We start from the raw sequence: 144,179 nt of genomic DNA, 5'->3' as shown, positions 1-144,179 counted from the left end.
ATCTTTACAACTTTATGAAGTAGAAATCTTATTTATCATTCCCTTTTTACAGATACGAACACTGAGCTAAAAGAAAGGCTAATAGCCTATCCACAGTCACACACTTAATAAATGTGGGAGTCAGTATGTGAGCCGAGGCTGTCTGTCTCAAGCATCTTGTGTCTTGTCTACCCATGTATATTTAAAAGTCCAGTGCTAAAATACTACATGGGAACTCTGTGCATAGGTAGGGCCTCTCAGCTGCTGGGCTTCTCTGTAGGATTGGAGAGCAGGAACCAGATGATTTGCTGGTGGGTCCTGTATTGGCATCCATAGATGTTCCTCAGAGAGAAACCCCTGGTCTCCCATGTTATAGGATTGTGAGTCTGGGGAAGGTACTGTTTTTTCCACCATTCAAAAGGCAGATGCTTTTCTTTCTTTCTTTTTTTTTTCTTTTTAATTAATTTATTTTTTTAACATATAATGTATTATTTGTTTCAGAGGTACAGGTCTGTGATTCGTCAGTCTTACACAATTCACAGCGCTCATCATAGCACATACCCTCCTCAGTGTCTATCACCCAGCCACCCCATCCCTCCCACCCCCCACCACTCCAGCAATGCTCAGTTTGTTTCCTGAGATTAAGAGTCCTTTATGGTTTGTCTTCCTCTCTGGTTTTGTCTTGTTTCATTTTTTCCTCTTTTCCCTTATGATCCTCTACCTTGTTTCTCAAATTCCACATATCAGTGAGATCATATGATAATTGTCTTTCTCTGATTGACTTATTTCATTTAGCCTAATACCCTGTAGTTCTATCCACATCATTGCAAATGGCAAGATTTCACTCCTTTTGATGGCTGCATAATATTCCAGTGTGTGTGTGTGTATGTATGTATGTGTGTGTGTGTATGTATGTTCTTTATCTTCTTTATCCATTCATCTGTTGATGGACATCTTGGCTCTTTCCATAGTTTGGCTATTGTGGACATTGCTGCTATAAATATTGCGGTGCATGTACCCCTTCGGATCCCTACATTTGCATCTTTGGGGTAAATACCCCGTAGTGCAATTGCTGGGTCGTATGGTAGCTCTATTTTCAACTTTTTGAGGAACCTCCATACAGTTTTCCAGAGTGGCTGCACCAGCTTGCATTCCCACCAAGAGTGTAGGAGGATTCCCCTTTCTCTGCACCCCCGCCCACATCTGTCATTTCCTGACTTGTTAATTTTAGCCATTCTGACTGGTGTGAGGTGGTATCTCATTGAGGTTTTGATTTGGATTTCCGTGATGCCGAGCGATGTTGAGCACTTTTTCATGTGTCTGTTGGCCATTTGGATGTCTTCTTTGCAGAAATGTCTGTTCATGTCTTCAGGCAGATGCTTTTCAAAGCTTAGTGCCTCATCTCTTCCCTTTGGAGTTTTCTTGGTTCTATTTTTCTAGAACATAACAGTGGTGCTTTTGTGGTGGTAGAGGAGGGGTTGTCACCTGGCTACGTGGAATGACAGAGGAGAACTGGGGGGGGTCCTAGTCTTTCTTATATAGACTCTCACGGACCCCATTTTTTGTCCATCTTTCACCCCACCTTCAGAGGTGTCTACTGCTTCCAGTTCTTGAATCTACCTAAATTCTGTGACATGAATTAGTGTATGAGTTTCCTAATGCTGCAGGAACAAATCACCACAAACTAGTCGGTTTAAAATGACACAAATTTATATCTTACAGTTCTGGTAGTCAAAAGTCCAAATTGAGTCTTAATGGGGCTAAAATCAAGGTGTTGGCCGGGCCTTGTTCCTTTTGGTGGCTCCAGGAGAGAATTTGTTTCCTTGATTTTCCCAGGTTTTAGAGGCTGCTTGCATTCCCTGGCTTATGGCCCCACGTCACACCAACCGCTGCCTGCATCACGTGTCTCCTCTGGCCCTGCCTCTCCTGCCCCTCCCATGATTACATTACAGCACCTGGGTTAGTCAGGATGCTGTCTTCACGTCAAGATCTTTAGCTTAATCATACCTGCAAAGTCCCATTTGCCATGTAAGGTAACATGGGACAGTTCCGGGGATAAAAACCAGATATTTGGGGGGGTAGGCATTATTGAGCTTACCACAATCAGCTTCTTACAGACTTTTTTTTTTTAAAAGGTTTTATTTATTTATCTGAGAGAGAGAGAGAGAGCACAAGTGGGGGGCAGAGGCACAGGGAGAGGGAGAAGCAGACTCCCCACTGAGCAGAGAGCCTGACATGAGGCTCGATCCCAGGACCCTGGGATCATGACCTGAGCCGAAGGCAGATGCTTAACTGACTGAGCCACCAGGCACCCCCCCAAACCCCCCGACTTTCTCCTCTACAGCCAGTTTGGTTGCAGTTTTGCTTCTCTGCAGTCAACTGCCACTTATCTATCTGCTTTTCATCCTCTGTATCACTGTTGACATGTCTTATCTGTGGTTGTTTCATCTTCCATTCTCTGTTTTTATGGGTTTGTACCTTTTACAATCTTCTGTCATTTTTGAGGTGTGTCCAAGGTCCATTTTTAGCTGGAAATCCTCATTTACTTTATAGATAAGAAATCTCAGATGCAGAGAAATTACATGTCTTGCCCAAAGTTATAAAGACAATTAGTGGCAGAAATGAACCTTTGTTTAAGAACAGAAACAATTCTAGTAATATAAAGAAAATGGAATTTCAAAGTTGAATTAGCACAGAAACCACATTAGTTCCTTGTGATAGATTTAGGATATTGTTTTCCTAATCAGGAGATTTTTAGAACTGACTTTTTTGTTATCATTTCAAAGATGTGAATGTCAGTGTGTCTCACAGAACCATTGTGAGAGTAATAGATGAAAGTTTCTTTGAAAGGCTTCGAGTGCTTCTATAGAAAGAGGAGAAGCATAGTGTTACTTAGCCAATGCTGGCAAGATCCTCTCAATGCTCACTTGTAAAATAATCAGAAAATGTGAGCTACGTATAGACAAGAAGTAACTTGGAATTCAGTTTAATCAATTACTAGGACATTATTCAGAAGACTGTGGTCTACATTTTCAAGCCCAGATGGACCAAATTCTCTGTTCCATAATTCAGTAAATAAACTAAGCTTTCACTGGAGAGAAAGCAAGCTGTAAATAAGGAAAAGAAGAATAAAGTATTCCTAGGCATCTATTCATTTTGGTGTCTAAAATAGAATTTCCAGGCAGACAATGCAATTATAATCGGTAAGGGGATATAGAATCCTATACTAAAGGAGGCTAACTAGGTTTCCCCTGCACTGTGTGCCTTTTAGCCTTCCTAGAAAGTGAGAAAAATGAAACTTGTGTCTTTATCTGTCTAGAGATTTGTACAGAAATGGGAAATGGAGCCAAACATAGACGTAGATCTCATATCTTAGGCCTAGAGGGAGAGAAAAAGGGCAGGGGGAGGGAGAGAGGGAGGGAAAAGGAGAGAGTGGGGGAAGATGGGGAGGGGAAGGGTGGAGAGATAGCTACTGAAGATACCTCTATGAGTGAAAAAGAGTTCATTAATTTGTAAACCTTTGCTTTTGCAAGTCTACATCTCTGTCTTAATTAGTGATGGTGATTCCTTCTCAAAGAGAGGCTTATGCCCTCTTCCTTTCCCTTCTTGATGGGCATTCTCACATTCTGCAAACCTATCTTCTGCTAGAGGAGGTTACAATGCATAGCACAGCTAATCATTCATGGTGGGGAAGAAGAAAGTACGGGAGTCCTTCTGAGCTAAGTTATTTTAGTGTCTTGCTAAGCACGTAGTCCATGGCTCTTAGATATGGCCATAGATTACCATCAGTCAGCCAACTCCTGTCATATTCCAGAAAGGATTAGTACTATAAATGACCCTAAGGTTCAAATTTATTTATATTTAAATTGAGACTCGACTCTGCTTTTTTGTTTAACTGCAGCCTATGGCTTTTTTTTTTTTTTAAATAGTTGAGGAGACGAGAATATGAATATGCTGAGAGAGGAAGGAAAATAAATTTACCAAAATCTTCTTGTTTTTACTCTCTGTATAGACACAGGTAGAAACTAGTGCTGATTTGGGTTTCTTTGTGGAAATAGAGTTACATGGTGGAACTGTGCTGAGAAGTGTGGTGTGATGGGGTGCAGGACACATGACCCTCAAAATATGACACCTTGGCACATTGAATATTTTTAAGCTGAAGGAGTTTGAGAAAATGGCAGAAGCCAGCCAGCATTCTCACCTGAAATGGGTCATAAGCCCTCATGTGAGAGGTGCCCACTCCATACCTGGAGGAAAGGAGCATCATTATCTCCAAGACAGAGGGACATCCAAGAAGAATTTGAATAAATAAGCCTTGCTAAGTTTCCTCCAGTTTACTACACTTACCTCATATTCTCTATCGTATCTATCTATATGACTGTCCACTCTGTCAAACTTGGCATAAAAATCCTCAGGTTTAACCATTTCTTCAGGTCTTCATTTCCTTATGAAGGCTCTCATGCCATGTGAATCATGTTAAATAAATGTATATGCCTTTCTCCTGTTAATCTGTCTTTGTCAGTTTAATTTTCAGACCGAGCCAGGGACCCTAAGAGGGTCCAGACCCCCAGAGGGTCTTATTAACTCCCTCCCCTATAAGTGGATCTTTGAGTCGGGACACATTTGGACCTTCAAAGATGCCAGACTTTCTGACTAGGGAGGAAAGCAAATAAATAAATACAGAAAAAGAATGCCCAACTTTAAACCATTTTCTGTGGAACTAGCCATTCTTTGACTTGCCTTGTCTCATGGGCAGCCTGAGCAAGGACAGTGAGCTTCTATGCTTGTAGATGAACAGAATGCTCAGAGGAGCTGTTTTCTATGGACATTGTAAGAGCAGGAATGCAAGAGTATCTAATTATTTACCTGTTAGTCATTAATGGCTGCTCCCCCACTTCCAATGGCCCAAGACTTCTGTGTTTAAGTTAAAGAAGGTGGTTTGATGTAGCTCAGAGAAAAGACCAAATAATTTTCCTTATGGCCTTCTTATGTATGCATACTCTCTAGATAAGGGTGCTAATAACCCGTATTCACCGAGTGCTCATCAGATGCCACGGACTCTTCTAAGGCCCCTGTTTCCCATGACGACTCTATGAAATACATGTCCATATAATCCCCATTTTACAGACAGGAAATGGAGGCAAAGAAAATTCACTTGCTTGCCCCGGGTCACACAGCAAGGGTGTGGCAGAGAACTGATTTGAATCCAAGCAGTACGGCTCTAGAAACTCTGCTTTTTATTTTTATTTTTATTTTTTAAAGATTTTATTTATTTATTTGACAGAGAGACACAGCGAGAGAGGGAACACAAGCAAGGGGAGTGGGAGAGGGAGAAGCAGGCTCCCCGCAGAGCAGGGAGCCCGATGTGGGACTCGATCCCAGGACCCTGGGATCATGACCTGAGCCGAAGGCAGACGCTCAACGACTGAGCCACCCAGGCACCCCTAGAAACTCTGCTTTTGACCACTCTCTGTCTAGCCTTGTTAAAAAAAAAAAAGGATGGAAGACCCAAGCAATATTCTTTCATATGCCCTGTGCTTTAGTCAACCCGGCTCAAATGTTCTTCGTGGACACAGCTTATGATTTCTCAGCTCTGTGCCTTTAGTCATGTTTCTGCTCAGAATACCTTTCTTTTCAAATACTCTATTCCCTCCTGTTCTGTTAAGGCCCCCCACCACCCCCAGTCAGACAATATCCAGTTCAAGAAGCTTTTCTAAGACCCTTAGTAGGAATTAATCTCTCTCTTTTCTGAACTTTGAGATGTTTTGTATTTTCCTTCCTAGTAGTACTTCTTGCTCTTTGTTGTTTATTCTTCCCTCCGCATTAAATCGTGAATTACTTGGAAACAGAGCCATTTATTTGTGTATCACTGTCCATTTCTGGCATAGGCTGTGCCTTTGGTATATGCTTACAAGTTGGTTTAATTAATATCACCAGGAGACATGTCCAAATTGTGCTTATTTTGCTTTAGGGAGAATCGAAGCCGCGGGCAGTGATTCACATACACTCTCTGGTTGCTGTGTTTCCACACGTGATTGCCTCCTGAGTAGCTGTCTCATTAGGTCACTGACTTCCAGAGAGCTGTCCGCGGATACACAGTCACAGGCCTAAAGTTTATTTAATGACAGATAATAGATTTTCAGAGATGGTTACATAAGGCAAGAGATAACAAGGACTAGACAGAGATACGGCTTCCCCAGTCTTAAAAAATGGCGATTTCTTGAGGGACTGGCTATTTTATAGAGCGCGGAAGGGGGGGGTAGAGGAAACTCATGGGACCGCTCAGCGCTCTCCTGTTCCGTGGAGTGTTGCCCATTAAAGCGAGGAAACAAATTTTACCAGATGATGAAACACTGGTGAAGGTGAGCCTGGCCCTTCTCAGTTGTTTGTTACATTTCATTCAATCCCTGTTTTTAACGTGAATATTCTGACTTTTTCTATTTGCACGCGCTTTTCGATTCTCTTCTCTCTCCCATTTCCTCAGAAAAATTTTATTTTCATTCTAAGTAACTTTCCTCCAGATCCCTAGTGTTTATTCAAAGGTCTGCTGCTCTTAGGACTATTTCATCTTTCCAACGTCCTGGGAACGTTTTCACTCTTTGGTTTCCCTCTTGCTTCAGTTAGTCTTTTGTTGCTCCTATTTCTTTTCTTTTTTTTTTCCCCCCCGGACTGTAGCCTGAGTCAATAATGGAAACACTTTCTTCTTTGCAGCTTCCCTGCTTCCCTTAGAAAAAATCTCCCTGTGTGAATATGAATAGGGTCTGTAAAGAAAAACCCATAACTTCAAAACATTCGGGAAATTAATAGGAGAGAGCTATAAGTTGGTGATCAGGAAGGCAAGGCACGAGATATTCTGAAAAACCTGCAGTAATTTTGAGGCAAGTTCCCAGTTTGTGACAAATGACACTGAAGGAAGGAGGAGAGAGGGTACTTAACTCTTAAGATTTGGCTGAATGTCCTTTGAAGCATCAAAAATGATGATAGACAATACAGTCTTGTCTATGGAAAAGAGATTATTTTGCTGCACGATGCACTCTATTTTTGTCAAGTGCTCTAAGGCTTCGATGGTTTTAAAATGTATTGGCGCTTTGGGGAAATTTGTTTTGAATGGTTGTGCTAAAAAAAGAATTCATATAACCAGTTTCTTTTTCAATCAGGTCACTTTTCTCCCATGAATAAGTGAGTAAATTTCACCTGGGGGTAAGGCTACTTCACTTTCCACGATGGTGGAATCCCTTCATGACTCGGCTTATGATCACATGGAATTGGCTATGGTACACTTCAAAACACCTGCCTAAAGTGAATCAATCACAGATAATAGAAAGCTGATGTCAAAGGCCTGGCTGTTAATTGTTTCTTATTAGGATTCATTATACAAAGATAGAGGAAGAGTCATGGATTCCATTGTTTTAGAGTGGGCTTTCCCTCACCATTTTTCAGGGCCTTTACTGCAGGCTGTGCTGATACCCAGTGACACATGGAACTCTTGCCAAACGTGATCAGCGAGGCTGGGGAAGGAAGGAAACTTTCCTTCATTATTTCCACAGCAATTCTTCAGAGAAGTTGGCAAGTGTAACATCCCTACATATGCCTCCTGGCATTGCCAGTTATATTTTTAAATTATATATATACAAATTAGTAAACTGTTACCAAGAGATGGAGTTCCCATGTTTCAGAGTATATGCTTGAAGTATACTAGAAGTATACTAGAAGTGGGAAATCTCCATTGAAGTATCCTAGAAGTGGGAAATCTCCATTCATGTTACAGGCCTTCTATCAAAAGGGGTTTAATCCCAATGGGTAGGAACAAAAGAGTGTAGCTGAGTAATAGAATGAGACCAGTTAGTGTAGTTAGATAGAGGTTTCCGGTGAAGTGGAAGATTCTCAGGAGTGAAGGTGGTATTTTCAGTGCAGAATGAAGCCAATGACAGGGACCTGGCACGAAATAAGTAAAGAAGCCCAAATGAGGCAATGAAGAGATGTAGCTGTGCAGGGCTTTGGACGTTGGGATGTCTGGCTCAGTTCGTCGGAGAGTCTGAGAAGCAGGTGCGCATCACAAATACTGGGTTCAGAATCAAATTTCCGTGTGGCTGGCTAGAACCCTTGTCAGGGTCTGAGAACTGGTGGAGCTACTTTGTAACGAGAGACTTTGACACGTTTGATCTCATTTCAACTGAAGAGGTCATCGTAGTGGCATAAAACTCTAATGGATAAAAACACTTGGAAAGTGGTTTTAGTCAGTATCTTTTTTTTCCCTTTTATTGATTTAAAAAAAATCATCCATTTTCAGGATTTTACTTAGTTATGCATGTTATAGAATTTGGAGAACCTCATCATCCAGATATTAAAATTGTTTTTCTAGTATTAAAAAATTTTTTCTTGTATGTATATGTGCAGGTATTTTATAGATTTTATTAATTATTCTTTAAATCTTAGCATACATAGACATTTAAGTTGGTTCTGGCTTTTCAAATATTATAAATGTGCTGGCACATTTTGCATAAAGCTTTGTCTGTATTAAAATGATTTCTTCAGGCAAGGTAACTATAAATAGGATCACTGGTTTAAAGGCTATAAGCAATTTTAGGCTCTTGATGCATATGGTTATTTTTTTCCTCAGAAAGAGTAAATTAATTTACACTTCTATCATCAAAAGAGAATTGCCCACTTCACTGTACCCTTATCAGCATTAGGCATTGTTTTCTTTTTTAATCTGTGCTAATTTAGTTGTTTTTCTTTCAATTTGCATTTGGGGTCATTACTTAGATTGAACATTTTTACATATGTTTATTATCCACTTACATTTCTTTTTTGAAAAGTTATATTCCCTGTTAAAATGTGGAAAAAATGTCCTGGTACATTTCCTCTGATCATTAACAGTTCTTGGATTTTTTTTTTTTTTTAATAAGAAGACAAATTCTTATAATAATTCTGCAGGTCTTCGTATAAGGAGGTAAAATTCTTCCTTATTTCTGACTGATGTTACTTTAACTCTCTAACAAGTAAATGCCATCTCTGGGATCGTCAAAAGCATGTGTTAAATGCCTGCTTTCATATGGCATGGTGTTAGGAGCAAAATAAAAGCACTTTATCCAGCCACATGCCCTGTGAATTCCCAAGCTTGGCCCCTTGTTAAAAATAATAGCTGGTGGGGGGGCGCCTGGGTGGCTCAGTTGGTTAAGCGACTGCCTTCGGCTCAGGTCATGATCCTGGAGTCCCTGGATCGAGTCCCGCATCGGGCTCCCTGCTCCAAGCAGGGAGCCTGCTTCTCCCTCTGACCCTCCCCCCTCTCATGTGCTCTCTCTATCATTCTCTCTCTCTCAAATAAATAAATAAAAAATCTTAAAAAAAAAAATAATAGCTGGTGGGGGCGCCTGGGTGGCTCAGTCGTTAAGCATCTGCCTTTGGCTCAGGTCATGATCCCAGGGTCCTGGGATCGAGCCCCGCCTCGGGCTCCATGCTCTGCGGGAGGCCTGCTTCTCCCTCTCCCACTCCCCCTGCTTGTGTTCCTTCTCTCACTCTGTCTCTCTCTGTCAAATAAATAAATAAAATCTTTTAAAAAAAATAATAGCTGGTGAAATACTGCATTTATTTTGAAAAGTCGTTACTCAGTGCCCAGTATCTGGAGATATTAATTAGTACTTTGGTCACCTTGGGATTTGAGGGACTTTAAATACTTCCCTTGTTTATTTTTCTTTCCACTTTTCAGTTTTGCCACACAATGTTGTACTCTGATAGGCAGGTGCAAGCCGGAAGACCATTGCCAGGCATCCACAATTGCATGTCAATCACCCTCCCACCTAAAGATATATTCACTCCCCAGAATGAATCAGAAACAAGAGCTTTGTTTTTTTTTTTTTTTTAAAGATTTTATTTATTTATTTGAGAGAGAGAGAGAGAGAATGAGAGAGAGAGAGCATGAGGGGGGGAGGGTCAGAGGGAGAAGCAGACTCCCTGCCGAGCAGGGAGCCTGATGTGGGACTCGATCCCGGGACTCCAGGATCATGACCTGAGCCGAAGGCAGTCACTTAACCAACCGAGCCACCCAGGCGCCCCAACAAGAGCTTTGTTTTTAACTTTGACAACACTTCCCCTTAAACAGTCCTCAGTACCCACAGGGCTGAATACCTTTCTGGATTATTAGAACATTACTGAGGTTCCAGCCCCTTGACTTTGGGCTGAAAGCTTCTTCAACCTTGAACTGAAACTTCCTCTGGGTTGTTGGCTCAGTGACTGTCTTTGCAAAGCCATCCAAGCGGTGCTGCCACATGGGAGCTATTTTAAGGTCTCTCGTGGAGCCCGAGATGTATTTCTGTGCTCTAGCACACATCCCTCAAAACTTCTGTGTTTGTGGCCAGACAGGTCACCCTGCACCTGGGCTCCCATTTTGTTAGTGGAGCAAACAGAGATGCCAACCACCCTGAGGTGGGCAACCAGGGCCATTGCCCTGGGCAGAGACACACTGGGCCAGATCACACCATGCTCTGACTTTTGGTGACCACTACATGACTTCAGCCACATTCTTCAGCCTCGCTTTCCTTATCTGCAAAATAGAGTGGGAGCAGATGGTCACACAGATTTCTCCCATCTGTACGGATGAGTGAATCTAACTCTGCTAGCCTCTGTAGACTTGATCTTTTTTCTTTTTTTTTTTTTTTACTTCTAATCCTCTTACTCCAGAATATTAATCAATTATTTTAAGAATCATTTTAGACATCTCCCCCATGTGCTAACCATGATGCTTACTTTTTCTTCTCCCCAACTACAGGGATAAAGTGTCTTAAAATACATAAGGATCAAAGGGGCTCAGTAGCAATCATGTGCTGAAGTCCTAGTTGTCAGCTTTGGGCTGTGAGGTTAGAGCCTGGATCGTGCTAGGACCACGGCAGTAGACACGGCCAGAGAAAGCTAGGGTGAAAAGGGACTGCAGGTCATGTGGAGAAAATCGGGAGAAACTCTTTTCTAATGCAGACGAGGCAGATTTTTGCATCGTGATGCAGGATATATTCTGGAAGACCGATACAGCTCTCCTCCACAAAGTTGCCAAGAAAGTAGATGTGGAAACATGGAGGAAACGCTGGAAACTAGGACAGTACTGGTGAGCTTGAGTCCGCATCACTAGGAATTGATTCCCAATGAAGTAGGAGACCATTTTAAATGTGTAGCTGTTTGACACATTTGTCACTGGTTTATCTGAAGTGGGGCTTGGGTTGTTTGTCAAACTCCAGTGAAAGGGGTTTATTTGAATAGAGTCGGACTTCGGATATGTAAACTTGGGTGGAACCAACTGTACATCTGGTTGTTATTCGAAGTTCCCTCAGTGACCAAGAGGCAGTAGTTCTCCCAACCAGCGCCCCTGCTTAAACTGGCCCTGCAAGGCCCGTCCTGGGAATCTATCTGTGTGCACACTTCCTGAGTTTAATCTTGTCAAGGCAATATTTGGAAAATTGATCAGCTATGAATAGGCATTCAAAGTGTAAACTATTTAATGGATAAGCAGATGTTTCTTTTATCTGTGCTTTTTTTTTTTTTTAAATAACATGCAACTGTTGCCAAGATCGTGAACTAGCACAAGCTGCTGTCTCTTTGCAAGAAATGAGAAGTCTATAGAAGTGAGAGAGAAATCGAGAGTTCAGGAACTAAGAAAATAGGATAGACCTTTGGGGAAGCTACTGTTTGCATTGAGTTGGTAAAAGTGGAGAGAGCTTCCAAGGATGATGAAGGGCTGCAGAGGGCAGGGGTAGCATGAGTGAGGGGAAGCTTCTTTTGTTCTGTTTTTCCATTCTCTGCATTTCCTTGAGCCCAGGGCTACACTTCACAGAAGCCTGTGGCTGCAACCAGACATGGAGCCCCCCCCCCCCCCCCCCCCCACACAAGCTCCGCCAGTTGAGAAGTTGATGAGAGCAGATGTTGGGGACTGGAATCATCTAAAGACTCACTCTCACATGTATGATGGCTGATGCTGGCTGTCAGCTGGTCCTTAGCTGGGACTGTTGGCTGGAATACCAATGTGTAGCCTGACATGTGACATGGTGACTGGGTTCCGAGAGAGAGAGAGAGAGAGAGAGAGAGATGTAGGCAGAAAGTGTATTACCTCTTATGGAAGTCAGACATTCTGTTTCATTCTATTTGCCAAGGTGGTTATAAAGTTCTGTCCAGGTTCCCGAGGCTGGGAAATAGCTTACGCCTCTTGATGGGAGAGCGACAAGGGTCGAGAAGACTATGTAGAACTGGAAATAATTGTTGCAAGCATTTTGGGAAAATAAACTTGTCACATAAAATAACTTCTCAATAAGGACCAGAAACTGGACAACAAGTGTTATCTGTGTCAGGTGGTTTGAGCCAGTGGAAAAAGAATTTACATGTAAATTGAAGGACAACAGCCTGCCGGAAGTGTATTTAGACAAGGAATTCAGGCCTCTCTTAGGAGAGAACTCATTCCAGGGGGAGAACATCAGAGAGACAAACTTTGTTCAGGAATAAACAACTCCCCACAGTGATTAAAAACGGATTTTGAATGCAGTTTCATGAAATTGCTCTTGTCAAGGATGACTCAGGGATAAAGCTTTTAGAAAAGGAAAAAAAAAAAAAAGCTTACCTGTTATGATTGCTCACGTCCAGGCTTTAAAAGTACTGGCTCATAAGCTTAAAAATATAGCAAGTATTTAAAGAAAAAAAATCCCCACAAGATTACCAAGGTAACCATGTTTATTAGCTCTTGTCAGTATGCTATGTAACTGCTACAAAATCTAATGGCTCAAGAAGCATGTAAGCTGGTCCCCTGGGGCTTGTTAGTTCTAGTTTGGATTTGGCTCATGGCTCCAAGCTTCAATAAGGGCTCGTCTCGTCTGTTCCACGTATCTCCCATCCTATCTTCTTTGGGTCAGTAGACTAGCCGGGACATTTTGAGTCAGGTGATGGCAGAAGTTCAGAGGTGAGTGAATAAAGGTGATGCCTGCTAAGGACTGGCGTCTAAACGGACAAACTGTCCATTTCAACCCATTGGTCAAAGCAAGCCATGTGGCTGTGCCCAACATCATCCTCAGCTTCAGTGGGTGGAAATGCAAACCACATGTCAAAAAGCAGGAAAAGAGGGAAGCAGTGAAAACAGTAATGCATTTTACCACACTGACCGTTTATGGAAAACAGCAATTTTTTTTTCCACGTGATTTCCGTGTCGACAAACATTGTGATATGTTCATGCACACACAGATTTTAGCCATTTAGTGTTGGGAAAGTAAGAAAGAACACCATGTTTGTCAGTGAGTCAGCATCTCATGGGAAAGGCTCAAAGTTTCACTTATTTTGGAGTCTAGAACTAGACAAGGAAACCCTTTTTTAAAAAATGTGGGGTTTTTTGTTTATTTGGGGGGGTTATTTATTTATTATTTTTACTGTGAGATATGATGCACATGCTTATCCATAAAGGTAACATATAAAGAACTCCTGTCTAAATATGGAATGAGGGTTAGAGGTAGTATAATGTAATATGCAGCTGGAAAAAAAAAAAACTGGCTGGGATCAGGTTGTGAATTGTATCCCTAACAGGCTGAGGAGGCTGGCTTTACCCTCTGGGGACTCATCAGAAAGCCTTAACTACATCAGATTTCGATATTAGAAACCAAGTTAAATTTTAGAAACCTGATTCTAATGACAGTTTAAAGAGATATAGGGGAGAGATACATGAATATAGACCAAATGTAACTTGATACAAGGTGGACAATGAGTATTATTCTTTTAAAAAAAATTATTAGCGAGAGAGTACGGGGGGGGGCAGGAGGGGCAGAGGGAGAAGCAGACTCCCCACTCAGCAGGGAGCCTGAAGCGGGGACTCCACCCCAAAACCCCGAGATCGTGACCTAAGCCGAAGGCAGACTTTTTTTTTTTTTAAAGATTTTTATTTATTTATTTGACAGAAAGAGCGAGAAAGCACAAACAGGGGGAACAGTAGAGGGAGAGGGAGAACCAGGCTCCTGGCCAAGCAGGGAGCCCGATGCGGGACTTGATCCCAGGGCCCTGAGATCATGACCTGAGCCGAAGGTAGACGCTTAACCATCTGAGCTACCCAGGCGCCCTGACAATGATTATTATTCTAAAGGAGAAATATAGCAATGAGCAAGCAGAGAGTAGAGAGATTAATCCCACCTGGGAGGTTTTGGGAAGACCACTAAATAAGATAAATTGAAATCACATGATGGGAGAGGGAAGGCAAGCAAGGAAGGAGTAGAACATTCATTTATTCAGCAAATATTGAGTGCTACTAGGTTCTGGGCACTGTGTTAGTTACTGGGGATGCACTTTTGGACAAAACTAGAAGCATTTCCTGTCATTGAGGAGTTTATATCTAGCGGAGATTTAGACATTAACACAAATAAATTTAAAACTCTAACGGTAGCAAGCCTTGTGAAAGAGAGCTACACAGTGCTAATTGACTCTTTGCAAGGAGCGTGCCCTGGTTAGGTTAGGACAATCAGGAAATTCTTCCATTAGGAAGCAACACAGAAGCAGAGATCTGAAGGGTTAGTAGGGGTTAATTAGGTGAAGGGAGGAGGGATGACATTCGACAATACGGATTACTCACCACATGCCAGATGATTCCTAAATGCTTTACGTGTATGAAATCTGTTTATTTTGAGAATAACTTTATGATCTAGGCTCTATTATTTATCTCCATATTACAGATCCTGCAACTTGAGCTCACAGAGGGTTTAAAGTTATACAGCTTGTAAAGGTGCCCCCAGCATATGAACCCGGACAGTTGTTCCAATACTCCATCCAGTTCTCTCTGTTCTCGTATGCCATCTCCCCAAATAAGGAAGAACAAATGGCATGCATATTCAAGGCTCTGGAGTAAGGCATGTTGGGAGTGAGGGACTGAAATGAGACCATGTGAACAAGCAGAGGTAGCCAGAAATGGAGTGAGGCAGGGATGGTAGATAGGGGTCACTGAGGCAGGGCTTAGTAGCGCATGTAAAGGACCTTTTGGGGAGCAGTTGTAATATATCAATGCCTTGTAGGCAGTGAAATCATATTTTTAGATATTCATTGTGGAAATATTGTGGAGAGGGCATGGGGGAGCAGCGTAGATACTAACGGACCAATCTGGTGGCTAGTGTAATATGTCAAGCTATTGCAAAAGATGGGCAGCTGCGGGGTGGATCTTAGCTTTCTAGCAGGTAAAATTGTGTGGACTCCATGAATTGAATATCAGAGGGATAGTGTAAGGGGAATAAAGGTGTTAAGAATGACTTCTTGTACCTGGCATAAACAAGTGGACACCTGGCACCAAGGATGGGCTTGCTTGATGGATTATTTTGGGGGCTGGGGCAAGGTCAGCTCTGCCATGTTTGGGAATTGGGATAAGGAGAAATGAGAAGCACTCTGGGATGACTGTAGCAGAGTGTGCCCTGCTTGCCTATGGCTTTTCCTCTTACTGCTGCAGATTCGTAGTTGACATTGCCACAAAAATAGAGAAGACTGGTAGGTATCAGTTGCCACAAAAATATAGAAGCAAATACAAATGGAAGAAGAAATTGGCTTCTTCTGGTAGATAAAATTAGATATAGAGACAAGAATCACTTTATTGAACTCAGGTTTATTCCTAGATACATTAGATTTTCTGGTCTTGGCAACATAATCTAAATGGTATAAGAATCATAAAGCTAAATAATGTCAAGCAATTTTGATTCAAATATGAGTCAGATTTTTTCATCATCTAGATCTTGATGAAATATAGGGTTCTAGGAGTAGGTGGTGTCTCAAGGGATGAGATGTTCTCCTTTTCCTCTAAGTTCAAATGCATTCATACTGCCACAAATGATTTTTTCCCCCTTAAAAATGGCCACAGGAAGCTAACATTTATTTATTTATTTGTAGGCAAATAGTATTTGCTTTCCAGAAATGAGAAAGTCTCGCAAGCCCTTTTTGGTATGAAAATCAGATTGATTGAAAGAAATGCCTTGCCTTAAAGGGCAGACCTGCACTGTTGCAAAACTTTAATTAAGCTTTAAAAGTGCCGTGAAATGCAATTGAGCAGCTCAAGCAAGTAGATTGGAATAGAGGCTTCAGGTGATAAACAGGATACTAAATGTATTTCAAAGTGAGATTCAGATATAAAAGTACTGCCCCACTAGAAGCCATTTTTAATTAGACTTTACTCTTGGTTCACTTGCATAAAAGCGTTAATAACGGTACTTAAACCCATAAATTTAACTTTGCTTTTATGCCCTGTTCTTGAGACAGCAAATTATCATGAACTGCAAAACACACATGGGCAGTTATTTTCTAACTCTTGATTACATTCATTGTTAGAACTTTACAACACAATCAGAAACATGGTCTCGGCAGCTTTTTAGTGAATTTAGATCACACAGACAGATAAGCAAGATGATTTAGCCAGTGGGTCTCAACAATGCCTTTATGACCCCTAGAGATAATTTTAGAAATTTGTGGAGGCATTTTGAGCTATCCCAGCAACTGGAGGAACTCAATGGTGTTTGATGGTTGGGGCCGAGATGTTAGCTATCCTGCCAAGTCTGGGACAGTTTTATAAACATAGAATCTCCCCTATATCCGCACTGTCTACTCACTGACTAGTCTATTGGTCATTCGCATAGGTGAGAATCCCCTTTATAATTATCTGAGCCTAGAATGTAACTCAATTTTACATATCAATAAAGTTTGATTATTTTTTTCTTTTCAGAGATTTAATATAAACTGAATTTTCCAGAAATACTATTGTAATGCATACTGAAGAATTGTATATTGCCTTATTTTTAATTTTACAAAGATGTGCTCTCCACTTTGATATATCATGCCATCAATGGGAACACCTGCTGCTTATAGTGGACAAATTTGGGCCGCACACTCCAGCTCATCAGTATGTATTTACTGTTCATGCCCCATTCATGGTGATTCTATGCACAGGTGCAAGAATCTGACTTCTTCATTATGTCTTCACAGGTAGTTGCTGTATTGCAATGTAGCTATGTCTGAGAACTTCTATCTCAAAATACCAATTTATACCAGCACATTATACATTGTTTTCTTTTTATTTAATATATATTTAGTAATTATGGATATAGATAAATTATATTATTTATAAGAGTATTCGTTACAAAAATGTATCTTGCAAAAGGGGGGTGTTAGGTCCAATAGGGTTAACTGAGTTTGAGCATCACTCAAGCACATATGTGAATTCTATAAATTTTAAAAGGCCAAGAAGAGACATTTGAACCCACTGTAGTTGAGGATTAGGTTATGGACAACATAAACAAATACCTGAGATTTGACTAGGGGTGTTGGGTTGAAAAAGCATATTAAGTCAAAAATATTACCAGCAGTTTACATTTTACAATATACACATACATCACCATATTTTAAAGGTGAGAAAATATTTGGAAAATTATGCGTAAGTCTATAAACATTTTTTAAAAGGTTTATTTATTTATTTTCAGAGAGAGTGAACGTGTGCAGGCATGAGTAGGGGGAGGGGCAGAGGGAGAGAATCTTCAAGCTGACTCCCCACTGAGCGCAGAGCCCTGTTGGGGGCTAGATCTCATGATCCTGAGGTCACGACCTGAGCTAAAACCGAGTCCAATGCTTAACCGTCTGAGCCACCCTGCATAAGTCTATAAACGTTCTTAAATAAAGGCACTCAAGTTTCTACCATTAAGTAGATACCATATATAAATTTGGTTTGCACATTTTTCTCAGGCCTTTTTTTAAAACAATTTAGAGTTGAAATAAAACTGATTTTTTTTTTAAAGATCTTATTTATTCATTTGAGACACAGAGATAGAGAGAGAGAGAGCATGAGCAGGGAGAGAGGCAGAGGGAGAGGGAGAAGCAGGCTCCCCGCTGAGCAAGGAGCCGGATGCGGGGCTCGATCCCAGGACCCTGGGATCATTACCTGAGCCAAAGGCAGACACTTAACCATCTGAGCCACCCAGGCACCCCGAAATAAAACTGATTTTTTAAAATTGGTGTTTGACCTATAATACAAATTTTGGAAATGTTAATATTTATTTCAGAAATATATTAGTGAGCACTTAAAGTATTTTATTTTTTATTTTCATTTTTATTTTTTAAGATTTATTTATTTGAGAGAGAGAGAGAGAGCACAAGCAGGGAGAGTGGAAGAGGGAGAAGCAGGCTCCCTGCTGAGCAGGGAACCTGATGCGGGACTTGATCCCAGGACCCTGAGATCATGGCCTGAGCCAAAGGCAGTTGCTTAACCAACTGAGCCACCCAGGAACCCTGCACTTAAGTATTTTAATTGATATAAATATCACATACACCCCAAATACCAACTAGTCCCAGTCTTTTTAGTCAGATTATCCAAGTTAAGTCATGACTTCATGACTTAGATGCCTTATATATATTGTTATATATGTTACATATAACAATATATTTTAAGTTAGGCAGTAGATTTAGAGTATTTAACATAAAATCTCCATTCCTTGTATAAGATTTTTCTTCATTGAATTAACTAATAATCTTAACATATGCTTTGCTTGCCTGGAAGACTCAGGTATTGGACACCTGGGTAAGACAAATAGATTCTGAAATTTAAGAGTTGAATTACTATGTGAAATTCTACCGGAACAAAAATTCAGACTGATAATAAATATCTCATTGTAATGTGTTATAATTATTTAAGAAAAGATGCAGTTCTCAACTCTCATACATTCAACATTCATAAAATTGGTTTCAATCTGATCTACATAACACCCCTAAACTTCCTTACTTACACTAAATTCACACTTTCAAGATGTCAGCTGGACAATCCATTTTTTAAAATACTACACAGAGGTGACCAGCATTTATGTCATTTTTGTAAGTGGTTCCTCTGCTTACTTGCTGTGAAATCATATGCAATTTACTCTGCTAAGCTTCAGTTTCAAATGGGATAATTATAGCATCTCACTATATTTCAGTATTGAATGGACTAATGCATGCAAAGAGGTTTTGCATACCTAAACATAAAATAAGTGCTCATAAAAATATAATATTCTGAGTATTAATTATTAGCACTAGCAAAGGTCACAATTATTTGGGGATTTTATTTTAATTTGCCCTTATATTTTAAGGAACATGAGGACTAACAAAAGTTAAGATGTTCCTATTATTGCTAAAATGCCCAGTCTCACAAAATTAAACTAATGCAGACAAAGCTGGAAATTATTAGCTGGAGGCTTGAAGTAAGTCTTCAGCCACAATCTCACATACTTTAAACCCAGTCTCAATATCATATACACTGGGTTCATACATAAAGAAAAATCACGACAATAGAGAGCATGTATGAAATATTGAGCATATATTGTTAAAGATGGTTTTTGAAAAATAACATAGTTTGTGATTTTATAATCCTTTAGCTCTCAGGATAAAATTTTTCTCCTTATGAAAGTGTGTGTGTGTGTGTGTGTGTTTAAGATTTTATTTATTTATTTGACAGAGAGCACAAGCAGGGGGAACAGCAGAGGGAGAGGGAGAAGCAGGCTCCCCACTGAGCAAAGAGGCCAATGTGGGACTCCATCCCAGGACCCTGGGATCATGACCTGAGCCGAAGGCAGATGCTTAACCTTAAGACTGAGCCACCCAGGTGCCCCTGAAAGTGTTTTCACAATGAGTTTTCTTCATATTTGTAAGATATATAATATATGAAAATAGGGAAGAGCCTAGTCTAGTAAGCTCTTATTATAAATTTTAATTTTTAAGCCATGACTATGCTCCAACATCAGATTCTGTTGCTATTAGCTTTGAACATACAAAAGAGACTGAGATAACATGAAAATATAATTTCTTAACAAAAATCTGAAAAAGCAGTTATTAATGTGACTCTGTCTTGTTATTTACTGGCTTCCCTCCCAAATGATGCTGTATAGGAGACCCTATTTTGCATAACCCTAAAGCATTTTTTTTTTGAAATTTATATTTTACGTAATGTAAGGCTTTCAGAAGTTTTTAAAAATTTGTTTGACTATTTCTCAATTTGCTTTTATCTTCCTAAGGGATAAAGATGGAATGTTTTAAAGAACATTATCATTATAATTCAGTGCAATAAATTTTCTCCTTAGGAGTTTGATTCTACATGGTTTTCAATTACCAAATTTTACTTTGTATCTGCATGCACAAAAAAATTCTATTTAAAACCTATTGAATCCTTCTCATATAGTGACACTGGAAATATTCTGATTCTTTAAGTCAAAATTCTTAGGTGGTAACTTAAAAAATTGCTGAGAGGGATAGTGAGCAAGTATGTATTATCTACTCTTTCATTAAGGGAGGGGATGCAATCAATTTGACTTATGGTCTCCATTGAAAGTAATATATTTTGACATAGAAAGCAAATGGTCCTGGTTTAATCAGTGAACCTGCTTCTAAGGGCTACAAGACTGACTTAAAATATGGAGTGTCTAACAGAGACAGAAGAACAAAAATCAGAGACTTTCGCTGTCCTTGGGGGATGAAAGCAGAGATGATATTGAAGCTGTCATTGACAATGTCGTGATCAAATCCTGGCAGAGTTTTTAGTGTACAGAAATGAGAAAATCTATTTCATTGGTTCTAGTGTCAGGGAGTAATTTCTAGATTTTGTATTTTAAAACATAATTGACTTAGGCAACGCTATAGCATGTACTGTTTATAAACTAGTGATATTTTGGCGATAACGAAATTTTCTTGAATAGGATCCATTCCCACTTTTACCCTCTGTCTCTCCATTCATAAGTGTATGAATGTTGGAAGCCAGTGTGAAGATTCTGCCAAGAGCTAGGCAACTTAATTTCAACTACTTTCTTAGGAACCGGGTATGCAACTACAAGGTCATCTGTGGACCTACTCGGCTCAGTGCAGGAAAGACTTGAGACAAAGCTCCAGGTATCACTGACCACTGTTTTCCCCACTTCTACCAGTAGACCATAATGGTGCTTTGGATCCCCAGGAAATAGTATTTTTCAGAGCCTGTGTCTAAAAACCCTTGAAAGATCTTGGTATTTCCCTTTCTCTGGTAAGTGGTCACTTTAGAAAATGACCTGCATTTACTTTATGGAAAGACTTGGAAAAGATTTTCAGTATATAATTGTGCAATATTACATTGCCCTTCCTCAAGGAGGCCCAACATTTTTCTCAATCACGAAGCTCAAAGTCCATGAACTTGCTTCATTGTGGGAACTAGATGAGAGGTCTCGACTCTCCATTGTGGACCTTTTAAGTTCAGTTCCTGCACCTGAGATTTCTGTTATACAGATCAGGCAATATTTTAGAAGCAACCTGCTCATCTTTTTCATTCCTAAGAAAACCGTAATCAGTGAGCCACTGTCAGATCCATGAGGGTCAAAACATTCAGGCTACCACGTGGTCTCTGTTTTCTGCTGCTCAGTATGGAAATTATATCTACATTGGTTCTGGTAGTTAACCATTGCCACTTGGCCTTTGCCTCTCCAGGATCCCCTTATCTCTTCTAAAATCAGGGAGGACATCTCAATAGTGGCATATCCTCCCTTCATCCTGACCTATACAGGCCAGGTCCCACAGAGCTTTTCAAAGATATTAGTACTCCCATCAATGATATATTTCTCAAAATTTAACGAAGAAAGTAGTTTTTGGTCTTTCCAGAAAGATATAGTGGTTTGGGAGCTGTTCAAGTAACGTAAAATAAATTCCCTGCAACATCCCTATATTCTTAACTTTTTGTTTCCTTCCTTTACATTATGCTAAGGAAGTTCTGGTCTCTCAACCCCACCAAGCAAACTGCTATAGGCACTTCCCACTGCTAGAGATAACACATGAAATCCAGAATGTTTGGCAATGCACCCATATCAGTAAATTCAACCTGATCCAATATTAAATTCCATCCTCCTTGGTTTAACACTCTGAGAATCCATTTACATCTATATTACTCAGGTTTCTGCCAGTGTGAGTTGGCATAACCTTGCAGTTCCTTTGGATTATAAGTTATTTCCTCCCTAATCACACTTCCCACTCATTCCTCCAGAGCATGATGAGCTCTGACTCTACTTTTTGGTCCAGTGGCCATAAGGGTTGGTGTGGGCCTTGAGAAGGAAAGGTGTCTCCTTTTAGGGTGGGACTGGAGAGCTAGGATCAAGACCACATGTGGAAGATGAGCTGTTACTCTATTTCAGCAGCTTCTTCCTTATCCTGGCCAGGGGCCCTGGGCCTCTGAGCTCATTTAGGCATCCCTGGATCTTGGGAAAAAAGTCTTCGAGTTGTGAGGTTCCAGATGATCACCTAGATTAATAATGACACTGAAATCTTTTGAACCAAAATCTAAAAGGCTGACTCCAGTGGCATTGTCAAGGAAGATTTGTTCTTACCTGCAACTAATTGGCTTTTAAATAGCTGGGTATGTTAAATTCACCAGCAGTTCTTTTAAGGATTCAGAAAATGCTGACTCAAGGAATTGTTTGAATAAGAGCAATGCAAAGGATGTCATTATAGAAGGGTAATATAGTTATCACCAACTAATGTTCACATAGTTTTCAGTGAATTTAAAGCACTGAGGCAGGTTTGAAGGAATATATCAAAATTGCCTGGCTCAGACATTGACTGGTTGTGTGTGACTTTGGACAAATCATTAAATCTGAGTCTTCAGTTTTTGTTCATGTCAGATGGGTAAAGTAATAGCACCTGACTACCCACAAGGTAGTTATAAGGATAAAATAAGTAGAAAGTTTGCTTGAATAGTGCACGACACAGGGCAAGAGATTAAGAATGAAAAAAAAATGTGAACATCCATGGACAGGAGCTATCCTTGCTATTTTCTGGTACAGGAGAAGAATGAGGTGCATATATGATTGTGGTACTCATGTGCTAATTTTATTTTATTTTATTTTTTTAAAGATTTTATTTATTTATTTGACACAAAGAGAGACAGCGAGAGAGAGAGAACACAAGCAGGGAGAGTGGGAAAGGGAGAAGCAGGCTTCCTGCCGAGCAGGGAGCCCGATGTGGGGCTCGATCCCAAGACCCTGAGATCATGACCTGAGCCAAAGGCAGTCACTTAACCAACTGAGCCACCTAGGCGCGCCTAATTTTATCTTATTTTTTAAAATCTAGCTGCCTATTGAAGCATATGGGAGTTTGTTAGAATACCCTGTATATTTTTGTTTATGTATGACTTCTACATGATAAAATGTTAAAATTAAAAAAAAACCACAGGTTCCTAATTTAGAGTAATTCCATATTTGGAGTAGTGTTAAGGGAGAAGGCTTTTATTACAGAGGAAAAATTACTGGAAACAAGTAAGAAAAAAGTGAAAGAAGGAAGAGTGATAAAGATAAAAGTAAGATCGAAAGTAAGAGTTGTACTCGAGAGTCATACTTGATGCTGGGAAGGAAGTAAGGGGTAAGAGGAGAGCCAGCTAACAGAATATATTTTTGGTAAAAATACAAAGGGTAGAAAATAGTGAGGAGAGGAAAAAGAAGAAAAGGGCAATGGACCCAATAATTTAGTGGAAGCTCAGGGAAGAGATGCCCCATTCCTGCCCAAGGCTTCTGCTGCTGTCTGCATATGGGTGCAATTCAGGTCTATGCAACTGTAACCTTCACTGTGGTCTGATGTTCCAGATTCATATGCCCAATGGCCTACTGAACACGTCTTCTGAGAGTTCTGCAGACCTGCAAACTCAGCATGTCCAAAGCAGTGATTATTTCCATTTCCTCCCTGTCTCAAACTCTCTCTCTCTCTTTCCCTTTCCCCTTCACCCTCCTCCTCTTTCACACAGGCACACTCACTTGCTCGTAATTTTTATTCCTCCTGTCCTGGTTAATGCCACCCACACAGCCACCAAGCCACACATTTCTTTCTCCTTCAATTTACCCCATATCCAATTGGTCACTAAGTTTTCAATTTCTGCCTTGTAAACATCTCATATTTGTCATATCCTTAATTTGTATTCTTTTCAAAATTATGACAGAATTCTCCTGATTTTCTTACTTCTGGTGTTGACCCAACCTAAATGATCTGTACATGCTGCCAACAATCAAAGCCCAGATCTGATAGTGCTCCACCCTTGCTTAAAACTTGGACAGCTTTGCTTTACATATTAGGCCCTCTATGATCCAGTATGACATGGTTATCCTCACTTGCTCATATCAGACTAATTATAGTTTCTCAAACACAGCATGCACATTTATGCTTCTGTGCTTTTGCACCTGTTTTTCCTTCTGCTTGGAATGCTTTTCCATCCAGTTGATGGACTTTTTGCTTATGCTTTAAGAGCAAGTTTAAGAACTCCCTCCTCTGTGAAGAATTTGCTGACCCACACTCCATGACAACTTAAGCATAGCCTAGTTAATATCTAACCCACCATGGTCCCTTATGTATACCCTTGTCATGATACCTGATGCCATTTGTTTGCATGTGTGTCATCTACTAGATTGTAGATTTTTCTAGGTCAGAGATCACGTTCCATGCATTTCTGTGTCCTTAGCAGCCAGCTCAGTATTTGGCATTCAAAAGTGTTTCATGAGGAATGAGTGCATGAATACCTGAATATTCAGTTAGAAGAGGTTGATGTTAGCAGGTCCTGTTGGTGTTTCTCTACCCTGAACATTGTGTCATCAGTGATGAGTCCACTATGCTCCCTTGAGACCGATGGCACCCTGCTCTCATAACTGGCAGTCCCTGGCTGCAATTTATTCCGTGGGGTAAATAACATACATTAATGGACAACAGAGGTCTTACAAAGTGAACCCTCAAAACCAAAATCCTTTCACTGATCATCCTACCTGTTTCAATGGTCATTGACTAATGACTGTTTTGAGGTATTTCCAGTTATGAATCTCATGCTGCTCTCACTTAGGGAAAGTGATATTTTGTTGGTCCTGGTTTTTGCTGAGGTAGGGAGAACTCTCATGTTTAACTAGAGAAAATGTGAGCTCTGTAGATAGCCGGAAGAGAGCGCCACATCTAATAGTATATAGTACCCCCTTTCTAGCCCTTCACCCAAAGTTGATTTCTGGTAGAAATGTTTTGCTATATTTTTTTTAGTCCCACTTGTAATGTTAATTTTATCATTAAATATCAATGATGTAGGCATTGTAGCTCATCCTGCCTAAGCTTAAGTGCTTCTCAAGTTAAATTTGATAATGCTCTTTCAAAGGATGGGTAAGGTAACTGGGGATAGGGTTTTGTGTAGCAGGTTGGCTCTACTTCTTCCCTGTGCTTTTTTTCTAATTTGAGTGTATCTGACTTGACAAGCAGAAGGGACTGCTGTCCATGGACCATAGGATCTATTTCATGAGATACTTATATAGGAAGAATATCTTGAAAGAGAGCTATTTTCCTTTAGTAGCTCTAATATATGTGCTCATTAAAGGTATATCCTCACTTTGCAAGATGGAACACTTGGATTGATAAACTGATGCTACCTGGTTTGGAACAGGTAGCATTTGTTTACGTATTGTTTTTTGTATTTTATTTTATTTTTTTAACAGGGACTTTGTTGTTGTTTTTTTCCCCAAGATTTTTTTTTTTAATTTATTTGAGAGCAAGAGCAAGAGAGAGAGCATGCACAAGTGGGGGGGGGGGTGGAGCGGCAGAGGGAGAGGGAGAAGAACAGAGTGTACAATACCCTTAGCAAGCACAGTTGCTCTGAACAGAGTATACAATACCCTTAGCAAGCACAGTTGTGGGAAGCTAGAGTTTTTTGTTGTTGTTGTTTTTTAAGGTTTATGCCTCCCAGATGACTAGATTTCAAAGCAGAATAATTTGTTTCACCAAAGACTTTCTTAATAAAAATAAGACTATAGAACATGTGGCATATGCTGATATTTCAGTTCATGTATTCTTGCTTCCTAGAAACACCTAGCTAAAATTTACCTTTGAAAGTGATTTTGTAAAAAGATTCTGAGTTAGAAAATATAGAAATGTTTGGAAGTATAGAGAGAGCAAGATATTCTCTAGCCAAGATTTTGATGAAGATCCAGGAAATATGGTGGACTTTTATAGCCTTAAAGTATATCTAAAGTCATTTTGAGCATACAGTGCTTTGAGGAAGCAGAGAAGAAACATGGAAGAAGAATTCATTGGAAAATGTTTTCTAGCTAAAGGGTGATAGTACTAAAAAGTGAGAATGCAAAGAAGATATTACTTATGAATCTGATCTGAAGAAAAGGATATGAATTCATAGTACATACTTACGTGATGTCCATTCTTTTCTAAGTTAGACATCTTGACTCAGTCCCATAGAAGGTGTAATACATGCTCAGTTTTATTAAACAATACTGTATTAAGGGTGTCCTAGCGTAGTATTTATGATCTCATGTCCCTGTCCACAGGGACCTGACCCAAGCTGAGTCAGGATGAGCCAGGGTAGCCCTCAGGATGCCCAGCAAGGAGCAAGAACCAACTGAGAGAGATGTCAGGGGCAAACCTCAAGAGAAAGCCCTGTGGAAAGTATAACCTAGAAGTTAGTCCACAGAAGGTAGACTAAAAGTAAACCGAAAGGTTGAAGCCACTGGCAGAGACCAGGGATTTAGGATGGAGCCTAGGAGCCCACTGAAATTCCCTGAGTCACGTGAGTATAGTTTACAGTGAATTTGAGAAGGTTTTGGGTGGTATGCAGTGATAGGAGTGAAAGAACCACAGCCGCTAAGGATATTGTTGTGGTATAACAAGGTTCATCTGAAAATTAAATGACCAATGTCTTCTGCAAGATGAGGTCTCATGGTGAAAAGTGTAAACTAAGGATAATGGAATAGCTCACGCATTTGGTTGGTTCTCTGTGCCAGGCTCTAACCTAAGAGTTCTGTATCTGTAAATTCATTTAATCTTCATCAGGTGTACTGGTAGTAACCGCTGTTTACAGATGAAGCACAGACAGGCCACAGGTCATACAGAGATGGCTGTTAAGGTCCACATCCAGGCTTTCAAGCCCATGCTTTGAAACATTTCAGTATATATGGAATATAGAATTTTAAATCCATGATTGTTATTCCAATGACTGCCAGTACTGAAATACACCTGAGTCTCAAATTAATTATATTCCCCCATTACCTCTTGGTCCCTTTCTTTCTCAACACAATAGAAAAATATGATTTTTAATTTTTTTTTAAAGATTTTATTTATTTATTTGAGAGAGAGAATGAGATAGAGCATGAGAGGGGGGAGGGTTAGAGGGAGAAGCAGGCTCCTCGCTGAGCAGGGAACCCGATGCAGGATTCGATCCCGGGACTCCAGGATCATGACCTGAGCCGAAGGCAGTCGCTTAACCAACTGAGCCACCCAGGCGCCCGATTTTTAATTATTATTATCAAATTTCATGCCTAGTCTTACGCTTAGGTACCCTCTCTGGAACCTCATCTCCACTCCAACACATGCTTGAAAATAGACCCTTTTATGCACAGAGTAGGGTTACCAATACACTGAAGTAGTTCACTTTGGTTATAAAGAATGATGAAAGGTGGCTTCTGGGCTCAATTGGATGGAAAACTCCAGAAAAGCAGAAATAAATTCTAGTAGAAAGATTATTTTAAGTCCCAGGCACTAGGGGTACCTGAGTGGCTCAGTCGTTTAAGCATCTGCCTTCGGCTCAGGTCATGATTCCAGGGTCCTGGGATTGAGCCCCATATCAGGCTCCCTGCTCAGCAGGAAGTCTGCTTCTCCCTCTCCCTCTGCCGCTCCACCCCTCCCTCCACTTGTGCATGCTCTCTCTCTTGCTCTTGCTCTCAAATAAATTAAAAAAAAAAAAAAATCTTGGGGGAAAAAACAACAACAAAGTCCCAGGCACTAATCTTACATTACTTACTAGAGGTGCTAACTTGAGCAGGTCTTTAAACCTTTTAGCTGAGATTTCTTAGATAGTAGAACAAAGATGCTAATACTTAAATTGTTTTTTAATCAGTCAACAAACAATTTTTGATCATCTATGATGTCAAGGAGTACATTGAACAGATCACATTTGTGCCTTCATTCAGCTTATGTTCTACTTGGGGAAGACAGAATATAAATGTGTAAGCAAATAATTTAATTTCAGAGAATGATTAAGTACTCTGGAAAAAATACAAGCGCAATGTGATGAAGTGACTAATGGGGGAATCAAGGATGGCTTCTTAGTTAAGTGACATTTGGACTGAAACAAATGATGTGAAGGACCTGGCCTCTTGTTGGGCAGGGAGAAGACCATGCAAGCAGAGGGAATAGCCAGGAAAAAGGTATCGAGGTTGGGATGAGCTTGACATACCCAAACTACAAAAATAGGACCAGTGAACCAGAGGAAGAGTGTGGGGAAGTGAGGTTGAAGAGAAAGCCAAGGGTCAGATCATATTGGGCCTTGTAGGATATGGTTTAGGAGTTTGGGATCTTATTTGGGGCAATGGAAGTCATGGAGGATTTTAGTGAGAACTTAGGATAAAAAATGCTGTGAAGTCATGGTATTCATCAATGTATCTAAACAACGTAGGGCATGGTAACTTTCTTAACAGTTTAATACAAAATTTCAGTTGGAGAGTTGGAGTGAGTATGGGGTTGTGCCAACCTTGCTTGAATGTTGGGTCCTCTGTGTAGCATAAAATGTCCTCAGCTGTCCCCTTATCTCTGCAGTTGAGTATTATTGCTGCTGCCTATACTATCACATTTATTTTCTATAGTTTCCATTGTGGCACTTCACAGAACTCATAGAATCTTAATACTGAAAAAAAATTTAGGGATCCACTAAGCCAGTGTCTTAATTTTACAGATGTGAGACAGACCTGGAAGAAAAGAACCTTCTCGTACTTTCTGCATTATCCTATGCAGCTTCTCACTAGTGTGCTTTGCAGTCATTGTAGGAATATTGTCCTCCTGTTTATGATCTTTTTAGTCCTTTGGTACTTCTGGCCTTCAGTGGTCGTGGGCATTTCCATATCCCCCAGGACAAGCATGCTGAATACTGATTCTTTCAGGTTTTTTGCAAACATAATTCCTGTGTTTAAATGGGATTACCAGAGCAGTTGCTCCCTGAACAATTTACTTCCTTGTATTGCAAATGCTTCTGCTTAAGTTCAGCTTTCTTATGATTGGTAAAATTCCCAGTGCCTACAGCCCAACCCTCCCTTCCCTCCTCTCCTCTGAGATATTGCTGGTCAGTGAAGGCTGAGCTCATTTTTGTAGAAACCTGTGAGATTTACCAGCTTTCTGCTGGAAAAGTTTGTATTCACTTTGCTCTCCTTGTCTGAGCTGTAAATTGTTGTGAATCTCTGGACCAGGTAGTAAGAAATAGGGCAATCTTTTCTCATCTGCTTGGTCTGACTCCAGCATTTGCAGATTCTGAATGAAATATTGTTGTGTGTGTGTGTGTGTGTGTGTGTGTTTTGACATTGCTTGAAAGGCTTTTTCCATTATCATTCTTTCTGTTTCCATCTCTGTATTGAGGGGAAATTGACACTGACTCCAGTATAATGTCTTGCAAATGGGACTACTGTTTAGAGACTTTTTCTTACATGTCATGTTGGACTCATTCTACCTGATAAACTTTTCTAAACCACTTGCTTTGGGCTTGATCCTCATGCTTGTCAAGTAGAGAGTATTATTCAGCTAACTCTGGTTCTGAACCCAACTTTTACAGAATTCTTGAAAATATGGAATAAAGACTTTAAGCATGATATGATATCTAGTTCCCTTAGCTTATTAGAAATAAAAGCTTCCAGGAAATCTACAAGAAAATGAAATGATGTGGAATGGGGGAAACATGGGGTGCTCATGTAGGAAACAAATTGGTTTAGTTGGTTCTCCCTAAATTGTATTTCAACTTCCTTTTGCATCTTTTGTTTCGGAGCCCATAGGAGTTAGAATAAGAAATGTTCATTTGAATTAAATAGTTAATTAAGGATTAAAATTGTAATTTATCAAGTAACCTAAGTTTTCCCCATCCTGAAAGGCTATAAAAAAGGGCTTTTTCTCTAGAACTTCTTTTAACTCCTGTGGAGCTTCTACATGATTATTGGAGTCTTTTGTACTTTGCATGGTTATTGGAGTTTTTTTTTAAATGCATAAGCCTCTCTAAACTGTGAGCTCCTAAATTGTGAGCACCCTCAATTGTGTGAGGTCCTGATTTAGTTGGTGCTCAATAAATGCTTACTTATGAGAAAAGAGAAATAAAACAAGCAAACAAACTAAAAATTGTACCAAGCAATTTCTGGGGGTAAAAAGGAATTTGGTACGTAGATTGGGTGTTAATGGAATATATTGTTAAGGAAACATTTAATTACAAAAGGATGGAGAGAATTTGAACTAACTTAGGCCCAGTTGGGTTGGCCTCTCTCTGTTTAATATGTAGTGGGTATCAAGACATAATTGGAATTTGGGAGTATAAGATGCCAAGATCTGACACCTTTTTGGAACTTCTTTAGGAACAATTTTATTTTGGAATGAGACTGGATTCAGTGACTCATGAGGGTCCTTTTGACTTCTCAGTATCAATTATTTTACAAGTAAACTATCTCTGGTTTTAAAACACTGAATATAATTTTAGAATTCTGGCTTAAAACTCACAACATAGGTTGTTTTTAAATAGCAGTTGCTCATTCTTTAAATACTACATTCTTCTGAAGTCATGTCATGATCATCTGATATGACTTAATTTGTATTTGCCTACCTTATTACACTAGATATGATCTAGTCATTTGAATGCCTGTCTTCTCTGTCCTTTTGAATATAAGACACTTAGGATAAGGGATTTGGTCTTACTCAGGACATGGTTGAGAGCATAGAACATGGTGTTGGAGCTGAATATAGCTTCATTATTTACTGTATGTAACCTAACAAGTTACTTAATCTATTTGTCACCTTATTTTCACTTAGTCTTTTTTTGTGTGTATTAATGAGATAATATATTATATAAAATACGTGAATTGAAGATGCACAATAAACTATTTAAAAATCTCTTATGCCTCACACTTGCTACATGCTTAGTTATTATTTAGCAAATGAGTTGAGCTGAATTTTTTGTAGTAGAATGTATGTTAATATGCATAGTATTGATTTTCATTGTTAGAACAAATATGCCTGACCTGAACTCATTTTTATAAAATCAAATATAACACCAAGTTATTAAACAGCTCAAGTGTTTTACTTGGGCAATTAAATTACTTGGGGAATTAAATTATCTACACCTTCCACACTCTGAAATGTTCTCACCAGATTAATTCAAAAGAAATAAAATTTTCTGTTCAAAATCAACTCAGGAAACATAGTCACTATATTCCTTTCTCAGGTCACTTAATCTCAAGTCTCTTTTCAGATGAGGAAGAGGAAGAGGGCATGAAGATATATAGTTTGATTTTTTTTTTTTTCAGTCTGGTCTAAGTTTCTTCCCCTGAGAAACTTCACATGGAACCTTGCTCTCCTATCCATCTCATCTGGTTGATTGGGACATCTGTCTGGGTTTTGTAAGACTCACATTCAACTCCTATGCTCTCCTCTGAATTGCAGTATAACTTGAAATGTGTTACTTTTCCTCTAATGCTCTTTTCTATGATTCCATCTTCTTACTCCTGAGAGACTCAAATCCTTCAGATATTTATTCTCAGGTTGACCCCAAAGGACTTTCATAAAATTTTTGGTAAGTTTCTCAAATATATAATAAATGCCCATTGAACACATACTAAGTGCAGGTCTTTCACTTTAGGATATAATTGTGCCATAGAACACTGTAACTTGGAGGAAATTAAGAAGCACCATATAAGCCACATTGATGTTTTGGGCATTTCTCCCAAATTCTAACCATTTCCTCTTAAGTTAGAGAAATACAGTAGAGTGATGTTTTCCAAGTTTCAATACATCCCAAAATCAGTGGGAGGGGAAATTTGACATTTGTTGGTAAATTTTATCAATATCAACAGACAAGTTGGGTCATTTGGAGCTCAAAAATGTGTCTTAAGTTGGGACTAATTTAGCTTTCTAATTCATGGAAGAGACATAATCATTGTAAATTGGAGAGTCCAGCCAAGCTAGACCCTAATAAAGAATTTTCTGGTCCTCAAATTGAATTAATAGTTTATCATATCACTGGCCTAACTGGTGAGAGCTGTTTCCTCTTCACCTCATTCATCTTCCAAAGCATTCTTGGAAAAGCTGAGGGGGGCTGTGACTGATGGTAAGAGCTTTGTTGCTTTTCCCCCTCCTGTTTTGGGAATATGTGTGACCCCATTTTTAGAAAGAAGAGACATGGGACGAATTTTTTTTTCTTATATGAGTATTTCTCTTTTTGTGTATTTGTGTGGCTACATGTGGTTTAATACAGAGATAGAGAGCTTTGTGTACTGACATTATAAGAGATACCTTTTGTGTGTCCTTGTGCATTTATAAACCAGACACTACCTCAAATGCTGATATGTGTGTATGTTCTATTATTTCCCCCATACCAGCCATGTCAAGTGGGCGTTATATTCATTTTAAAGATAAAGAAACTGGGAGACTGATTAAATAGTTTGGCTGGGATCACCTAACTTAGGTGGACTGAGAGACTCCAATGCCTATTCTCTGAATTTTAGATGATTTTCTGGACCCTAATATTTGTTAGACCTCTTTTAGGTAGATAACAGCTCTACCTAAACTCCATGTCTTTAGAAAGGTTAAGGTTTGCCTTTGTGCCAGTCATTGACCTGCTCACATGGTTTTGGTTTAAACCTGACCCTCATGTCATTCTAAGAACAGAGATTGGATTGGAATGACTCATTTTCCATAAAGCAATCTGAAGCAGAAAACTTAGCACATTTCAGACATGGCCATAATTTGATCTGTCATATATGGGCAACATATATGAAGCTGTAATTTCTTTCTTTTGCAGAGGAATTCACTGTAATAGGATCTGCTCATCTCTGAGCTGCAGTAACAAATGCAAAACCACCACATGCATTTGGCAAATGTCAATGGAACTCACTGCCTCTTCTAGGTATAGAGAAACATAAAATCTTATTTAAGTAGAAAATTTTTATTCTGACTGCAAGGATTATGAGCCACACCATCAGTAGAACTGGGTAACCCACAACAAGCTTCTCTGTTTTGTCAAAATTCTCCATTTGTCTGAAATTTAGCAGCAAATTGCTATATCTGGTTCAGGCTAGGATTAAAGTTTATTATTGGAATCAATATGCCTAACATTTCTGAAATTGAAATTCCATCTAAATCCACCTGATTTATCAATAGCCTATTATTTAGTAAGACACTCACACCATCAATATCATCTAGGAATTTATGGAACCAATTACTTTTTGAGAGGCTGTCATTTGCTTTTTATTGTGTGCCTTGCAGTAATGTTTGGGTGAGAGTAATTTGTAAGTCAACATAAATGTAGCAATATGAGTACATTAGAGTTTTGGAATAAACTTAGTCCTAGACTAAGGACTATAAGACAAAATTGAAAGGAGGGCCAACCAGAAGTTTAGGGGATAGAATATGATATAGAATGATCTAGAAGGTTACAAGAGTATGAAGGCAGGGATCAAACAGAACATCTTTGGAAAAGCATTTAAAAAACACAAAGCCACAGGAATAAAATAACTGTGAAAGAATAAGAAATTAGTATATTTTAACTCTGAATGCACATTAGTATCACTTGAGGAGCTTTAAAAAAATACTAATTAATCTGAAGAGAAATATGAGCACCCATATTTGAAAGCGCCCAGGTGATTCAAATATTCATCTAGGGTCAAGAAATACTAAATTAAATGATGCTTTGAAGTCTATACATCTCTTACTCTGGGGAGATCAAAGATGTGGTCTATAAATAGAGACTTGTTTTTAATTTTATCTTAGTAACATTTTAAAATCTTTGTTTTCTGTGGAAGACTGTAGAATAAATCTAACTTAGAACAATAAGAATCCCCAATGGTTTATATTTGGCTAATTTTTCACATCTTTTCATATTTTTATTAGGGTGATCTGTTCTTTAAAATTCATGATGACCCTTGCTTACTCATGATACCTTTGAAAGAGATTAAAGAAAAATAGCACTCTTATGTTAGAAAGAACTCTTAAAATCTGTAGCTCCATTTCTTTGTTAATTTAAACAGCAGCTGCCTTGCTTTTTATTTTCCTTTCTAAAGAAATCATCAGAAATCCTCTTTACTATTTATATGATATGAAAACATCTATTTTGTGTAGATAAAAAATACTTTTCTTCAATCATCTTCCCTCAGGAATTTTGCAATCTGCCACAAATACCAGGTTAAAAAAAAATTGACCTTAGGAAAGTTTACTTTGGAATGCATCTCATGTCAGAATGCCCTTAGCATCTTCCCATCATTCCTGGAGCATGGGTGGGCAGCATCAGTCCCCAGCCTCTTCTCAACCACTGCCTGAGCTTCTCCTCCTTTTTACATGGAACACTCAGCATGGCCTCTCCTCATCTGCAGTGTCAGTTTCTGGGGAAATCATTATATTTCATAAATGTAGGACCATTGTAGTTACAGAAAAATATTTGTGTCATTAATTGAGTAACCTCCCTGCCTTCACCTGCCCTATTTAAAGGAAAAGGCAGATCTTGATGAGATGTTCCTGTATATGTGATAACCAATGTAATAGGGAAGGTCTCAGGTTTGTAAAAAACTGAAGGAATATTTTCTTTTAGAGTCGCCGCAGGTATAAATTTAATACAAATTCAAAGTATCCAGCCAGTATGAGTTGCTGCTTGGCCAGTCTTGGTCACCCGTTGCTTCTATAAAATAACCAGTACAGTTAATCAAAATGAGGTTGACTCTCAGCAGAAATCATGCAAGAACTAAATAAACAGAAGTGGTAGCCTTTGAACTTCAGGCTGCTAAAGCATGATCTGGAAATGTATGAACCCGAGGAAACTGGACAACTTTAAAAAGGCTTAGGACTTTTTTTTTGCAGCATCAGTTAGAGTCTGACCCTTGGTTCAGAAGATCCTATTTCCAGTACATCAGAGACATGTGGGTGGACTGAGTCATTCTCATTCCCTTCCAATGCACTCTCCCCCTCCAACCTCCCTGAACACCCATAAGCAATCTGCTACTTTCTGTCCTGCAGAATGTAATAATGTATTGAGAGTGCTTCTGAACAAAAACTTGAAAATCCAACCTGGCATATGAACCCATAGTAAATCAGAATTTGTTAATTTGCCTTAAATTTGCACCGGTCCACCCTGCTTTCTTCTACCTTAAGCTGGAATATCAAATCTGGATAGAGCAACTCCAATAATGTCAGGCCACTCCGAGGGTTTGATTCTGCTGTAGGATAAGGACATGAATAATGAAACAGATCAAATGGTACCGGGTGCTCTTGTTTTATTGGGACTGATGGTTTTCTTTTGTGGGTTTTCAGAAATGGGATATAATTCTGAGAGAGAATCTGAAAGTCTTTGCATCTGTAAATATATAGCTTTAGCAACCCAAAAAGCCCCAGGCTCCTTTCAAAAATATTTGTAGGATGCCCCAGGAGATTCTCTAGACTGATAAGTCCATGGTCAGGGACCACACTTTGCTGTCACCGTTGTGCTGCCTTCTCTGCATCTAGAACTTATGCTCCTTGGGTAGTCCTTGTGTCAATTAATTCTATATTAATAGCAGAGCATATGTGCATCTCTCCCCTACTGTCTCTTGGCTTTAACCAAGCTGCTGAGGGTTGGGGGAGAGCTAAGATGCTGGTATATGTATGTGTGAAGACTTCAAAGGGATACAAGAGGGGAAGCACATCATACCTCCAACCTGGGCTTTGACTGCTGGTTCCCAGCTCCCATGGCTCTGCTGTGCCAGAGGAAGTACTCCTGACCCTGCCTTTCACCATTCTTGTCCTTGAAACTCTCCCAGAAATAACGCATTGAATGAGAGAGAAGGTAGCGTCCCAGAGGCCTGCCTCTAATGACCTCCTGGAGGATAAATTTTTAGGGAAAAGCAGAAAGACCATTAGGACCTTGTTTTCAGGGGTTGAGTTGAAGAAGTTAAATGTGTCTCAATACCTGATAGACAGTTGAGTTTATACTCCATTCCTGTGTCTCTCTTTTACTTGCACGCTCAGTGTATAGTCCCTTAAATGCAGCTTCCTAGGCAGAGTTTTGAGGTGGAAAAAACCTACCGTGCCTCTTCTCCCTTGTTCTATTGGCAATCCCAATCCTGCTTCTCTAGAATTCTAGTTAGTAGTCGGGAGCACTCACTGTTCACTGCTTATGCTTTACCTTACTTCTTTCAACAAATGGTGAATGCCTAGGATGACAGCCTTTTGGAAAAAGAGCTACTCTCAAAATATTCATATATTCAGTCAGCTACCCATGGAGACTGGGACTTCCTCCCTTTCATCACAAACATACGTGGACTTGCTGTCTCTTTTCCGTGAATGAAACCTTCCCCAGTCTGGTGTGGATGGTACTGGGCTCAGTTCAGGAGGACTGTGGCTTGGCTCTATGTCTGTGCCACTTTCATGAATTATTTGTGCAAATTAGCTTTGAGCTCAGTCTTCTAATTGGGTTGGATTAGATGATGTGTCAGGTCCCTTCTAGCTTGCCTACCTATGAATCAAAAGAGCTTTTTGAGTTACTTAGTACATTCTCAATAGCTGTTTACTTCTGTAATATGGCAGATTCACAGAAAGATCTAGTCCTCTCTCTGTTCTTAAAGACCTGATCTGTTTATAAAATGGTAATGGACAACCTCGTCATCACCCGTGATCATTCCTGCCTTCATACAGATAGATAGTTTTGTAAAGCATCTTCACATTTATTATCTCAAATAGCCTGCTCAGGATATTTTATAGAAGAGAAAGCTGAGCCTCAGAAAATTAGGATGTTTGTTCAAGGCATTGAGGGTAGTAAATGGTTGAATTAGGGTTAGAATCCACTTTTTTCTCACTGGAAATCTGGTACTCTTTCCATCTCACTATAATAAAATAGTCCTGAAATAGTATAAGCCAGAATGCAGGAACATCATCCAAATTGTGTAGATTATGCTCTATGTACGTCTTCTATAAAGGAGGCAGTGAGTGGGTGGGGAAAGGTCACATTTTACTCTCTTAAAACACATGAGACAAGTTAATACTATCGCCATCGTGAGGATTTCTATAGGTTACATCTTTTCTTAAAGTACCACAGACACCAGTACAACATTTGTTTTCATGAACTAGACTTTATAATAGTGCTTATTTTTTCCCTATTCTGAGCCATGCCGCACCCCCCACTCTCCCCACCCTTGGTCTCCTCTCTCTGTATAACAGTTCCTTCCTTTGGTGCTTGAAATGAATTATTAGTAACTTTGATAGAGAATGTTGATATCTGGAAAGGCCACAAGTTGACTTCTTTCCCACTCTGTTGGGGTTATCCGTGTTAGAATCTTATCTGCTATGCTCTTCTTCGTACTAGGAAATGAACCCTAGGTAAGATATGGAATCAGATTGGCTAGATTACTTTTTAAGTCCTAGCAGCAACCAAATGCAGGGATCTCTCTTAAATTGGCATGACTAAGATTAAAAGCTACTAGAGGGCAGGGATCAATGAGCAATTTATACTTTGATAGTTTTTCTTTAAAAAAAAATTGGCTCCTAATATGATCTATTCTGTGTCTGTTTTGTAATTTTAATTGAATTAAATTTCAGCAAATGAAGGACAGTTGCATTTGAGGTCTGTAGAAGTGTTTAACACATTGGGGGCGGGAAAGGAGAGAAAAGAATAAGTCCGATTAATTTCTTCCCTGTGAACCTTCTACTGTTAGGAGAGAAAATTATACTCAAAAGTTCATTGTCCAGAAATGAAGTCTTTGTTTAAAGAACGAATGTAAATTCCAGAGCTTCAGCTTATTGAATTTAGTTCAATGGCTTGTGGCCAAAAATTTAATGAGGACTGAAATGACTGATATCTCCCCCCACTCAACTCTACCACTGGGACTGCAGTTGATGAGAAAAAGAGTTGTCTTAGGGTTCAAAACAGAGTTAATATATTCTATTTGCAACTTTCATCAAAATGAAGTCACCTTCATAACAATGACTTGTGGCAGGATTTTTGTCCTCATTTGCCATTTTTAGTTGGAATTTTGAGGGAAAATAAGGGAAAATAAATCACTTTGTCCTCTTTCTCCTTTTACCTTGCAGAATCTAAGAGCCTTTCCAAACTTCAGAGTAACAAGGCTGAGAACAAAGGAGAGGAGATCTTTTTAGTAGTTTGCAAAGTTAAGTTGAGTGGTTTGGTTTGTGGATGCTAGAAGGGTAAACTTAGAACTCTTAGTCTCCCTGAATATTTGATGAATAATTCTGAGTGAGCCAATCCAAGGAAAAGGATGAAAAATGAGAAGGCAAGGGGCCACATAGTTCTTAGATCTCTTTTTATCCTTCCTTGTAAACAAAAGACTGCTTTCATTTTTTTCAGCATCTTTACCATTTATTGAATATGAGAAGATTAATGCATTACTCTGGTATGCCTAGGGTCTCTGAAATACAAATATATGACTCCATGTTCTTCCCCTGGGGAATAGAGATGTCTACATAAAGAGAATTAGGTTATTATAACCATCATGTGAGTGTGTGCATGTGTATGTGCCTGTGTGTGTGAGTCTGTGTGCGTGTATGTGTTCATAGTTTCCAAGTACATACTTACAAATGCTATCACTTTTCTCGGGATGAAAAATGAATAGGACTGCGGTGCCTGGCTGGCTCAGTCTGAGGAGCGGGTGACTCTTGATCTTGGGGTCGTGAGTTCAAGCCCCACATGGTGTGTAGGGATTACTTAGGCAAATAAAATGTAAACAGATGAGTAGAATTATCAGCAATCAGCATCAAACTCATGGATTTTTTTTTTTAAGCATAATAAAAAACAGGAAGCTGCCTTCCTTGCTTTGTGTCTTATGGAGTCTGAGCAGAATAAAACACTGGGCATCAGATAAAAATAGGAGATAAACCTGGACTAGACTGTTCTTTGGAATCTTCTAGCTTTTTGCTTAGAGATGTACTTTTCATGCCAAGCATACAACACTAACTCTAGGCAAATTAATACTAGCTTTTAATCTAAGTTGAAACTCTAGAAATGATGGCTCTATTATTCACATGTTGAATACCTGAACCTCAGGCACGGCTGCTTTAACAAACAACATAGTTCAACTGAAATAGACTTTTAGTGTATATTATCAGGCAGGTGAATTTAATGTGAAACTCATTTCCATAATTAGGGCTATTGAGAGTGTCACTGTAATTATGGTTACTTAAAAAAAAAAGGTTCCTTCCTAATTATCATCTGAGGGGTATGCTCTCAACGGATTAATGATAGCATTACCCACTGCTGAGCCAGACTCAGGATTAAATAGACCAAGCATCTGCTGCCGTGACATCTCCCCAATGCACTTTATGGTGGTATATTAGGTCAGGCCGATACTGATTTATCTTTAAAAGCTATGCTTGCCTCAATTGGATAGAAAGTTTTTGTAAAAGTAGGCTTAAAGCTTGAATTAGAAAAGTCTTTCAATTTCCCACTTTTTTTTTTTGCAAGCAGAAATAGAATTCTTGTGCAGGGCTCAAGGTGAATGCTAAACGTTAACCTTGTGTGGATTTAACTTTAAGCATTTTTTTTTTTCCTGTAATATTTTAGGGTAAAATTGGCTGGGATGGAGAATAGATTTTAAACTTTGGACTTTGCATTGTGGAAAAATATGAACTGATCCAGGGGGGAAATAGGAATTCCTTAGGGAAAGGGGGTGGCCTTTTTGTCTTCAAATTATAGACTGAGGCCATGAGGAAGTAAGGTCAATTATCTCCATGCACATAGATATTGTGGGTCATGTTGATTAGGACCACATATTTTTTACGGGGTGGGTCTGAGTTGGACAGCATCCTTAGAATAATTCTCTGTTAATAAGCAAATATATTTTAATTAGGTAATAAAAAACTATAAAATGCTCACTGTTCATTTTTAAATTATTTATTTTGTAAGTGCTTATGCTCTTTCCAAAGAGGCAAGCTCAGACTGGAAAGAGATGAACTTAATAAAGAAGCTAGTCAAGGCGCCTGGGTGGCTCAGTCAGTTAAGTGTCCACCTCTTGATTTCAGCTCAGGTCATGATCTCAGGGTTGTGAGATCGAGCCCCATGTCTGGCTCTGTGTTAAGCGTGGAGCCTGCTTAAGATTCTCTCTCCCTCTCCTTCTGCTCCTTTCTCCCCCCACACTTGAGTGCACTCTTTCACTTTCTCTTTTTCAAAAAAAAAAAAAAAGGAAGAAGAAGCTAGTCAATTGTCATGAGAATGTTTACCTAAAATATATATATTTTTCCAATATGAGTTTGTTTTAATATGACTGGCTGTAATATCCTATTGAGATAGGTTTTGCAAAGGATGTTCCAGTTTATGGAAAAGTAATGAACTAGTGGACACTTGTGGGGTTTTATGTGTTGGAAAAGTCTTTGAGGGGTTTCCAGTCCAACATGTAAGGAATCTAGAAGTTGCTGTTCCATCCTAATAACAAGTAAAATGCTGAAAAAAACTGAAAAATTACCTCTTCTTATGTCCATCAGAGAAATGAGGTCACAGGGGAAACTGCTGATCCCCAAATTGGAGAGATAGGCAGATCGATACAAAAAATCACAACTTACTGGATCAGAAACCCATAAGCAGCAACCTTTGTGGGAACCAGTGCAGGAGTAGGAAAACCTAAACTGTAATTGATGAATTGCTGGGGGCTCAGTGTGAACAGTCTGAGAGAGAAAAATTCTAGAGGAACCCAGTCATGGGAGGGCCCCACACTTTTGTGAGTTTCACATCCAGGAGCTCTAGCAGGTCCTTGGAGTGAATATTGGAGAAAAATCCCCTCATGCTTCCCACAGGGGGAGGGGAAAGGTAACGATTTTGAAATCCTTCAGAGCATTCTGTTGTTCTTAACAAGGCCAGCCCTTAGGAGCAACTATTTTTCCATAGCCTAACCTGCTGGGGTTCTATCAGAGTCTAACCTATTTGAGAAAAGGGAAATGCCCAACTCCAGCCCCTCCAGCCATTCTGTTCCATCTAAGGGAGGAGAAAAGACAAACTGAGAAGCACTGGTGAAATTTACAGAAACACAGCTCACCAAAAGACTGAGACTTACTCATAGGACAATAGAATGCTTCCCCTCCACTTTACCATCATACCACTAAATGTCGTTCACTAGGGTTTCTTTTACCTCGTACATCATGTCTAGATTCCAACAAAAATTACAAGGCATCCTAGAAGGCAAAAAACAGTTTGAAGAGACTAAAGAAACATCAGATTCAGAGTGAGATATGGTAGGGATATTGGAATTATTGGTCAAGGAATTTAAAATGACTTTTTTTTTAAAGCATCAACTGCTAATCAACAACTACTTTTTTATATTGAATTATAGTTTGAATGTATATAATAAGGCAAACATGTGTTACAGTAGAGTGTATATTTTAAATTGTATCTTAAATATACACATTTAAAAAAGAGAAGCCATTAAGTATTTTAAATAAATAAATACATAGACCCTTACCTGTTCAAAAATAAATAAATAAAATAACTGATTAATATGCTAAGTGCTCTGCTGGAGAAAGTAAACAGCATGCAAGAACAGATGGATAATGTAAGCAGAGAGACGGATATTTTAAGAAAAAATAAAAAAGAAATGCCAGAGATTAAAAACACTGTGACAGAAATTATGAATGCCTATGGTGTCTTATTAGTGGACTAGAGATAGCTGAGGAAAGAATCTCTGGGCTTGAAGATATGACCATAGAAACTTCTAAAACTGGGAAACAAAGAAAAAGATAGAAAAAAAACCACACAGCAGACTATTCAAAGATTGCGGGACAGTTAAAGAAGGTTGAACATATGCATATGTGGAATAGCATAAGAAGAGAGAAAGGAACAGAAGCAATATTTGAAGCAATAATGACTGAAAATTTCCATAAATTAATGTCAGACACCAAACCACAGATCCAGGAAGCTCAGAGAACACCAACAGGAAAGGGGCAAAAAACCAAAAGCAAAACAGAAACAAACAAAAAAACCCACAACCCCTAGGCATATTGTATTCAAACTTCATAAAGTCAAAGACAAAGGAAAAAAAAATCTAAAGTCAGAGGGAAAAAACACCTTGCTTTTAGAGGAGCAAAGGTAAAAATAACATCTGATTTCTCCTCAGAAATCATGCAAGCAAAAAGAGAGTGCAGTGAAAATAATTAAAGCGTTGAGAGAAGAAAACCACCAAACTACAATCCTGTATCCTGTGAAGTTATCCTTCAAAAGTTAAAGAAAAATAATGACTCTCTCAGACAAACGAAAATTGAATTTGTTGCAAGTAAATCTGCCTTGCAAAAAATATTAAATGAACTTCTTTAGAGAGAAGAAAAATGATTTAGGTCAGAAACTTGGATCTATATAAAAAAAGGAAGAACATCGGAGAATGAGTAAGTGCAGAAGGTGTCCCAGCCACATGGGACCAGTGAATCTAACACATGTCTTGGAATTTCCCTTTAAGCCTCTCACATGATCTGGAACTGCAGCCCCTCCTCTTTTGGCTGTCCCAGACCATGTACTTGGTGACTATGCTTGGGAACCTGCTCATCATTTTGTCAGTCCAGACTCTTATCTCATCCCTGTACACTTTCTCTCCAATGTGTCCTTGGCTGACATTGGTTTCACCTCCAACACAATCCCAAAGATGATTGCGGATATCCAAACTCACAGCAGAGTCATCTCATATGGAGGCTGCCTGATGCAAATGTCTTTTAACATTCTTTTTGGATGTTTGGACAATCTGCTTCTAACCAGTTTGTGGTCAGATGTCATCCCCTGCACTATCTAGTCATCATGAATTCCCACCTTTGTGGCCCCTTGGGTTCTGGTGTCTTTTTTCAATCAGCATTTCAGGATCCCAGCTGCACAGTTTGATGATATCACAACTTATATTCTGCAACAATGTAGAAATTCCTCATTTCTCTTGTGACTCTTCTCACTCACCCTCTCGACCTTGGCTGTTCTAGCATCTTCACCAATAACATATTATTGTATTTATTGGTGCTGTATTTAGTAGTGTTCTATTCTCAATGGTCCTTAACTCTTACACCTTAAATAATTTCCTCCAGTATTGAGAGTACTATCAGCAGGTGGGAAATATAGAGCCTTCTCCATCTGAGGTTCTCACCTGTCAGTTTGCTTATTTTATGGAACAGGCCTTGGGGGCTGCCTTAGTTTGGCTGTCTCAGCTTCCACCCAGGAAGGGTACAGTGGCCTTGGTGGTATGTACTGTGAACACTCCCATGCTGAATCACTTCATCTAAAGCCTGAGGAAAGGGGGCATCAAGAGTGCTCTGTGGGCGCCCTTCAGCAGAACAACCTAATCTCATTACCGGTGCCATCCTTCTTAGGAGTGTGAGTTGGAAAGGAGCAAAACCAAATGTCTAGAACCTGAAATCCTGCCTCTTTGTTATATAATTTTTGTAGCTCATGGCTTTAAGTCCTCTCAGTGTTTTATATCCAAATACTGCTCTTTTGGTATGCCTTTAGCGGATGGAGGCCATATTCTGGGATCCTACCTATGTTATAATCACTGCATGATTGAGTCCTATCACAGCTATAGAGCCTTTTTTATTTCTTATCTGTGACCCAGGCATTCTGGAGAAATGTATAACTCCCCTTTTTTATACTTAAAATCCTCAAACCTTTCCAGAATTCATGTCTATTACGCATACAACTTTTGTATCTCCTGATCTATTTATGTGCCTTATATTAAGGAGACGTAAATAGTTCTCAACTTTGGCTTCATATTGGCATCACCTAGGGAGCTTTAAAAATATTGATATCTGTGTCTCACCACAGATTCTGTTTAATTGGACTGAGCTGTAGCCTTAGCATAAGGATTTTTAAAGTGCTCCTGATGGTTTTAATGTATAAGCAAGGTTGAAAACTACTGATTTATCACATATTTTGTTGAAGATGACTTGTATGTTTGGATTCTTTACTACCCATGAGCAGATGCTGAAATTCTTAAAGCGATCCAAGCTCACAAGAGAGAGAATATGAGAAAGCTCACCCTAGCAGCAGGCAATGTATTTCCTGTTATTTCTTTACATATATTCTCTTCCCATACTTTACAACTAGTCATCTGTCGTCACCTTGTTCCAAACTTACCCTTCTATACTTTACCCCTGCAAAGGGTAGCTCTTTCCTTTCACTAGTAACAGGATCTTTAGGACTTTACTTTGAAACCATGCTTGCCTGTCTATTGTCTTGACAAATCTGTCTTTGGGCTCTTGTCTGCATCCACTACATGAGTATCCATCTCGCCTTTAAAAATGTTGCATATAGTTTCTGAGTCAGTATCTGGTGCTCTCTGAAAACCTATCCAGTAACTAGTTTAATTTACTCAAGACTTTTGCCATAAAAGTCTAACTCTACCAACTTCACTGATTAGGAACTTTGATACTGGAGAAGAGGATATCTTTTACAGAGGATAAAGCCATACCAGCCAATTAGAAGAGATACTTTCCATTAAAAATTACTAAGTTAACTAAATTAAGGGATTGTGATTTCCTGTTATGATGAAATGCATTGAGACATGTTGGGTGGGTCTGATCTACTCTAGAACAATGAATAGGGTGTATCTTCATTTCTGAAAACCTAAATAATGGGCAAAACCCCTTGGAATTTGGAATTTGTCAATGTAATTTTGATGGTTAATCTTACGTGAACTTGGTTGAGTCACAGTGCTTAGATATTTGGTCAAGCATTATCTTGGATGTTTCTTGAAGGTGTTTTTGTTTTGTTTTGGTGGTGGTGGTTTTTTTTTCTTCTGAGATCAACATTTAAATCAGTAGGCTTTGAGTAAAGCAGATTACCCTCCATAATGTGGGTGGGCTTCATCCAGTCAATTGAAGATCTTAATAGAATAAAGACTGACCTCTCCTGAGCAAGAGGGAATTCTGCCAGCACTTTGGACTCAATCGGCAACTCCTCCCGGGGTTTCTAGCCTGCTGGCCTATTTTGGATTTATCATGCCTCCACAATTGTATAAGCAAACTTCCTAAAATAAATCTCTCTCTAAAACAAAACAAAAGTCTTTGGGGAAAACTGCACAAGAAAAAGTGAAGAACTATTAAAAACAGGGCCTTTGGAAGAAGAAGATAAATGCCCCACTCCCCATTCCTGCTAGAATCCATAAGTTCATCTCTATGAAATACAAAGAACAGCCCGTGCGAAACACAGCTAACCAACATGCACTGCCTCGTTGTGAATAAGTTCATGCTGTCACATCCAACAAGAGCAACAACAATAAACCAGGGTCACCTCTCTTGCTCTAGCCTCCAAAAAAGAAAGAAAGAAAGAAAGAGAAAGAAAGGAAGAAAGCCATTTACAATAAATTACTGGCTTCCCAATGAAACCAACTTTCTTTGTGGCTTTTACGATATTGATAGGTGACGACCCTTACTGATATGACAGTCATGTGAGGGAACATTCCTATCATGAAGAGACTAACTGTAATCTTGGAGATTTGATAACCTTACAAATTTTCCCCTTTAAATGCCTGTTTATTTATTTAAATATGGTCAGCTAGTTTTTCTAAAGCTCGAACTCCACTGTAAAACTTTTTGCAAGTAAACTTACTTTCTTTTCTAAATGTTCTTCATCTGTGAGTGTTTCTTTCATGTTCATTACTGAACTTGATTTGTACTTATTTATGAAAAAATTACTAGCCAGTATTATTTATGTTAAGCTGGTTAAAACCAAACAACTTATTTAAATTTGAACTCTCATGATGATACTGAAAGATGTTTCATTAGTTCATTGGCAGTTTTGAAGATAAAGCCCTTCCTGCCATCAAGAAAAATGGAGCTAGATCATTTATTGGTAATGAATTGCTCTGTAGGTATATTGGACCATTGGGAGAACAAGAAAATAATAAAATAAGAGACAAATAATATTAGAGGGGGAATATAGGGGGAAGTGGGCCTTATGGAGAAGAGAGGAGGAGGAAAGAAAAAAATGTATTCTGGGCAAGACAAAGTGGGGGGTCAAAAGCATTTTTACCTATAGAAAAGAAGAAAGTTGATTACTAGTGAGAAGTCCTGGTGGCTTGGGATGTGATACTGGGAAGTTTGCTTGAGAAGCATCTTAAGATTAAGTCCTCTGGATGCAGAGCCTGGGAAGGGAATTTTTATACAAGTACTTTTAATGAGAGAATGCTCTCAGAAGAAACCTGCAAGAAAGTAAGGGAAGCAGAATAGGGCAGGAGAAGATAGGCACAGATGTGGGTTCAGATAAAGTATGGTCTCAGATGGAAATGATGGCAATGACTTTAGAGTTGATGGAAACTCTCTGATGGAAATGAACCTGGTGGAAATGAACTTGAATTTGCTGTGTCCAGAAGCATGGCATCAACCATTGGCTGTGAGCTATTGGAGGGTGTTGTGTTACTTCCCAGGGAGCTCTAAGAGAGGCAGGGTTCAGGAGTGAGCCATTAGCCTCCAACACCCTCATTCCAGACCTAGGAGAGGGGATTTTGTTGAGGCAGCAACAGAATCTATTATGGGAAGGGAGAAAGCCTAATTGTGGGGAGGAGTCAAGTGGGAGGATTGGGAAAGATAGTGGTGAGGGACATCAGGCTAGTGTCTAGGACCATATGGAAGCTGGGTCTTCACTTGCAGATCCCTCAGTCTTTATTTGATGCACCTCCTATTCTCTGTACCTAAGACTTCTTTCAGCTGTTGCTCTTATAATGTCTGGTAGGACTGCGTTCAGCTATAGAGCTTTGCCTGTTGGTGGACCAGCAGGACAAATACCAGTCTATCCCATAAGAATATGCTCAGTTCTCATTATATTGCCCAGTGTGGATACTCCTGTTGTTAATATTTAAGAAAAATAGGGAATTGTACTTGTAACTGGGGGAGAGGGTCCTGAATTAAAGCTTGGACAGCCTTAACATTGGCAAGTATTAACATCTCCCTTATATTATAGCTGTACACTCCTGGTAATACAAGGCCTTTGGTAAACTGAGTTGGAGAACATGGCTTATGCTTGAGGTCCCAGGAGGCCTCTTTCTCACATTTGCTTTAAAACCTAGAGCCTACACACTGGAACTTATTACTTAGAATGTCAGATAGTTAAAACTAGGTTGAAGAAGAGATGCCAATACATTTTGCCAACCAGCTTCAGGCTGCTAACAGCAGGCCTGCTCATTACTTCTCATAGATGGAATAGAGGGAGATGTCTACCTTCCAACACTAGGCTGAGTAGGGACATGGGGCTTGGATGAAGTTATTTTCCTCCTGGTAGACCAGCACACAAACTAGAGCAGAGAGAGAGAAAGTTGTTCCCTACACTGGTCTTCAGGTGATACAACAGAAATTCAGTACAAAATAATACACTAATGGTAATCGGGTTTCTTTTTTTCTATGATCTAAGAAGTCAAGGTAACCTTGGAAATATAGCTCATTTTACTGATTGTTAGGAAATCTATTTTTCTGTTTCAAAATCCATTTTGTCCTCATGTGATTTTAAGGAAGTCATTGACCTTCTCAGGGCTCTGCTTCTTCACCATGTGACTGTTCTCATCTTCCTAAATGAGGTATTTGATGTGATTATTTTACAGCCCAGTTATTTTATAAATAATATGATAAGTAAGCTTGGGATGAGCTCAGAACAGATAGTTCTGGTAGCCCTGGTTAGGGTGTTGTCATCTTGCAGGGCTGTTACTAGAAGCAAAGAGATGGAGACTGCATTAAGTTATTCAATTGCTCAGTCGTATAAAATAATTTAATTCATTTAGTGGGGAAAGTAAAACAGTTGACTAACTTACTATCATATAGATCAATATGTCTCAAAGTTGTTTAGCTTGTTTTTAAATTTTTAACTAATTTTGTTTGTATCAAGCAAACTTTTTGGAAAATATTTCAAAATTCATTTTTGTTTTTTTGAGTTCTTACCTCTTCTTGTTATAAACAAATACCCTGAGGAAATGATATATTTGCTCCCGATACCTGATAATAGGAATTATAAAACCATGAATTTCCAAATTCCCTCTATTATTTAATTTTACCTCACAGAATTTTACTTTTGAAAAGATCATAAAGGTGAGTGGGTGTGTGCTTTCACAGATGTGAATGACAAAGCACTAGAAAAAAAGAGCAAGCCACAGTCTATGCAATCTCTGTGCCGTGCAAAGCCAATGTACATGTTTCTAGTGCTTTGTCATTTCACATCTCATGAGGTAGGTTTGGGAAGATGAGCACAATTCCACATAATACTTGTGACACAATTCTCAGTTAACCAATTCATATTATGATCCCATTGAATCTTCCAGGAAATCTGTCAATTTGGGAGGCTAGGAATGATTGTTCTACATCTAAATATGAAGGAACGGAAGTGCGATATTGGCTATTCCACATGAGTCAGACTGGTGATAACTTTGGAGAGTAACAGAACGAATGTCTTTGGGTTACCAAGAAGGGAGTCCATTTTGCCATTTGCTCTCCTTTCTTCTCTTTTTGAGTTGCATTCCCACTGGTTTATATGATTTAAAATTTAATTTTAGGTAATATTTGATACTTCCAAAGTAATGATATGAAATATATATGATGATTGTGAGGCATAATAATAAAGGGAACACTCACGAACCCTGGACCCTGTAGAGAAATTAGAACAACTACATGCTGCTGTCTAACCTCTGCCCACCTCCCACCTAAAGATAATGATTATTTTCATTTTTGGGGGCATTTTTTTTCCTTAAAAACTTTTTTTTAAGTCACATATGTTGGTATTCCTCAATAATACATTGTTTAGGGGCACCTGGTTTAGGGATAGGGCCTAGGGGCATGTCAGGCCCGATCCGACGGCACTATGGCAAGCTTGCCGGGGTTCTGAGTTGAGGGTGGTTCTAGGGTGAGTGTCAGGGTCAGGGTTTGAGGTCAGGGGGCTGGTGAAAGGGGATTTCGATGGAATGGGCATAGAGAGTTCTCCTGCTCTGAAACCATTCAGGAGTCCAAATGCCTTGGTTTCCTTCTGGGTGGCAGGCTGAGTCCTCTGGTATTGCTCAGGTCTCCCCAATCCCTGGCTCAGTCGGTTGAACGTCTGACTTTTGATCTCAGCTCAGGTCTTGATCTCAGGGTCCTGAGTTCAAGCCCTGGTTTGGGCTCTATGGTGGGTGTGGAGCCTACCTAAAAAGAATACATTGTTTAGTTTTCAGTGTTTGGTTTGGATCTTTACAAAAACGGTAGCACAGTCCATAGTCTATGATTTGCTTTTTTTTTTATTAAATACTATGTTTAAAGATTTATTTCTGATGCTTCATTTGATGCAGTTCATTAATTTTCATTACTGAGAAATAGACACTTGTGCAATGTACTAATTTATTCATTTGCCTATCCATATCCTTGTCAGAGAACATTTGGACATTTGTGTCATTGAACAATGTATGAGCAATGTATGAACTTATGCTTGTATGCAAGGGTTTCTCTACCTGTTCATCTAAGAGCACAGCCACGTAATATGCATATTCAAATTCAGCAGGTAATGGCATAATATTTGCCAAAGTGGTTGTTCAATTGACACTCCTTTACTCCAAAGTGTAAAAGAGTTCCTGTTGATCAACATCCTTACCATCTTTTTGATATCATCATACCATAAAATTTTTTTCTGGTCTTGTTGGGTGTATATGGTGTTTGTCTTGAGATTTAAGTCTTTGCTTAAATAGGGATAGGCTTCATTTCTTTTTAAGCCCTTGTTCTCAGCCGGAAGTTGCCAACCCTCCCAATCCATTTGTTTGCAGAGTAATAGGAGCCTGCTTCACTGTGAGAGAAAACTATGGAACCTGCTGCCTTTCAGAGAAAACTTTGAACTGTCCCAGGCCTTCTGGCTCCTCATTAATACATTGTGCCTTCTTATGTGCACAGGAAGAGGACACAAGTCCTCAGTCTCAGGACTGTCTCTTCGCCCACTCTGGGCTCTCTGAACTCCGAAGGCCCTGCTTACTCAGATTGCACAAATGAGAGGATAAGTGATGTAGATCCAGTTTCTGTCCTTTTTGATCTACTGCAAACATGCCTTCTCTGCTGAGAATATTAAAACTTCAAAGCTGCGTGGTTGATAATATATTGAGTGAAAGAGTCAGAAATCCGGGGGTGGGGTGGGGGAGGCATGAGTGATGGATTTTCTATAGCAGCAGGGATAGAATCTGTTGCTCATCAAAGGCTGGAAAGCAGGCCTCCCTGAGAGGCCATGACAGAAGAAAAATGAGCTTGGAATGAGGAAGCACATGATAGAAGTGTGGGTATCTTCAAAGAAATTTGAAAGGTAAGGATTAAAGGCATACGTGAACTCCAATCTGATGTCTACCTTTCCAGGTAGCAATATTTTCATAGACATGAAAGAGCCCCAGACATATGCAGTAGATACTCTTCAGCCCTAGAGAATATCAGTAGATATCCAGAGACCTAAGCAATGGTGAGTGACTTGCTCAGGATCCCACAGCTAGTCATCGGCAGACTGAGATTAGAGTCCAGGATATCTGAGCACCCTTTCCATTAAAACACAAACTGCATCGCTTCCTCTACCCTGTTCACCAGTTTTTCCTTTCCTGGTATTATTGAAACAATGCTACCATATGCAAAGCCCCAAGAAATAAACCATATGCTGTTTTCTGTTAGAAAATAATTTGTCAAAGATTTTATATCACAACTCTTACAACTAAGAGGAAAAAAGTTGACTTTTGTGTTTCTCATAAGCAAACTGTAACATGGTGATTTTTGTGAATGTTACTTATTAGGAAATGCTCTCAGAAAAAGATGATGAAAGACATGGAGAATGGGTCAGGGAAAGGAAGGAGGCCATGCAGACGAGGCCCACAGAGAGTGGCCTGTTCAGCCCCATGGGAGAGTTTTGAAGACAGTGTAGGTTATAGCTCAGAGTTGTCCCCAGGAGGGAGCAAGGACACTGGAGTATTAATATACACTTACATGTGGGCCTTTGGTTAAGGGCTATCCCTGGGGTGAAGGGAGTGAATCCCCGAGCATTTTTAGCTGTTCTTAGGCACAGAGCAAAGCAAATTCCAGCAGAAGGAAGCATCGCAAACTCACAGCTGGCTGTTGGGGTTGAAAAGCACATCAGTAACCAAATGTGCATGAACGTGGTGAAGGGATCCAATGAGATAGAGCAGAGCACCGACTGCGCCTGCTACTGCTTTCAAACTAGACCCTTTCTATAAGGAAATTCTCTGAAGCAGTGAATCTCTGCTCCATAAAGAATGTATTTCCTTGGGTTGCCTTGCACGAGGCTGATAAAAAACTAATTCACATGACTTTTTTTTTTGGAGGGCCATTTGGCAGTATATATCAAAAGTCTTAACAATGAACCTTTTCTCATCAAAATAATAGGTGTTACTTATTAAGTGCTTATTATATTCAGACATCTTACTGTGTGCTTTGCTTGAATTATCTCGGCTAAACCTCCAAGCAATCTGGTAAGATAGGTCCTGTTAGAATCCTCATTTTATGGATGAGGAAACTGAATTTTACTGAGTCACCTGAGACACACAGCTGTAAGTGGTATAACCAGAAGTTGAACCCGGTTTGCTTGATTCCAAACACTGTACTTTCTCTCAGTACCACTTACATAAAATGGTTAAGGGCAGGTGCAAAAACATGTCCTTTCAATGTTGTTTTTATTTTTAAAAAAATTGGAAACCATATACATGTCCAACAACTGAATTCTGGTTGAAGAATCTGTGTTATAATTCTATGATGGGATAATTTTTAACACTTAAAAGGAATGTCGACAACCGATATTTGACTTGCAAAGATATTCACTATATAACACTAACTTAAAACAAACAAACAAACAAACAGGTTTAAACAGCTGTAGAGTATGTTTCTATTTTGTGGGGGGAAAAAAGTAACAAAGAAAAAAACCCAGACCATAGATGAATGGTCAGTCAGGCACATGAAATAGGAGATCCAGGATTGGACAACATTGCTGACCATCTTCCTCTAAAGTCCTGTGAGATCCACTCACCTCTCTCATCTTTGAGGCATCCCGTTAACACAGTGGGAGACTATATTTATTTGTTGAAGTTGATACTGCAAATGGAAGAGGAAGACCTTCTTAAAATCTTGTCCATAAGGCCATTTAACCTGCTTTCATACTCACTCCTTCATTGGGTCTGTGCACTGTGGTCCTGGTACCCCCTGCTTGGAATGCTCTTCTCCCCCAAAACCACCTGGTTTATTCCTTGCTCAGCCCCAGCTTCGTTTCTCTGTGAAAGTCTTGCTTTGCTGACTGGGTCCAATTCTCTTTTGTTTTCTCCCTGAACCATGTTTTAATCTTTATAACTCTTAACATAGTGACAGATTTACTTTATTTGTGTGATTATCTTATCAATGCTGGTCTCTCCCACTGAGCTATAACTTCTGTAATTACAAGGACCACAGATCTTTGACCGTAGCTTCAGAGGGAAAGTGGTGCACTGAATAATTTTAGGTAAGTAGTTGACTCTGAGAACAAATGCAGTTTTGGGGTGTTTGTGCCCTAGCTGGGGGCGGGGGGGAGGAGCGGGGGGAGGGGAGTGGAGGGGTGGCTGCTTTCAGACCATTCTGATGAAAACAAATGTGCAGCACTAGAAATTTGGGGAGCTTAACTTCTCTGTCAGCCTACTCATCGCTAGCCCTGGCCCATGACATTCTTCGCACAGGTGGCACTTGACAGAGTCAGGTAATGCTGAGCGACCATCAGTTTTTCTCTTCCCGTGTTTTTTCCTCACATTTTTTTTTTTCTATCCATCACCTTCTGTCTTTACTTTGATACTTATCTATGTCTCCTTTACTCTCTTTATCATCCCTTTTCTCAGTTTTTGCAAATTCATTCATTCAACTTTAAACTTTCAAACTTTATTGAGTGCCTATTACATGTTACACATTGTGCTGGGTGTGGGGGTCACAAGAATGGAGCCAACATCCTTTTCAACCGTCAGAGGGAGACAGAAGTGTGAACAGAGAATTGACCTAGGATGTGATTTGCCCTGTGTCAGAAGTGTATGGAAGGGAGATTCGTGTCACACAGAAAGGAGTGGTCAATTTTACCTCTTTCTGGGAGAAAGGGATTTTAAAAAGTTTTTGTAGAAGAGGTACTAGATTTTCTCTGTCTTTCTTAGCCTTACCCAAACAGATTTTTCAAGAGGCTCCCCCACCTCTTCTTTTCCAGCATTTCTTCTCCCATTTAATAACATACATGGATGCCAGATACCATGTTGGGTGCCAGACAGGACTCTAGATAAGAAATTAGTTTTATGGACCTGTGTTCATGGTATGTTCCAACACATTTGGACAGCAAGAGATATATGGCTGAATGAAAGACTCAAAGTGAGATTTTCCCATGTGTGTGCATGCCCATTTCTAAGTGATGTTTAAGCTACCCTGATAGCAATAATAACAACTAGGATCTATAAAGTGTGTACAAGGCCTGGCATGGTTTACAACCCTTCACAAATACTATTTTAGAAATGACAGGATACTTGGGGGAAGCTATCCAAAAGATAAAGATCTTCATTTTTGTCCCTTAGATCTCCACAACTAAAACATATGGCTATTGAGCAAAAGGAGCTAAGTGTCAGCAAGTGTTTTGCTTGAGCATGTTGTTTACTGAGGGAGGGACTGATTACTGTGCTGGTTTGAGGATGCCACTTTGGCAGCATTACTTACCTTTACTACACGTGGCAGATGCACGGTGACATGCATCATGTTGGGTACCACTCACACACCCATCCTGAAGTACGATACAGGACAGCATAGGGATAAATAGAGAGAACTTGGTGTTACGCCAGTAAGTTATAAATGTGAATGAGTAGGAGGCTCTGAAAGTTGATGTTCAGAGGAATATCATAAATCAGAATTTCTTTGGCTTTGAAAAGTTGTCTGAAGGATATATAGAATACAATTCATCTTTATTCATTTTTAAAGGACAGGAGGAGCAGCGATTTATAGGAGTCTCGAATATCATTTTCCTCTTGTCTACCGTATTGGGATCTATTCAGATTCTGCAGGTGTCAGAGTTCAGTAATTCTTGGAGAAGAGCCAGGAGAACCTTGGAGAATGACAACACTACATTTGTTTGAAAGATGAAAATGGAAATTATACCATCAAAACTGAGTTGCAGGAGTACAATCCATCATGAGAGAGTTATGCAGAGGTACTGGGCCCATTAATAGGGTGTTTTTTAGAGATGGAGATAATTTTAGTAAGCATTTAATGATTTAATTCAAAAAACAGATTTTGAAATAAAGTGTCAGACGAAAATCGTGGTTTATATGTGTGCATTCATGCGTCTGAAGCCAGTTTTATAGACTTTAGCTTCTGTTTTATAATGAATTGTTATCTGTTTACCCTGTTTTTTCTTCCAACCTTGTATTGTCCACATCGGTATATCCAAAGTCAATTAAAATGTATTTATACTCGCAATATCTATACTGATACTTGTGACCTTTCCATGATGAAGGACTAAAGGAAGTGATAAGAACGTTTGCCTGGATGTTAGGAATCCTAAATTCTAGGTCCAGCTCCTTCCCTAATAAGCTCTGTGACCTTGAGTAAGTCACATAATTTTATTAATCTTCAGTTTTCTCATCTATGAAATGAAGTTGGACCACATGATTTTGAAAGTCCCTTCCATCTCTAAAATTATATTGGACTGTCAGCTCTCATTTTTACTAATTTGGAGGAGCAATGAGCTGCTGCTATGACACAGTGGATTAATCCTCACCGTTTCTACCTAATTGGCTTGAGAAGTGACAGAAATTGGGGTAAGAGGAAGGGGTGAGGCCAAGGGAGCTGCAAGTGGGCACAGTCTGACCATTCTCAGTACTCTGGGTGCCTTCCTGCCATCCATTAGCTCACTGCCCTGATGCTCTTGACCATTCTTAGAGATGGGATCTGACCTTGGACTCCAGTGATATTCTGTGTATGTGATCATATTATTGATCCCTATGGGCTAATGTTTGTTACCTGAAGGGTTTGTTACCCTTCTCAAATACATAAAAATTGCAGCATTTAATTGTGAGAATGTATCTGTTATCATGGACAAGGAGTGAGTTATTTAAGGGTGCCTTCTCTATTTCACATCGCAGAGTTATAGACCCACGGTGGACATCAAGGTCATCTTTGGCAGTCTAGGGAAAGCTTGGGGGCCACATCTCAGGGTAATGTTTTTAAATGCACAGAATAAACTAAATAGGATTACCAAAAAAATTAAATCGAAATGCAGTTCCAATCATAAACCCTAGGTTAAGACTACTGTAAGTGTGATTTTCCACCTAGACTGTAAACTTCCTGAGACCAAGGATTATGTCTCTTGGTCACTGATATGTCCTTAGGTGCTTAACCCAGTGAATGGTTCAGACAGGATGCTCTATAAATGCACGCCTGCTCACTTGGTCACACTGTTGGAATACTCCCCCTTCTTTTAAAAAAGTCTGTGTCCCAATCAGCATAAGTTCCTTAGGGATTTTGGCTGAGGCATATCCACTACTGTCTCTCTGGGCCTTGCATATTGCTTCACACATGGTTATATCTCAAATATTTATGGAATAGGTGCATGGATGAGCTAGTTCTGCACATTTTTCACTCTCTTCCGACAACTTCGAGCACCAGGTTATTGGCTTTTTGCCAGTGATTCTGTTCTCTGGAGGTGCAGGTTGACCTGAAGTCTTGAAGAACTGAAGGGGAGGGTCAGGGTTGCAGTTAATTTTATGTGTCAACCTGACATTTGAATTGGTGGAGTCAGTGAAGTAGAGCACCCTCCCCAATGTGGGTGGGCATCATCCAATCCACTGAGGGCCTGAGTAGAACAAAAGACCAAAAGGCTGAGGAAGGGGGAACTCACCCGTTTTTTCCCTACCCCACTGATTGAGCTGGAACATCTCATCTCATCTTCTCCAAACCCCAGACTGCAAGTCACATCATTGCCTCTGCACATTCTCAGGCCTTTGGACCTGGACTGAATTATACTACCAGCTTTTCCTGGGTTTCCAGCTTACAGGCAGCAGATTAGAGGACTTCTCAGCCTCCATAGTCATCTGAACCAATCCCTCATAATAAATCTCCTTTATAAATTATATATATATATATTATATTATATATATATATAGGAGATATATATATATCTCCTGCCTGCCCTGCCCCCCAAACAGCCAGCACCCTGTGACGGGGAGCTGGTCCCTTTACCCAAGACCCTTCATCAGTAAATGTCCTCTTTTTTTTTTTAATATGATGGGTGATACCTGCAGGCCAGAGGAGTGTGGGGCTTCCCAGGAAGGGAAACAGGGTACAATTGAGACCTGCAGGGTGTGCTTTGTGGCTTCCGGTGGTGGTGGGGACTAGGTGTGGGTCCAGATGAGAGGGCAGGGAGAGGATGGGCTAGAAATGCTGAGCATGAGGGGCAGCTCAGAAGGCAGCAGGATCAGCCATGAGGTTTTGCCACTTCAGCCACTCTTCCCAGAGGAAGCCCGATCTTCCGTCAGTGGGTCGACAGAAGAGTGCTGGGATGAGAAACACCTGGGTGCCCTGGGCGCTGGAGGTTTCTCCTCCCAGTCTCGTTGTGAGGAGTCCAGCTCATGGGGCACTGATCTAGCACAGTCCTCCTCCATGCTTCCCTTGAGGCCATAGTCAGTTACCCTGCACTAATGCCCCCCAGGGGCCCAGCAAGGTGTGGAGGACTAAGGTCTGGACCTAAGGCTGTACAACTGTAGGATTGACTGAAGCCAGAACACGAGAGTGAGCTGTGCAGGTGCAGGCCAGCTGCCTAGTCTATTACTTTCCAGGAGGCTGAGGCCAGGGGCTTAGGGCACGGCCCCCTGGTGTCCCAATCTGATGTCTGCCACGGTACAAGCCTACAGCAACCTGAACACCTTGTTCCACGGCACATCCTCAGGGCCCATTGTTCCTCCTGGCAGTAGTGAGCTGTCAAGATGTTGTCCCAGACCATACTGCCTGTTCCTGAAGCCTTTTCCCTGAAGAACAGCGGATTTATATATCTCCTTTTGGTTCTGTTTCTTCAGTACAGAACCCTGACTAATACAGTCAGTGTAGTGCAATAGAGTGTGCAGGGGACTCCAAGAACAGAAAACCCTAGCTCTTACTCTTTTTTTTTTTTTTTAAAGATTTATTTATTTGACAGAGAGAGGCGCAGCGAGAGAGGGAACACAAGCAGGGGGAGTGGGAGAGGGAGAAGCAGGCTTCCCGCTGAGCAGGGAGCCTGATGTGGGGCTCGATCCCAGGACCCTGGGATCAGGACCTGAGCCGAAGGCGGACGCTTAACGACTGAGCCACCCAGGCGCCCCAACCCTAGCTCTTATTCTGTCTCTGCCATTAGCTAGCCAGAGACCTAAAGAATGTCCACTGTTCTCACGTGTATTGGATGAGATAATCTGAAGTTTCCTTCCACATTCAGACTCTTTGCACCTGTGTGAACGTTGGGTGACTCTCAGTAGAACAAATTAGCTGCTTAAACTGAAGATGGTTGTTTAAAATATTATTGTAAGTATAGTTTCTCAAAACACTACACAGTAAACCTAGCTTCTGATAAGAGGTTCTCAAGGCTTTTCAGTGAAGTTTAGACTTATGCCGAGATGGTGGCTCAGGAATCTACCAATTGGGCTCATAATGGGGATTAGGAAAGTTAGCAGCACTTGACATTCTCCTTTACATCCTCAAGTAGCTGCTTTAGATTATCTCAGGGTCACATTGATTTTTTTTTCTTTTTACATGGAACTAGATAATGAAATTACTTCTATAGTATATTTTTGAAATAAACTGACACTTAGGGAGTTAACAAAAAAATGTGAGGAAAAGGAATGCTTATTAGACATTGATCTGATAATGACTCCCATATTTTTCTTAAACGTTTATTTCTGTCCACGCACACTTGCTGTCTGATTTCTGTCGTGTTTTGAAGTTCTTCCTAGCAGGATCATACAAGTTGAAGTAACTGATAAGCAAGCATTGCTTTGCTGAGAATTTCACTATTGTATTGCTTGATTAGGACCGGTTGTTTCCTTTCATCAGAAAGACAAAGACTAACAAAGCTTATTAACTAATGTTTATAGAGAGTTTTGATGACTGTTAGTGTTGCGAAAATTCAGGAATTTGATTAGGTCTTGGAAATCTTAAAAGTAGCAAACGCTTTTGAGTTGATGTATTTGGGCTGTTAATTTCACAGAAATCTAGAATTAAAAGGACCTTGAATGATAGTATAATCCAGCTTCGATAGTATAATCCGACTTTCACACGTTACAATGCCCACAAATTCTCTATGGCTCAAGAACTGTCTATTAGTTCTAGTTATTTACTCAGTCATTCACTCATGGCTCATTTGTTTGTTTATTTGTTTGTTTACTTATTTGTTAAATAAGGCCGTGTAGTATAGTGGTTAATAGCATGTGCTTACGTTACAATCCTGGTAGCTCCATTATTAACTGTGTGACCTTACTCCATAAGCTTCAATGACCTCATCTTTAAGATGGGGCTGATGAAATGCCTGTTTCATGAATTTGTTTTAATGATTAAATGAGATGGTATGAGTAAGACACTTAAAAGAGTACCTGCCATATATAAATGGCTCAATAAATGTCAGCCACTCTTATAATTACCCCATACGGTTGTGATGAGGATTAGATAGATGATGTGTATAAAGCTTTCAGCTAGGTTCCTGACACACAGAATCTTTCCATAAAGGTGAGATATTATTATCAGGAAATATATATGCAGGCTCTGGGGACAAAAAGATGATTACAAGTCATAGGTTGGTTTGTTTTTTTTTAAGACCCCGCTCTGTCTTCCTTTGCTTCTTATTGTTTTCTGGGAAGGAAACTAGGCTAGGACAGCACCACTTAGATTCTCTCCATGCAGAAAATATCTAGAAAATGCGAAACAGGAAACTAACCAGAAGAGTTCAGCAGAGCCCACTGCATTCTTTCAGACCCCATTGCTCAGTAACTTGTCCCACAGAAGATGAAGGCAATAAATGCATCTTAATTTAGAAGCTTCTGACTAGAGAAAATAAAATGATAGAGGAGATGGAGTAGGGGTGGAGAAATAGTCTTTGAAGATAGATTTAAATTTAATTTCTTTTAGAAAGGGGAATACCTAGAGGGAGATTGACTGGGATCTTATATTAATGAGCAGCGTGACTGGAGGGCTAAAAGAAACACTATGTGCTACCCAAGCTCCCAAAAGTAGGAAGAAGGAGGCACTTGTTGAAATTTTAGGAAAGTAAATTTGAGAAAATTAAAAGAATGCCTTCCACAAGGATGAAAGTTACAGCATAGGAAATATAGTCAGTGATATTGTAATAGCGCTGTATGGTGACAGATGGGAGCTATCCTTGTGGTGAGCATAGCATCATGTGTAGAGTTGTCCAATCACTATGTTGTTCACCTGAAACTCATGTCACATTGTATGTCAACTATACTTCCATAATAAAGAGGATGACTTCCATATGTAAAGGTAATCTATGGAATTATTTATTTTAAGAAGCAGTACTGTTGGGCACCTGGGTGGCTCAGTCGTTAAGCGTCTGCCTTCGGCTCAGATCATGATCCCAGGGTCCTGGGATCGAGCCCCGCATCGGGCTCCCTGCTCAGCGGGAAGCCTGCTTTTCCCTCTCCCACTCCCCCTGCTTGTGTTCCCTCTCTCGCTGTCTCTCTCTCTGTCAAATAAATAAATAAAATCTTAAAAAAAAAAAAAAAGAAGTACTGTTATAAAAGATTCTGGGGAAATGATGACAATGTCATAAATAGTTAAGAGTTGCTAAAATAAAGGATGATATCATGGGGGAAAACTATGTTCTTATAGGAACAAAGTCTACAATGAAGCCTAACCCAGTAAAGCCTTCCTTATGTTCCCATGATTTTTTTCACTCTTGGATAAGTGGACCACTGGTTACTATTATTCTGCTAAACCTGTGTGCTTTTATTACAATTTGGAAGATTTATGTAGAAGAAAATTCTACAATGTTCTCCATTTTAACAATTCAGCATCTTTTTTTTTTTTAAAGACTTTATTTATTTATTTATTAGAGAGCGAGTGAGAGAGAAACAGCATGAGAGGGGAGAGGGTCAGAGGGAGAAGCAGGCTCCCCGCTGAGGCGGGAGCCTGATGTGGGACTTGATCCCAGGACTCCGGGATCATGACCTGAGCCGAAAGCAGTCGCTTAACCAACTGAGCCACCCAGGTACCCAACAATTCAGCATCTTAATCTCCCCCAGGGCATGCATGGTTAGGGTAAATCTAGTCTTTATAATGCAACTGAAGCCATCTTTTGCTTTCTTCTTAGAGGATGTTGAATTCAATTGCTCTAAACAGTCCTTTGTGAACAAAGAAAAGATCATCGGATTTCTTTAGCATTTTTGCAAAGACATTATCCTCCATTCCTTTAATTGTCCATGTGATCTCAAAGTTTTCGATAGTTCTCAAATTATGGAACATGCCATAAAGGTCTGATCAGTAGACTTACATGAGCATCAAATTTAGTAAAGAAGCACATATCATTCTACTTATCTCCAGAATCACTAACCATTTGTCTACAAGAATTTGTATCTTTCCAGATATGTATCTGTTTACACACTTCTTTATACCTTTAACCAATGCATTATTTAAAACTTGGCTTTATTTACCCCTAATGTTGCTGTTGATTTACCCATCTCACGGCAAATCTTAAACCATTGCCCCTCATTTTACATTTTTCTGTATGGATGTTGATACTTCCATTTAGCCACTTTATTATACTGTCTCACTATCATACTCTCTTTTATTAGTTTTGGATTTCTCTCTGAGAAAGAGGAGAGAGAAACGTGTTTGCTTGTCCCCTCACCTTTTAATATGACCTCAGTAAGGTTTTCTAATTTTTTGTAGCCATGTTCCTGTGGTTGCTGTCTGGCAGGATCTCCAGGGACTATTCCAGAAATGTTTTCTTCTGAGAGAATCTGCTGTTTTGACTCTTCTTCATTCTCTGCATGAACTGTTTACCATCTAAGATAACTGATACTAAATGCTGTTGGTTCAAAACCCTCACAGACTTTATTTTAGTAACTTTTTTTTGGTGGTAGTGGGGGGTGGATGGGACAAGGGCTTAAAGTTTTCTTATAATCTAGCATTGTTGAAGTGATTAAAAAAATGAAAAAATGTCAGAAGAAAAAATGATGAAAAGTCAGTTCTTATTTATTTTCCACAACATTTCAAAGCAATTTTATGTTTAGATTTGTCAGCCTTTTTTTGGGTCCTAAATGGAACATCACAGGCTAGGAAGAAACCTTCTCAATGTTTTTTGTTGACATTCTTTTCTGAGGCAGATGTCTAATGCTTATGTTTCCCAGTAAGATTTTATTTTTTATTTTTATTTATTTATTTTTTTGGTGCAAAATGGTGGTTTATTAAAGCACGGGGACAGGACCCATGGGCAGAAAGAGCTGCTGTCCTTCCCAGTAGGATTTTAATATATGTAGAGTAAGCAAACATAAATGTGGGTGATATTCATTTGTTTTCTGCATGAGCCCATGATTACTTGAATTGCTCAAAAGTACAGTTATTGGCAAAATATTTTCTCATGGCATTGATTAAAGTTTTGGGTAACAATTAACTTAAAATGGTTCAGAAAATAGGTTGATTTAAAATAGTATCTGGCTACCAACTGTTGGTGCAATTTCTTGACTTTCTTGAAAATGCCCCTATCCATTTAAAAAAATTTTTTTTATTCATTCAATAAATACTGAGTGCTTGACATGTACCATGGCTCTGTAATTCCTGCCCAAATTAAAAAAAGATAAAATTTATACCACTGCTCTGAGAGTCACCTATTGACAGAAAATGGAAGAATTTCTATTATTTGGAAGGACAATAAAGTTGCATGCAGAAAAACACTTACTGACTGCACCTGCTACAAACTCTAAATTAAAGCAGCCCTATAACCCGAAAGGAAATTTGGAAGTTATTTATTCTTTTCTCCATGTCTGCCTTTGGGTCAGGCTTAAGCTATCCTAAAGTTGGGCAGCTGTCCATCATGAATAAAATACTCTCTGTGTCCAGTCAGAGACAGAATGCAGCTCAGGGATGCTGGACTGTTGAATCCTGTGAGTTAAAGGTCCTCCCAGGAGGGGGCTATAGACAGTGTTGGAGAACAAAAGAATCTCTGAATTTACTTACTGTGATGTTAGATATGATTCTGATTGCATTCCAGTTGGATCAGTGAAACGGAGATCCCAGTAGTGGGCTGGAGAGGCTTTCTGTCTCCAGCAGAGAGGCTCTGGGTAAATGCCCAGTGGACACTGGAGGCTTGTCTGGGAGCCTAGATGTGTCTTCTGTTTGACTTTGCATTTCTAAGCATGTTAGTTTGCCTTGTAATTCTTTAATCATAGTAAACACAGTAGTTTTATAATCTATTCCTGATAATTCCAGTTATCTGACTTCTGTGTCTTCTGTCTTTTCTCTGCTGGTTCTTACGTGCTATCTTGCTTCCTTTTGTGTCTCATTCACCGTATTTTGCTCAGTGTCCTTGGAAAATAACTTTTGGTGACCCTCCAAGACTTAGGATGATGGTGTCTTCCTATGGACAGAATGTGGGTTGGCTCCTACCAGTCAGGAACCACTTTAATACAGGTTCACAGCTTAGAGTTCCATGCCCCAAAAGACTATTTGTCCATGAGCTGAAAGCCTGTGGGAAGTTTGGACTATGACACTGTTCCTCAGAGATTTTCTTTTTCTTATTGTGTCAGTGACACAGCTGTCTCCCCGGAGTCTCTGGTGGGGCACAGGATATTTGCTTCTGGTCACTCCTATCCCAGTGGCTTCATCTGCCCTCTTTTCATTCCATGTGCTCGCCTTGGAACTTTTTATCCAGTCATTGTAATAGCCAACTGTCAGCGACACTCAAATCTGATCTATTTCCCTCTCTCTTCTGAGTGCCAGACCCATGTTTCTAACTACCTTCTGGACATTTCCATCTTGAGTTCCATGCTGTCCTCAACCTGACTCACTTGCTTTCTCCTCACCCTACTTTCCTCACTTGTAATCTGCTCTCTTCCTGTATTGCCAACTTGCTCACTACCCTCCATGTCCTGTGGTTTCTACATTATTTACACTGTAATATTTTTTGAATTTTTCCCTTTGATTCATTTTAGCTGTCAATGCCTTCATTTAGCTTTATGTATACTTCTCATCATAGAATGAGTCCATTGCATGTCCATTTTTTTCATTTGCCCCCCAGAACCTCTCCTTCCTTCTCTGTAATTCCACTGGGCTGTCTCTGCCCAGGAGTCTGAACTTGAAGGCCTGTACCCATAGGCCTCTCTGATTTCTATGAGGCTTAGTCAAAGGGAGGCCCTAGAAGAAGATGGGGGCATAAGAGGATAGTGAAGGCAGGTTATTATCCTGTTCTTTCCCTCAGGGTCTTCACAGGTGCCTGTAGCCCTCTCCTGAAGACCACAACTCCTGCTGGGTGGTGAATTTCTTATAGGCAGTTACTCTGAGAGGTGGCATTCTACTTCAAGTGGCCACTCTCCTGGCCTCTTTGAATGACTCTCTTCCCTTGCCCCTTTAATCCTACAGGTGGTAAGAAGTCCCAGCAATCCCTTTTCCCAGATTATTCCACTCTCCTTTTTGGATTCCTTTAAACTGTCTCACGCATTTGTAAGCAGTTCCTTTATTTAACGCTCCCCAATAATCCCATTTAATTGGTCCATCTGAGTAACCCTGACTGATGCTATGACTCAAAAGCCCTCTACTTCTGATCTCATTTCTCATCTACACACTTTACTAATCTTGGACTAACTTCACTATCCACATATCCAGCCACGCTGGGATATGCTGTTCCGGAGAAAAGTGTTTTTCACAACTCATTGCCTTTTCACACGATTCCCTCATTCCCTAGAATGTTCTTCTTCCTTCTTCCTCCCTTATGTTTTCCCTACCTGAAGGACCCCCTTTCACCCTTTTAGACCAAGATCAGCCATTACCTCCCTATGGCAGCTTGTATTATTGTCAAAATAATTGCTGCTCCATCCAGGACTATCCCTATAGGTCTTACTCCTGATAGAGGATTATTCCTCCCCTCTCATTGATATCAGTCTCGTCCCTGTGTGACTTGCTAAAATATGAGTAGAAGGAGCCCTGGGGGGGCTCAGTCAGTTAAGCGTCTGACTCGATTTCAGCTCAGGTCATGATCTCAAGGTCGTGAGATCGAAGCCCCACATTGGACTCCCCACTGGGTTGGAGCCTGCTTAAGATTCTCTCTCTCTCTTTCCCTCTGACCCCCCCCCCCAATATAAGTGGGAGTATGCCTGCAATTTTCCTATCAGGAGCTTTAAGAACCATTGCATGTTCTGCCATCTTTCCTTTCCCTCTGACGTAAAAATAGTAATGACTCTGACAGAGGTCCTCCTCCTGCCTTGATTCAGGTGATAGAGCAGAGCTGTGTTTGATCTACAAAAAACCGATTGTTGGCATGAAATGTCAATGATAAATAAACAAACCAACTAAACCCCCCACAACCTTGTTTTTTTTAAATCACCGAATTCTGCGGTTGTTACTGCAGCATAACTTGGGCTAAGCTATTTTCCTTCCTCCATAATTAGACAGGTACACAAAGATTTTTCTTCAAGAATTTTTACACTATTTTATGAGTGTGAAAAGGATTTGGTTAAGTTAACAAGGAATTAAAAATAAGTAATATGACAAAATAAAAAAATTATTCATCAACAGGATAGAACACTAAACATTCATTAAAAATTATGTTTGAAGAATATTTAATTACAGAGGCAATGTACATGATATGTTAATCAAAAAACACTTTACCAAATCATATATACCATATGATTCCATCTGTGTAAAAAGAAAATGGATAAAATGTACATATCCTTTATACAGTTTTGTACCCTTCCCAAGGGTTATACAATAGTTATGCATCACTTTTATATTCAGAAATAAAAATGTTATTTAAATATTTCTTTCTAAAGTCATCCTTAATTTACCTAGGCAAAACTTCATATTCTTTTCTCTCTGAATACATTCTATTTAATGATACTATAGTTTTGCCTATAAATATGTTCTCTTAAACAATAAAAAAAACCTCTGCATTATTTGAATCAAAAGAGAGAATTCATGTAAAGCAATTAGTACAATGTCTTATATATAGTAACCCCTCAGTAAATGCTATTTTATGATCCTATTTTATGTTTTGGACATTTTTAGAAATGAATATGCTTTTTTAGGGTGACATGTTGAGTGGCAGGATAACTTTTAGGATAATCACTTATTTCCATTGCCCTTGGAAGACTGTCATCTCTTGCATGTGAATCCCCATTGTCTGTATGGGAAGCTAAGGCTATGCTGATGAGATTGGAAGAATGTAAGGGGTTAAAAAAACTTTTTAGAAAAAGGGTTTATGTCTTTCTTGGAGAACCTTAAAAGTCTCAAGAGCTCATATTTTTTTTTTTTTTTTAAGATTTTATTTATTTATTTGAGAGAGAGAGAGCACATGTGAGGGGGGAGGGTCAGAGGGAGAAGCAGGCTCCCCACCGAGCAGGGAGCCCGATGTGGGACTCGATCCCGGGACTCCAGGATCATGACCTGAGCCAAAGGCAGTTGCTTAACCAACTGAGCCACCCAGGCGCCCAGAGCTCATATTCTTGAATACATATCTGTACTCCCCATTCCCAACATGCCCCATTGGAACGTGATACTAGTGCAAACAGTGTGACAAACACACAATTCATGGGAGATGACACAAAACCAATTTATTTTTGTCTTCAATAGTCTCTTAAAAATGTATTCAGAGAGGGTAACTTTTTCCTGCCACTGGATTACTTCTCACGCATCAATAATGGATATTTTCAGCGTTAAAAACACATTTTCAGTTCAAAAACTTTTTCCCATTTAATGCTGCAGGCCTGATTTGGCAGATGGCCCAACTTTGGGGAAGGGGCTGTGCTTATCTTCTTCTCTCATCTCAGCACTGCTCACTGGCTACTTTTTGGATACTACCAGAATTGGAGAGTAGGAGGAAAGAAGAGGTCAAGGGATGGTATAGAAAAGTTCCTCCTATGTTGGTGTCTGATATCCTCTCTAGTTTTGGACTCTGATTGGAAGGGGTTTAAAATGAATGTTTTCCTCATGGATGCTTTTAGTGTTTCATTGGGGGCTTTATGCTGGGCTTCCCTAGACTGGTTCCTATAACTCAGATGAGACCTTTGATTAGGCCAGCCACTTCTCCCCACCCTCTGCTTCCCTGTGGTCCATCTCATACACAGGCTCTTAATCAGAGAGTCCCCTTAACTGCCCAGATGTCCTCTTGAGCCAGGCCAACTCTCCATGTAGCCCCCATTTGGTCCATGAGAAAGACCCACACATGACTGACTTCCCATGGGTGCTCATGTAGTTATTTAGAAAGCAGAAGCCTTCCATTTCCATTGTCCTCCCTCCCCCCAAAAAGGAAACCTATATCAGGTTCTCAAAGTGGCTCAGTTAAATCTGTCCTTAGTAGGCTTGAAATGGGGAGGCAGGCAGCCTCTAGGCTTCCCTATTCCAGGGGTTCAGTTTCATAGCTTAGATTTCTCAGTGATCTCTTCTTAGAAAATTCCTCTTCACATTCTAACCACTTTTTAGTTTCTTGATCTAGCCGAGGGATCTTCAGATGGTAGAGGAAGTGGGAGAAATATTTGTTGAATATTTCCTTGTAAATTCTGCATTTTGGCCTGGCACCTCACTTTGGCATGTCAGGATGGTTGTGTCTTGGTGGCGAGGTAGACACTAAAGTGCTGACATATTTTTTCACTAATTTCAGGAAATGGTGGAGCACACCTAATATTCAATATTAGGAATCGAAAGGAGCAGCCCTCTGATGATGCTTGGAAAGCCAATAGGAGGTAAGATACTTAGTGGTTAAAGCACATACTTTAGAGCCCAGATAAGCCTGGATTTATGTCTTGCCTCTTCTGCTAACTGTAACTTGGGGCAAGTAAATCAACCTCAGGTTTTTTTCATCTGCAAAATTGGGATAATAACAGTTCCTGTCTTATACGTTGTTGTAAAGATTAAATGAGATAATTAACATAAAGAAATTAGAACAGTGTCTGGTATGTGGCATGGTAATAGGCCAATTCATATTATCAGAATAACATAATCATGCCCATGTGGCTTTGCGATGTTAAAGCTGTTTCAGGTAGGATCCTCAAGGCTCTTTGCCTCTGAAAGCCACCCTTTGCTCACATACTTTTCTGGTCCTGTCACCTGTATTTCCCATTACACAGTGAAATGTTCCATCTAGTTTTCAGCCTGAGACAATACCTGGGAGTTGGTTCAGGTTGAATCTGAGGACTGGTTTATTATCTCAAGACCATACTCTCCATGTGGACACAACATCCTATATGAGTGTACACCCGCCTCCTAACTGCCGAGGCTATAATCCATATAATTTCCTTTTCAGCCTTAATGCTAAAATGACCTTGGATAACTTTTCCACTCTGCTTTTTTGCATTCTGTCTCACTGTCTAATATGATGCCACATTGATTTGACTAAGATGACAGCTTTGTCACTTGGAGAAAAAATTTTACATGTTTCCCTAATGCTCTTTCTAAAGCACAAAGCAATTTTGTCTTTAAATCCTGAATGCTCTCTTTAGTTTCATTTCAAGATGACTTTCCCAGAGCCAGATGAAAGTCTTCAAAATGACTTCTGACAACGATCGAATGGAAGTGGCATTCTTGCCACCATGTTGTTTCCAATCTACAAGGAAATGGTGGCAGGCATTAAGGAGAGAATGTAATCCCGTTCTCTGGAGAACTGCTATTTTGTAAGGTTATCAAAACCCCCCATGAATCATGGAACACTTCATCTAAAACTAATGTTGTAATGTAAGGGGATTAACATAAGAATAAAAAAAAAAAAAACAAAACCCAAATTAGCATTTTGCATTCTTTCTTTAAAGATTTTCACTATCCTACTTCTTTAACACATACTGTGGGGGCAGGGAGTATATTAGTTTCTCATCTCCAGATAATCAAGCCTAAACATCTGTTGACATTAATTGGGCCACCCTATATTTGGTTCAGTGGTATGGCCGAATAGCTCATTTTTATATTAAAAGAGTATCTGATGGTTAATGGATGTGATGGATTGTCTTTTTCTTAAACATCTGAGAAAATGCCTTTAAGCTACTATTCCCCTTCAACTTTAGCTGACAGAAATGTGCATTTAAATTTTTACTTGAGTATCTAAAAGATATTCCTAAGATTAGGATCTGCGTAATAGACCAACCTATTTGGAATTTTTCTTTTCAAGTGTTTTCTCCATTATTTCACTGATGCTTCAGAGAGAAGCTGGGCATCGGGATGCACTGCCCTTGTCTCTGGCTCAGTGTCCTCTAATAACGAAAAACTAGGTTATGACGGCACCACTACCTATGTAGAATTTCATAGAGGAAGATTAATGGGATTTGTGGCATATTACCATCTTATATAGACCAGCGAATCTTTTTTAAGTGAATGACATTTATTAATTTAAAAAAATGCTTACCTCCATTTTGTGTTCATAGTGTGAGAAATGGTGCTCAAAATCCCTACTATTTTGGGAATCTGGTTTTATCCTGGGAGGACTGCTAGGGCTCTATCTAGGGATAGAAACCCAGGCACATGGGTTTCTGAAAATGAAGAAGGTGAAACAAGGGGGTTCAAGATTGAGTGGAAGGTAACCATACTTAGCCACTTTTCTTGCAAGGCAGTAATAGAATGATTAAAGAATTTTTCTCTGTAATTTTGGCTCATGGCATTTTTACCATGATGTGCCATGGTGTGGTTTTTTTTAATATTTACCCTGCTTGAGTTATATGATGGCTCTTGAATCTATGGCTTGAAGTTTTCCTCATTTTTTGAAAAGTTCTTGGATATTGTCTCCTCCAGTATTGCTTCTTGCCCCTCTTTGGTATCTGTGCCTCCTGGGACTTGAATTATGTTCACACATCAACTTTTCATTGTGCCCCTTAGGACTCTTAATCTCTTTTCTATAATTTCTACTCCCCTTTCTCTGTGTCCTTCAATCTATATATCCAGTGCTGTAAAGTTTTCTTCAGCTGTATTCAATTTGATGGAAAGGAGGCTTTTTCAGAACATTGTTTTTGAATCAAATGTTAAGGAACTATAGATGTCAGGTACTGTCCTGTGCATTGTTGGTGCATTAGTGAACAAAACCCCAAAATCTTACCCTTGTGAAATGTACCTTCTTGGGAGGGAGACAGACTATAAACAAAAAGTACAGTGAATAGGTATACTATGTAGTATTTTAGAAGGTGTTAAATACTGTGAGAAAAAAATTGAGCAGGGCGAGTGTAGCAAGCCAGGCCTCCCCAAGAGAGTGACATTTGAGCAGAGGCTTGAAGGAGATGAGAGAGGGAATGAGCGACAAGGAGCCAGCCAGTGCAAAGACCCTATGTTTTAAGAAGGATCATTCTGGCTGCTATTAAGAATTGATTGTAGGAGACAAGACTGGGAAAAAATAGACTAACTAGGGGCTATTAAAATGATTCTGGCTGTGACTAGGGTGGTAGCAGAGGAGGTGGTGAGAAGAGACTGGGTTCTGGAAATATTTTGCTTGTAGGATGAATAGGATGTGCCAAGAAACTGGATGTATAACGTAAGAGATGCCCGTGTTGACGTGTAGTTTTTTTGCCAAATGGGGAAAAGTTGTGAGTGGAAATTGGGAGTTCAGTTTGGGGCACAATTGGCAAACACTCAGGGGATGACGTCAGTAGGCAAACCACCTCGCTCTCAACCACTTTACCCAGTTTTATTTACTCATTGATCTTACTATTTTTCTCTGTGTTGTTTTCATCTGTTTCTCTCATTAGAATACGAGCTCCAAGAAAGCATGCATCTTTTCTGATGTGTATATCATTGGATCCTAGAATATCATTCGGCAAAAAGCATAGGCTCTAGATATTTGTTGAATGAATTAATGGATACATCTAGTTTTCCAAATTTGCCAAGTGGGCAGATTGATACTGGTAGTGTCTAGTTCTTTAGGGGAGTTGTGAGGGTTAAATGTTATGTAAAAATACATAGATTTTCGGGGCCCCTGGGTGGCTCAGTTGGTTAAGCAACTGCCTTCGGCTCAGGTCATGATCCTGGAGTCCCCGGATCGAGTCCCACATCGGGCTCCCTGCTCGGCAGGGGGTCTGCTTCTCCCTCTGACCCTCCCCCATCTCGCGTGCTCTCTCTCATTCTCTCTCAAATAAATAAATAAAATCTTTAAAAAAAAATACATAGATTTTCATACATACATTCCTACATAATATAGACAGAAGTGCCTCTATATGTCTGTGACTTTGTAAATTAATATTGAGGTCTATATGACTTGGGAAGCAGGCTGGCATAGTAATTAAAAGCCTGGGCTTTGGCGCCAGTGAGACCTTAGTTTGAATCTTAGTGGAGCTATTTTCTAGCTGAATGACTTTGGGAAAATGACTTAATTTCTCTCTGCCTCCATTTCTTCTGAAACTTGGGAATCATCATAATATTATCCTCACAGGTTTGTTGTGACTCTTCAATATAATTATGCTCATAAAGGGTATGGCAGACATAGAAAGTGCTCAAATGTCAGAGTTCTTCTTCTTCTGTCTCCTGGCTGATATATTTGACTGTGAATATTCATAGTGTTTTCAAAAGGCCCCATTATATCTTATCCCTTTTTATGTCTTCTGTGCAGACTTCATGTCCTCCGCGTCTCCCTTTGTTTTTCCCCTTCAATAGGCCTTCCCCTTTTATCAGCCATTTCTTTAAAAAATTAACTCTGTGCTGCATATTTTTGGATGATGACATTTTCCAAGGACTAAGGGTTAGTGTGAAGGATGGTTAGGGGGGAAAAGTAGCCAGATGTGTTAGGCAATAAAATTGAGCAAAAGTCAATCACCTGACTTTTAACTCGGGATGAGGGGGCTTATCATTCCCAAACCAGTAAACATGCTGCAAATGTTGTCATAGGGAAAAGCTGAAGTTCTGTCCTTTGGCTTTACACAGTTACAGATGGGAAATCAATATGGTGCTACAGTAACACGGAAGGAATGAATGCAATGTGAATATTCTCATTGATTGTATATGTGATTGTGTAACTGTGATCCTCCTGAGGCTTCTCAGAAGCCTGTCTCATTAACTTTGTCTTACAAATCTGTAATGAGTGAGTGAGCGGAGATGAAGGACGGGGGAGGAGGAAGGCAGGAAGTGAAGGTTGATGTACTGTCAGGGAGTAACCAGGCTCTGAGCAGGGCTCTTCCCCATGGGATCCTGACTGGAAAAGCACAGTAGATCTTTTTCTGGAGGGTAAGCTATAAACCCCCAATTATAGCTGTATTAAGTGATTGACCACTACCTCCAAAGCCACTTTTGTACTTTTAAATTCTATTTTTTTTTTTTTTCCGGAGAGGGTTAGGGGCAGAAGGAGAGAGAGAATCTTAAGCAGGCTCCACACCCAGCATGGAGCCCAATGTGAGGTTCTATCCCACAACCCTGAGATCATGACCTGAGCCAAAATCAAGAGTCAGACGCTTAACCGACTAAGCCACCCAGGCGCCCCAGCCACTTCTGTCCTTTTAAAGGGAAAAATTATTTTTGCTTCAAAATTTGGGGTAGTTACATCATATGCATTTTAGTGTGTAAATGAAGCAGTAAAGCTAAACTCAGCATACAACAATTTGGTGGAAATCGATGAATATCCCACATGCTATTTGGCACATTTTAAGAAGGTCTCTGTCAACGAGCTTTAGAATTTAAACAAATAAACAAAATACTCTGTTGCTGTAAATGGTATTCTGGTGAACTCCCTAGTGGGATTCTAAACATTTCTCAGGTGCCAAGGAAGACCGAATATGGGGACTGGATGGTACATAGAGCTGGGATGATGCTGCTCCTGGTGGAGACTGACTCTGGGGCATGTGGGGCTGCCTGTCTGTCATGTCCTGCATAGTAATGAATTTGTCTAGACACTGGGGTCAGCTAAGGTGTGGTGGTTTTTTATACAGCACTGCAGAGTGAGGCCACAGATGGCGTTATGCCAAAGGACAAAGTTCCTGCCCTGAGGCACCGATGCTCTGGGAGGGGACCGCAGGGGATAGAACAAACACCAGCCTGCCCTGTGCTCATTAAAGGTAAAACACTTGACAGGGAATATAAAGATACAAGGTGATGCAAGGAGAGAATTTGACCTTCAACTCTGAATTTCTTGGCTTCTCTTGTCTTGGGATAGATACTCATGTTACCTACATAAAATAGATAAAAGAATCATTGTTCTGTTGGCTCCATAATTGGGTACCAGACTTCAGGACCCTCCTTGTCCCTTTCTTTCCTTCCTCTAACCCCAACTTACCTCATTTTACTAAGGCAAAGGTAAATCATAGATAGGTCCATTAATTTGGACAGAGAGGTAGCTGGCAGTCTGGTATTTCTGCCATTTACTTAGGACAGTGATGACTGAGTTTGGGGGTGGTCCTGAGCCCGTGTTGTTTGGCTGGAAGAGAGAAATTAATCATTATCCTGGCTCCTCCTAAAAAGCTGAATGTTGTCCACTTGGGATCAAGGATCCACGGTTGTGCTTAGAGTTCTATGAACTCCCTGAAAGCATGTACATTATTTCAATGTGTGGGCATGTTTGGATTTTTCTGGAGAGGTTTTAGCTTTCAGTGTTTTTCCACATGTGTTCACAAACCTATAAAGGTTAATGATTCTGGCTTTCCTACTCCTATATACTTCTTTTCTGCCTGTCCAAATCCTACCAGTTCCTGAAATCCAGTCTCATTGTTCATGAAACTGTCCCAGGTATGCCGGCTCACAGTGAATACTCCCATCTCAGAATGTCCACAAAAGACTCCACAATGGTATTAAGTTCCCCTATTAATAGAGAGCTACTTGATGTGTTAGGGGCATGAGAGGGGGATGCGATGTGGTCAGGGATGAGGAGAAGCTTCCTGAGGAAGTGATTCTGGGGCTGGGGTCTGCAGGAAGGACGGCAGGGCAGGGAATGAGGCAGAGAAGGAGAGTGAAGAGTAAGTGCTTCATGCATACATTAAATTGATGTATAAAATTGATTTGGCTATGGTTGTTTGAGGAAAATTCTCAGATATTCTTCATGATAATGGTGATTTCACAGGGCTGAGGACTGTGACCATCACAAGAAAAATCTTACCTAGAATTCTCTGTGTGGATCCTGCCTACCGAGGGTAACATCTGTCTGAAATCAGGACTATTTTATGTGACTGTTTTAAGTATATCGTTTCTTTTAGGTAGATGTTCAGGCCCCACTTCTGAGGTTCTGAATTACTTCAGTGGATGGAGACTAGGCATTGACACTTTTCAAAAGCTCCTTGAGTGGTTTTAATGAGAAGCCAGTGTTGAGAACTGCTATTATAAGTCCACTGAAGAAACATTAACAGGACTTTAAAGCCTGGTAACATCTAGTGTTGACAAGGATGTTGGAAATGGATACTCTCACACCTTGCTGTGGAGTTTAACTCACTATGCATTTTCTAGAAGGCCATTTGATTATCAATTTCAAACATTTTAAAATTCTGAATACTTTTTCCTCTCAGCAATCCCACTTATGGGGTCTAAAAAAACAAAAAAACCCATCAGGTATATGGATAAAAGTTTATACAAGATTGTTCTTCAGAGTGTTTCTATGACAGAGTTTAACTGGAAACAATTTAAAACTCCGGCAATAGAGGATTGGTTACATTAAGTTTGCTCTCAATTCTCTTTACAGTGGTAGACAACTATTAGAGATGATATAGCAAAATGCTGACACGTGAAAGTGTTCAAAATAGATTATAAAGTGAGAAAAGCAGGTACAAAGCAGTATGGGCAATGCCTGTATTGAAGAAAACATTGGGAAAATATGCAAGTATTTAGCTGTATCACTGTGAAATAAAATTGCAGATGCTTTTTATTTTATTTATTTATTTATTTGTTTATTTATTTATTTATTTATTTATTTATTTATTTATTTATTTGACAGAGAGAAAGACAGCCAGAGAGGGAACACAAGCGGGGGAGTGGGAGAGGGAGAAGCAGGCTTCCCGCAGAGCAGGGAGCCTGATGCAGGGCTCGATCCCAGGACCCTGGGATCATGACCTGAGCCGAAGGCAGACGTTTAACGACTGAGCCACCCAGGCGCCCCTGCAGATGCTTTTTAAAGGTTTCTGTTTTCTTGTCTGATTTCTCTAAGATCTTTACAACAGGCATGCATTATTTTCACACAGAAACGTTACAATTTTACCAAGAACATTAGCAGAGGAATACAGACATTGTGAGAAGGACAAATGTGTCACCTCATCAGGCATACGTCAAAGGAGAGTATGAAAGAAAAGTGCCAACTGGGATGAATAGCAGATAACCTGGGTGCTTGATAAACACATACAATCTTCGCTTCGTTGTTCATCAGATTCTCTCCACAGCTCTGTCACAGGCAATAGCCAGCGGGCTTTGGGAACCCCCAGGAGCGCTCAGTTTTTCGGGAGCTCAGTGATCTCAGCTAGCGTTCCTTCCCTTTCCTGTGTCTCTCACGTTTTCTGGGATCCTTGCAGAGATTCTCAGTTAATGTGGGTTTGTTTTAAGGAATCAAGGGAAAGTCAGTCTCACCTGCCTCACAGGGATCAGGGTGCGGTTTGGAGCTCAGTCGTGACTGCACCATCAGGCCTCCTGGAGAGAACACCATCCAAGACACAGAGCGGCTAGAGCGGGGGATACCTCCGCTCAAAACCCACATCTGAGCTCCCCCTGCCCGTTACCTTATGGTCGTCCAGCTGCTCTGTCAGGGCGGATGTGCATTCACTTCATCTTTTAAATCAAGTGAAGACTGTTTACTTATTTCTTCTCACCACAGGCTTTGCTGTGAGCCATTTGCCTCCACTGTCTCTTTTCTCTCCTCCTATCTTTCTCCTCCTGCCCCTTCTACAGAATCTCTTCCTCACCCTCTAGTATGGAGCGCTGGGCAGAGTCGTCCTACCGGACGCCCTCACACGCCTCACACCTGCCTAGAAGCACCTGTCTCTGGGTGAGGCATTCCTCCCTGGTCCTGCCCCCTGAGTCAGAGCATGGCCTATGCTGAAGAAACCACACGTTCTTTCCTCCTTGCCTTCATGGCAGGGGTACTCACTGTCACAGGTACTGTGTGCCAGGCACTGTGTTGTGCTCTCAGCCGCGGTTGTGGCTGTGGCACATCCTCAGAGCGTTCTAAAACTCACTCTGGTATTTCCTTGTATTTAGGTTTAGCAGTTAGACTTTGGCGGGAGTGGCTTTTGGACGCAGGAGGGAGATGGTCACTGAGGAGGGGAGCCTCCCTCTTTGTGGAGCATCTGCTCCCATCATCTACCTACTGATGCCTCCCAGGAAGAGGCTGTGAAGTGACTTGCTGCTCATTCCCACAGCGTCCCAGCTCCATCCTGGGAAAAAACACTCCTTCCTCCCAATGCTTCGGTGGTTTGATTGTGGAAGTAATTAAGAGATTCCCCTCGTGCCTTGCCTATTTAGTATATTTTGATATCATAATGCAAATAAATTTTAATTGCACATTTCTGCTCAGCAGTCTAGTGTGGCCCTGATTGGGTGGAGGGCTGAGGCACTGCTCTTCCTCTCAGGCTGCCAGGGACGCCAGCCAGAGGTGGGCATGTGACAGAGAGCCTGGTGAAGTGAGAAGTCCTCTACCCAGAAGAGGGAACAGGCTGCGGAACACAGATACCAGTGCCCTCTCTCTGCACTTACCTTCCTCTTGCCCTGCATTTGTGTAGACCCTAGAAACCTGATTCCTTCTTTGGGGCGGTGATACTCCTGTCACATCACAGAAATCGGAGGTGCAGAGAATCCATGCCTCATTGTCAAACCTCAGCCTGGAACTTGTGTTTTAGACTCTGAAGCTTGGAATTCTATTTGAGCTGGGCTGCTTGCTGCTCAGGGGCAGGAGCCTGTGGGCCTCACTTTTCCTCTTTGGATTGGCTCCACCTTTTCTGTGGTCCATGGAACTCAGAAGACCTCCTTTTACAGAAGCCCAGGGCCAAATTCCTTTTGTGGAAAGTAGAATGTGCATGCTTTCTTCTCCATTCCCCTCCAAGGTCTGGATGCAGAAACCTCTGGTCCATGATCAGATGATTGCTTCTCAAAAAGTTATACAGCCAGACACAAAGCAGGGGTTCGGGGGTGGGGGTGGGGGAGATACCAGGATGTTCTTCAGAGGAGAGACTCCAGGAAGCAGTCAGAGGAAAAACCATTCTTTCATCCGTGCCTAAGAAAGGACAGGTGTTCGGGACAAACAGCATTAACATTTGTGTTAGAGAGATCCAAATTCCATTCATACCTTGTCTGTTATTACCTAGTGATCTGAAGCATATTAACCCATCTGAGCCCCAGTTTCTTCATCTGTAAAATGGGAGCAATAATAATACCCCTCTGGTTGTCGAATGGATTATCTACTACACTGCCTAGAAAATTGTAGACATGCAATAAATGTATGCTAATTTATTACACATGGCAATACTAATTATTGATTCTTAGTCTCAGTGATCTTTATTACTCCTACTTGCAGTGGGATAATTTAAGAACTTCATCACTGCCTAATTTATTTTATCCAATGCCTCAAAATAGTCTCTTTGTTTATAGGTTTCTACCTCAGAATGATATATCACTTATATAATATAATAAATTTTGGCCACTGAATCTAAATATCTCCAGCTACTCCTTTGTCTTTCCTCCCCCACCATAGGACTTATAAACACTGGGCACATTTATACTTATTAGTTTGTTTATTGATTGATTGTTTTCCCCCATCAGAATGCAAGCTGTAAGGGAAATGGCTGTTTAGCTCTTAGAATGTTACTGGCACATAGTCAATTGTTCAATAAATTTGCATTGAATTAAGGGGTGAATAAAAAATAAGAAAAACTAATACTTGAATGAGTGACTAAAGCAAGGCCTTGATCTAAGTACCATGAGTAAACAAAGGTGAATTTCACCGGCTCTTTCCCCTAAGGATCGTGAAGTCTAGCCACAGATGTAGGAGAGGATATGAAAGTCCAGGAGAGGGAATCAGTGACAGATGCTGTAAAAGTGGGAAAGATAAGGTTCTGTGGAAAGTCAAGAGAGAAAAAGGTAACTTTCAATGGTAGGATCAGAGACTGCTTCATGGAGGAAGGGTTTTTTGTGCTTAGATTTATGGGGGATTGGGGAGCTGTGGATTTGCGTGAACGAAGAACATTCCAGATGGAAGGACTGCAGCGTGCAGCCAGGCATGGCAGACCCAAAGGACACAGATGAGTGACAAGTGAAACATTTTTTTCTTAAACTAATGCCACCCCGATACTCATTCCCACCTCATCCCCATTGGAAGCATACCTGAGTTTTATTGTAGACTTCACTGAAATTCCCCCTTTCCATTGAAGCTTGTTAAGATCTCCTTAGCCTATGTGAGGTTTTCCTGATGGGAATTTTTTATTGTTTTATTGTTCATCTGGGGCTCACGTTGTAGCCATATGATTGTCACGTATTCTCTTATTGTATGCCCCCTGGAAATTTGAAGGGCAGGGGCCAGACACCTCTTCCTGTGAATTCTAGGTGTGTATATATTTGGCTATAATCATGACTCAGTAGAGAGTGGTTGGTTGACTGATTTAGGGAAGTAACTTTAAAAAATCTTGCAAGAAGTCTTTCTGTTGGATTCTGAGCAGAATTGTTGCCTCACGTTTTATTTTGTAAAAGTTTGGGTAGACCTCGAAGAGCAAGTCCTTTTAGAAAGAGAGTATTTTAGAGCTAATATGTAGAGCTTCACTCGTGCAGGGGTTCATTTTATGGATCATGAAACTGAAGGCCAATGAACTCACTCCTTTCCTGATGTCCTGGAGCTAGTTAGAGGTTCCTGAAGATATTTTGAGCTTGAAAGCTTGAAAAGGTTTGTAAGACTTGATGTTTTACATTAGCCCAGGGAAATCTCCTGCTGGGAGGCCAAAACACAAAGCCTCTTACAGGCTCCCAAGTATAAAGAATGTACTCCACAGACCCTCTAAACAATGAATATTACTGAAATGAGCCTTTTGACTAATAGAGGACTATTTTTGGAACTTGGAGCTGGAAGAGAAATTTGGAGCAGGGATCTGAGTCATTCCCTGTTATTCCGGTTAATTACCACAGCCCTGCTTGAGGGAAACTGACTATTGCTAAGTAATAAAAATAGATAAGGCCCACAAAGGAAAGTGGGTAATTGCCATGGAACCTGAAGGCATTTAAGGAAGATAAGACAAGATGGAAAGGAAGATCTCACAGAAAAGAAAACCTGGCAAAAAAAAAAAAAAAAAAAAAGAAATACTCCGATATTTTTTAAAAGCCTATGCTTAGAAGTCAATGGAAACCGTTAAAACAAGTAAAATCTTTGTTTGCAATTCAGACATTTGTTGCAGTTCCATTTGTTTCTATTCAAATAGCTTATTAGTAAATTTCTATTTGAAGGCTTCAAAAAATTGGCAAACCATGAACACTTTCAGTTGGAATAGGCCAATTTTACCCAGTAGATTAAAGGGAACAAAAATTCAGACGTGTGAATTCTGTTCCACAGAGTAATAGTTATAATGGCAGCAGTTATGGACTAACTGATTGGACCTTCAAAGTGAAAAATGAGCAGGTCAGAGGATAAAAAAACATTTGTAGAGCTGTGAATAATGGCTTACTTAGTCATGGTTAGTCTATGCTAAGAGATAATAGTAAATTGAACTGTAAACTCTTGTATTAACACTTCAAAAGTGTTGAATTTTCTTCCTTCATTCGTGTTTTTTTTCCCCACCAAATTTTCCACTCTAGCTTTTCTTTTGCTTATTTGTCTTTCTACCTATAACTTTACCTGCCTTTTTGGATAATTTTTCTTTTTTCTTTCTCCTTTCTATTTTTCCTCCCTACCTTTTTTTCTTACTGTTGGTTGTTCTATCTTTCCTCTGATTCTGTACCTCATTCCTCCTCCTTTCTCCCTTTTCTTTCTCTACTTGAAAATTAAATGGCCATAATCAATACATTTAGATATTAATTATTCTTTATTCAATGCGGTATGATTTTCCATACTTTAAAATTTTAAACCAATTTAGTTTAAATTTATATATGGTGTTTGTATTTGGCCTCTTGAATTTGTTGACTCAGAATGGTATGCCTATCATAGAACTTTAGGAGCAATGCCACCTCCCAGGGATTGCAGGTGATGGAGCTAAGAAGGTACCTACTTCATCTTCCATGGCCTTGAACTGCCTTTAGGTCATGGAGAGAATCGGGCTTGTGAGCCGATACTCCAATGCAAGAATATCAAGTACTGTAATACAAACAGGAACTTTGGCTGTGCGAGAGAAGAGAATGAAGAGTTAACTCTGCCTGGACGTGGTAGGAAAAGTTCCCTAGCAAAGAGGGGACACGGGGGAGTCTTTAAATAAGGAAAGAGCTGCAGGTGGAAAAGAGAGAGTATTGGGTTTTACTTCCATTTGCCCCTCAACAGATTTTTCTCTATAATCATTAGCAGATCTAATAAAAAGGTGTTCTGAGTGATGAAAGCTTCAGGACCTTTTCAGATTGTGCCTCCTGGTAGAAAACACATGCAAATAACTTCTGCCAAGAGGAAGGGTGTCAGAGAGTACTGTTCTGGCTTCCACGGCAGCCGCATCATGAGGAAACAAAATTCTGAGAACTTCCACTAAAGCAGAATTTCCCAAACTCTCCTAGAGAGATGTTAATACGTGTTAGAAAAAGATCATCCTTTGATCAAGTAGTTTGGGGAATAGGTTAAAAAAACGTTACAAGTGGAATTCAGGACTGTTCTAATATGCTAATATTCATCAAAGATTTTCCATCAAAGATACATTAAGAAGCCTTTTCCAAACTGATTTGAGCTTTTTCTCTCTCTCATGGGTTGGAATTGGGCATTCCTGACACACAAACCCAGGTTTTTCTCCTGTAAACCAAGTCCCCAGCACTCTCCTAACCACAGAAGTGAGATGACTTTCTTCCCTGTCTCCTTTCTGGAGCTGTTGCTCTGAGAAACTACCAGTAGCTCTTTGAGCTGTGTGTCTGTCTGCCTGTCCACAGCCCAGAGAAGAGAGAAGAATGGGAGCAGAGCTTGTTTCCTGGTTCCTTCCACAGCCTCACTCCTCAGCGCTACATGGATTTTGCCACTTATAAGCTGTGTAATCTTAGGCAAGCCTCATAACTTCTCTGCACTGCTGCTTCCTTCCTTGACACTTCATCTAAGGCAGTTAAGGGAAGACAGGTGTTGCTAATAAATCCTGGATATTGTACCTTTCCCAAGGACATTTGGATATGGTTAGGGAGCTAGACAAATAGGTCTTTCAGAGCCAGGAGAAGAAATCTTCTAGAGGTAGATTTTTAGGCATTTTGTCAGATAGGAAGAAGCTTGTTTGGAAATAAATGGGCTAACAGTGAGGGGGCCCCAAGTTCCCATAAATTAGTCCCACATGGTCTGATTTATCTATCTGTCCTTCTCCTGGGCCTTTGTGTGAACTTTGGTTTCCCAGACTCGGCTCTAGAAAGGGACACTCTGGGGGGACTAGAGTGTCAGACAAGGGACATGGAAACCCAATTAGTACTCACACTTCAGAGAAGGCCATCTGGAGGCTTAATCTTGTGTCTTAAAGATTTGGCAGCTTTCTTTCTAGAAAAACTGCATTTGGTGATGTTTACGGAATTCATCCAATGCAGCTTGAGTTTTATGGAGCTCTAAACATTTAAGCAGTATTTGGGAAAATGGCAGGCTTAAAATGTTTCTGAGTAAACTTGAAGCTATAGTTGCCCTCTTCCCATTCCCGAATCCTAAGGAAGAGTTTTCTGAGTGAAAAAGGAAGGAGATATGAACTGAACAATCAAAGGAAGACCTTTGGCTTTGTGGACAAAATCCAAGATTAGTTAAATGGCCCATTTAAATTATTTACTACAACTTACATAACTAAATTTTTATGTATGGCACCTATGACCTTCATCGCTTTATGTCTCAGCAAGATAAATTATTAGAAAAAATAACTCAGTGAGGACTGAATGTTCATAAGAATTCATAATTGCAAAGAAGCACAAGGGTCTTTGCTTTGAGGACAAAGGGTTAATGAGAGATTTTTCCGTGTTTTCTTAAGTCTTAAAAGTCAACCTGCATTGTATTCGCCAGAGGCCCCTGGCCTATAGGGGTCAGTCTGCAAACCCATGGCTAGGTCCATCTTTGGAAAATAGAAAGCCTGTAGGCAGGACCAGGGAGTTGGAGCTGGAATAAGATAAAATGAAAGAAAATAAATTTGAACGGAACACTGGTTTTTACTCTTTGTCACTCTCTGAAATATCTACAGTTACGCCGAACTCTGAATTCTTGAAAATCCCCAGACATTAAAAAGCATGTTCACTAAGTATCACTTAAATCATGAAAGAAAGGAATTCCATAAACTCTTCAGTTTTCTACTCCACAGCTACTCTCAAATCTTCTATATTTCTTGGTTATTATAATCACATCCTGATTGTGTCCAGGCCAACAGAGCTGAAATATGTTCCCCTGCAAAGCATGGACAAAATGCTTGGTTTCCTTAGAACTCTGTGTGTGTGTGTGTGTGTGTGTGTTGAGGGTGGAGGGAGGATTAGCATCTAGGGGACATTGCCTAGTTAGCCAGGAAATACTGGGTGTGGTGGGAGAGCTACAATGATGTTAAGGCTAGTTGTGAACTTTCTAGAAGCATCCTTAATGCTGTTAGTGACAGGAGACCACCAAGCCAACGCTTACAGAGACAGTCTTGGGTTGATGGGAAAACCAGCTCTCTCCCACCTATATCCAGCTTATTCTGCTTCTAACCACAGGCACTATGACCCCTACCTCCACACAGCTATAGCTGGGTGGTAAGGAGTCTAAAGGGCTGGTCTCAGTGAAGACTGGAGATGCTGACTTCCCTCTTCTTTTGTTACCTTCACAACATTGGAAGTAGGGTCCAAAGTGGGGACTGCATAGATCTGAAACAAACACTTCCAGCAGGTAGAATACTGGCTATGCAGGGTTCAATGAGGGCACAGCAGTGGAACTGAAACACTCTGCTGATACAGGAATTTTTTTCTTAAAAGCACAAATTGCTGTTGGTAAACTAATGCATTATGTAAGCATCCAGCTTTCTACTAAGATGGCATAGGGCAATTGTATTAAAATATAAGGCAAGAGGGCCAATTTTAGTCCTTTGATTGTTGTGGAGATAGAAAAGAAAACTGTTCTCACTGACGACCGATAAGAAAGAGTGCCATCTAGAGGCTCTGCTTAGAACTCCACTTCAGTTTCAAGGATCATCCTTCAGTGTGACCTTGAGCTGCCTTATTCTGTAATTGGGGTGCTCATGACTGATAATAAGGGGAAGGGAGCAGTGGGCATAGCCACATGGTAATGGAATCAGGTATTATGAGGGCTGAGTTGTGTTGACATAGAGTGATGGCCCAGACCTTATTAATTCCTAAATGATGCCCTTGGTCTTTCCAGGGATGCTTCTCGTCTGTTGAGAGCTTTCATACTTCCAGTGGTTTGCTCCTAGGCTTTAGACTTTTATGTTTCTTTTTCTTTAATAGAATTAAAGTTCTTAGAAATCATATTTCTTCTTTTGTGTTAGGAAAAGTAAATTGTTGAGATGATACATGTCATTAAAAAAAAAAAAAAGCCCTAAGGGGAGAAATAGTGAAAATGAAGAGCAAAATGGGAGGTCTAAAACCATCTCTAATTCTGTTCAACATACCTGATTGGATTAATTTATAGGCTATGTTCCCGAGGATTAGTTTCTCCCCCCACCAGTCTTGAATCATTCTGTTCAGTAACATCGAACAAATGATTTCCCAACTTAGCACTAATGTTCACTCTCCAATTTTCAAGCCCACAGTGAATCATAGATTTTGAAAAGAGGTTTACCCAACACAACACATCACCATTATCATGCTACAGGCATTATTTTCTTAGAAAACCTAAGGACATATTGGTAATGATTTCACCATCATCATCATAATGCGATGGGTAGGAACACCTGAGAGAGTGACCAAGGTGGAAGTCACCCCCAAAAAACAAAAAATGAAGTTGGCAACAGAACTTGGAATCTAGAATCTCTAAGAAACTGTTTCTAAAATAAGTTGCTTCTCCCATAACAGAGAAAATAGGCATATACATTTTTGGGTTTAATGTCTATAGTATTGGATTTTTCTATTGTGACTTTTACATAAGTTTGGACAAATTCTTTGTTCTTTAGAAAAAGTCTGGCTCTTACAGTAGATGTTTCTGGATTCTGCTCTAATAGGTGAGCCACAGAGAAGCAATGCAAACTCCAAAATCTTCGGTGATAATATTTATAGTTATTTGTTCAGGATAATCCACACCCCTTGAGATAGTGATTAGTGATATTCAACTTACCAATGACACATAAAAAAAAAATCATTGTGTTGTTTGTCTCCAAACTTCAGTAGCCAGTTATAAAAGCTCAGAGGTTGTTTGCTTCATTCTTTCAGTTAATTAAAAAGATTTTTTTATAGCCTCAAGTGTAGTGTAATTTGTAATAGGCCTTTCTCCCTCTGTTTTAATTACTATCTTTGCATGGTATTGTTGAACCTCTGCCTTTTTATGGACTGCTTATGCATAGTTTCCTGAGACCAGCTCCATAGCTGTTAATTAGAAAATAAAGAAGTTTTATGTATTTTAGTTATCTTCAGCTAGGAAAATGAGTGGAATCGCCTGATTGGAATTTATTTCCACTCCTTTTTTCCCCATTGAAAAGGAAAAGCTTCCCTCCCAAATAATGGTTTCCTTTTTAAAGTATGTTATATAGAAAAGATTAGGAAGACTGAAGTGAGAGGAGCCCAAATATAAGTTAAAATTCTACTATCATTCTAGCTGTTACACAGAGAAGGTAGAAACTTTTGGGATTTTACAGAGTTATGAACTGAGCTCGTGAGATTTCCAATTCATTGAATAAATAAATGAATGAATTTCTTTGCTTACTGATCAATATAATGAGGAGAACTAATAATGTAATTCATGGGGGTGGAGGAAGAGCAAAGCAAGAAGCAAAACATTAATTTCAGAAATAGAGCATTTCAAATGATTGAAACACTGAGGTAAATCCTTTGGTGTCAGTTTTGCTCAAAGAGTGTTAGGCTGGTATGTAGAGTCAGTAGAACTAGGCACTGCCATCGTTTGTGGCATTGGCTTTCCTATTAATTTCAAGTTTAGAGAGGGAGCTGGGAAAAGCTTTCAGACAAAAGAATAACTGCATCGTTAGCCAAAGATAAAGGAGTGCAACTTTCTAACATTGACTGCTTTCATCTTCATTCCTTCCTTCCCTTACAAATGAAGGAGAAACCCAAAATGGTGGAAGAATTTGTTCCGATTCCTCACAGGGTTATCCCCATCTCCCAAAGCAGTCTTATAAATAAGAGGGTTTATAAATCTTCAAGTGATAAATGCATCTGATGAGTTTTTCATTTAAAAAATTAGGATAACGTTGCCCAGCCTGCAAAATACTCCAAGGAGCAGCTGAAAAGATTGCATTTTAATTGGATCACCACAATCTACATTATTTACTATACTATCATTTTCATTTTAGATATGAAAAAGTTACTAAAAGAAAAAAAAGTTACCCAAGACTTCCAGTAAACCTGGAACAGTTTTATTTTCTTCTTTTTTGGGGAAGGTAAAATCAAGTCAAGACTTTGCCTTGACCGAGCTTTGCCAATAAACTCACACACTTGAATCCACTGATAGTGAGCAGAGCTGTCTGAGACCCTCCAGTTGGAGCTGGATGGCTTAAAGTCTGTCTACCATGCAGATTTGCTCTGTAGTTAAAGCCAACTGTAGATGGAAAGAATTTTGTCTTTTTTCTCTTTCCTGCAAATCTTCAGGTCACACATATGCTCTGAGGCAGCCTTCACTTTCAAAGACACTTTTTTTTTTGCCTTTGAACGGGAAGAGAGCTTCCTTCTCCACAGTTGTCTGAATAAAGTTTTTATCTTCATGTTTCGCTCATGCTTTATTCTGTCACCATGGTACCAATACCTCATTGTTATCCTAACTCTATGGTTCTAACGTCAAAGAAAATATATCTGATATCTGTCCGATGCCTAGATTTTAGGAAGATGCATTAAAAGTTTCAGTCTGTACCCACTGTTTTAATAAATTCATGGGTTTGATGAGAAGAAATTTTGGTGATAGAGTTTTTGTCTTGTTTTGGATTGCAACATTTTTGAACGTACATTTTAAGATCGGTTTATCAATTTCTGCAAAAAAAAAATCTGGCTAGATTTTGACAAGGGTTTCAGTGAATCTGTAGATCAACCTGGGAAACACTGTTTTCTTAGTAATATTAAGTTTTTCAGTCCACAAACAATGAATGTCTTCCCATTTATTTAGATATTCTTTAATTTCTTTCAGCAAAGCTTTGCTGTTTTCAGTGTACAAGTCTTTTACTGTTGTTCATTTTATACCTAAGTATTCTTTTAGATGCTATTGCTTTCTTAATTTCATTTTTGGATTGTTCATTGCTACTGTATAGTGTATGGATATACAATTGTAGGGGTGCCTGAGTGGCTCGGTTGGTTAAGTGTCCGACTCTTGATTTCAGCTCAGGTCATGATCTCAGGGTCGTGAGATCAAGCCCCACCTTGGCATCCACACTCAGCAGACAGTCTGCTTCTCTCTCTCTCTCTATCTCTCTTTCTCCCTTCTCTCCCTCCACCACCTCATCCCCTCCCCCCTCATATGTGCACTCTCTCTCTCTAAAATAAATAAATGAATCTTTAAAAAAAGAAATATACTTGTATTAGAAATACAATTGATAGATTGACTAGAAATACAATTGATTTTTGTATATTGATCTTGTATCCTGCAACCTTGTTGAACTCCTATATTAGTCCTAATTGTTTTTATTGTGTGTGGGTGTGTACATGTGCACTCCTTAGGATTTTCTATATACAAGACCATGTCATATATTAATAATGATAGTTTTACTTTTTTCTTTCCATTGTGGATGCCTTTTATTTCTTTTTCTTGTCTAATTTCCCTGGCTAAAAACTCCAGTATAATGTTAAATATAAATGGCAGGAGAAGACATGCTTGTCTTCTTCCTGATCTTAGAGGAAAGCATTCAGTCTTTCACCATTAAATATGATGTCACCTGTGGGTTTTTCATAGAGGCCTTTTATCAGGTTGAAGAAATTCCTTTCTATTACTACCTTGTTGAATGTTTTTTATCATGAAATGGTAAAATTAAAATATAGATTTTTGTCAAACTTTTTGCTGAGTCTTTTGAAATGATCATGCATTTTTTTGGTTCTTTATTACTGTGGTATATTGAATTTATTGATTTTCATATGTTAAACCAAACTTGTATTCCTGGAATAAATCTCATTTGATCATGGCATATAATCTTTTTTATATTGTTGATGTTGATGGGTTTGGTTTTGCTAGTATTTTGTTGAGGATTGTAATGTCTATATTTATGAGGGATATTGGTCTGCAGTTTTTTTTCTAGTGATGTCATTGGTTTTGGTATCAGAGTAATATTAGCCTCATATAATCAGTTAAGAAGTGTTCTCTCTTGTTTTTTGGAAGAGTTTGTGTATTGGTGTTATTTCTTCTTTAAACATTTGGTAGAGTTCACTAGCAAAACCATCTGGACCTGTTTTTTTTGAGAAGGTTTTTGATTATTAATTCGATCTCATTATTTGTAATAGTAGATTACTGTCTCATGTTGAGTCAGGTTCAGTGGTTGGTAATTTTTTAGGAATTTGCCTGTTTCATTGAGGTGATCTCATTTGTTGGCATACAATTATTCATAGTATTTGCTTTTGATCATTTTTATTTCCAAAAGGTTAGTAGTGATGTGCACACTTTCGTTCCTCATTTTTGTAATTAGATCCTTCTCTCTTTTTTTTCTTGGTCATCCTATTCTATACTGATATTATAATCCTCAAGAGGGTGTTAATCTGCAGTTTGAAAAACATGACCTTGGGCACATTAAGTAACTCTTCTGGACCTTTATTTCCTCCTCATAACTTGAGGGCTCCATAAGGGTCTTTTAAGTTCTAACATTTTAAGATTCTACGGGATTTCATTCTATAGGATTGTAGGTTTCTTGTTACATTTTTCCCTAAATGGAGTCCAATTTAGGTAAATGGTACATCTAAAACAGTGATTGCCGTAATGTAATTCCCTGTCAGCAACATCAGCGTCACTTGGGAAATTGTTAGAAATGGTAACTCCTAGACATACTAAATCAGTATGTCTAGGGTGGAGCTCAACACTTTGTGGGTTTTTTTTTTTTTTTTACAAGCCCTCCAGGTGATTCCCATATATATATATATATATATATTTAAAGATTCTATTTATTTATTTGACAGAGAGGTAGACAGAAGAGCACAAGCAGAGGGAATGGCAGAGGGAGAGGGAGAAGCAGGCTCTGCACTGAGCAGGGAACCCGATGCGGGACTTGATCCCAAGACCCTGAGATCATGACCTGAGCCACCCAGGCGCCCAATTCCCATATATGTTAATGCCTGAGAACCACTGATCTAGAACAACTATCTTTTCTGAAACAGACTCCCTCCATCTCTGGCCTTCTGATTTGAATGTCTTTGTTTCCACAATTCTTCCTCCCATTCTTCCAACCCCCATTTTTTTCAAGGGGAAAATCAGTTCCTGCAATATATCTGGGACCAAGATAGTATAGCAGGGCATTTCAGGTCAATTGAAAAGTAACTCCAGTCATTCCTAGCCTAATGTGTACAGAGTTCCTGCAGAGATCCCCACAGGTTGGGGAGGGAACAAGTCCAGCTGAGAGAAGTTTTTGTGTCCTTTAGTAGAAAAGACCACAGTTCCCCCTAGCTCCCAGAACTTGCTCACACCTTACGCTAGATGGATGCACTGGAATGCTGAGCTGCTTGGTTGTTGTTTTTCACAGATACATGATGTAAAAATGTAAAAATTGTTGCTTTGTTGTTTTTGTAACAATTTTCATTTTTTTCCATCTTAGATCTTGCCAATGTAGATAGCACCCCTTTTTTGGGTCAGAAAAAGTCCCTTAAGATGTCTGTAATGTAAGCAGTAGTCCTCTAGACTAGCACATACTTGTGGTAGATTTCTGTAAAGTGAGGTTTCACAAAGACATGATTATATTTTTCTGTATGTTTATCCCCATTTTGCTTCTTTGCTTGACATATTATATAGAATGTAAATGAAAGTTTTATATTGAACAGTCCTAAAGAGCTATTGATATTTAGCCCACATTCTTTTTTTTTTTTTTCCAAAAAGCAGAATCCTATTGTAACCTGTGAATTTAGCCATTTTGATTTGCTGAAAGCTATTTTTCTGTTTCCACAGCTCTAGGAGATTATTGTATAGTTGAAAAGTCAGGAGACCTAGATTCTAATCTGAAAATTAGAAAACGGTAAATTGACCACGTGTTAACTTGCGCTCTTGAACAAATTACAAATCGTCTATGACTCTCAATTTCTTTATCTATGAAATATAGATAACGCCTTCTCAAACACACAGCATTGCTGATGGAATTTAATTAGCTAGTTCAGCATATATAGCTCCTCTTATATGCTTGGCAATCAGGATAAAACAAAATAGGGGAGATCCCTATCCTATCGGGGCATATATTCCTACTAGCAGTGGACAGACAGTAAAAAAAATAACAAATGAAAAGAAAAAAGGTTAGGATTCAGGTGGAGGGAACAGTAAGCACACATCTCTGGGTTAGGGGTGTTTCTGGAGTGATCGAGGAACAGAAAGGGGGCCAGAGTGCCTGAAGGGGAGTTAAAGGGGGAAGAGTAGCAGAAGTGATGTCAGAGGTGACATGTTTGGGGAAGAGGACATGCTGGGTTGTGAGGCCATTGTCAGGACTTCGGCTTTTACTCTGAGCAAGATGGGAGCCATTACAGGGTTTGAAACAGAGGAGTGACCCGATCTGATTAATGTTTAAAATGATCAGTCTGACTTCTTTGTTAAAGAATAAGCCATTGGAGTACACGGTTGGAAGGAAGAGATTAGTCAGAAGGATGATAGTGGTTTTCTGCAGAAAAGTAGCCAAGAAGGTGGTGAAAAGTTGTCAGGTTCTGGATATAACTCTGAAGGTAGATCCAACAGGTGCTGTTGATGGGTTGGATGTAAATTTGAGAGAAAGATAGGAGTCAAGGATGACACCAAGACGTGTGCAGTCAAGGAATGGAAGGTTATAGTTGTCTCCCCATTTCTGCCTCTCCTTTAATCCCTACAACTTACAGCAGAGATCTGAAGATCTGTCACTTGCTTCTGTCACAACATCTGTCACTTGCTTCAGGCCACCCTCCATCCTCCAGAGTTTGTATCTCAGAATGCTATTCTTAGAAACTTCACTGTGGAAAGAGGTTCAGTAGGCAACTAAATAAGTCTGGGAAATGTTACATTTTATATCTCCGTCAGAGGCTTAACATAAAAGGCTCTGACAAGATCTGCAAAAAAAAAAAAAAAAAAAAAGGACACCCATTTTACTTTGATTTAGTATGGCTTTCCTTTATTTGATGAAATATCTTTGGTTAATTTATCTTCTACTTACATTCCAATGAACGTACCAAGAGACATGTTAGGAAATGCTGAACTAGGCCACCTGCACCTCCAGGACATCCTCCAGGCCTCTTTACTAACTGTTGCCACATGAATTTTCCCCAAACATACTTTTGCCATATCATTTCCTTCTCAAAAGTCACATGGGGATCCTCTTGTCTATAAGATTAACTCTGAACTCTTCAACCTCACCTTCAACTCTGTCCAGAGTCCAGCTTCAACCTTCCACATGCAATCCACATGTAACCTGGTACCCAGGTGCTCTCAGAGGCCTCCAGCTCCACTGTATATATATATACTCTAGTAAACCTTGGTGGGCCGTCCCACAGGTTCACTGCTTAAATAATTTCTACTCATCATACATTGCCTGGCAGAGGGCTATTTTTTTCTGGGTAGCTGCCTGTGATCCCCACAGGCTGTGCAAAATCTTATCAAATTCTACAGCACACACTGAACGTGTTATTCACACGGTCCTTAACATATATTGCCGCGTGTTAATATTCACACTTAAAATTGTGTGCTTTTATCTCCAAATACAGTTCCTTTAAAGCGAGGGTTATCTCTTTTTTTTTTAATATATATATATTTTTTATTTACTCATTTGAGACACAGAGATACAGAGAGAGAGAGCATGAGCAGGGAGAGAGGCAGAGGGAGAAGGAGAAGCAGGGTTCCCACTGAGACAGGAGCCCGATGTGGGGCTCCATCCTAGGACCCTGGGATCATGACCTGAGCCGAAGGCAGACGCTTAACCATCTGAGCCACCCAGGCACCCCGCGAGGGTTATCTCTTAATTGTCTTCCTAGCCGACATGACATCTAACCTTGTCACTCGTTTCCTATGTTTATAGGCATGTTTAGAAATATTTGCTGACTGCAGGTGAGCTCAAATACTTTGTAAAAATAGAGTGACAGGATTTACTATTTTTCCAGTTTTTTTAAAATTTATTTTTATTTATTTATTTTTTAAAGATTTTATTTATTTATTTGAGAGAGAATGAGAGAGAGCACATGAGAGGGGGGAGGGTCAGAGGGAGAAGCAGGCTCCCTGCCGAGCAGAGAGCCCGATGCGGGACTCCAGGATCATGATCTGAGCCGAAGGCGGTCGCTTAACCAACTGAGCCACCCAGGCGCCCTATTTTTCCAGTTTTATCGTACTTGGTGTTTGCCCTCATCCTGACTCCCACTCTTCCATTCTGCGATGCTGGGGGTTTGCCTGTATTTTGGTGGGTGCCTTTCTTCACCCAGCGTGCTGGTAATGCCATGACTAGTGCAGGCTCAGGTGTGAGGGATGCTGGGACCTCAGCACCTTCGTGTGGTAGGAAATAAGAAAAATTGGAAGCAGGAAAGAACAGATTGTGGGGGAAATTGGAGGCATTTGTAGGCCCTGTCTTCATGGGAAAGGCAGCTGATAGCAGAGTGTGTGGTGTCTATGAGCCTTGGCAAATGTGGGCTTGCTTCCACTAGCTCGGATGCATTTGAGGGAGGTGCATTCCTGGAGGGGAAGCAGCAGTGAGTGAGTCTCGAGGTCAGTCAGGTTTCCCATCCATCAGAGCCATGCACGTGCCAGGACCAAGGGATGTAGGAAACAGAATTCAGCTTCCCAGGGAAGGGTTTGCAGGTGTGAGACAAGGCATCCCAGATAAGGAGGCCAGTCAGCTGTGCTAATGAGGAGCTGGATGCTGGACAGAACCCCTGGATGCACAACCAGGGCCATCAGCCTCAGTTAGAGCCAGAGACTGGCGAGCTGTGCCCAGAGCTTATCACAGGCAGCAATTCCTTTCCTAGCCCTTGGAGGCACCTAGGGAAGTGTGGTACTTGCTGTTACTTCTTTAAGACTCTGTTTTCTCCTCTGTAAATTAGGGAGCTTAATGCCTACCTTGGAGTATTGTTGAGACCACTAAATGAGATAATATGCATAATGCGCTTTGTTTAGCACTAGGCACATAGAAGGTCCCCAAGAAATGTTTCTATTCATTCCATGTATCTGCTGTTGGGGCACAAAAGCTCCTGCTGTGATCAGTACTAGCTCAGAAAATGGGTTAGACTGAGCCTGTAGGCGAATCTGTCAGTATCAACAAGGGCTGTATGGGCCTGGGGACAGTTGGGGCAGACAGGTAAGACAGCTAGCTGGGTATTAAGCCCTAGGCTCAGCATGATCCCCAGATCCTTTGGGATTAAGCAAATGAAAATAAGCCAAAAGAGCAGCCAGACCAGAGTAATAATAAATGACACAAATAACAAGCATTTTAGTGCATGGTAAGTGACAGCTACCCCCCTTAGCCCTTTACTTTCCCCGGCAAATCTGCAGGGTGCGTACTCTCAGAACCCCATTCCTTCCTGTGAAATTGAGGTGTCCGAAGGCTAGATTATGCAGCCAACAAGCAGCAGAGCTTGGACTCAGATGGGGAAGGAGAATTCCCTGACAGTTGGGATTTTGGACATTGGAATGAATGACTAGAATAGATGTTAAAGACTTTAGAGTCAGAAAAGACACATATTGCTGGGAGAGCAGATGCACAGCTCTGCCTAAAGACGGAAGAATGCATTAAATCAAGGTGTTCAAGCCAGTCTTGGGCTAGGTAGACTCTCTGCCTAGGCTCATCTTTTTTTAGACAACACCAGTTCTTAAACCTTATCCTTGGAGGTTGTAACTCAGAAAGTCTTGGTGGTCCCAGGAATCAGGGATTTAAAAAAGCTTCTAGGAAGCCGCTGATAGCTTCTCAGCCAGGTGGCTTTTCATGTTAGCTTCCTGGTCCTTGGCTCAATTACACTACTTTCTTTTCCTTTTGCAGGTTAGAAAAGTAGGCTGTGTGGTAGAGGTTTGCACAGACCGGAATAATGATTTCTTTGGGCCCTGTACCTTTAAGATTCAGAGGCTGCAAAGTGCATTCTAGCACTTTCCATGGAGGTAGTGCTGAGGAGCACATAGGCGGCAAGGCCACCGGCTGACCACTGGATGGCATCCCTGTTCTTCCTTTTCTTGCAGGATTCCTGTTTAGCATTCACAACTCTCCTTAGAGTGCTCCTTGCCGCCTCTTGCCAGTGTTTGTCCTTCTGACACCGCAGGACGACAGTGGCTGATGCCCAGCAAGCTCCTTGGCCAGCAGGGCTGGGGTGTCGGGCCCAGACAGACCCTGGGTGAATGGACAGAACAGGGGAAGGCAGGGTTTTCATTTTACAAAAGCAGCCTCCCCAGTTTCATTCTGGGTTGTGTTTACAGGTCATGCTTTCAGTGACAGAGAATAAGAATGTTGAAGCTGTCCAGCAGTGATCAAATAAACATTTCCGTGCTGAAAACCTCTGAACCGATAATGCAGGTTAATGGCAATATAACATTTGTTTCTATCCAATTTTAGAAGCAGTTGTGTTCAGTGAACAGGTTGTTTGTTTGTTTGTTTGTTTACTGCCCTCTGGTGGAAATACATCAGAAATTTAATTTGCTTGAGCTACCCAAGATACACAGGAGCAAAGAATCCAGTGGTATTTCGAAGATGCACAGAATCCTATAAACAAGTTTCTTATTTGGAAAGGTAGTTTGAGAGAGGGTCAGTGGCTTTGCCTAGACAAACACTAAGCAAAATCTGTCATTTGGCCTAAACTTTTATATCATTTTATGAACAGAGGTCACATAAAAGCTTGATTTAGAAAAATTGGACAGTGAAATGTGTTGGAACCATGCTTTCCAGGGGTTCTTTTTTTCCATTTTATTTAAATATGTGCTTAGTAAACATGTAGGCTCTTAAAAACTGTTTTGTATTTTTTTTTCTAAAGATTTTATTTATTTATTTGACAGAGAGAGACACAGCGAGAGAGGGAACACAAGCAGGGTGAGTGGGAGAGGGAGAAGCAGGCTTCCCGCTGAGCAGGGAGCCCGATGCGGGGCTGTGTCCCAGGACCCTGGGATCATGACCTGAGCCGAAGGCAGACGCCTAACGACTGAGCCACCTAGGCGCCCCACTGTTTTGTATTTCTGATCTTGTTTTCCCCCCTTAGTCTTTTCATTTTTTATTAAATTTGTAGCTTTCTTGCAAAGTCCAAAATATCTTTTCCTGGGCAGTTTTGCTTTGCTAGAAGATATGATAGTCATGCTAGTCTTTCTTTGAGTTTGTCTTGCTGACAGGCTGTGGTTCTTACTAGAGTCTTGTTAATGTACTAGGAGGAAGGCCAAACCTGATTCCTGGAATTGAACCTCAGGCTTGCCATGGAGACACATGGCTAAATCCTGGATTTAGAGGAAATCCCAGCTCTGGGGACTGTATAGTATTTGGTGGGAACAGATTGAACTGGACAGCTCCCAAATCTGCCGTCTATGTAGCATTTTATGATCTGCAGTTTCTTCGGTTGGGGTTTTCAGCTCCAGAGTAGCAACAGAGAGAACACCTAGCAACCAAGGGGAAATATTTAATCCCTCATTTTCCCCCTTCCTTAAAATAAAATATTAAATTCCCTTGCTTTGTCTTTCCTCTCTCTCTCTTTCAATACCTGGAAGGTTTACTTATCACATTAGACTGCATACACATACATGCTAGAACAACTGATCTTATGTACTGTCCCTTTAAAAAATTGAATCCACAACCCCTTTGCAATTCCCAGCACAATCAAATTGCAATCCAACTCATCCTAGAGAGATCCCAGAGGGCAAAGAGTCATCTCCTGCTTGTGTGTGTATTTCCCTGCTGTATACTGTAAGCTCTTTGAAGCTGGAAACAGTCTCATTTCATCTCTGTGAGAGAACTAGCTCATCTTCTATAAAGTTTAGAGATGGTTGCTTGGATTGTGTCTCTGTGGCGTCTTGTAGATGTGCGGCTTTATTCGTGGCTGTCAGATAACTTAGCGAAGCCAGAACGTTTTGCTTGTCATAACTTGTGTCACCCAAATGTTGTTTATTTGAAGTCTCAGAAACTAGGATATCAATTAAATAGAAGACTTCTTGAGGTTCTCATGCCACGTAAGGGGTAAGAGGGAAGCCCCACGTAAGACGATAACAAAGAGTCCATGAGCGCTGGCTCTGAGCCCACACCGTTCCCTTGAATTCTTCCCACACTGTGCCTGGTGAGTACGCCCAGACAGGTATTGCCTTTGTGGTGGTGCACGGAGAGCATATGCTAGAAAAGAGCAGATCTCTCTTGCATATAGAAGGACAGCTACCCCCTCAGATGCCCACGGGGTGTCACTTACTGAGAGAATCTGCTGGGATCCAGCTCCTCCAATCTGCTGGCCTTAACATCTCTGACAAGGAATCCACTGAGAGGAGGAGATCTGAAGAGATCTCAGCCAACTCCTGTTAGCTAGATCTGGATGCACCTACTTGCACGAGCACACGCTATGCCAGATGCAACAATCCTTTGTTTTCACCTGCCTCACCTATTATCTTCCTCAAAGCAAGCTAGTGGTAAGCTATGGGGGGTGAGTCTGCAATGGGATCCAGAGTGAGCTTGATGATGTCAAAATTTTCAGGAGGCTTTGGGTGCTCTGATCAGTGTGCAGTAGGCCTAGCCCAACTCTTCTTCTGACAGTGCTTGGGTGAGAGCTACCACTGTCCCTGTTACTCTCTTTTTAATTTCTGTATACTTACAAACCACCTGCTGTTCACACGCTCCTCCTCCAAACATGGTTTAATGGGATTGCTTAGATTTGTGCTTAACGAAATTATAGTCTCATTTCAGACTTAGTTTATCTCCTTGAGATTCTCCCCCGTTACCTTAGTTGGAGTTTTGGACACTCCAGATTCACTGCCCCACATTTAGGAAATTTCTGAGTCTGTTCTTATTGATAGCTGATTGTTACCATGAGATGGGGATTTTGCTACCTTTAACTTTCAGTGGCAGCTGTATTTTAAAGTTTTTGGAGAAACTCTTGGTATGCCCCATGAATAAACAAAAGTACTGCCATGCTATCCTCGTATGTTCTTATTAAAAGGTAATGGCCCCTTTAAAAAAGAACAGTCTGTATTCAGAGCAGGTTAATCCTGCTATGTTCTGAAAACCTGGCAGAATCATTAATAAGGGAACCAGTTATGTGTAGATTTAAATTAATCAGCAAGCATCCAGCAGCGAGAAACCTAAGGGGAGGGGAGAATCTTTCTCCTTGAAAAGAGAAAATATACTCCCCTCTCATTGGGAAAACATACACACACACACACAAGACACATACACACACACACAGAGTCATGGAGAAACAGACATATGGTGTGGCCATAATCTTTTCTGTCTTGTGGTTTCTATCAAGCTGTGTAAGAAAAAGTTTAAGTCTCTGAAAGATGAGCTGTACCCCCAGGAGAATGGTTTCAGATTCTAAGGCATGGAGAAACTGAGGTGGATTCTATCCACCATTGTGAAGAGAGCTGTTTGGACTTCAGCCTGACAGCACGGGAAGCTGCGTTCAAGGTTCCATATGAAATTAGGTGAGAGCAGAGTTGCAGAGGTGGGGGAAGAGAGAGAATGGGGCTGTAGGGAAGTGGGGGGTTTCCTATCATCAACACTCCTGACCAGGTTGTTTCTAGGAGTGCTGCTCGAAGACAGCAAAAATTAATTCTAACTCAGTACTTTTGTTTTCTCTCTTAGTTAAGGCCAATGGAAACCAGGAGCAATGAAAAACTGTGGGACGTGGACACTCGAGAAAGTTCTTTAGGGCCTTAGATATTTGAATAAGTTCCATACATGCCAAAAAAGATTCAGCATAAATTAGAAAGCTGTTTACTTTGAACTAAGCCATAATTGATTGAGATTTGCTGAGATACCCAATTTACCTCTCTTTGTTATTTAACGCTAGTACTCTTTGATATTAATGCTTGTTATATTAACTACTATTGTTAGTTATATTAACTACTACTTGTTATTTAAAGCTAGTACTCTTTGATATTAATGTCTGTTATATTAACTACTCCTGTTTTTATTTTGAAGGCTTAAGTTAGTTGAAAAGCATATGATAGCCTGTTTAGCTTTAGTTATTTGATATTTATGGACAAATTATCTATATGAATAATGAGGACATTGCACGGTGGATAAAACAGCAGTGAGCCAGAGGACCCCCATTCTGACCTCACCTCTGCTCCTTACAAGAAAGGTTACTTGGGGGAAATCTTTTACCTTTCTGAGCCCCAGTTTCTCATGTGTCAACCTGGGATAAGGAAAAAAATCTGCCTTGCCTGGACCACAAGGTTATTGTGATAGTTAAATGAAATATAGTCAAATCCATTTAGAAGTGCTTGGGAAATTAGAAATTACTGTAAAAAATGCAGTTTTTGTATTTTGAAAAAATAGATTAAAAAAATAGATTCACAGCTCTATTACCATGACTGGTCTTATTGCTTCACTTCCGAGGACCTTAGTTCCTTTGTCTATTAAATAAAACGAGAGGACCAGTCAACCAGTGAACTCCAGCTATGAGGCAGGAACAGCGGTAGCTGAGAGGTTTACATTGTGCTCCATTGCACCCCCTGGCTGGGGCTAACCTGGGGGAAGACACTGGCCCCTTGGCTCCCTAGAGAAGCTCCACCTTTCTCTGATGTAGTTAGTCTTCTGAATAAACTTTTCTCAATTGAAAGCGTACTATAGCTAAACAGAAAAATCATGTTTGGAAACCTTTGGATTAGGTCATTTACAGTTTCCTTGCAGAGCCCACAATTGTATTTCTATGATCGTTTTTGCATTGTTATTGTTAATAGGACAGGAGGGACACTGCCCCCCCTGGTGGCAGCATACTTCACGGGCAGGCATAGAACTCAGAAGGGGTCAGCTCTTGAAAAACTGGCTAGCTCTGAAAATCCAGATGAGTGTAGTGAGGGAAAACACAGCAAGCCTTTTTTTAGGTCAGGCCAACTGACGAGCAGTGACGGGTCAGGACTGCAGTAAGAAGGTGAATCAGCATGCCCTGGTCTATCGGTGGCATCATGACAATATAGGAAACTGTGTCTCGTTCAGGAGCTTCCTTCCCGAGGTGGTACCAACACTTATTCTCTAAGGGGCACTCCTCTCCTTGATTCTGTAGGATGCCAGTCTCCTGATATTCCACCTTTTAAGCCAACAAGGTTTCTTCTCGAATCTTTTTGTTAAAGATATTGACTTGACTTATGATTGTACATCTTATAAAATTGAGAACAGCTGAGTGTGGATAAAAGCCTACAAATAAATGACAAGTCTGTGGATAGAGTCTGGTGGTAGGAGTAAACAGAAATGTGACAAGAGGGTTATTTATTATCAGGTCTTATGTAATGTATGTAATTAATCTCACACAAGCATTCTTACCCAAAAAGTTGGACTGAGATAAAGGCCTTAGGTTTGTAGGGCCAAACAAAAGAAAATGTATGTATATATGTGTGTGTGTCTGTATGTATCTATCAGTCATTTATATACCTTTGGATCAATCAGTTAAGTGACCCATAGATAGATAGGTATAGCTTGGCTTAAAATAGTGGCAAATAGAAATTGAGACCTTCCTCCCTCCCTCCTTCCCTCCCTCCCTCCCTCCCTTCTTTCCTTCCTTCCTTCCTTCCTTCCTTCCTTCCTTCCTTCCTTCCTTCCTTCCTTCCTTCCTTCCTTTCCATCCAAGGAGAAGGTAAAAAAATATAAGTTTGAAGAATAAGATTGAACACATTATTGTTAATTGTAACCATATATCCCCAAACTATCACTTCCATTTCAGGTAGCATTAACCCTTTCATTACAAATGAGATGATATACTGACATGAGTTTACTATTAGGGCACCTCACTGAATTAAATGGCTTAGAACTGATTTAAAAGATTCTCTGGAGTCTTCCAAAATTCTCCAAGAAATTTCCAACTTTTTCTCTTTTAAAAGGAATTTATCCACATGTGACATACCTTGTGATTTTTCCTGCAGATTATACTTCTCCATCATATTTACTGCTTCTGGTCCTCTAATTCCAGTCTCTTCAGGCTATGCTACACAAAAATGACAAGCTTGATGCTGGTTCAGATCTTGTGTTAATCTGAACCACAATGTATATAAAAACTATAAGCATTTAAAAGATAGATTTTCTTTCACATTATTCAGGATCATATAACCTTGTTGTATTATATTGAAGATCCTTAATACAGTTTTTGTACAAAAGGATGTTAAACACATGGATTAAAATAATGGCAACACAGGAGTGGAAATTTTCTTGTTTATTAATATTATGTTCTTATCTCTTCCCTCCAGTCCAACACAACCCATACAGCTGACATGGCTGTTATTTTAAATTCCTTCTTAGTGGCTCTTGCTCTAAGACTTGCAATATCTATTAAAAATCTTAATGAGGGGGATTACAAACCTTCTTGGCAAAGATAAACAACATAAATGTTTGGATTAAAATGGATAAACTGAAATGGGATTTGAAGCTGGGATAACAGCAGCAGGCAGGACAGAGATTTATTTCCTCTTGAAGACAAACTTCTACTGTTTCAACATGGAGTCTGGAAGTCTGGCCCTAAACTCTGAGAGGAAGTGGGCCAATTTCATCGCACGGAGGAGGTGAGTGGCATATCTATCCCTTTAAGAAAAACGTCCTGTGCATTCTGAGTGTGGGGACATTTTACATTAACAATTTGTTGTTATGTTGCTAAAGTTTTGAGATTTAACGCACTTTTTAATTTCTGGTACTTGGAGAGCATATAAAGAAAGGTAATTAGTGCTTAGTCATTTTTGATTTTCCTGTTGATTTTAAGAAATGATTTTGAGCTACAAAGTATGAAAAACAGGGTGGACACAATGAAAGATCTCCTGTATGGAACCAAAGTTTGGCCTAAAGTGTGTGTATGAACACATACACATATATCATATACATATATGAATAATTTAATAAAATAGAATCACATTTACATGCTGTTTTAGGATCTCATTTTATCATTATTTTATGGAATCTTCATGTATCAGTAAACAGAATACTGTATCAGTTTTCCCTGTTACATAGTAGGTACTCAATGAATATTTTTTAAATGAGTTTTTTTTTCTATTTTTTAAATTTTATTTTATTATGTTATATTAATCACCATACATTACATCATTAATTTTTGATGTAGTGTTCCATGATTCATTGTTTGCATATAACACCCAGTGCTCCATTCAGTACGTGCCCTCTTTAATACCCATCACCAGGCTAACCCATCCTCCCCTCTAGAACCCTCAGTGTGTTTATAAGTTTTTAATGGCTGTAAAAGGCAGGATATATATTTCAGTGGGCTGCATGATTTAGGCATTTAGGCTTTACTTTAAAAGCAAGGATGGGGGTGGAATATGTGACCTCCAATATTCTAGAAAACTGGTTTCTAAAAACCTGTTTATGTGTGTGTGATATATATATATATATAAACCTTTTATTTTTTTTAAGATTTTATTTATTTATTTGAGAGACAGAGACAGATAATGACAGAGATAGTGAGAGAGAGCACAAGCGGGGAGGGAGAAGTAGGCTTCCCGCTGAGCAGGGAGCCTGACATGAGGCTCGATCCCAGGACCCTGGGCTCATAACCGACTGAGCCACCCAGGTGCCCCTATATATAATCCTTCTAGAAACCTTTTAGAAACAGATTCCTGTTTCAGAAGCTGGTTCAGATCCTTCCACATCTTTGTGTATATATGATATATATGTATATATATGTATATATGATATATATATATATCATTCTTATATGTATGATATATATGATCTTTGAAGCATCTGTCAACATTCCCTCATATCGATAATTACTTAGAATATATTTTCTTCTACAAATCTTGTGGTTAGAGAGTTGGAGGGACATCTGAAGATCTAAGATGGGTTTCTAGTGGCATTTGTGGCAACTAGTCAATCAATAAGTCAAGCTGCATGTATACAGCCATCTTATTCTGCACATATTGTTGAAGGGGATCTAGAAGTGATAAAACATGATTGGGACTCTCTTGGTTGAACCGTTTATGGTCATCAATGTGACCCATTCTTCGGGACTTAGTTCAAGTCATATGCATGGATGCCATTGATTCTACTTTTTCTTCCTGGACTTCAGTCCAACAATTTTTGCTCACATACCTCCTCTCAATGACTTGATGGTGTGGCTCCTGCCTCATCTACTGGATGCAACCTGTGCTTCAGACTCACAGATCTGTATATGGTCTTCTAAAACACAGTGTTTTCTCTAAGTATTTTTTTTTTTCTTTCTCTCAAATGACATTCCTAACTTCCTTCTCTTTTTGGTGAACTCTCAATTATGTTTCAAAGGTTGGCTCAAAGGTGCTCCCCCCCTGGAAAGCCTTCTCAGGACCTCCCTAGGTAAAATGAATCATTCCCTCCTTGGTGCTTCCATATCACTGGTATATGCCTCTACTTTTGTTTAAAAGATTTTACTTATTCATTTATTTGAGAGTGAGAGAGAGGGCACGACTGCGGGGAGGAGCAGACAGAATATCAAGCAGACTCCCCACTGAGCATGGAGCTGGATGTGGGGCTCGATCCCAGGACCTTGAGATCATGACGTGAGCCAAAATCAGGAGTTGGGTGCTTTAGCTGACTGAGTCACCCAGGCTCCCCATGCCTCTATTTATTTTTTTTTTTTACACTTATCCAAGTGCTGTGGTTATTATTTGTTCATGTTCAGCTCCCTAGGTGGATTCATCTATCTATCTATATCATCGAGCACCATTCCTGACAGTTAGGAAACACGTGATATAACCAGTATATGACTGGGTCTCCATGAAGAACCTCTGCTCTTCAGCTGGCATCAGCTTTGAGGACAAATTCTATAGTCGTGAAATCTTCAGAAAACAAATCTAACTTCAGAGAGCATTAGCTGTAATAAAAATTTTATTAAAGATTTTGGGGGAGAAAGAGAACTAGGGCTTTACATCAAACACCAAGTCACTAATAACTTGATTAAAAACCTTTAGTTTTTTCCTTCTTATTCCTTTTTGTCAGACTTGTCTTCTGCATCCTCCAAGCAGAGGGGCACATCAGAATCTTCATGTGGGTATATCATGGCGTTGGGGGCTGGCGGATATAAGTTGCATATCAAATGGGCACCGATCTTAATGGCTTCAACTCTTTATCAATGGCCCCGTGCATACCAGGATGTTTCATGACACTGTAGTGCTTCTCTCATGTGCTTTTCCTTTTTCAGTCATGCAGGGTCTCCTATTTCTCCTGAATAATCACAACTCCTTCTTCAAGTTCTCCATGAATCTTATCTAAAATTTGCCAAGGCTCCCTTTCTGTGCACTATGTATAATGGAGTGTTAGTAGGAGAAACTGCTCCAGAGAAAAAGAAGAAAGCATGAGCAAAACATCAGCATGACAATAAGCATATTTTTGTGCTACAAACACGAAAGGAAACATATAGGAAAGTGAGGCGCAAATACTGACAAACTCAGTCCTGCTGGTTTGTGAGCTTCTTAAAGGTGAACAGTACCTTATGTATTTTTGCCTGGTATATATATAATAACCGCTTAACAAATACGTGTTGAAATGAACTACAGTCTATCCCAAATAGAACGTAAACACCTTCAGGGATCATGGCCTTCATGACTCTTAATTCTTAGCACTTGCTGTACTGGCTACAGGTTCATTATTCAACAAATGCTTTTGGATAGATTTTACAATTTCTCTCTCTCTCTCTTTTTTTCTGTCCCAAATTGCAAACCATATCGATAGAGATAAATCTCTACATTGAGTTTCCATGATGCAAAATTTATTTGACTAGTTCACAAGGAATTTATTTAACTGTGATGGGTCAATTCAAAAATTTTTAATGGCAATCCTGGCCTTAGTTGGACCAATTCAAACCTGTTATTGAGACTAAATCCACTTTGACTTGATCTATTTTTAGGTTATTATGTGAGGATTTGTTGGTGTTCAGGATATTCAGTTTGGTGCACTTGGAAAAGTTTGTCATTGTGTAAACAAATAGGAAAGCTGTTCATTCTGTATGGCTGTGGAAAAATCCTTTAATCACTTTGAAATTATTTTGTATTATGTACAAAACTGGAGATTATATATGCCTCTATAACTGCCTGAACCAAATGACTCACTCAGGTTCCATTTAGTTCTAAATATTTGATTCAGCTCCCTTGATTATTTACGTTAGGGATCGGCCAAGTACAGCCAGTAGGTCAAATTTGTACTTTTTTTTTTTACAAATTTAGTGTTATTGGAATAGAGCCAGTCTCCTTTACATATTATCTGTGGTTGCTTCAATGGCAGAGTTAAGTAGTTGCCACGGAGACCCAGAAAGAGTGTGGCCCACAAAGACTAAAATATTTACTCTCTGACTCCTTGCAAAAAAAAAGTTGACCCACCTCTGATCACATCCCATCTTTATTGATCTACACTGATCAAATGCACAGAGCAAATAGTTGCTGCCATAGACTACCACCCACATCAAAATCATGTTAAAACTGAATCACCAAAGTGATGTCATTAAAAGGTGGGAGGACCCTTAGAAAGTTATTAGATCATGAAGAAATTGCCCTTCCAAAATGATTAGTGCCCTTATAAGAGACCCAGAACCATTCTGCACCCTTTCTGTGAAGATACTGGTAAAAGACAGGTGGCAATGAACCCAGGAAGTAGGCTCCCATCAGACACTGCCTTATTAGAATTTGCGAATGCCTTGATCTTGGACTTACCCACGTCTGGAACTGTGAGAAGTACATTTCTGTGGTTTATAAGCCACTCAGTCTATGGTATTTTGTTTTAACAGCCCAAACAGACTAAGACAGTTGCCAAATTACCCACTTTTTATACATTTTCCCTCGAGTTCACAACTGAAACTAACTGTAACAAAGCAAACTAAAATTAATTTTAAAAACCCAAATGTTTGATCTACATAATACTGAATACCTCAGCATCTTTGACAATTGGACTTTATATTTCTATCTGGGTACTTATATGCAAATGGATTTGGGAAGCCATGACTTAATGTTTTCTTTTTTGTAAAACTTGAAGATGCAATAATAATGTTCCTTATTATTAAAAGTGAATTTAAAAGTCTTCTTATCTCTCCTATCATGAATGAGAGTCATTACCTTACTACATTCTTGACTCCTGCTGTAACTTTAGCATTAAGCATGGACTATGCCATAGCTAAACCAACAAAACTGGGGGGTCCTTTCATTATTAGAGATTAGGGTACTGAGAATATCAATTGTGCCTCTTATCCACATTAAAATAAGGATAAAGAATACAGAGGAAACAATAAGAAAAATCTAATGGCTGGGAAAATAGTTGATCATTATACCAGCAATCAGTGATATCAATTCAACTAAAATTATAAGTCCATAGTCAAACAATAAATGTCTGCTTTGAGTTGTCTCTCTTGGCAGAAGCATTGGGAGCTATTTACGAACTTTCACTCAGAAGTGTAACTGGTATTTATTTCCATTGTATTCTGACAACCTACCCATATGATTATGTATTATGATTCTTCTATCACACTTTACAAAATTAATGCAGTGTATGCTCCATCACCATTTACTAAAAATTGAACATTTTCTATCAGTGGACCTACCCAAACACATAGCCTTACATGCTTCACATTTCTGTCTGTCTTGGTGGAATTGAGTGTATTTTTTTTTCTCCCTTTGATTTAAACAAACAGCAAAGAAAAAGAATGGGAAAAAACCCCAACTTGTCAACCAAAGGAAGTAGGATTTCAAAAATAAAAGCTTTCTGGTATTCGTAACCATTATGGCAACACAGAAGGGTGTTTAATTTAGAAGTCAGGTATTTTGAAATGGAAAATCTCAGCATTTTGTGGAGGTCACATTTGCCTTGATATTTCCCACTGTGTCTTCTTCCCTCTTGTGTTTGACTCATGGAAGAATTCTCTGTGTTATCATGCATTGTCTTCCACAGCCTTCCCTCCCCACCAAAAACTGATTTGCTCGTCTTCTGTGTAAAGGGGTCTGAGAAATGAAAGGGCCTGAGACAAAAAATATTAGATCCGAGAAAAAATATTGTTAAAAACTGGGTTAATATTTGAAAGGTATTGAAAGTACAATTTGGAATTGGTCTTAATCCCCCAGTTGTTGCGTCCTATTCAGCAGTGCCTCGGCAGGTTGGCCTTTGTTTGTTTAGAGGCTGGCATGATGGATGAGCTGGTACCAGGCCAATGTGTTTAAGTAAAACCCAGGAGTTCCTGGGTTAGCAGAACACAATTCATGTAAAGCCCTGGGAACATCCAGCAGCTGTATTGTTATTTGCACCATCAAGGAAACTGATTGGCCCAAATCACATCCCACTTTTATTTTTAAAAGAGAAAAAGAAATAACTTGAGAGCCCTCTCCCAAACTTTGAACCCAATTCTGATTCAAGCAGAAAACTTTGAATTTCCTTCAAAAAAACCAGTAACAGCAACACATGGAGAATTTATAGTGAAGAATACTCTAGGCTCCAAGCTCATTACAGACTTTCCCATCTGGCCTGAGATGGCAAAAAGAATTACCTTCACTTCACAGGCAAGAAAATAGAGGTGGAGAGGGAAGAAATGATTTTGGCAAATTGGAAAAGGAGGAAACTGAGCTTTAGTCTCTTGGCATTCATTTATCTATTCTAGAATAGTCAACTGCCAGCATGGGAAGATTTTGTTTTGTTGTTGCTTTGTTGTTATTTGTGTTTACATGGTCCAGATGTCCTCAAATGCATGGGTTTTATCACATTCTCACTCAGGCATCTGGTCCATGATTGAGAACCTCCAATGGGGACAGCACGTTCAGTTCTTTGCGTATTTTTACTCATGAGAAGTTCACCTTTGGATTAACTAAAATCTGTTTACGTTCCTTTCAGTAGTTCTGGTAGTTCTACTCCTTGGAGCCCATATAGAACAAATTAGGTATCTGTGGCACAACCAAGTCATCGGAATATTGGAAGATGGTAATCATCTTTTCTTTGGGTTAGAGTGTCCTGTGCCCTTCAGTGTTGCCTCAGTTAGTTTGCACTTGATGCTCATCCTGTCTTATCTTCCTAAGCGAGTTCTTTTTTAACTAAAATCTGTTTAGAAAAGTGCCAGATGAATAGCCAGATGAAGAGATGTATAGGGTGAGGTCTGGGAAGGTCAGGAGCTTCTGTCCCCGTGGATTTGGGGTGTGCTACCCTTCTAGTGTGCATGTGTTCACCAACCTATAAGCTCTCCAAACACCATACTATTGAGATTTTATGGAGGCTTCTTCAATGATCAATCATTAACCCCATTTCCAGTCCCTTTCTCCTCTCTGGAGAATGGGATGTGGGACTGAAAATTCCAAATTTCTTGGTCTTTCTGGTGACTAGCCGCCATCCAGGAACCCACCCGCATTCACCTCACTGCAACAAAAGATGCTCCTGCTACTCTTATCACTTAAGAAAGTACAAGGACTTCAGGAGCTCTATGCCAGGAACCAGGACAAAAATCAAATATACTTATTATAAATCATGATATCACGCAAGAGTCTCCCAATTTTTGTTTTTTGTTTTTGAAGGGTCACATTCCTCTCTTTGCTCAAACACAGTCTATTGTCAGTTAAAGTCCCTGTGTCACCACTGTATCATATCATTACCTCAGTTTTTCAGGCTTGGTTGCTTTTCCAGTGTAAAAGGCACACGTGTTTATCTCAGCTGAACTTCATCTTACAAAGCCCAATTTCTTGGTCCAGTCTAACAGACATTTTGGAGTTTGGTCCTAATATTTAGCATGCTTAGTATCCATCTTGAGCTTTGTGTTATCTGAAAATGTGATGAGTTGCCATCCCAGATTAAACTAAAGAGAAGAAGATTTACTTCTTACTTATCTGTATCCACTGCTTAGTACCATTTGGGTATGGATATCTAAAAATTGTAATCTTCCACCTAAAATGTTCTTGTTTCTAGTCCAGTGCTCCTGGCTTTTGTTAAGATCATGGTGACTGACCTCATTAAATCCCCTGCTAAAGTCCAGGTATACTATATTCGTGTTTGCTATGCTTCCTGCATGGTAAGCCTATCTAAGTTAATAATCCTTTTAAATAAAGAAATTAGATCCATTGGCCATAACTTGTTGATAATAAACCTAAATTGAGTCCAGTAGCTGTAACTCTACAGAAACTTTATGGAGAATGAAATGTAGTGGTGAAGACTCAATAAAATTTGTTGATTATGGCTTAAATATTACCTGAAGTTTTGGGTTTTTAAGGATTGTTCAACCAGCTGGTAAAATTTTCTACTTTACATGCTTTGATTCAGGAGGAAATTAAGCACATAGGAAGCTGATAGTACAACTACTTTTAAATAATTCCAATGAAGTGTTCATTTATTTTCTGGATATTGAAAAACTGTGTCTCAAACAGCCAGGGATATAAACATCTCTATCAGAACTACTATGTACTGAGGAGGTACCAATCCATTAAGAGAGAACAGACAGATGAAATCTGTGAAATCCCTCTGACCCATGGGAAGTTTGTCAAGGATTTCCAAGATGAATAAGAGGAAGTGTTTTCAGTTAGTCAGAGAAAGGTTCCTATTATCAGTCTTCACATTTCAAAGGGAGTAGGGGGGATTCCCATCTTTATTTAATTTTTTTCCTCTGCTCATTTTCTCCATACTCAGCAGTTGATTGCTCTGTTTTAGTGAACATGAGATGGAAGATAGAATGAGTCTGAGACTGAAGGACAGAAGCCAAAGAGCCATCTAATCTATGGAAGAATCCTTAGATGTCACTAAGTCCAATTTTTAAACAAGGCCATGAGTCTCTCTATGATATCCTTGGCACATGGCCATCCAATCTTTACCTGAATATCTCATGTAACAGGGAACTTACTTATAGTAAAGGAACTACTCTATTTTTAGAAAGTTCTAAGTATTATAAACCTCTCCTTAATGCTGAATGGAAACCCTGCCCCCTGCCATAGCTTTCAACTTCTACCCTTGGTTCTGTCTTTTGTGTGAATATAGAGTAAGTTTAGTTTTTCTTTTACCTGGTAGCTCTTTAGATATTAAAAGTGACAATCCAAATCCATTTTTTTTTTTTTTAAAGTTGAATACTTCAATATGGACCACAGATCTCTTCCCTTTGCCTGGGTCTAGAAGAAACGTCAGGGGGTTGGGCATGCAACTCCCATGGAGAAACACAGTAGTAAGACAGCTGGACTTGAAATCAGTGGACTTGCAAATTACGTCTACTTCTTCCTTTAAATGTGATTTGGAGTCTCTCGTCTGTGCCTCAGCTTTACCATCTGTAAAATGAGACTCAGGGCATTTCTCCTAATCTCTTCAAAAGAATGTTATTGGGATTTAATAAGAGAGTGAATATTAAGCGTCTGCTTTAAAGTCACATATTTTGTAACTATACACACTTAAGACTTCAGAGAAAAACCAAAAGAAACTATATTTTTGCCCTTGACCAATGGTCTACATTCTCTGTCCTGCCACCTTTCTGGTGCCTGATAACAACCCAGTTGTTTCATCTTTTCATCTCCAGGTCTCCTTTACTCAGTCTTTCCCTGAGTGTGTAGTCCAAGAGGTCTGAAGCCCATCTTTTAATTGCTCATCCCCAATCAGCTGTCATATTGCTATTAGAAAAAAACATTTTAAAATTTCAAATCTTAACTCCTATTCTGTTCAGTCCCAACCTACTTCATTATAATTTCAGAATCCACAAATACATTTAATCCCTAATTAAAATGAAGTAAAATACAAGCTTCTTTTGGGTTTGCCATATCACCTTATTCTTTCTTCCTCTCCTTAAACCGCTTACCGTTATATAATCCTTGCTCCAAATCCTGCTTTTATATTACCAAAAAAAAAAAAAAAAATCAAATACCTATGCCTTCTCCCGCTAAGACTTTATTTCTAGTTTTTTTAGCTTCTGTAACTGCTCAATACCTAGTTCCATTTCCAATTTAAATCAGTCTTTCTATAAGAATAATGCTGTGTTAGGCTTTTAATCTGCATACTGTGACTATAACCAAAGGAGCTAAAAAAAAAAAAAAAAAGCCAAAAAGCTTTTAGAATTGGTAGAGAGAAGTGACTGTACATTGAGGATTCTGAATCTTTTTGTTTAAAAAGTACCAGATCGGGACACCAGGGTGGAATGTTCGGGATGAGCTCAAGTTATCCACGTCTTACTTACCATGATCACTTCAAAGGAAGAAAGAAGGCCAAGGCAGAAAGGAAAATGTGTGTCCTCACAGACAGTATGTTTTTCTTCCCATAATATCATTACTGGTGATGGTAATCACATTGCTCTGAAAAGAAAACAGTTTTCCATTTTATTTCATGGTCCTAATGAATAGATCTCCATTTATGCTACTACAAAGTCGTTTCAGGGTATGGGCTCTTCTCTCTCAGAGTAGTTAGAATAATGGATGATCTTTTCTGCAATTACTTGGGTATAATTAAATCTGTGGATTTTGCTGACGACTCCAACAGTCAGGCACTCAAGCTTGTTCCTGGAGGTTTATTATATCAATCGAACGGCAGCTCTCCTGCCTAGCTCTGCCCCTATAGATGGATTTATGAATTTATGGTACAGAGTTTCAGAACATTCTGGCTACAACTGAGAAGAGTTAGGGAGGAACAGGGGAGCATATCTCTACTGGGGGTGTGGTCTAGTTGTCCTTTTCTTATGTCTGAGGAAGACAGAAACCTCAAGAGGCCCCCTATGAGATAAATCTGCTTAGCTAGGTGGTATGTATCTAAGGGGAAATAGAACATCTGTATGTGATCCCTAGACTGACCAAAAGCAACTTGGGGGCAGGGGTCTTGTCCTGTCTGTTTCTGTATCACTATACCTAGCATGGTGATTGGCATGTGGAAGGTTCTCCATAAGCAATTACTAGACTGAGCAAGGCCTGGGACAAATAATATCGAAACTAGGCACCTTGGTTCATTGTTCAATTTCTATTTTTATAGCATTATAGGCTTAGAAGATTTCTTGACCCTCTCTGTTTGGGTATGAGTGTTCTTATATCAACACAGAATGAAGTTGTCTGTTCTAGTCATAAAAAGCTTCTCTGTATTGCTACCTTCAGGAGCAGTAAATATTTCTAATAGTTCAACCGTTATTCCAAATATCTAATCCAAATCTGCCAATACGCATCAAAGTTATTCTTTCCTCTTTTCTCCTTCCCTCAGCAGAAAATCATTTCTTTCAAATATAACACCTATAAAATTCCTTAGCTAGAAAATAAACTACTGTTTAAAAGCCTTCTAATTTGTCTCCCCACTTCTTGAAGAACAACACAATCAAGAAGTGGAAGAGGGGATAATTAGAAACAGAGTAGGGAAAAGAGGAAGAGAAGAGAAATCATGGCTTCCAGAGGACTTTTTCTCCCTTAGAATGAAATGAAGAGGAACTCATAAATTCAAGTACCTCACTCGGCCTCTGACCAGAAGGGAGCATCTCTGCTCTCTTATTCTGGCTCTATGCTTCTTGTTAAGAATGGTGATTGTTCTAAGTGCCCATTCTCTGTTTGAGAGGTAGCAGAGTATCAATTCCTTCCTTAAATTCCAGCATGGTCATTGCTTTCATCTTGACCAATGCTGAGTTCTGCACATCTTAGCTAAATGATCTGAAGTAGGACCAAGTATACTAGGTGTTACTTCTACGATACTACAACATCTACATCTTGACCCACTGACTTCTCTCTGTGTATTATTACCTAGCCAATTTCCAATCACATTACCAACTTCTCATTAGAGAGTGAAGCTTATAGGCAAAGGTGACTCTTCTTCAATTTGATTCAGAAAATTAATTTTTCACTCCCTTCCACCTTTTTGTCATGGTGATCTCAGAATTTCAGCCAATTGAGACATAGTGCTCGCTCAATCCAAGCTGGTTCTCATGAGAAAGTCAACTTTTTTTTTTTTTTTGCTTTTGCTTAGACTTGATATATATCTATGTTTAGATCACATTTGAAAGAATGAAAGTTAGGGCCTGGGTGAGATGCTTCACTGGCTAGTTTAAGGTGTTTGTTTGTTTGTTTTTGGATAAGTGGGTAGGAATTACATAAAGAAAATGATAAAAAAATAAGCTTTGGGGGAAAAAACCTCTTGCTTAAATATCAGTTAACTGGGTCTTCTTGTTTCCTCACTTCTAGAAGACATGAGTTTAAACAATTATTTGGTAAGATCACTCTTTTAGTTCTAAACCTAAGAAGTAGTCATAAACATTGATTTTTCCTATATTACAATGGGACTATGATACAAGTCCAGAAAAGGAGGGCTACAAAAATAACAATGATATGGCAAAGTGAGGATATCCTGGACTATTTAAGGGTGGTGCTATGGATGTGTATATTCTTGTTAACCAAGTCTGGTCTCTAGGGCAGAGGTTCTCAAAGTATAGCTTCTGGGCCAGCAGTATTAGCAACTCCAGGAAAATTGTTTAAAATGCATATTCCCACCACAGACCTCCTGACTCAGAAACTCTGAGGGTAGAGTATTTCCAATGTGAACTCAAGTTTGAGAACCACTGCAAGCGCTTTTGTATCATGTAGACCTGGACGCAAATAGCGCCTCCGTCACTTGCAATCTTCATACTGCTCGTACATTACATGGCCTGTGGAGATTGCCTGACCTCCTGGAGCCTTAGTTTTCTCATCAGTAACAGGCGATAATAACTCGTCCTTCCTAGGATGGTTGTGAAGGATATATAGCTAGATAAAGTTAACATTAATTTAGTACTGTGTATCAAGCACTGTTCAAAGGGCTTTTTACATGTAATGACTCATTGACTTCTCATGACAACTTGGTGAGACATGTCATTTTCCAAATGAGGAAATGAGGGCAGCGAGAAGCTAACTAACTTGCCCAAGCTCATAGAACTAGTAAGTGCTAGAGACAGATTTGAGTCTGTCAGTATCCAGAGCCTCTACTCCTAACCACCTGCCATTTGTAAGGTACCTGGCACATAGTAGGGACCTAGTACTCGTTCCTACTCATCCTCCTGGGATGCCATTAAAATTAACTACGGAGACCTCTTTAAGTGCTGATTCAGTCTGGTTATATTGATAGGAAAAAAATAACTTCAATTGAGTGTAAATTGAAAACCAAATCAATGGAGATTTGTATTAATGCTTACAATATGAGTAATTTCTGGGCATTTGAGGGAACCAGTATGAGCACCTCTGAGATCTTGACCTTTTCTCTCTTTCTTCTCTCAGCCTTGTGGGTTTACCATGGAAGAATTAACTGGAAACTGGGTCAGTGGTTTTCAAACCTTTTGGCTCTAGGGCCACTTTATATGCTCACAAACTATTGGAAACCCCAGAGAAGTTTTGTTTATATGGATTTTATCAATCAAAGTATTAAAAATTAAAACAGAAATTGTTAAAATATTTAACTTGTTTAAAAATAACTGTTATATGTTAAGATAAATAACATATTATAATGAAAAATAACCATGTTTCCAAAGGAAAAACATTAGTGAGAAGAGTGGTATTTTTCTAAATTATTGTAAATCTTTTTAGTGTCTGGTTTAGTGGAAGACAACTAGATTCTCTTATCCGCTTCTGCATTCAATCTGTTAAAATATCACATGTCAGGTAGCCTCTGGAAAACTCCCCTGTACACTTACAAGATAAATAATTTCTTAGTATTATTTAAAATACTAAGTATTTTCTTATAATTTCTTAGGATTATAAACATTGTAGAAATTAAATAATCATTAATTTCTTAGCATAAGAAATATTTAATATTAAGTATTCTTATAATTTGTCAGTATTATAAAAATTAATAAATAATTTGGTATTATAATTTCTTAGTATTATTTTAAATAATTTCATATTATATAAAAATAATTTTCTGAGTGTTATTATAATTTCTTACTATTATTACAAAAGTAGTTTTGATCTCACAGGTCCCCTGGAAGGGTCTTGAGCCTGCCAGGGGTCACGGGGTCACACTTTGAGAACTCCCTGGGGCTAGTTAATAGCTGGATGGCAGTGCACAGTTAATCCAGTATATTCCCACTCTAAATCTTTCTCTTTCCTCTTAGTTAGCAACGATTGGGACCTGGGTTTATCAACTAAGAATTAACCAAAGTGAAGTCATTTACATGGCACCATGCCAGGAACCCCAAAGAGTAAGACACATAATAATACAGCGCAACTGCAAAACAGGAGCAAATTTTATTGTGCTCAGCTTATCATTATTAACTTTGACAGCTGAATAAAACCATTTGTGGCATCAATGGAAATAGAGCAGAAATAAGATAATGAGAAAGAGGATAGGTGAGTTTCCATGGCAAAAAATAGGATTCTCTGTGTGTGGTGTGTGTGTATACTCATTGCTCATAAATGTTTCAGCATGTCTGGAAAATACATTGTGTCTACAACATCCTCTTGCAACAGGGGATGTGTAGTTTAGTATTGCTGTCTCTTATTAAACAGTGTACTTGAAATGGAGTTCAAGAAATTTCTGAAGCTTACTAATAGTCAAGCACATCTATTCCAACAAGTATTGGTTAGGAGCCTATCTTTGTGCAAGAAAATGACAGTTCCTTTAACCTCTGGAAGCTTATTTTCAGTCACCAGGGATGGTGTGAAGTGCAGAGGACATGATGGGGCGAAGGCATCATTTGCCAGCATTGCCTTGTGTCTAGGCAGTCTGCAGACAGATTTAAGGCAATGGCCATCTATCCTTTTACCTACTACTTCAGATAACCAGTGCTTGCGCTCTGTCAAGAAAAAGTTTTCAATAAATTCACCACAGCATCCTTGCTCTTTCACATGCTGAGAGTTTTTTGAACTTCATCAGTTACATGTGAGTGTAACATGCTTAGCAACCACAGTTTTGATGCTCTTAAAAAAGAATATAGTCTGCCATATTAGTAGAGAAAAAGTTCAAATTGTTTGTAGTATACACATAAGGTATCCTAATTCAATTTCAGTGCCACTGTTGAGTCTGGTAAAATTACAATAGGTTAAACAGGATGACTCATGCTACAATAATGCACAGTTTAGCCAGAAGTGGTGCATAAAATATATACAATGAACATAATGTTTAGTATAGTATAGATTATATTTGGCATGTTTGGTAGGTATTTTCTAAGCACATCTGAAATTTTATATCATCTCCAACAGATGGGAAATAAACAGTAACAGGAGCTGTTAATTTTTTTTATTATACATTGGAAGAAAAGGAGTAATAATGTTAGGAAAAACATATTGAGGCTAAAAAACTATATAAAATGCTTTTAAAACCCATTTTAAAATCTTGAGAAAAAAAGAAATAAAAAGTAAGTTGAAATGTTTCAGCATCTGTTATCAGTAATGGCAGCCCTAAAAAAACTCAGTGGCTGTTAGGTAAGAAAAATATTTTCTGGTTAAAATACAGCCAGCTGGTTTTTGAGATGCCGGGGCAAGTATTTGCTAAATAGATAAAGTGGAAGAAAACTTTAAAAACTCAAGTGGGAGGCAAATTAGGACAAAGTTCAAATCTCAAATACTGGTTTAGACTTGAAAGCAATCGGACACACACACACACACACACTCACACTGTCTTTTGTCAGCAGGGCACTTGGAGGGAGCTTTGGGTGTTGCCTTGAACCCCAGCTGAACCACGTGAGGAAAGTTTTTCATTCTGCCATTTTTGTTCAAAAGGGTCATTCAAGCTCTTTCTCTCCCTGATTTTTGCTCTTTGCTACCTCCACACTGGTATACCAGAAACCAGTGTTTTCCAGCTCTGCTTATCCCTCTATATTTCCTCCATGGCAGTCCTCTCACAAATAGATATGGTCATGTCATTCCCAAGCTGACCAGGCTTTGTTGGTTCTAAATTCTTCTGTGTTTTGCACATGCTCTTCCTCTTGTCTGGAGAAATGTGCTTCTCCACGAGCTGCCCTTTATACCAGGGTCCTATATGTTGGCCAAATATTCCTTCCCTGGAAATCTCTCTCTCAGGCAGGGTCCCTGGGCCTATATTGGTACTCTTGACAAGGAGACTCTACTCACAACCTTATGGAAGTGTTTATTACATTGTATATTCATTACATGTTTGCAGTTTTGTTAAAAGATAAAGTGAGGAATACTAAACATTTTGAGTTGGAGAAAAATCGATTCCAATCAGGCAGCACCAAAATGAAACTGGTTAGGACTATTCCACCTGCAGGAGCTTGGGGAGAGATTTTTTTTGAGACAAGTTGGAAGCAAGGTAGGGAAATTACTGATTGGCTGTAGCAAAAAGCCTAGTTGGCTATTTGTGATTGTTGTCCTTGGGTCTCAAGTTCGTAACTTTGAGGCATTTATGGGCTTAGATTTTTGGTTTCCGTACACAGGCTCAGTCCAGTGGCCTCCTTGCTTAAAGGATTTTACAGTTTTGCCTGGACTGTGGGCTCCTTCTGGACAGAATTTTGTCTTTTCACCTCTGTAGCCCTTAAGTAGGGCACTTTCTTGGTGATTGGGAAATACTGTTGATTGCACAGTTAACTAGTGAGAATCTCTGCAATACCTTTAGCAGTCATGGAAACCAATCATTCCAAAATTAGAAATGACGCTGGGAATGTAAATCCCCCGGACAGAATAATTGCAGTGGTGGCAGGTGGATGAAACTGAAAGCAAAGGCCAAATGCCCTTCCCCTCCAAACTTGAGGCAGAAAGGCAGAGGGAAGCCAGGGGATCTGCCAGAAAGCCAGGAGATCAGCAGAGTGGGGGTAAATCCCACAGAAAAGGGAGACTAAGGCCAAGCACAGGAAGAGCTGGGCCTCTTTGTACTAAATTTCCTTCTCTGAAGGACAATCTGATAGAGGCCTTTAGAACCAGAAGGGGGGAACGTTTCATTTGTAAATTGTGCTTAAAATTGCTAAGTGCTTTGTTTCTGTAAAAGGTGGTAGACCTGGCAAGGAGTTAATGCCATTTTAGAAAAAGGTGGTAAGGACAGATGAGTCTAATGCAATTTTTGGTTGGGAGAACAAAACAGGGGGAGGCTTATTGAAAGCAGATGGGAGGACACTTGTGTCCCCTCTGCAATGCTCCTTTGGCTTGGTCGCTTGCTGGTGCCTAGCTCATGCTGCCTTCTGTGGCCAAAGGCAATACCTACTTGCCATTTGGGACCACAGAAAAACGAAAGGCCTGCACTACAGTTTTGGGGGTTTGAAAAGGCCTGGCCATGCCTCACTTGCGGGCTGGCTAGTCAAATCACTGGGTTCCATACAGGTTGGTAGGGTCTTCATGCCTCCAGGCTTTCCAGCCACCCTCCCAGGCTTTGACCTGCAGCCTTCCCTGAACTCTCTGCCTCCTCAGTTAGAACGCCCACCTGGAGCAGCACCTGAGCCAGCCAGCCAGTTAAACTGTTAGAGACCGAGTGCGCTAAATCTCTTTTCCCCAGGACTACAGGATCTTCCTCCCAGGAGACGCATTGGGAAGGAAACTGTTAGCAGAGAGAAACCAAGTGCTAATAATGGGCTTTCAAGCCATAACTGCGGGAAGAACTTGCCCTCTAATTATGCAGGTGGGTAGTGGCTTAGCTGCCTGTGCATAAGGCTGACCTTGCCCATTATCTTTACATTATCTTTGTGTACGGTTCACATGGGTTCTCAAAACAATAAAAAAACTGTTCGCAGGTGAGAAAATGCCAACCAGATCGAGCGAAGATAGAGTGTAATCCAGTCTTATTTATTCAGCTAATGGGATTCTACTTAACTAGGGTGAAAAGTGAGAGCATGTGACCTGCTCAGTCAACACAGGGGGGAAGGAAGTAGGCCGACCTTTGCACAGATGAGAAGCTCCCGCAGAAGCCGGGGAGATAGACAGGCTTCTGCCCGCAGCCCTCTTCTTACTCAGGCCGTAATGAAGCTCAGAGGAGCTCAGCTCTGCACAACCAATTGAGCTGTTTCTCTCCCACCATTAATTCCTACAAATCTAGAAAAGGTAGCTGGGGAAGCAATTAGAGAAGAGAAAAAAAATTTTCGGAGCCTTATTGCCTTTTGTACAAAATCAGGGTTTTGTTGCTCCTGTTGTTGTTTTTCCAGCACAGAGCCAAAAGAAATAAAAAGCAGTCCAAGACTTTACCACCAAATTTCTGCTTTGAAATTGCTAGAGGAGGAAATAAAGCAGAGATGAAGGAGCTGACACACACATACCCTAAATGCATACGTCTCAAATGATAAATCTTCACACATACACATTTTATTTCTTTAATGTCCTATTAATTCATTTTAATTTAATAATGATTGTGTTCTATTTGCAAAACACTGAGTTATAGGTGCAAGAAGAAGAAAAGTTATTAGCCCTGCATTTCTGGAGCGGATCTGATGGAGCAGGAGATTCAAAGATAAGAGTCTCCAACAGAAGGATTTAACAAAGATGCCTAGTAATAATTATGCCATTAGCACACATCTTTCGAGCTCATCTCCTATCTCCTCAGCGTTCCCTCTTTCCAGCCGCCTTGGCGGGGACCGGTTCTGTACCGGCCTCAGTGGGCTCTGCACGGGGCAGTCTGATGGTTCCTCACCTTGGCCGGTGCGCCTTGCTTCCTGCCCCGGGTCTTAGCTAAAGCAGTGGGATAGGACGCCTTCATGAAACCCTGGAGGTGTGCGTTCAGAACCCGGAAATGTGGGAGAGATCAGTGGGGTGTTGGGGTGCAGGACATCTTCCGTCAAGCAGGAAAAAGAGCCATGGATAAATGCTTCCCCCTGTTGTCATCTGGGACACACAATTCAGAGGCGCATTTTGTAAGGTTCTCTAGGAGGTTGTGTGCCATCCATCCTGTCATTTGCAAGGGTAACCAGTTTCTCCCTTGCTTTCCAGCCTTCCTGTATTACTGCTTGCTGGGCGGGCTTCTCAGTGGGCAGGCCTTTGCTTTGGGCTCTGCTTTCAGGAGAACCCAGGCTAAGAAAACGAATGGTACTTACTTTGTATCAAACATCGCATTGAGCACTCTCTTTGTAATAGCTGAGTAGATTCTTCCCAGATATCTCTTAAGCTGGGAGGAAATATAATTATTCTCATTTTACAAATAAAGAAAGGGGCTTCAAAAGTTCGGTAACTGGTCCGGTATCATGCAACTGGTGACAGCGCCTACATTTATTTATTTATTTATTTATTTATTTATTTATTTATTTATTTATTTATTTATTTATTTATATATAAAGATTTTATTCATTTATTTGAGACAGAGAGAATGAGAGACAGAGAGCATGAGAGGGAGGAGGGTCAGAGGGAGAAGCAGACTCCCCGCCAAGCAGGGAGCCCGATGCGGGACTCGATCCAGGGACTCCAGGATCATGACCTGAGCCGAAGGCAGTCGCTTAACCGACTGAGCCACCCAGGCGCCCCAGTGCCAACATTTAAATCCAGGTTTTCTTAATGGCCAAACTGTCACAGCAACAACAAAAACCTTAAAGTTGTGTGGTTAGTGTGGCAGGCATTGTGGCGCTCTCCTCAACATCTGTTCTACTTCTCTGTGCCCAGCACGTGGTTTGGATGGGTTTGGCCTGGGCGCTCTTCCTCAGCCTCAGGGGTGACCCCTGATTGGTCAGAACCTGATGAATCCCACCATTCTTGGGTGCCTGGGTGGCTCAGATGGTTAAGCGTCTGCCTTCGGCTCAGGTCACGATCCCAGGGTCCTGGGATCGAGTCCCTCATCAGGCTCCCTGCTCCTCGGGAGCCTGCTTCTCCCTCTGCCTCTCTCTCTCTCTCTCTGTCTCTCATGAATGAATAAATAAAATCTTTAAAAAAAAAAATCCCACCATTCTTGCCATAATGACGGCTTCAGATATGTCAGGCCTCCATTCTTTTGAACACAGCATTTCCCAAGTCACAGTGCTAGGTTTATGCCTGATGAGTATATGACCCATTAGCGGTTGCTAACTGCTCGACACTGGAGTGCTCAGAGCTCAATCTCTGGGCCTCTTCTCTGTCTGTACTCCCTCACCTGGTGACTTCATTTGGTCTCATGGCTTTAAAGGCCATTGGTACACCCTAAATGTGTATGTCTAGCCCAGATCACTTCTTGAAACCCTAGGCTTATTTGTACATCAATTATCTCTTAGACATTTCCACTTGGGTGTCAAGTAGACACATAAAACTTAACACGTCCAAGAATGGACTTCAGATCCCTTTCTTTCTCATCTCAGTTAATACCAACCCTGGCCTTCCAATTCCTCAGACCAAAACTTTGGAGGCACCCCTTGGCTTTTCCCTTTTGCTCACCGCTACAGTCACTCATCAACAAATTATCAGTTCTCCACCTAAAGAAGAAGCAGAATCTGACTGTGACCTCCCTACCGCACCGCCACCATACAGCCCAAACCGCTACACCTTCTGCCTGGGTTCTTAGCCAGTTGGCTCCTCTGTACTCCCATCACCTATCGCCCACCTACTCCTATCACAGCACTGACTTGCCTTGACGCTTTTATTTAACCTTTGGAAAATGCTTCTGTGACTTATACAGAATTAAGTGGTTATGAATTCAAGGCCATCATGGGTATACATCATCAGCATTTCAGTTAGGCCTTTGGGGCAAGGTAGTATTTTGGTGATAATTGAAATGCTCTGCAGGCTTACAGAGCAACATGTTAACCTCTGTGATACAAAATAGATCTTTCTTGAACTGGCTTATATGCTGAGAGGCCAATTATTGCTTACGCCCATTTGTATATATTCACCTCTAACTTGGGTACATTGTTATAGGGATAGATATAGGGAAGGAGCGCCAGGCCGGGAGTTAAAAGAGCTGACATTCAATCTGCCTAATAACTTTTCCCCTTAAATAAGTCATTTCTGAGTTATTTAATCTTTCTGTGTAAAATGGAAAAATAACACCTGCCTACATACCTCATAAGGCTATTGTCTGTTTGAAAAGATGTAGGGGAACTCCCACCTCCCCTGAATTGTATGTAAAATTGTGTCTGTGTATGGGCATAAGGCACATTTTCTCTTTTCCGCTAATAGAGTCCATAGTTTTTATGACCTCCTCAAGATGACCCAAGAGGGATCAAGAGCTTCTGGTAGTGGTACCTTGTAAACTATAACATACTATTCACATGAAGGTACTGTACCATCTACTGGACTCCTTAAATCACCCTCAATGACCTTGTTGTATGGGGGGACAGGGACTCTTTACTAAGAAATTGTGACTTGGGCCTTGAAAAACCAGTAGTGAATCAATAAGCTTTGTAGGTCCAGAGCGATTTCCAAGGTTGGGAATCATGGCTTCACAGAAAATTGTCCAACATACATATTTTAACAATCATATTCCTGCTCTAATCTAGACCATGACGATGAAGTTCTGAAGCCCGATGAGGGACCTTCTATTAAAATATCTGAATAGCTCTTTTATTGTAACTCTTTAGACACAAATGTTTACTATACTGCAAATCTCCTTCCTGTCTAGTTCCTTCCTCTCTCCCTCATTCTCTCCCTCCCTGCCTTCCTTTCTTCTTTCCTTCCCCAGACACTTACTAAAGGCCAGTGGGCCTTGAACAGCACCGTGCTGGCCTGGGTTCCTGGAGGAACCCCATCCTGTGAGTGTGGAGAGAGCACACTCGGGTCCCGGGAAGGAAGTGTGGCACTGGGAGGCTGTCGCTGTCTGGGAGCCCAGCTCTGCTATTCAAATCACTCAGTGACCCTCTCTCTGCTGGTCACTTAACCTGCGGTGCTGCTATTTGCTCATCTGTAAAATTGCTCTCCCTCTTGGGCTTGTTGTGAGGATAAAGGAAAATAATAGGTGGCAAAGTGCACTGAATGGTAAAAGTCTAATACCAAATCAAAGTATTATCATTTTAGAAGTTTATCCCTGAATAGTGCTGACACAGACAGATGGAAGTTAAAGCTGCAATTAGAAGTCTGCTTCCTCTTTAATCCACCAGTAATAAAGCATTCTCTGAGCAGTGACCCAATTTCATGTGCCCTATGGTTATTTGCAATTTTCTTCTTCTTCTTCATATAAGTAGAGCAACTCAGAATTTTTGAGGACAATTCCAGTATCAGTGAGTCTGCAGTCTCACCTCTCAAAAGTATGGGTTCAGAGCGTGTATCATTAAAGCTAGCAGGAGCAGTATTAATGGATGCAGCCCTGGTGGTGGTTTTGTTTAGTTCAGCCAATCTCTACTGGGGCCCTGCTATGGCACAAACCTCGGGGATACAGAGGTGGGAAATGTCCATCCTAGACCCAAGGGAACGAACAGTCTAGTAAGAGAAGACTTAGTAAGGAAATGTGCTCCACGCAACAGTAACATAATTATAACAGATCTCCCTTGGTGAACACATACTATGTGCTAGGCACAGTGTCAGAAGTTTTCATAAGTCATCATCTTTAAGCTTCCCAACCACACGATGAGGTAGTAACTTTATACCCATTTCTTGAAGGGGCAACTTAGGCCTTGAAAATCTTACGTAACTTGGCCAGGATCACTCACTTTATAGGTTTCAGCCAGGTCACAGAGTTTGGTCCATCTGACTTCATGGATGCTGCAAAGTAAGAGAGGAAAGTAGCCCCCAGGAAGGGTCAGAGAGGCAACTAAAGGACTGCATTGGAGATTAAATTGAGCAATGTACCTGTCTAGTGCTGAAGGATGGGATATATTCCCTTTAATAGATGCAGTTTGAGTACATCTTGATTTTGGAAAACCAGCTAAGTGTTGATCAAAGAAGCCCTATCATCATCTGGGTGATTCCAAGATACACATAGGCATAGGTAATGCTAAGGTTTTCATCATTCAAATCTCAAATATCTGAAATAAATTTTTTAAAAATGTATTATCTTTCATAAACCAAGCTAATCAGGCATTAGCTGCATTAGTAGGTACCCAACCAATACTTCATTCTGACAATGAAATTAACAAAGGCCAGGTTAGGCCAGGGCTTGTATTTGTCTGTTTCTTGTATTTATAATATTCTTTGATAATGATATCTCCTTATTATTACTCATTCCCAGAGTTCCACTGTGGGAGCTTCATTCCTTTACCTAAGAATCGTGGACTCTGTTATGTCAGTAAGTGCACTCCAAGAACAGTAACCTTGTAAAGCAGGAGTTGGCAAATAATGACCCAGGGGCAAAATTTGGACTATAACATGTTTTTGTATAGCTTGCAAGAGCTAAGGGTGGTTTTTTTTTTTTTTTAAAGATTTTATTTATTTATTTGAGAGAGAATGAGAGAGAGAGAGAGAGCATGAGAGGGGGAGGGTCAGAGGGAGAAGCAGACTCCCTGCTGAGCAAGGAGCCCGATGTGGGACTCGATCCCGGGACTCCACGATCATGACCTGAGCCGAAGGCAGTCGCCCAACCAACTGAGCCACCCAGGCGCCCCTAAGGGTGGTTTTTATATTTCTAAAAGATTGTTTAAAAAAATCTAACAGATCATATGTGGCACACAAAAGCCTAAAATATTTACTATCTTGCCCTTGAGAAAGTTTGTTGACTCCTGCTTTAAATGATAATGACTGATTAATTTTCTTAGGGAAGGGCAGGTTTTCAAGAAGAGAGAAAGGCTGTGTGAGTCCTGGGTACATGTTTCCCACCAGCCAAGGGGCTGTGGGAGCCAACAAGGTACACCAAATCAGCTGTCACTCCAAGAGAATTCTATCTGCGACTCCTCCAGGATCTGCCTCAGCTTTTGGGTGGAGACCATGCTCTTCTAGGCAGTGATGGGTCCTGGAAAATGCCACCCCAAAATACGTCTCTTTGGTATATGGATTATTTTGAGCTAAAGGCTTCTGAAAGCCAACAGATGCAAGAAAAGCTCTAGAATCAGAGCACAAATTTTCCTTTTGTAAAAGAAACTTCCATTTATTAAGAAAATTTACATTTGTGGAAAGTGTCTCTCTGTCCTGTACCAGAAAGAGGAGGGCTCTTAACAACTCTTATTGATGGGGAAGTGCCAACTTAAATCTGTATAATAAAACAACAGATGAACATAGGAGAGAAATAAAAAGAGAATATAAACAACATTCATTTATCATATGTTCCTGGACACCTTCCTATAACCTGCCTTTCCTGCCCAGAGTCCAAAATGCCCTTTTCCTTAGTTTAGCCTCAGAGGGCAAATAAGCCCAAGTTCTAACCATCTCTTTGGGTTACTCAGCACTGGGTGCTTCCATGCATACATGTATGACATATCTGTTAATAAACTGTTTTTCTCTTGTCAGTCTGTCTTTTGCCAATCTAATTTACAGGGCCTCAGCTGGAGAACCTAAGATGGGCAGAGGAAGAATATTTTTTTCCTCCCCTACAGCAACCTCAGCCAATGTCTGAACATGACACAGTGTCAAATAGGTTATCCTGGGATAAGCAGCTTTACTTACAATGTAGCATTGGACTGGACATAGGAGATGAGCAAAAAAGGAAAAAAAGATACCAAGATAATTTCGGGATAGTGAAATACAATTTTACTTCAATAGGCAGTCCGTTGCATAAGCTAAGGAAGTTATATGGCTAGGGTTGCCAGATTTAACAAATGAAAATATAAGATACCCAGTTAAATTTGACTTTCAGATAAACAACAAATCTTTTAGTATATTCCTCTTCCTTAACATAAGCGTTTCTCAAATGCGAGTACCACAAGAGATTGCCTATTAAAAGAGTCCTGCTTTGGGTGAAGAAAAATAAAATCATTTTAGCATGAATATGTCCCAAATATCGCATGAGATATACTACAAATTATTCACTGTTTACATGAAATTCAAATCTAATTGCATGTTCTGTATTTTGTCTGGCAGCTCTAGTTATGGTATTACTGGCTTAAAGAAAATCTATTGAAACACAGGTAGTGTCTTTTTTTTTAAGATTTTTATTTATTTATTTGCGAGAGAGAATGAGAGACAGAGAGCACGAGTGGGAGGAGGGTCAGAGGGAGAAGCAGACTCCCCGCCGAGCAGGGAGCCCGATGCAGGACTCGATCCCGGGACTCCAGGATCATGACCTGAGCCGAAGGCAGTCGCTTAACCGACTGAGCCACCCAGGCGCCCCAAAACACAGATAGTGTCTTAATTCATTAGAAAGACTAGTCTTTTAAGGTTAGATGGGAATTTGAGAGTCCTTAGTCCAACGTGTTTATTTTTACATGAGGGTAGCAAATGTCTTACTCTGGGTCATGGAGCCAGTTAATCTCAGAACTGTATCTCAATACCACCCTCCCCACCCCAAGTTCAGAACTCTTTCTACTCCGTGACTCAGTCCCCTTCCAAAGAGACACTTTCCCAACATCTGTGATGTAGCACTAGTCTTTTGAGTTTCCTTTGCCTCCTCTTCTTTCTATTCTTTCTCCTATCTAATCAGTCTTCATCATAAATGGCTTTTTGTATATTTGTTGACACATAATCTGGATGGTTAATAGACTTCACAAAATAATAAGTGTGTCTTCTTGGGTCCATATATCTATATTAGTATTTCCAAGATTAAAATAGTTATTGTAGAAAATTCAGAAAGTCTAAAATAATACAAAATAAGTCAGTCAGAAAAAAACAAATATCAGATGAGGTCATTCATATGTGGATTTTAATAAATAAAACAGATGGACATAGGAGAGAAATAAAAAAAGAAGCAAACCATAAAACAGACTCTTAACTATAGAGAACAAACTGAGGGTTACTAGAGGGGAGGTGGGCAGGGGATGGGTTCACTGGGTGATGGGGATTAAGGAGGGCTCTTGTGATGAGCACTGGGTGTTGTATGTTAAGTGGCGAATCACTAAATTCTACACCTGAAACTAATATTACACCATATGTTAGCTAACTGGAATTTAAATAAAAATTTGAAAGAAAATAAAAAAATAATACAAAGAAGAAAATAAAAATTATCCATAATTTTCCACAGCTTTAGCCACTACGGCCATTTTGGTGGGATCCTTATTTTTCTATTAAAAACAAAACAAAGTTGAGGTATAAAGTTGTATATATAATTATAACCTATATATCTTTATATTTATTATGATTATATAAAATATACATTACCTATTTTATTTTATATTTAACTTACATTTATTTTAATATAATTAAGTTTTCAATATATTTTAATTTATGTATCACAACATATTCTATATGTTCATAACATATTCTATACTTTAACTATTTCTAATATGTATATAAAACCTATCTAATATGTATATATTTTATAACCTGCTTATATAAATTAACAATATCTGTATGTATTTGCTCGTTACCAATATTTTCTACCACAGGATAGGGCTCTATTACATGAATATACTATGCTTTATTCAATCACTTTCCTATTGAAATACCTTGAATTTATTTTTTCCCCTGGTAATAATTGATATTCTGACAAACATTATTATACATAAAACCTTCCAAGTTTATAGATTGTTTCCACATTTAAAGGGTAGATGTGAACTACTGAGTTGTAGAGGGAGGTATTTTAAAGTTTATTGATTTATATTACTAAAGCGTTCTGTACAAAGATTGGGCCAGTAAATGGCTGATAAGCAGTGTATAGAAGGTTACTTTTCCTATACCTTTCTCAACCATGGTTATTGGCAACTAAAAAAAAAAAAAAGTGTTCCTAAAGAAGTAAAACAATAACACAGGTTATTTAATTTTAATTTCACTGGTCACGAAAGGAAGGTCAAAAATTTGTCATGTATTTATAGGCCTTTTCTACTTTTTCTATAGTGAATTGTCATTTTTCTTTTTTGCTTGCATAAATTTTTTTCCCATTGAAATGTTAATTTTCTTATTAACTGGAATAAAAGATATATATCTTAAGATTCTTAATCTTTTGTTTTATTCCATGCCAGGAATAATTTTTTTCTAGTTTGTCATTAGCTTTATAATTTTATTTGTGAATATTTTTATTGTGCAAAAGTTCTAAGTGTGTATATAATTAATTGTATCAATTTTTGTTCATAGTCTTTGAAGTTATGCTGAGAAAGACCTTCCTTTATTTGTAAAATATAAATACTTATTTATTCGCCTTCTTCTTGTTTTTAATGAACAAATTGAGCTGTTTGCATTTAACTCTTTAACCCAGACTGAATTTTTTGGTGTGCCATTTTCTTCTTGAATTTTTTGGTGATCTGGGCATTTAAATCACATTGAAAGAAAAGAAATCTGTGATAAAAACAGTTTTTCACATATAGTCATTTCCTCCATTTCTGCATAGAAGAAGTACCTATGCAAAGAATTTGTAAATGTTATGACCCCCAGGGAGATCTCAAGAGAGAACACTTCTTTAATGTCTTAATGCTTCAAAGGACCTGCGAACAAAGAAGGTTTTTCCTTTTTTATTGACCTATTACATTTGCATAATCTTTTCTGATGTCACAGAGAAGTAGAGAGAAGACTTATTATGGCATCAGAAGGCAGAACTAGGACAGATGGGTGAAAGGTACACGGAGACAGAACTCAGCTCAAAGTAGGGAGGATAAAACTGCTTGAAAGTCATTGTTCTGACCTTCCAGCCTAAGTCTTTGCTCAGAGGCTGTGTGTGGCTTTGCTCAGAGATGCCTGTTTTAGCGTGCTTTGTAATGAGAGTTAATGGGCAGGTATCGTATCCTCATGAGAATAGTATTTTTCAATTCAACAATTTGAACCTCGTTATTTTAGTTACTATTTGTTATCCCTAGACTAGGCACTTAAAATGACTATTTTGCTCATGATTTTGTGGGTCTGGAATTAGGGTTAATTTTGGCTTGGGATTGCTCCCAAGGTTGGAGTTAGCTGCTGGCTGGGGTGCACACTCTGAAGCCTCCACTGGGCTGGATGTTCCAGATGGCTTTCTCACATGGCTGGCAGTGGATGCTGGCTGTTGGCTGGGAGCTCAGGGACGACTGTTGACCTAAGCTGCTATATGTGGTCTCTCAAGCACGGTGGTCTCAGGGCAGCCAGACTTCTTTCATGGCACCTGGTGACCCCAGAGCAGATCTTCCAAGGGAAGCAGGTAGAAGCTGAATGGTCTTCTCTACTCTAGCCTTGCAAGTCACATAGCTTCACTTATGTCACACTATGGTGGTAAAGCCATCGCAAGGCCTCCCAGATTCAAGAAGAGGGAATATACACCCCATCTCTTATTGGGAGGAGTAGAAAAACATTTGAGACCTTTTTTTTTTAAACTGCCACACTTACCGACCCATTTCCTGTTACCCTGCCTCCTCTTTGCCCATGTTTCATATTTCGTGGCTCCTCATCTGCATGACTCGACTCTGATTTGTTCCAATGGCAGAGAAATAGTTGGGAGTGGGAGTTCGTTGAAGGGGGAACATGTGGTCTCATCCTGCTTTCAGGGCATTTCAAAAGAACCATTTGGAGAATTTTTCATTTCAATGTTATACTGAGTTACTATCTTTATATTTGTTTTGCATCAAATACATACACTCTAATTTCACTGTATGTTCATTTATTTCCAGACAAACTCTAACTTAGCTGGGCAGAGAGGATGCAAATATGCTACATGGTCCCCAGCCTCCATTTAAATTTTCTATGCCAGGAGGTTGTAAGGTTGACCTTGGTTGCTGGCCCATAACTCTCTAGGATGACAGACTGAATCTGCTACCTCTTCGCGATTGCTGAGCTTCACCTTCTGTGACCCCAGGCTAGGGTCAGCCTTTGGTCAGCGCCCCTGGTAGACAGGCTGCAAGAAATGCTCTGCAGAATTCCTTCCTTGGGTGGAATGTTCTCTAAGAGTCTATATTCCTTTTCCACAAATCTTTCAGAGGCTAGAGAGGCTAAATAGGCAAAACCCCAATTATTTTGAGTAGAGAACACTGGGTTACAAAGGAGTTTATGTAATTCAAGTAGCATGGTTGTAACCTGGAAGTGAGGGGCCAGGCAGGCAGCCCTGCTTTTGCTGTCTGGCTACATCTGCAGAGCTGTTGTGCCTGCTTTAATTAGGCCACATTTACGGTTCCAGAAGGGTATGAATGTGAGATTTGTTGGTTTATGTCCCAATAACATCACAGTGGCCTAGGGTGTATTTGCATCAATTGCTCTGGGGTATGGGTGGCTCTTTGTGACTTTGCTCCGTGCAGCCTGTCAGGGACCCACGCGCAGCAGTGGGAAGGGGAAGGAGTGAAGCTATAGAAGAGATCTGCAGTGCTGAGCTTGGCTGCATTATGCAACGGGCTGGCAACCCAGACCACAGGATTTGGCCTAATGAGACAGTGAAAACTGGATGTGGTGAGTTAAATCTCGCTTTTTTGCCCTACTTTAGAAGAAGCCCTCCTGCTGTTTGAGTTAAAAAAAAAAAAAGAGTAAATGGGCTGGGCAGAAAACTGGAGCAATAATATACAGGGTAGTTTAATTATTTTGAAGGTTCCTTGCTGTCAAGGAAACATGTTTGCCAGTGTTTTGCTCTATGATATGTGGGCATCATCTAAGGATCAGACTTTGCCTTTGTAAGCAAGAACCCTCCTATTTACCCTTTGCTTTCTAATCTATCCATTTGTTCTCCTATCATATCATACCAAGCCCCCAGGCTACCTATGTTTGGAGATTGTTTCCTGCCCTAAACAGAGAAGATTTTAAAAGTCTTTGGCATTACCAAATATTGGCCCAACATCAAGACCCTTCTCATGTACATGAGGACCCCTCACATATTCCTGGATCACAGTTACCTAGACTCCATCCATAGTTTCAGTCCTTGATCCTGCATTGGCAATTGAAGCCTGCCCAGTGCTCCTACCTTCTCCCTCCTTTCTGTGAGTTCATAACCTCATTACCCCTTATGTCTCAGTGTGACACCCAGAGATGCAGCCACTGAATATTGTTCAGCTGTTGGATGATATTTGCTTAGCATGAAGATAATTCAGGAACACTTTTTAACCAAAGTAATGAGGAACAGAGTCAGCGTCTTTCTCCACATAAGCCAGAGATTGGGTAGAATAGTGCTCTATACCCTGTTGAGGTCTATAGTTCATTAATTCATTCAACACATATTTATTGAGTGCTTAATATGTTCAAGGTGCTGGAGTGTCTGGGTGGCTCAGTCAGTTAAGTGTCCGACACTTGATTTCAGCTCAGATCATGATCCCATGATCATCTCTAAGGGAATAGAGAACTGAATAATTAGAAAGACTAGCCAGACAAGGATTTGGGAGAAAGAACATTCTATGTAGATGAAATATGTCAAGGTCCTAAGGAGGGAAGAATCCCAAGAAGAGCATATGGGCAGAGGTAAAGTGAAATGAGGGAGAGAGGTTGCCAAAAAGTTCTTTAAAGGCCAGGGCGAGGGGTTCAGATTATGTCCTTAATAGTTATGCTAAGCCATTGGAGGGTTCTAAGCAAGAGGATGGTCTGCATTTATGTTGGGGCTAAGACTGGATCCAGGTACCAGCTATAAGGCTAAAACCATTTTCCAGGTAAGGGATGCTGGTGAAGTACACAAGGGGTACAGTCCTACTAGGAAGGGTTGGTCACAGAATGGATAGGCCTTGATGGATTTAAATAGAGAATGGAAGAGAGAGAGTAAGGTCAAAGATGTCTTCTAAGTTTTCAGCTTGAGCAACTGAATAAGATGGTGCCATTTCCTGAAATGGGTAAGAGCAGAGGGGAGGAAAATTTGGAAGAAATGGATCCTTGTATTTGGAGTCCAAGAGGAAAAGTCAGATTTGGTAATTGTCAGTTTACACATGGGGTCTAAATTCATCAGGCAAGATGCAAATAGTTCTTCAATTAAAATATTACAAAGAAAAATCCAAAGACCGGGGTAAAAAAGTGATTTCTTAAGAAAGAGAAGTCCAGGGCACCTGGGTGGCTCAGTCGTTAAGCGTCTGCCTTCGGCTCAGGTCATGATCCCAGGGTCCTGGAATCGAGTCCCGCATCGGGCTCCCTGCTCGGCGGGAAGCCTGCTTCTCCCTCTCCCACTCCCCCTGCTTGTGTTCCTGTTCTCGCTGTCTCTCTCTGTCATATAAATAAATAAAATCTTAAAAAAAAAAAAGATTTAAGAAAGAGAAGTCCAAGAAGTGACTTAATGTTTCTATTGTACAGAAGAGCAAGAAAAGGAAAAATGGACTTGACCTGAAGCAGAAGGGATTTATTGGAACTAAACAGACACATGAACCAAACTGAGTAGGTGAGGGGAACTAGAATGCATTTCATCATCATTTTTTTAAACTACATGTGAATGTATAGCTAAATGCTCATGTCATGTGTGTATAACTTACTGCATTTTCACAAGATGAAAATATCTACATAACCAGCACCCAGAACAAGAAACAACCTTACCAGTACCATGGAAACCTTCTCGTGCTACTCACAATTAGAAATGTGACTTCTGATAGCGTAGATTAACATTGCCTCTTTTAAAACTTAATATGAATGGAATCATACAATATATATTATTTTGTATGTGTCTATTTTTATTCACCATCAGGTTTGTGAAATTTTTTCATATTGTTGCATGTGCCCTCTCTGATGAATAATAATCCATCGTGTGGAGATATAATTTATTTATCCATTCTACTGTTGATGGGCATTTGGCCAGTTTCTGTTTTTTGGCTAATACGAATAATGCCATCCTGACCATTCTAGTATATATGTTTGATGAACGTACACACATATTTCTGCTGGGTATATAACTAACAGTGGAATTGTTCTTCCGTAGTATGTGCCAACGTTCAGCCTCAGTAGATCCTGCCAAACATTTTCCAGAGTGGTTGTAGTAATTTACAGTCGTATTAGCAGTGTATGAAAATTAAGACTGTTTCAAAGCCTTGACTACACTTGGCTTTGTTGGTCTTTTTCATTTCGACAATTTTGATTGGTGTCTAAGTGGTACTGCATAGTTTTAATTTGCATTTCCTTGGTGACCAATCAGTTTGAACACATTTTCATGTTTTATTGCTCACTTCGGTAATTCTCTTGTGTGAAGTATTATTTCAAGACTTTGGGTAATTTTTCCAATGGATTTCCTATCTTTTTCTTATAGGATTCTAAGAGTACTTTACATATTGTATGAGTGTTTGGTCACTCATAGAATATATGTTTTTTTTCACTCTATATGCTGCCATTTCATTTTCTTTTAAAGGTGTCCTATGATAGGGGCCCCTGTGTGGCTCAGTCAGTTAAGGTTTGACTCTTGATTTCAGCTCAGGTCATGATCTCAGGGTCGTGAGATCCAGCCCCACCCAGAGTCAGCCTCCATGCTCAGCTGTGAGTCTGCTGGAGATTCTCTCTCCTTCCCTCCCTCTCCCTCTGCCCCTCCCCCTGCTCACCTGTGTGAGCCTGTGTGCGCGTTCTCTCTCTCTCTAAAATAAATAAATAAGTCTTAAAAAAATAAAGGTGTCTTGTGATAAAAAGAAATGATTAATATTAATATAGTCAAGTTTTTGTTTTCCCTTTGTGGTTAACTTTTTTAAATGTCTTATTAAAAAATCTTTGTCTACCCCAAGTTCACAAACATCTTTCTCATATGTTTTCGTCTAAAATGTTTTTTTTAAAAGATTTTTATTTATTTGAGAGAGTGAGAGAGAGAAAGCACAAGGGGATAAGGGGTAGAGGGAGAAGCGGACTCCCTGCCAAGCAGGGAGCCCGACGTGGGGCTTGATCCTGGGACTTCAGCACCATGACATGAGCTGAAGACAGAGGTTTAATTGACTGAGCCACCCAGGAACCCCATCCTCTAAAAGGTTTTTTGATTTACTTTTCATATTTAGATGTATACTGCATTCAGAATTGGGGGGTGTGTGTGTGGTGTGAAGTATGGATCCAGAGATACATATATTTTCTCCTTTGTGGCTATTCAGTTGACCCAGCACCAGCTTTTGAGAAGCCCACTCTTCCCCCACTGTAGCACAGTGTTGCCTTTGTCATAAATCAGGTGACTGTAAACGTGTGGGTTCATAAAGCTTTTCAACATTGTACTGAAGCCTCCCTCTATTTCCATCAAATGGTCACCATAAACACCAAATACTTGATGTTGAAATATAACTTAAAGGCCTTCTAGTCCAGTGGTTCTCAAAGTGTGGTCCTTGAGCAGCAACAACAACCTCACCTGGGAACTCATTAGAAATGAAAATTTTAGGGTCCCACCCCATACCTACAGAATCAGAAACTCTAGGAGTGGAGCTCAGAAATCTGCATTTTAGCAAATCCTCCAGGTGAATCTGGTTCAAGTTCAAATTAAAGAAAAACAATCCTAGCACATCTTCTATTTACAGCTCCTGAGAGCAAACCAAATATCGGGAATTTTTGTTTTAGTCAACCATTTAGAATTCATGATGAAAATATATCAATTTTACTGATATGGAGCAAATTTGAGAACTTCAAAATATTTGACATTTCTAACCTGAACAAAGTGGTTAGTATATTTAGTTTAACAGAAATTTCTTGTGAATGGAGATTTTTAGAGGGTCGGGGGGACAGAAAGAGTTTAGAATCTCTTTCCCTATGCCACTTCAATGCCCCCAAACACTGATTGGGCCAACAGGGGAAATGCCCCAAGGCAAAAAAAAGTGATGGGCTAGAGCAAAGGAAGAGAGAGAGAGAGAAAGAGAGGGGAAAGAGAGACCAAGAAACAGACTTAACTATAGAGAACAAACTGATGGTTACCGGAGGTAAGTGGGGTGGGGGTTTGGGGGAAATAGGTCATGGGGATTAAGGAGGGCACTTGTGATGAGCACTGGGCGATGTATGGAATTACTGAATCACTATATGATGCACCCACAATTAATATAACACTGTATGTTAACTGTACCAGAATTAAAATTTTTAAAAAGTGATGGGCTAAGATATTTCTCCAGGATATTTCAAGCTGTTGTTCTCCCCTGTCTGAAGTATAAATTCATGGTTGAAGAGTCATTTCATTATCCTTTTCTATGTTTCTTCATATTTAAGTGAGTACAGCCCTTTCTCTGAGAGCCACAGAGTTGGAAGCAGCTCCTTGGTGCTCTGTGAGTTGTTGGTCTCTTAAGCAGCCCCTTAATGGATTATGCAGCCCTGCTCGGGCTCCCCACCTGCATTCAGGAGGTATCTCTGAGTTCCTCGTTAGAAGAGGAGATTTCAAAGATGTCCAGAAAAGGACTTATGAATTGTTGCCTAGTACTCCTGTTCTTGAAGTCTCATGTTAAGACAGGTGCATGCTGCATTGAGGCTGCTTCTGGAATGCAAATGAGATGATCTGGAAATTGCCTCCAAAATACTTCTAACCCTCCACTGATTAGAATAAGCAGAGAAAAGAGCAGAGAGAGGCACTCACGGCTTTCAAACTAAGCTCAACTTCTGCGTCTCTGCTTGCTAGCCAATTGCTATTTTGCCACTCCATTTGCCTTACTCTAAGGCTGCATCTTCAGGGAAAGCAATCTAGGAAATAAGCAGATCACTTCAAAAGGGCTAGCTTCCCTCTTGTTCCCTCTGTTCTGAGAGTCTGGGGCAAGCACTGAAATTCTCTTCCTTTTTGGTACCAGAAACAGACTGTTGCTATTTCTTAGAACCTTAGCTTTGTGTGGGGGGTGCACCTGGGTGGCTCAGTCGTTAAGCGTCTGCCTTAGGCTCAGGTCATGATCCCAGAGTCCTGGGATCGAGCCCCGCACCGGGCTCCCTGCTCAGCGGGAAGCCTGCTTCTCCCTCTCCCTCTGCCCCCGCTTTGTTCCCTCTCTCGCGGTGTCTCTCTCTGTCAAATAAATAAATAAAATCTTAAAAAAAAAAAAAAAAGAACCTTAGCTTTGTGGGACTTTCTGATGATAAAGGAGTCAAGATTTCCAAGAGTGCAAATGAAAAGGAGATCCTAAACCACCAGGTATTAGTGGTATTGTTGTTAACTAAATTCAATCTTCTTTTGGAAATTACCTTTTCCCTGTTTGCTTCTGTTTTAATCTGCTAGCTTTCTATGACCTTCACATTATTTGTTTACAGAGTAAGTAGAGTTAATGCTTCACATTTAACACAGGACTTTGCATCTTCAAAGAACTCTTCAAATAAGCTAATTGAAAGGAAGCTAACAGGAGAGTACAAAGTTAACATTAGAAAAAAAAAAAAAGAAAGAAAGAAAGAAAAGGCTTCTTAACACAGACCTGGAAAGATAATGGCAAAAAGCAAATCAGTCAAAAACATATTTATGAGAAGGAATTGAAGGTCTGGAACAAAGTCTGGATGGAAGTCGGCATCAGTAAGGATTGTGTGTGTACCGTGTGTGTGTGTGTGTGTGTGTGTGTGTGTGTGGAGGGGGATGCGGTGAGCACGCACGTGTGGGCACACTCTCTTGCTATTTATCAGTCAGGGTGTTCAAGCTTTGCAAAACTGCTTATGCTCCTGATTCTCAACTGAAAGACCAGGACATTGTCATTTTCTTACCTTCCTGCTGCTTGTGCCTACGGCTGGGTAAATGAAGTTCATTTCAAAGTTAGAGGTAGATGGGTAAAGGATCTCCACACTGCTCCTCGGGGCAGTTGGGTCTCCATTTGGATGGGCAGTGGGCCTGGCTTTTGTAATTATTCTTGGCCTTTCTGATTTGCTGGTTCGATTCCGTCGGCACCATGCACAGGTACCTTCCCAGCTCGTAATGGAGGGAAATGGCATGTTTGAGTTGGAGAGTTCCAAGCATGTCCAGGTAATGTGAGGCCATGTACTTTCACTGTTCTCCCACCACGTGTAGCACAAAGCCTGGCTCAGGGAATACATTCACTTGATCACTGTAGAGTGAATAAATAAATTAACGAATCACCTTGGGCCCCTGCTAACACTCTTGGATGGTCAGTGTGAAAGGCCCCCTGAATATGATCCTGTGCATGCTTGACCTTTTTTTTATGGCTGACTTTGAGAAAATATAACCCATTCAGCAGCCCAGTTTCTTCCTGTGTAAGATAATAACTGGGTATTGAGAATAATATCTATAGTTCATTCAAGTTCCCCATTGCCTTGAAGCTCTCTGATATATACATGCTATTTTTCCCCCCATCAAGCAAGAAGACTTGCATGTGGCCTCTGTCATTAATTTCACACCAGCAAATAAAAAGTACCAAACAGGATAACAAAGTCCAGGTGTGCTACTGACCTCAGATGAAATACTGCTTTTCTATGGAAGTCTCCACCATAAAACTTGGCCACAGTGCTTTATATGAGGAAAATAACATTTTGCTATTAATAAAACCTAGACAGACTCCCAGTGGTTGGTAAGAGAGGGAAATGGCAAAGATCTTTGAGGCTCTAATTTTTGTCTCCTGAATTCACCTGACTCGTGAGGATTTCACCTTACTTAGGCCTGTCACCTACATATAGACCTTCCACATATTTCCACCTCTGGCCAGTGTGGATACCTGATTCCTTATTATTCCATAACAGAGCTGAGATCAGGCCAGTAGGGAAGGGGTTGTTTTCTCTTGTTCAATAAGACAAGCGGTAAGAGTGTTTCTGGCATCAGACAGGCTTAGGTTCAAGTCACTGTCTGCCAATTTTTTGATGGTGTGACCCTGGGCTGGTCACTTTACCCCTCTGAGTCTCACTTTTTTTTTTTTATCTGTGGAATAGGGATGCATATAATACTCATGTCCTGGGACCGTTGGGAGCATTGAATTAGATAATTAGATAGTCCCAGGCATATAGTAAGTGCTCAGTAGATGTTAGATATTGTTATGACAAAATGCTGCTACAGGTCAGCAGATGGCAAAAGAGAGAGAAAGACACAAAAGGAACATAAATCCAGATAATTGGGTTTCTAAGAGATGGCTTGCCTCCTGGGCTTCTAGGATTCAAGGATTCAACCCATTTTTACTCCTGGGGTGCCTTTGTGAGTAGGCCATCATCCTAAGACAAGGCATCTAGGAGCCTGGGCCTACCCCAAGGGTATGGGGCCAGCACAATACAGGATTTTCTTCTCTGTTCTCCCTAAGACTCAGCTTCCCAGTTTCATTTTTCTGACTGAGAAACTGCCTCTTGCCAGAGAATAGAAATTAGAACTGACTCGCCCTCTGAGAACAGGTCCCTGCTCATGTGGGAGAGGAAAGGGTGGCCTCAGCAGGAAAATAACAGAATACAGCAAAACAAGCCTGACACACATACAAGAGATACACATAAATAGCGGCAATAGGGACATTTCATTATATCTCAAGCTTTTTCTCATTATTCTGTGATTTTCCCGATTACCTTCAAATGTGCTCTCCCACACACAATTAAGAGTTATTTTGTGTTCCATTCTCTTCCTTAAACTCCATCTGGGCAGACTCTTCCCTACCAGGATAGCTCTCTCCCCTCAAATGCTAACGTAGATCCAGGAGACAGGTGTTGGCGAATTGCAGCAAAGAAGACCTCCATGGAGGGCCAGATGGAGGGAGGAGGACTGGGGGCTACTGAGCAGTCCTTGCCCCCCAGGCCAGCTCTGACTCTCAGGAACCCTGAAGAAAGGGGAAGCCATTTGCCCTGGCAAATCAGGTACAGGGAGGGTCTTCAGAAATCCTTGTGCCATTGCCCCATTCCAGGAAATGTGAGGAATATCACAGAACACATTTTGTTTGGAGCTTACTTTGTGCTTCTCTCAGGGAGAACAGTGGACATAAGAAATTAAAAAAAAAAAAAAAAAACCATGACCACGGAGAGTTGTTCCATACAGTCAGAGCCTATAGAATAGGAGAGCCTATGGGGAGGCAGATTGCAAAGAAGGTAAGGCAGTCTTTGGCTTGCAATGGCATGGGTTCAAATCCAGACTGTGCCTCTTAGGAGCCATGTGATCTTGGGCCTGTTTCTTAACCTTTCTTAGTTGCAGTCTTTATTATTTATTTATTTATTTATTTATTTTTAAGATTTTATTTATTTATTTGAGAGAGAGAGAATGAGAGAGAGCAAGCACATGAGAGGGGGGAGGGTCAGAGGGAGAAGCAGACTCCCTGCCGAGCAGGGAGCCTGATGCGGGACTCGATCCAGGGACTCCAGGATCATGACCTGAGCCGAAGGCAGTCGCTTAACCAACTGAGCCACCCAGGCACCCTTAGTTGCAGTCTTTAAAAGGATGATAGTAATAGTATCTACCTTATAGTATCATATGGGGCACCTTTCTGGGGCTCAGAGGAGCTCCTAGAACAGGGTAGGAGCCTTTAAAAGCTCAGACAGATACTGAGGGAGTCAGGCAAGAGTTTTGATTCAAAGTGATAGCAGATGAGAAGTTGACCTCAGAATATATCTCACGGCCATGTACTCCTAGGGGGTGTGAGGGTTAGTTTTATGTGTCAACTTGACCGGGCTAAGGAATGCCCAGATAGCTGGTAGAATGACTTTTCGGTGTGTCTGTGAGGGTGTTTCTGAAGAGCTTTGCATTTGAATTGGTAAACTGAGTAAAGATGATCCTTTTACCAGTGGGGGTAGACACCAAAAATCTATTCCACTGGGGGGTCTGAATAAAACAAAAAGGCAGAGGAAAGGTAAATCCATTCTCTCTGCTTGAGTCAGGACAGCCATCTTCTTACACCCTCTGACATTGGTCCTCCTAGTTCTTGGGCCTTTAGACTTGGACCAGCACTTACCACATTGACCCTTCCTGTCCTGCTTCAAACTCAGACTGGGACTTACACCATTGAATGCCCTGGTTCTTAGGCCTTTGGGTTTGGACTTGAATTCTACCACCAGTGTTCCTGGGCCTCCAGTTTGCAGATGGCAGATCATGGGGCCTCTCAGCCTCTGTAATTGTGCAAGTCAGTCCCTCATAATAAACCTCTTTCTATCTATCTCTATATATCCTACTGGTTCTCTTTCTCTAGAGAACCCTGACTAATACAGGTACAATAAATAAACCCTGGCAGAGCGACCTGGCTCAATTGCCTCAGAGAGGCCCAGGAATGATCTGTTTACCTGTCCTATTAACAATACTTACGGGGTCAGCTTGGCTTAAACCCACCTATAAAACCAGACAAACAGAAAAGAGCTGCTTCTCTGAGCTGAGGGCTCATCCCTGTGTTTGTGACTCTGAGGGCTCAGACTCTGGACTTTGCCTGATGAGACCAGGGGAGCTTTTGCTTCCTTCTGATTTGTCTGTCCTTTCTGGGGTTAACTTCTCATCTGCTAATTCTTTGGCTTCCATGTCTTCTCACAGAGTCTCACCCCCTGGTTGATGTATCAGTCAGAGTTGCATTTGGAAAACAGAAACCACTCCAGGTATTTTAATACGATTGATTTATATGATTAAATGTTTTTTTTTAAGATTTTATTTATTTATTTGAGAGAGAGAATGAGACAGAGAGAGCATGAGAGGGGGGAGGGTCAGAGGGAGAAGCAGGCTCCCTGCCGAGCAGGGAGCCCAATGCGGGACTCAATCCCGGGACTCCAGGATCATGACCTGAGCCGAAGGCAGTCGCCCAACCAACTGAGCCACCCAGGCTCCTTATGATTAAATGATTTAATACAATTAGAATTCCAAACCATTGGAGGCCTGGGAAAAGGGATTCTAACCTTGATCTCCAGGGATGATTCCCAGAACACTTGTATCAACTCGGAGGCCTCCATTTAGGTCAACTGATTCCAGAAGACATCAGTGAGATTGCTTGCAATCCAGGGAGGGAGCAGCTTCTACTCCTGTCACCATGGCTATCAGTGAATGGCCCCTCAAGAAGCCAGTGATGGAGTCTGGCTACTGTCTCCCCAGCAAATGTCTCCTCATACCCAGAAAGCTAGAGAATGGAGACTGGAACAATGTTGTACAAAAACTTGACCTTTCCCCTAGACTTGTTGCCTCAAAGGACTTGCTTCTGTCTTTCAGATCTCATTCGAATGCACCTAATATGTAGAATCTAATTTGCACCCAACACCTTGGTTGCATGGGAGATTGGGAAGTTCACTTTTGAGCTTTTCTGCCTTTGCAGTATAAGAAGGCACACTGAAGTAGCTCCATAAGGTAATGAGCTAGTACCCGAAAGGAAGACAGAAAATTTGGGCAAACCATGGACTGAGTTCAGGTTGTTCCTCAGCTAAAGATGTAGAATGGGATCCAGAGGGAATCCATCAAGAGAGATGAAAAATCAGCTGTGGAATACTGGGTGGCAGAAGGCTGTGAGCCAAGGTAAAGAATACAGCCAAAAGGTGTCATGATTCAAGCAAGGGGGAGAGTAAAAGATGTGTAGGCCTAACAACAAACATGGGAATTGACCAAAGTCAGCCATTTTTGGAGCTGTGGGCTTCCGGTGCCCAGTTTGTCCAGAGCCTCAACTTACCTAAATTATGGGCAGGCCTGAGCCTGCAGGTAGAGGGACTTAGGCCCCTTCAGCTTGAAGGGAAGTGGGAAGGCAGAGAGCAAAACAATCTGGACACCGAGTCCCCGCTTCCACCTGACCCTCAGAACCTCTCTGTTCACCCACGCACTCCCCCTACTGGCCAGAAGAAGTTGCTACCTGTAGCTGTGCCCAGCCCTCAGACTTTCTGCAGTGATTTCTTTAGGATGCAAACTCTTACATATACTATATTCAGGTTTGTATAATTATATAAAAGCAGTGCAACTGTGTTCTCAGTGTATTGGGAGAAGATACTAGAGATAGGATTATATGTGGACCTGATCAGTGATAACGCATGTTAATTATCCCCTTATCAGTAAAAACAAAATATTAAGTACCTTTAAAAAGCATAATTACATAAAAATTTCCAGAGCAGAGGAAATAATGTATACTGACTGCAAAACAATAGTAAGCATTAAAACGAAAACGTGAGCTAATAACAAGGAATTCCTATCTACAGACACATATGCGCATAGGTACCCATAATACATATATAAGTGTGGATGCATGCACACATGCACATACCCACGGAAATCATTTTAAATTAAGATGAAGAGCAAGAATGAAAAAAAATCCCATAATCTGAATTCTTAGGATTTAAAAGGTAAAAAGTAGTGAGCAGGACTCACATACCAAAAATTACTTCCTTGGCAAAATAAGGTCTTTTATGAAAGGAGTTTTTCAGTAAACCCATTTTGACAATTGACACCCCATGAGCACCGTCTGTGAAAAACTTTTTTTTTTTTTTTTTGCTGTAATTTGATGAAGCAGGAAGTGGAAATCGATAGGACGTTGCCAAATGAGTTCTTTGCTCATGCCTGTTTTTCTCTCCTTTGCTCCTGTTCTGTAGTAGATAAGAGATAGGAGGAGCCCAGAACACAATATATGGATTTTTTTTCTTTTTCTTTTTTTTCTTTCTTTCTTTTTTTTTAGCTAACGCAACAAAGGAAGCTACAGAACACTTTTAACTGCAGAAATGCTTTTAGCACCATGTTGTAGAATTGCAATGGAGCAGTACAGGCTGATTTCAAGCCCAAAGGTGGTTTGGGAGTTCATATGATCCCCCAGAACTTCAGGGAGATCCTTCCTCACTGGAGTGCTCATCCCTGCCTCTCAGCACTGCTGGTTTCCATGACAACCAGGCCAATGTCTAGTTCAGTTTTGCAAATGCTCCCCAAAGCCCGGTAGGCCTAAATTTTTGTCTATAGGCTCTCAAATCTGCCTTATTTCATCCAACTTTCCTACTGTACCCCTCTTTTTAATCTTCCTCAACTTGTGAGGAAGTTGTAAGATTTTATAGCAGCAAATTTACCAATGGTCCTACCAAGACAGATGTTAGAGAAAACACAGGGAAAAGGGGCTAAAGTAGTACCTGTCTTACCTTCAGGCCTGCTGCCCCATTGTCGCTGTTTGTCACATCTTGTTTTAGACTCTGGGAAGATGGTGCTGTGTGTATTTGCTTGGCTATTCTGGTGGATATGTTCCAGGGGGGTAAAAGAACAGTGATGTTGCAGTGTGGTAGTAGGAACACTGTTCTAGGAGTGGAGACCTGAGCTCTGTACCTGAGCTTCTGTCTTCGTGACCTTGAACCATGTGAAAGGAAGAAGGGGAGAGAGGAGGAATTTGTCATCCCATGACCTAGTGTGAGCAGGACTAGTCTTCTCACCTTCAAATAAATTGGTGTTTCCCTAATCAAATATTATTCCTGCAGGTTGGTGATTAAACAGACCAATCTTAATCTTGACTCAAGAATAAGATAGAAAAAACAACCTATTACTGCTTAGAACACTTCTGAAGATTCCATCACAGGGCCCACTTCTTAGAGTAGGAATGGAACTTTTAAGGACATCTCTAAAGATACAATATTCATCTTTCATTAAGTCTGTGCTCAGACACACCTGACAGATTTACTGTTGATGTAAATATTTCAAAATCATTCTGTATCTATTAACTAAACTGTTTGTGAAAAACCTCGTCAGAAAACATTCTGGAAAACAAACTCATTTTCAGGAGTGGTTGGTCCAAAGTAAAGATATGTGTATTTCTCCTACAATTCTGCTCACCCCTAGACATGTCCAATATCCTAATTATCTTCAACCACCCACCAAACTCAACACAAAGGCTATCCCTGCAGATGACACCCTTGAGGGTCTTTTATATGTGACCCTCATTTATAAATGACATCAGTCCTTTTTACATGAAGCAGAGCATGTTTGTCAGAACACTGTCGTAAGATCATTTTTTTTTTTAAGATTTTATTTATTTATTTAAGAGACAGAGGGTGAGCCAGTGAGAGAGAGCATGAGCAGGGAGAGGGGCAGAGGCAGAGGGAGAAGCAGGTTCCCCACTGAGTAGGGAGCCTGATGTGGGCTCAATTAGGGGACTCCAGGATCATGACCTGAGCCAAAGGCAGATGCTTAAGCGACTGAGCCACCCAGGTGTCCCATAAGATCATTTTCTTAATATCACATCACTTACTTAATTTTCTTACTGAGACTCCATGAGAGAGAGAGAGAGAGAGAGAGTTTCACAGTGGACTTGACAGAGAGGAAAGCTGAGGGGTCTGGGGAGGAAGTGCTGTGGTAAGAGAAGTTGCAGCTGTGAAGCCAGAGGTCACCTTGAGGATGCAGGATCCCGGGTGGGGGATAGAGCACCTTCTTACTGAGCACCTGTTTGCCCAACTGATGGTGGTGAACTCCCGCTTTTTATTTTCCTCAGAGTTAAGGAGGCTTGATTATTTTTGTTTTGTTCTGTGTTTTGTGATTTCTGACTTACCAGTTGTAGTATATTGTATCAGAAGAGATACTTATAAAATAGACAAATCATACCTATGTTTCATAAAATCTGCTGGCTATGGGCACCTGGGGAATGTTCTCTCAGGAAGTCCTGAGTTTCGTTTCCTCAATCTAAGCAACCTATACCTGTTGATACACTTAGTTTGATTTGATTAAAGTTTGAGTTCCTTGCCATCTTGGTGAGCCATGTTCAGATGCTTTTGTAGTATTACATTTCATGATGAAAATGCTAGGTCATGGAGAGTGAATAAAGGTCAGTAGATGCAGAAAAAGTATGGCCTTTGGAATCTTGGTGATAAATGGACATCTTTTAGTTTTCTTAAGGTTACCTGTATTACCTGAGAAGTAGGAGGCATTTTTGTATGGCAGATCAAGGATTTGGCTGAATGCCTCAATTTTTCACTGTACTAGATTTTAAGAACAATCATTTGATTACATTTAATTCAGTTTCTGTCAGCTTTGATTAACACACACACACACACACACACACACACACCCCTAAAACTATGAAGCCTGCAGAGTATTGTTTCTAAGTAAAATGAGATCTTTAAAAAATAAGCTAAAGGCTCAATAACTAATCAGCTTTCAAACAACTGCATTAATCCAAGAAAGAAGCTTTTTCATCCCTAATGTCCCCAAAGGACAGAAGATGTTCAACATTCTGTCGCCATCTTGCAGACCTTTGCCTTGGAAGGTTCTTTCACAGTATCGCTCAATGTATTTGGAGAAAATTCAGAAAGGGGTTTATACATCAAAGCGCAGGAAAGCCAACTTAAGCTTTGGAATAAATACCCAAATCTCCTATCTTTTCATATTAGTTTTTTGCTCTAATCTTTGCAAAGCAACCTCTAATAGTGAGAGGAGGGGCTGGGAAATGAGAAGGAAGGGAAACTACTGGATTTGAATATCTGATTAAAAACAAACAAATATGAGAATTCCAACGATCTTAAAATGTGGATTAGCACGTGCAAATAGGTAGTGGCAGAAGGGAAGTGTTCAAAATCTGTAGTCTTCTTATAATAGAGCTTATAATAGCTCCCAATGAGAACAATTTTTTTGCCAAGATTTACTGTAACATAATGATGAGTTCTGATTCCATCCAGGAGAAACAGAGATGGAATCCTTGTCATCATACCCTCATGTTGGTGAGATAGGGATATAAATAGTATCTACCACATAGTTGTTGTTGTTGTTTTGGCAAAGATTAAATTTGGTTAATATACGTAAAGTGATTAGAATAATACCTGGGACATTGTAAGTATCATATAAGAATTTGCTGCTGTGATTGTTATTTCTAATAATAATAGTAACTAACATTTAATGATACCTTAATACAGGGTTTCTCAGCCCAGCTCTACTGACATTTTGGGATGGATAATCCTTTATTGTGGGGGCTGTCATGTGTATGGTAGGATAGGACTAGAAGCAGCATCCCCGGCTTCTAGTCATTACATGTCTGTAGCACCCCACCCCCATCCAGTTGTGACAGCCCAAGATCTCTTTGATATTGCCAACTGTACTGTGGAGGAACAGGGTCACACTCAGTTGAGAAACACTGCCTCCCTATATCCCAGGAACTATTCCCAGAGTCTTATATATGTTATCCGTTTAATAGGTCCTCTTTTAATTCTCATTTTATAGATGCAGTAGCTGAGATATAGAAAGTCTGGGTAATTTGCCCAAGTCACACCACCCAAAATGGTAGAGCCAAGATTCAGATTTTGAGCAAGAGTTATTTATTGTTTCCAAGGTAGATTCTTATTTTTATTTTGGGACAGTGAAGAGGCTGTTAGTTGGGTTCTAGAAACAGAATAATTTTCATGCCTTGCCTCTAGGTAGTAAGAGGCTCAGTGAAAATACTTTACCAGTCAAATAATGATATGGATATGTTAAAAGTTCCTTGAGTTTTCTATTTACCTCAGCTGTCAAAATAATATCTTTTTGTTGCAATTAAAGAAACATTTATTGGGCATGTAAAGATATGAGACACTGTGCTATAAAGATTTAAAAAAACTGAGGAAGTCTGGTTCCTGCAGTGGATACCAGAGAGTTTACCAGCACCTGTCTTTGACAATACCTCCCTTCTCCCAACCTTGTCTTTAATAAAGGAGCCTACCTGTTCGTACAGCTTGCCTTGCCCTTCTGGAAGCTCCTGTCCCAGGCCAGGGCAACGAGACTGCCACTGGGGGGGTTTAAATCTCAGGATTCCGGAGAGCCTGTGTTCTCCATCTTCTGGGGATGAAGGTAAAAGATAGAATCTTTGGGAGTTAGTGGTGGTAGGGTTTCCACCATGTGGGGAGAGGCCTTCGGCAGTGACAGAAACTCAGAGGGGGCAAAGATGAGAGACAGAGTCTTTGAAATTTCTAAATCCATGGCTTCAATTGTTTCTGAGACTGGGCTGCACTTCTGAGCTTCCCACAGCTGGATTGTTCGGCCAATCCTTAGAGACCCTGTGCCAGTGAAGTCCTTTTGGGCTGCCAGCCAAAAGTAGCCTGTCTTTTACAACCAAGAGAGTCCTAATTAATATAACACCTATTATCAAGAAGCTTAAAGGACTCGAGAGGTATTTGGTGGTACAGATCAAGGGAGCCTTTGCATTCCTGCGACAGACAGGACCTGAAGAACCCTTTCATGGAGATTTGATAACTCTTACATCATTATGAAGGCTGGGTCAGTGAGGTAATGGACTGGGTACTGGGAGACCTCTCGGGAGCTACTACAGAAGTTCAGGAAGAAAGAAATGGAGTTTCAAAGTACAGGTAAGACCAAGAAGAACTGAGATAAATTGGAGGAGAGCAGGAGACGTTGCATAAGATTCTCTAAGTACCTAGTGTGATACAGGGATCAGAGAGTCAAGGTTAA

This window comes from Mirounga leonina, unplaced genomic scaffold (assembly GCF_011800145.1).
Source record: "Mirounga leonina isolate KUSES-001 unplaced genomic scaffold, KU_Mleo_1.0 Mir_91, whole genome shotgun sequence".
Taxonomy (NCBI): Eukaryota; Metazoa; Chordata; class Mammalia; order Carnivora; family Phocidae; genus Mirounga; species Mirounga leonina.
This window is presented reverse-complemented; position numbering follows the sequence as displayed.